Source organism: Aulostomus chinensis, chromosome 8, assembly GCF_037954235.1.
Source record: "Aulostomus chinensis isolate RoL2024-O1b breed Wild chromosome 8, RoL_Achi_v1.0, whole genome shotgun sequence".
In the NCBI taxonomy this organism is placed as follows: Eukaryota; Metazoa; Chordata; class Actinopteri; order Syngnathiformes; family Aulostomidae; genus Aulostomus; species Aulostomus chinensis.
In genome coordinates this window covers 22,966,162-23,110,340 of record NC_141327.1, presented here as the reverse complement: position 1 = coordinate 23,110,340, position 144,179 = coordinate 22,966,162, and the positions used below count along the sequence as shown (strand labels likewise).

Genomic DNA, 144,179 nt, shown 5'->3' with positions numbered 1-144,179 from the left:
AACTTTCTGTAAACTATTAACATGAATGACCTTGGATGAACTTGTGCGTGAACTTCCAGTGACTGTTGCTTATGATGCTGTGAGATTTCAGGCCAGATTAATCCATCCAGGGGCTACTGGGCAAAAATAAGCCACCAGGCTACTATTAAGATGTTATCTCTCTTGCTTTATCTTTAGTAATTCTTCTGCTTTTATGCCTAATTTAGGAATTTCTAACATGATGAAATAATTGTCTTCAGATCACTCGTGGCTATTCTCTTATTCCCAACCAATGTTGGCGTTATTAAAATTATACCAAACAGCTGCAAGAAAGCCTTTTTAGTCCTCAAGACCTGACCTGAATTTGACCCAGGCAGGCTCAGGATCAAATTTAAAACCATCTCTTCTGAAATGACCTCTCCTCCTTTCCCCACTTCCTCCAGGCTTTGAGTGTGTCTTCTGCAATTTTGTTTGCAAGACACGTAGCATGTATGAACGGCACCTCCAGATCCACCTCATCACGCGAATGTTCGAGTGCGACGTCTGTCACAAGTTCCTCAAGACGCCCGAGCAGCTGCTGGAGCACAAGAAGTGCCACACCGTCCCCTCCGGAGGGCTCAAGTAAGGAAAGCAAGTACAGACAGAGGTTCCTAACTCCGCCCGCCCCGCCCCCCCCCTGCCCCCTCCCATCCCTCCTATCCCTCCCTCACCCCTCACCCTACTACAACACACAAAACACACTCACACACATGCATTTGGATCCCAACAACAGAGGTGTACCACTTAGAGAGTAGTTATTTTAGGCCATGAAGGAGAAGTGAAGCCTGCAGTTGCTTGTTCTTGTCCTGCCGTTCAGTCATTATTTTAAATGGATTTAAACTGATTTTATAATTCAGATTAACAGGTATTCATCATTTCATATGCGTGCCAGCCAGCAGTTGTTGTGCTACTTAATAATAGATGTATGAGACACATGCATTGTTTGGAATATCCAGAGGTGGTTCCAGCCATGTGTCCAGTCTCAGTTAACCCTCTTTTAACATTGAGTGTCTGCAGGCAGCAAATGAAAAGATTCGAGCTGTAGTGTTGCTCAACAGTCTGTCTTGGCAAGGGGCCGTTATTAGACAGCGGTCTCTGGGTCTGCAGCGGCTGCTAGGAACAGAAGGGAGAGTGGAAAGGAGATGGAAAAAGACGTCCCCTCAGGGTCTGTTGTTCCACAGCCCACAGCTACGAGCCGTGCCAAAGAGAAACCATCAGATGAAACGATCCAATCCAGAAAGTTCCAGGCTGCTTTAGTCATGAGACTGTATGTGCAGTATGGTACACCTCTAGAAGCAAGTGCACTCACACCACCATCAGGACTAACGTCACAGGGCCCTATGATTTCTGTGATTACCAAAATAGTGAGAGAATTGTGCAATTTGTTAATAAAATCAACTGAAAAGAGTCTTGAATTCTCCAAAATGTTGATGCAGTTTTATTAAAAGGTTTGCTTGTTTTTTCATAAGCTGAATGAAAGCATTTTTTAGATCACTTTAGTGTCTTTCCAGACTCTTTGCTGCTGCATGAGTGCGACTGAGGCATGTCTAATTGCCTCATACACACACACACACACACACACACACACACACACACACAACTTCCTGCTGCTGACAGTTTCGTCAAGCCCATGTTGTCCCGAAAAATGTTGTAATTCTTCAGTAACAGCTGAATTATCTAGCTACAGTTAGTCAGGAGGACAATTATTTTACAGATAGATTCAATGTTTGCAAAAAAATATGATTTTTTTTTTTTTTTTAAAGATGCAGCAAATATATTAATGTTGATATATCGGACAATAGAGTCAATAAGGCAACATACCTCTTCTTCCTCCATCAACATTGTATCACAGTATATGGTGATGGAATCATGTCATGAGCCATGTGTGACTCGTATGTTGATACCAGCCGGTCACTTGATTTCAATGTGTTGCTGTTGAGTGAGCGACACGAGAACATTTCTGCTCTTTCTTTTTCAGTGGGATGTCATGGCAGCCACTGTACATACATTAAAAATTGAAATGGAAATTTTTGATCAAGTAGATTTGACTCCGTTTGCGTGATATCAATATTAAATAACAAATATATTAGACTAGCCAGGTGGTGCACAGGAAATTGGAATTACAGCTTTGTTTGGAAATTTTTAGTCAATTATGTTGAGTATGGCGCCATGTATCATCGTGTCGTATCACAATACATCGCGGGGTCTGGGGTATTTTCATGTTCAATTTTTGAGCTTTACAAATTGACCTCATGGTAAGAAACTCATTCTGATGGCAAAAAAGCATGTAGTTCAGAGACGCAGTCTAACTAAGGTCCATCTCATAGGGCCCTAACACGTGTAACACTGACCACTACCACTAGTAACATGTTTGCAATACAACCTCACACTCTGTCAAGCTAACACGTTCACACAGCTGATACACAGTACTGACCCCACTGAAAACCTCTCTTACGTCCACTCATCATTCACCCTCGTACATCCATCCTGGAAAACGTAGCTCATAGATGTGTCTCCTCACGCGCTTCCCCCTCCATCCTCCACCCTCCATCCTCCATCCCCGAGGAGGAGCCTTTGTTGTACTGTGGCACATTTTTAATCCTGTCAAGCTAACATGAAGCCCATCTGTTGACTGTAACATGCACACCACACACTGATGATGATGTTGGATTTCAGGATGTGATCTCATGCGCATTCTGCTCCAAAATATATTTAAAAAAAAAAAAAACGAAAAAAACTAATCTTCTACGCATGGCAATGTTTGCTTAAATATTTAGGAAGGATTGCAAGTAAAAGTCATAGCAAATATTTTATTAAGACTCATTTCAAAGATCACAAGGCATTTTTTTTTTTTTGGCTTGTTCTCATCAACTCCAGTCTGTGCAAGTGCTGAATCATTGAATATCATTATGGTTATCGCCTCATCTTGTCATAAACAACAAGGTATTTGTTCTGTATATTATTTTTTCGTGCAGCTATCAGGAGAGTTTAGGATGTACTGAATGTATGGAAATGACATCATTTCACTACAACAGGATTCAGATATAATGCAGTGACATACTACAATTTTCAAAGGGACACAAACACACTAGTCGCCCGTTCATAGCTCCAAAATCGCCTGTGACTTCAGGACATGTTGTCAGCAGTTGTATGTGAGTGAAGGAGTTTGTAAATGTGTCTCCTGTTCGGTGTGAATGTTTGTTAAATTCGGTTGTTTCAAGCGAGTATTAAAAAAGACGAGGGGAGGAAAAGATCCTCGGATATTTTTTTCAAATTGAAAGTTGTGTCAATTCCATTTTTTTTTTTTTTAATATTCAAGCCGGTTTGCACTTTCAATTAATTCCTGTAAACCGATTTTTAGAAGCACTCGTTTAACTCCCAGCATTTTACTGCATTCCGGTGTGTAAACATGTATACACACCTGAGCAATGTGAAGTGTTTCTAAATATGTAGGAGTGTGTAGAAAGGGAGAGAGGGCCTTGACCATTTCGAGGTTTTTCTGAGGTGATTCTGTTCTGCAGGGTTTGTGAAGCGCTTTGGGGCCCAGAGCAGATGAAAGGTGCTATTTAAATGTAAGTGCCACTCCATTCCTTCATTTCCCTTCATGTCCTATTGCTCCAATCTTTTCTCCAGCCTGACAACCCAACCACCCCCCCCCCACTCCTGCCTTACACACACACACACACACACACACACACACACACACATATACACACACCTCATCCCCTCCCACCATTAAACTACCGCACATACAACCATGAGCACACACAATTGTACATGATACACTTTTCCTTTACCTGTCCTTCTCCTCTTCATCATTCTGTGCTATTGAATTTCAAGGTGTGCCCCCGTGGTTCTCCTACACTTCACCCTTCAACTGTCTTTTGCTTTTGTGTGTCCTCCCTCCTTCCTCCCTCCCTCCTTCCTCCCTCCCTACGGCCCCTTTGTTGCACTACCCAGGTGCCCTTTCTGCATCTATTCCACCAATCGTCCAGCGGCCATGGAGTGCCACCTTAAGACGCACTGTAAGATGGAGTACCGCTGCCGCATCTGTCAGGGACTGTGGCCCGACCAGACCTCTCTGGAGGCCCACATGCGCGGGCACCGCCTGGGCAACCACTACAAGTGTGAGCAGTGTGGCTACTTGTCCAAGACGGCCAATAAGCTGATCGAGCATGTGCGTGTGCACACGGGCGAGCGGCCCTTCCACTGCGATCGCTGCTCTTATAGCTGCAAGCGCAAGGACAACCTCAACCTGCACAAGAAGCTGAAGCACGCGCCGCGCCAGACTTTCGGCTGCCAAGAGTGCCCTTTCGCCACCACTCACCCCTTTGTCTTCAGCCGGCACCTCAAAAAACATCAAAGCGGAGGAGCGGGGGGACTGGACGGAGGCGTCCAAAGAGGAGGTGGAGGAGAGGAGGAAGAAGATGAGGGGGCAGGAGAGGAGGAGCTACCGAGGGGCTCATCAGCACGGAAGAGCCAGCAGAGCTTCCTCTTCAGCGGAGGAGGGGGGAGTAGTGGTGGGAGTGGCAGCAACAGCCCCCTCATGAGTCTAACTGCATCCCAGGCGCTCCAGTCCGTCGCCCTGTCGCTCACGCTCGGCAAGTCCCACCAACAGGACTCCAGCAGCACTCTGCACCGCCTGGTCAGCGTCAACGGCAGCAACACCACCAGAAGCCGTGGCAATTTGAGCGGCAGCAGCCCCTCCCTCTTCCTCCCCTCCTCCTGCCACGTGTTTGAGCAGTACAGGAACTGTGAGCGGGCGCACCTGATTCCCCTCACCACCCTGTTCACCCACAACAACCGCTTCACATTCCACTCGCACCTCCACTCCAGATGGCAGCCCGCCACATCTCCTCTCCTCTTCTCCTCCTCCAGCTCTGTGTCCCCCTCCCGCTCTCCCCCCTCACCCGCATCCCACAAACACTCCTTCCTGGCCTACCTGGGACTGATGGAGAGGGCCAAGACTGTTTGACCTCACCTTTCTCCTCCTCCTCTTCCTCCTCCCTCCCTCTCACTCTTTCCCTCCCTCGCTCCCTCCTCGGACAGTGGTGTGAATGACTCTTGACCACTGCAGCAGGAGCAACATCTTTTCCAATCAGACCAGCAGAATAAGCTGGACCAGACAAACATTGAAGAAAAAGAAAAAACATTTATAAGAGAAAAAGGCTGTACATGCTAAAAATGCATTTATATCAAGAAGCTGCTTTTCTTATCAGTTCTATCAATTGATTATTACTACTTCAACTGCTACTCTTTTTCTTTTTTCTGGTTTTAAACGTCTGAATGACCTGGACCCAGTTGCATTATCTGAGAAAACTAACGTATCTGTTTTTATAGATATTTTTCTTTAGTCGTTTGACGAGATGAAAAGATGAAACAAAACTGCAAGTGCTATATTTTAGTGCATTTTTGTCTATTGCTATTATGCATCAAGATAGCATGCCTGTTTCTGTGTTTCAACTAGCTTTGACGTCATTAGGAAGCTAAATTCGAGATATCCGGAAGTGTTAGCGGTGCAACGTGGACAGAACCAATGAAACGGAATGCTTTTCATTGATAAAGGCTCGTTTCCAAAGCAACGCCTCAAACCACGCACTTATTTATCAATCTTGTACATAGTTTTGTAGCCCTTCCCATCCTTTTGATTTCCGTTTTGTTTTTTTGTATAATGGTGAAACCATATTATGCATAGCTGCTGCCTGATATATCCCTTCTGTCTCAGAGTCATTAAATTTAACAGGTAATTTTAAGTTCTTTTTAGCTAACAAAATAAGAAAACATGCTGTGACAATGTAAATATGGAAATCTGACCTAATATTATCTGATTTGAACATAAATTATTGCCAGTCTCTTTGCACTCACAGGTGAATCAATCCTTGGTGATGTCTGAGGTCAGGTGGATATCAGAGCAGCACTCTATGCAGAACTATGTATCACGCACCTATACTTAGAAGAGATATATGAGATAACTGTTTTGTGGAGGTGACCAGCGCCGGGTTAGCGAGCTACCCGCAGCCAGTGTCACCACAGGCCGATTCAATGGTGCTTTTTGGAGCTTTTTGTAATTTTTTGTGTACAAAAAAAGAAGAAAAAAATGTTCCCAAATGACTTGAATGAATGTATTTTTGTTTATGTACATGAAAAAGAAGTGATACAAAAGTGTGAACAGGGACATCTTCTGTGCTGGTAAAGACGGGGAAAGTTAGTATGTTGGGTGGCCTTCTGTGTCTGTTTTTATTTTGTTTGTCTTTCTTTTGGTATTTTTTTTTTTTTACTTTTCTTTTTTTTTTTTTTACTGAGCCTTTTACATCATAAAACATTTTTCTACTAACATGACTTAGAGTATCACATTGTGTGGGAAAATTAAAAAAAAAAAAAAAAAAAAGCTCCTGTAGGTGCAATGATGAAGCAAAGCCATTCACTTGTACAGCGTTTGTGTTTAATGGCGCGGGGCTTCGGTTCGACCGGCTGACATGGTAAAACCCACCCCCCCACCCCACCCACGTCAACCTTTTTTAAGTTTTAATTGCACTTAATGTAGTTACACGTCAAGCCAAAAGCACTTAAAACCCTTTTTTTTCTCTCCTCCTTTATTTTTTTGGAAGTGCAAACTTAGATCCACAGAGTGACCGTAATGTGAAGTAGACGGTAGCTGGAAGTGATTCAGCAAACATCCTCGTAGGTTTTCACACGGAAGCGTTTCTGGCAGTGCAAAGGGGTCTGCCTCTGTGAAATCGGAGAAAGTAAATGAATTCAAATTTCATGAATTAGACAGTAGAGGTCAAGCTCTTCCTGGGAATTAAAGGTACCAGGCTAAATTACGATAGCCAATTTTGCACAGTGCTGCACTTTTCATAATGAGAATATGTATTTATCCATTAATGCTCAAAAAAAGAAGTGTGTTAGGGCAACATAGGACAAGTCTTTTATTTTGAAAAGCTTTACCCATTATTGATAGTGCTTGTGTTCCTAAGTGGCCTTCAAGCCAAAATCCCTTATTTGTAAAGGGATTTTTTTTCACTTTTGTTATTATTATTATTATCTTCCTTCTCCTTTTTTTGTCATGCATTTTCATAAGTCATTGTTGTTGTTTTTAATTATCTTTTTTCTACTTAAATTATGTCAATTGGACTGAGAAGATGAAATGTTCAGACCAAATGTTGCTCGCCGCAGGATGTGATGTTAGGATTGAATCCGTCACGTTCCTGTTGAGGAGTGATGCCTCGATTGTCTCCCCCATTTATACACACTGCTGTTTGTTTGTTCCCTTTTTGCTCTGTCAATGTTTGGCATGCCGTCTCTGGAGTGAAAGGAGCATCCCTCCAACTCGCACACACGCGCACTCTTACACACACACACACACCTCCTTGTACTATCTACGTTATCTTTTATACTCTAGTGCCACTTGGTGGAAGGAAACCACCTGAGACTTCTGAGTAAGAGTCAAACTATTTGTCAGGGTCCAAAAGAAAAACAACAGGAAAAGACAAATAAAAAGAATGTTTCCACTCTTGACACCCTCTGTGCTGTCTGCCTTTAATACAGCATAATGACGAATGGCTGCACTTCCTTATGGCCCACCCACACCCCAAACACCCCCCCCCCCCCCCCCCCCCCCCAGCTTCACTGGAAGGCAACAAGGCTCAACCCTTTTAAAATAGGCACCTATTTTATGCGGGGGTGGCCCAAGTGTACGCAGCACGGTGAGCTTTTATTTTGAAGCTTGACTACCTTTTGAGGAGTATGCATGACGTGGCCCTCTCTAGCTCCTGCAGCACTTAACGGTGTTGAACTAACTCCCCTGGTTGCATTTAGTTTGCATCACTGCACTGTCTACAATCGGTTAGCTTTAAGTTTGGCTGTACTTTATGATTAGAAAAGGCTCAACTATATTATCCTTTTGGCACTTGGTAAAAAAAAAAAAAAATTGGTATATGCTGTACAAAGCTTTTTTTTATTACTCTATTGTTAAGGCTGTACAGGGTTGTGACGATAACTGGTAAATAGATCATTTGTACTTTTTTTTCGGGTTTTGTATTTGTTCTCTTTGTTTGGCATTATTTTATGTTCAACTTGCCAGATTCTAAATGTAACAGGATTTGAAAGTAAAGCTTACATCAGATATTATGTCGGTTGTTTGTCTCGTCTATTTTCGGCTACTTCAAACACCATCACTCTGCCACATTGCTAAATATATAATTCTCTCTCTCTCTTTCTTTCTCTTTTGTCTTGTCTGTTTACCTCCCCTGGAGGGCGACTGATTATCCACGTCACTCCCGATATTCTGGACATAACTATATTTCCGACACGGGGCTTCACCTTCAAACCTAAGTAGGCGAAAAGAGAAAATTAATTTGAGCTGATTTCATTGTGTACGGTGTTCTTGTGCCAAAATGTACTTTGATGGCACACAACACACTTCATTCCAGTTGATGGTCTTTGCTGTCTGATGTGGGTGACAGTAAGAAAGTTGGTCTGTTAAATTACCAGTGATTTTCAAGACTAAAACTACTGGTAACGCTAATGTGCAGGAAATGTTAGTTTCTAAGTCAAATCCTGCTGAGAGCTCATAAATCAGTTTATGTTTTGGTTGTTTTTTATCATTCAGTTTGTTCACTGCCTGCTGTCGTTGAATTCCTCTTTTGGAACCTTTGAGATGATCATCTTGTGGCTTCAGCATTGGTACCTTTTTTTTGCCAAATTTTGTAAAAAAAACAAAAATAAATAATTCTTAACGGAAAACTTTAATTTGAAAGATGTTGGCTGCATGCGACTGATTTAAGCTGCTCGTTCAGCTGCATGTGCGCGAAATGAATCCAGACCAAAAGCAAAACGAGTATTTGCTCAGTTAATCGAAAAATTGAACCGGATGCATTTGTTTTTCTCTCAGTTTTTTAGCTCGTCTTCTGTCTTTAGAAAACTTTATTGAAAACAAAATCGGGCATTTGTCAGTTATTATATATTTTATGTTTGTGTCACATATCAAATTATGAACCTGGGCTCCGTGTTTATCACAGGTGAAAGACTAGCTTGCTAAAATTTTTATATATGTATAAAATCAGAAATAATACTGCCAAATTCTTTATGAAAGCTGTAGCTTTTCCAAGATCCTTTAGCCATGTACCAGTCTTCATCAGCTCAGGGATTTTGCACAGTTGAGAGCCATATTCTTTACATGGGGTTTTACTCATTGTTAAAATAAATGCAGTGGAAATAGCCAGTATTTAGATCTATTTTTCTGATATTGTTTTATGATGCATTGGCAAAACATGCAGAATCACATAAATTGATCAAATTGGTGTTCAATAAACTGTCGATTGTGATGACAAACAAAAAATAATATATTTGAATTTCATTCTGGACAGCACAGTATAATCCCACCTGTATAGACTCCTGTGAAGCATTGCTGGGATGTTCTGCTGCTCAGACATGATCCCATTAATAAGCACCTTACAAGAAGTGCAACTCTGATAAATTTCCTTAATTGCTGTTTTCAGGGTAAAACAAAAAAAAATAATACATTTAAATCTCAGTTTCTAATCCAACATGGAAGAAACGTCCCTAATGTGCCCGGAACAGAAATTTTAACAACAACTCAATGACAACTGAACAAAATCCATGGGCTGATGAAGAGCATGTGATTCACGGGGATCTTCAGAGCGGCTAAGTACGCCTCCAGGGCAGATTGTTTTCTCAACAATAAAAATAAAATAACTCAAATTCCCAGACATTCTTCCTGCTGGAGAGAGTTGCAAGGAAACACATTAAAATTAGCACTGAGAGGAGATGAAAAGCATATTTTAGACCAATAAGAAAAGCAGACACGATATCACTCACTGGGGAGACGGTGATGCGAGTGAGGAAAGGCGCTGATCATCTCTGAGGGACATGCCATTCTCTAATTTATAACGGTGGCGTGCCATCATAATAATAAGGAATAGGATCTGTCATGGTGTCTAGCTGGTGTTTTTATTAGACCGATGGGAGGTCTCTCTCCCTTTCCTCTCTGTGTTGTAGTAATGAAAGTTACAGCACGTTCTCGCCCAGCCAAAGGTTGGCCCTGCCTAATGAAAACAGATGAAGCAGAGATAAAGTGTTTGCCGACATTAAGGGACTCATTTATCACCGTTAGCCCCCGAGCTATAGAACACCTTGGTCTGGAGCTCTGCTTTAACAGGCCCTGCCTCACAGCACCCTGGTGGCACACTGCAGCCTTCCCGCCACATGAACGCCTCCATCTTTACCCCCGTTTGGCTAGTTGGAGATAATCCTGCAGTATACGCTTCTATGTATCGGTCACTGTTCGCAGTATTTAGAAGGTTTTAGCAGCACGAGAAAAAAAAAAAACAGTTTTAGCGGAACTTTTATCAGTCTAAAGGCTTTGGCAGCCCCTGCGGGACCTCCATCGCTGCCCCCTCCATGTTGACCCACGTGAGTTCAACAGCCATCCGAAGCCGAATCTGTTGAGGGGGCCGTGTTCTCATCTAGCTGCTCATCTCGCCTGTGTATTAATGAATCTTTTCGGCTGTGTTTAAAGCTGCTTAATTAAGTTCAAAGCAGTGCTCGGGGCACTGTGCGCCTGCTCAGCTGACCTCCCTATGAGTGGAAGTGTTGATTAGGAAGTGAAGAGACATGCAGGCACTGCAGGGGATGGCTATTGATTGAAAGGATAGAAAACCTCATTTGGATTTTGTGATTGGAATATCAGACTGTACCGGGCTGTTTTTCTTCATCTGGTGAAGAATAATATCTCAATTCCTTCACTGACAGTTTAGGTGAAATTGTCAACTAGGTGAGGAATTTCTATGATAAGACCAAACGCCAGAGTTTTCCCTCTTCCCAATAATAGCCCTTCACCCAGGCCTGAGCTGTCTGCACAATGTCGACCTTTCGACACCACCTCGCGAAAGTTGGCCGCTGTCGATCGATAGCATGTTAGCTTTTTGTTTGTAGGTTCAGGCTGCCTTGGCTTTATTACAGCTGCTGAGAGTCATGGGGGAGTCGTGCACGGCTTTGTGAGAGAGGAGCTCCCTCTTGTTTGCCAAAAGTGTAATCCCACCGTGACCCGCCGTGACCCTGCCCTGAGAGGAAAGCTGCTTAGACAGAAGTGCGTGTCTGTGGGAGCTCCCAGCTGCCTGTCTGTCTCTCCTTTTCTCTCTATTTTTCTCACTACATCTACCTCACTCCCTTTTATCCATCTCTCTTTCTATAGCACAGACCCTCTCCCCCCTTCCCTCCCTCTCTCCTGTTTACCTCCTCATTCTTTTTTTTTCTATTTTACAGTAAGCTTCATTCGCCATCAATACCTCCAGGTCTCTCCTCACTCACCACCCCTCATCCACCATGGGGTTTTCAGCCTGTGACGGAGCTGAGGCTTTGCTAAGTGGAGACAGATCTCCCCTGTTTTTTTTTTTTAGTTTTTTTTTTTTTTTGCTCCAAGAGAGAAAATAAACACACAGAGTCCTAAAACAGAGGCCCTGCCATAGACAGCCTTCAGCGCAGGACCACTGGTGCACGGGAAATAGAAAATGAAGAAAGAAAATGACCTCTGGAATCGATTTGGTATGGGTTGCAGCCAGGGCTAAAACGGCACGGAATAAGGCTCCACTGAGGCTGCTTGTTGATTCACTAATCCATTCATCTTTGAGAAAATTTGGCTCTGGAATGAATTGGTTAATATAAAATGCCATGTTTATCCACTCTTCAATAGCGTGTAGACGTTGTCCGTGCAGGCTGCTGGAAAACACAAAAAACGAAAAACAAAGATATCACGTTGGAGTGAGCTTTAAAATAGACATGTGAGGTCCACCTGGGAGAGCAGCGGCAGCAGGGAGATGATCTGCAGGCTCGTGTGGCGTGTCACTCACTCGCCAGCCTGAGTCGGCTCGGACACGCATGGCGGGACATGTATTTACATGAATGTTTGGTGCCCGGCCCAGGGGCATAGCATCACTGGCTGCCCGGCCCCCCCTGCTGTGCCTGTACCCCTCCTTTGGGGTGAGACATCACTCGGTGGGGGGTCAGCATCAATCTGATTCAGGAAGCTCTGCGGGGGTTGTTTTTAGTGGGAGGGGAGAGGAGATTACCCAAAACTCTCTGGGACTGGCACATCCTAACTTAGGGCAGCCTGAAGCAGCAGCAGGGGGGACATATCGTAGCCCCCTGCTGCTGCTGCCGCAAATATAAAGCTACTGCACGAGCACTCCAACTGGATGACAAAGACATTATAGGAGAGAGGAGGAGGAGGAGGAGGAGGAGGAGGATGGTAGTTAGCGGAGCAGCTCGACTTCACTATGATCATGTCTTTGAAATGGGTAGGACAGCAGCCAGCCCCCCTGTTGTTGCGCTCTGCTGTTACCATGGCAGTCTAATGACAGTCACCAGCCACAGGTTACCTGGTTTCTACGGGTAACACTCGCCACTTCATTCACACCTCCTGCTACGGAGCCCTGCAGTGACAGGAGAGAAGCTTTTTGGTTTTTAGGGTTGGGGGCATATAGGGGAAAAAAATCATGTTGTGATGAGTTGTTTCTTCATTTAAGTTATTTTGAGGTTATAAGATATCTTTCCGTCAATTCGTTGCCATGAAATACAACTCGTTCCCTCAATTTAGCTATTTTGAGGCCACAAGATGGAACTCGTGCTCTCAATTTAGTTATTTTGTTGCATGGAAATATACATTTCTCAAAAATATAAAGTGACTCAATTGAAGGAACAGGTTCAATATATTTTCCACCATACCTACAAATTAAATATTTCTATTGTTCCCTCCAGGACTCTGTAGTCTTCCACATTATATAAGTTAAATCTTTCCTGCAGTGTTCATTCTATACTATCTTACACACACACACACTCACTCACACACACCTCTGTTGTTTTTGCCTGAGACTCAAAGATCTCAGTGAGTCAGGTCTGCTGAGATTTGCAGAGCAGAGATTTAGTTAGCGAGAGCTTAACAGAATAGCTGAAGGTCAAGCCCAAACTAATCAGGCTCCTCATTTCCCTGGATGGAGTAATGAAGTAGAACGGTGACCCCCGGCTGACCCTGGGAATCTGTAGCAGAGAAAACTAGCTTGGAAACCAATTAGTCAAAAATAAACGGAAATATTAAAACAGAGCAGTCATTTATTAATAAATATGATCCAAGTCACCCTCTATTAAAAAAAAAAGCAGCTTTCAAGTGTTTGCGTGTGAAAAGAATGACACCAACTGTCATGAAACCTAAATCTGTGGAGATAATAAGCTCCTTTTTGGCTGCATCCTAAAGACGAGTCTTGATTACAACCTGGTTAGCTCTAATTATCTTGTGCACTTGAGCTTTTTAATGATTTCCATGATTTAATTATCCCTAACTGAATTCACGGCTTCAATCAATTAAAGCCAAAGCAGTATACTCATCCATCTTCCAATCAAGACATCGGAAATCCCTCCATTCATTCTCATTTGAGGAGTGAGTGTGTCAAGCTCGTCCCCAGCTTTTTTTTTTTTTCTTCAACTTTTTTTCACACTATCTAACCTTTTCTCTTAGTTTTTACTTTGTGTCTTGTGGCAGGAAAAAAGTGTGTTTTGTGGCCTATATTTCCTCTAAGTAGTTCCAAGTTGAAATCGAATATTTAAACTTTATTATGAGAAGGATCAATAAAAAACCCTGGGCTGCTCCTGACCTTTCTGTGCATACTCTTGTGATTAGAATATATCTAAAACCTTTTTGCCCTGCTCCTGTTTATTGTGATGGATCACGTGAGGGTGAGTGAGAGGGGACCTACATCTCTTACGTACGCATGAAAAAAAATGACATCATATATGGGCTGTGAGTACCATTTACCACCATTGAAGGTATTTGCAAGGGAAATTATTTTATTTTATTTCACAGAAGAAAATTTTGACGAAACCTCAAAATTTATTTAAAAAAAAAAAATTATTAGCCCAATAAAAAATATCATCAGTTTAAGTTCCTCAGTTTTTCAACCTAACAGCTAACCGCTAAAAGCTACCAACTGACTGCTAGGCTACGGTGTACAATAGTTAATCGTGAAAAAGTGCTTGAAGCGCACGGCCACTTGGTCGTGATGAGTAATCGTGATTTATGTAAGTCATCGAGGAAACATTCCTAACCCCGAGGTTAAAGGACCAGGTCAACTTTTTGGAAAATATTCCTATTTGCCTTCCTCCCCTGAGCCAGACAAGAAGATAGAAACCTCCTCTGTGTTAGCGAGTGCGTGTTAGCTTAGCACAATGATTGGTAGCGTGTGGGAAGCTTGTTATAATAATATGTACTATTGTAGTTCCTAATTTCTCAACTCTTATTCACATATAAATAGAAAATTTACATTTGAAAAAAAATATTCTGAATACTGTGATACTGCATTGGTTTTTGTCCCGGTGGTCCTAATAAATTGGTAAGTTAATGAGTAATACACGCACACACGCCACAATTTGGCACCATCTGCTGGATCCTTGGGACACATGTAAGAGACATATTAAACTAAAAAGGATATTTGAACTAAATAAACAATAAAACATCGAAGGAACCAAAAAAAATTTTTTTTTTTCAGTTGTTCCAGTGAGATAAAGCAAACATATCTGAAGGCTCTTTAATAGCAGATTTTTGACTGATGAATGCAGCATGTTCAGCTGGTTCACAGCTGAATTAAAGAAGCACAGAAATGGTTGCCAAGGTGCCCAGATAGTCATTTAACCCTCATTGGTTGAGAGGGAAATCGAGGGCATTGCAGTCTTTTCACAGGCTGCTCTTTCCATCCCCATTATCTTCTCTGTCTCATCCCCACAACCACCAGCAGCACAGCTTTCTTGAGATGGATTAGTATTCTTTAAATGTAAATACCAAACTGTGCTCTTTCCTGCGCAGGCGCAAATGGATGGAGCTGAAGATGAGGTGTGATGTTTTATCACCGCTGTGTCTTTCTCTCGAGCAGAACTGTTTAATGCTGCCAACCGCAGCGCGGAGCATTAGTGGTGTTTCGGGCGAGATCAAACACAAAGACGGGCCTGCTTGACTGCCGCGGCCTTGTCCGAGCGTCCCACAATGAGGGACTCTGTGATAAATACATGGCAGCAAATCTCATCACTCAGCGGCGTTCATCATGTTCCTGAGTGGCGTCAGATGTCTTCATTCAGGGGTCAGCCTCGGCTATATCTTTTCTCAGAGCCTTTGCATTTTTTGGATGGCAGTGAGTGTGCATTCCCTGGCACAATTTTCAATAGAGCTCCCACTGGAGTAGCTGGGTAATGGCTATCACAACAATTACACTGACAGCTCTTTTCTAAAGTGCACTTGATTTATTTGATTTAGCTAAGATTAATGGTCCGCCCTCCTCGCAGGCCTGGCTGCAATGTGCGGCACATCGTAGACTTGTTCTTAAAGAAACACAGGTGGACGTTTGCACACTTAATGAAATCGTATGAGATGACCTATACACACACACACACACATCCAAACATGTAAGCATATACATACAAATCATCTTTGACTGATTTAACACAAGCTTCTTCCTGTTGGTGTTGTCTTTCCAGTCAGATGAGCTTAACACTGGATTACAGCAGACATACTGCAAAAAAAATAAATAAATAAATGCAACAAAAAAAACAACTGGGAGTTCCGAAGCTGCCAAAACAACCGCGAAGTCCACATCGCAGCTGTGCGCCTCCACCATGCTCTCTTCTCACGGTGACCTTGACCACCAATACCTTCTCAGTACATCTTTGAGTCCCAGTGGATGTTTCTGACAAATTTGAAAAAAAATTCCCCCAAGGCATTCCAAAAAGATATCAAATTTATGGGAGGTGACTGTGCCCTTTGACCTCCAAAATCTCTTCAGTTCACTCCCAAGTCCCAAGTGGAAATTTGAACTGAAATTGATAAAATTCCCTCAAGGTGTTCCAGAGCTATCACCTTCACGAGAACAGGACAGGCATGTGGACGGACAACCACCATTTTCATTATCCATTTGTGTGTATAGAATAAAGGAAAAAAAGTCCCAACAATTAAAAAATTTCTGCCATAAAATTGAAAACTCCTGTCTCCACTTCAATTTTAGATTTTCACATTAAAAAAGAATGATGTGTTGATGAAAGGTGATTTCCACCTTCATTCCATTTTCATTCCTTTTGTGAAACGCAACCAGAGAACTGGTATTAAAGTCAACGATGTTTAAAGTCCACCAATCAGAGAACACCGCTGCAGTCGCCATGTTTGCCTGCTACAGAACAACCAGATTGAAGGTTTTCCAGAGTTGCAGTGTCTCCTTTATTCATTTTAGTCTCTCAAATGGAAGCAGGACTGCATTTATGTATGAATAAAGAGTAAAATCTTGATTTATGATCTACTTAAGCATTCATTTACATTTTGTCCTCTTCTAATCTTTACACACAGTGTTGCTGCATAAAGAGATGAAAAAAAAAGGCAGAGAATCCAGGATCTACGTATGTATAAGGAACTGTTTGTTTGTCCTCAACGCCGATGAAGGTCATCAGGAAACACATTCAGGTGTCACTCATGGGATGAACGTGTTGTCTGATTGCAATTTTTCGCACCATTAAAGTCAGTTACATTTTGTGTCAACAACTGAATTGGTCTTTGTCTCACCCACAAAGCTCAGTGCTAAAGGGAGACACCTGCCTCTCAACCACGTGCCAGGAAGCGCTCTGTCTGGCTGGCTGGCTGGCCGGCCGACAGTTGCCAGGCCAGCGGTCCGGTACGGTCCAGAGCGGTTGGCAGTGACGCCTGCCCATCTGCCTGAGTTGACATGTTCGTTCCCACACCACTTGTCCAGGAGGACAAAATGTTCTATGGTGTCCTGGCAAAGCTCCCCAAAATGTCAACCTGGCATGACAAACCCTTGCTGGCCTGATGGACCTCGCAGGCCTGGTAGTGTGGGGTGCTGCCCTGGATCAGACTGGAAGCCAGGAACATGCCATGGTAACAACAACCGTTGATCGACTACTGGGGTGCCACCATCTTGTCCTGGGTGGAGGGAGCTTGTTCGGTGAGGTAGCGGATGACTGGCTAGGAGTGAGACATCACACACAGGAAATGCATTATGGGAACAAGTCACCAGGAACAACCCCATCCCATTAAATACTGTTAGGACTGAAACCAGTAGTCCTTAAAAACTGAAGACACAGCAGACAAATAAAACGTGCAACATATTTTCTTTTATTTGAGCAGATGGTCTTGGAGGTGCCGTGGGGGTCTGAGGCTGGCTGCCTCTGTCCTATAGCCCCCTCAGGGCAGCAACTGTGAGTGGTCATTAACACAGAGAGCAGGCCACGCCAGGAGAGAGAGAGGATTCTAGCGGTAGTTAACAGCCACGATACACTTCAATCCCTCCATGCAATCACAGCATTTCTTCGGCCCCAAGACGATAAAAGCATCATGTGAAGGCATTTTTTTAAAGAGGGGCCAGAATGCCAAAAGGTATCTCCGCTAAGTTATCTATACAACAGTGTTTGAAGGTGCACGCAAATGTGTGCACACAGTGGAGCTGGGGACAGGTATGACAGGATGACCTCCGCATGTAACCAGAGACAGTGTGCAGCCCAGTGTTACCTGTCATAACAGGGGCTGCATGGGGGCCCCCGGAGCACAAGCCTGACCAGGCCACTGGGCAGCCAGAAATAATAGAGACTGGCAAGAGGGCAATGAGAGGTCGCACAGAAGGGGAGAGGAGGCGGAGGAGGGGACACATGACAGGAGAACTGATGGAAGGATGGAGGCAAGAGAGGGAGTCCAGAGAAATGTGCTATAGCGAGGAGGAGACGAGTGAGGATAATGATATGGGAGCAAGTGGGTCAATCAAGGAGCAAAGAGAGGAAGATAAAAGCAAGGGAAGTGAAGGAAGGTGGCTGCTGTTCTCCCTGCATATTACCTCCTCCAGCTTCTGAGGAGAGATAAAAGTGAGGCTAAAGGCACTGAGAGGGGACAAATTGTGCTTCCTCTGTTCAGTCTGAGACCAGGGAAAAGCTCCAGTTCTACCAGGACACCCCTCCTTGCATTTCTCTGTGTTTGTTTTAAAGTCCAGTTTATCTTTGGGAGAATGATGCTGCAGCGTAGTGGAGGTGCGACCGCTCGCCTGCGGAGATGGAACAGCTGAATTCACTTAGGCAGGCTTGGCCAGCAATTAAAGTGCTGGATTAACCGTGATTGCATTTTATGTCCTGAGGAGGCGCTGCCTGCCATCTTGAGAGGTCTCATTAACATGGCTGCCGTGGGCTGTGTTGAGCATTGCCACAGGCAGTTAAAAATAATGGAGACATTATCAACCTTAATGTCTTGTACCTGGAGTGGAGAAGACTTTATAATAACTATTGTGATGGGCCACAGGCTGCCAGTTGTGAAAAAGGGAAAGGTTGGATGAAGATAACCCTTTTTCTGACCAGACCCCTGTGTGTTTTTTTTGATCAGCCACTACACGTGGGGAGCCTGAGCAGCTGGATTTCATTAATTGAGTGCTGGCAGCGTTCTGCTCTGGCGGCAAGGGTGAGTCACACTGGTGGGATTGGTCTCTCTCTCCCTGATATCATCTTCCAACCATAACTACAAATAATTATTCACTCAAATCCATTACCGGGGGTCAATCAAGTTCCCCAATCAGTTCTAAAGTCCAATTACTGGCGCCAAGGCTCTATTCGCGCCTTCCTGCAGATGAAGGCCTGGCCCACAGGCTGCCTAGTAAATTACACATAGCAAACACTGGAGTGTGCATATGTGGGAGAGCCAGCCTCCTCAGGTGGGTAATAAAGCAGAGGTACATACTGGTCTCCCTGGAGCATTCTGACCGTACCATCAAGCAGACTTCACCAGGTTAAATAGAATTAGCCCATGCAATGAGACACACTCGGAATACCAACCAGGTCTCATCACTTCCACAGGCTAGAGAGCACATGGCAGACGCAGTTCAGCCTGGTATTAACATCCATCTCAGCAGTTGATATAATAAGACATGTCGCCATAAGGGTCTTCTTATAAAGAGGCTGCACGGTGACCCATCAGAGTAGCATAATGAGTGGGGTGTTACATCTACGAGCACGCACACACACACACACACACACACACACACTCAGAGCTCTGCTGCAGCTCTTCAACCCCATTTGCGTGTCGCTCCTTGCATCGTTTTGTAGCCGTCTTGGAAGTGAGCTGTGAGCCTGGAGGAAATGCTATTCATACACTCATCTGTCACTACAGAGAAACAGCAGTGTAGCCGGCAGAGGCGGAGCGGGTGGGCAACAAAGCAGGCAGTGTGTGTGTGTGTGTGTGAGAGAGAGACAAGAAATGGTGTATGTACAAGATGTGTAGGAGTGGAGTGAGACGAGTGTGTGTGTAAAGAAGAAAGGAGGATGGGGTGAGTGTGTTGGTATGTGGTTGTGTGTGTGGAGCAGAGCAAACATAGCAGGGATGGGGTGAGGCTTTGTGGATCGGCAGCCCATGACCGGCTGTCACACTACACACACACACACACACACACACACACACACACACACACACACACACACGCACAAGCTCCCAAATCGGCCTGGTAGAAGGGCCAGTCTGACATCACCCTCAGTGTCAGGCTTCCCACACGCACTGATCCCACCAAAATATGACAGAGAAACAAACATGCAACAATGTCCTCGCTTTGCTTACCATTTTTTAAAAACTCTCTCCAGACTCTTGAGGTTTTGAGAGGGAAAAGATGAGATTCTGGACTGAGATTACAACAGCATGACTGCAGCCTTTTTGTTTTGTCCTGAGCCAGGAAAGCATTTTGACTTCAGACTGCTGACACAAAGAAAGGCTGTCAATGTAAGCCCCTCCATTAAACATGAGAAAACCTCATCAAAGAGCCAATCTCTGTCCTCTGCTTACATTCAAGAGATCCAGCGAAATGCTAAACACATGTGGATGGGCCTTGTGTTTAGGCTAAAATGGCTGAACACGATCCGGCAGCATGTGAGTTAATCTTCCTTAGTAAAACCGCATGGTGTTGTTTACACCGAGGACAACTGTGTGTGTGTGTGTGTGTGTGTGTGTGTGTGTGTGTGTGTGTGTGTGTGTGTCCAGAGCTGCAGGATTCGCTACTTTTGCAGAGCCAGAGCAGTTACAGTCTGTATGTGTTTGTGTCAGCATGATGGAAGAGATGGGTGTTACTCAGACCTAATGAATCCATCTGCATTCAAGATGCATTCTTCCTCTCATATGCAGGCGAGAGCAAACGAGCAGCGACCTGGGAGCCCATCCAGTGGTCGAGGAGGGGGAAGCTCAGAATCTCCAAAAGAAAACCAGCAAGGGATTTTATTTCCCCATGAAATATTGGCTATTTTCAAAAAGAGAATTGAGGTTGAAAGCACGCACGCGCACACACACGCACATACACACACACACACACACACACACACACACACACACACACACACACACACACACACACTCCTGTACTGTACTAAACACTGCCCCTTTCTGTTTTTTGATTACAAATAGCCGAGGAGGGTTAGGACAACAGTACAGCATGTGCTTCAGGAGAGTGGCAGCTGCAAATGTCCTCACCTCTGAGTGACCTGGCACCCTGGGCAACCTCTGTGAAGAATGGAAGGAGGGCAGGAGGCGGGGGCGTTATGAAGGGAAGGGTGGTTGGCACCCTAGGCCCAGCCATTAGGCTAATGAATCCAGGGCTGAGTGGAAGTAGGGAGACCTCTAGTGGCTACATCCTAACTCACCTGGCCCAGCGCGCACACGCACACGAACCTGAGGTCGAGCTGACACAGTCACTCTAGTTGGATGTACTAGATGTTTGATCAGCCTGCTCCTTTGAACAGCATTTTAATCATTCTATTATAACCGTGGATAGAACTGCCATATTTTTTGTTTCATCATTCTCTGCCTCGCATTGTTTGGTTGATTCTAACAGGGATGCGCACTATCTATTTGGTAGAAAAAAAACATAACCATAGTAAATTTGACAAACTCCATTTTTTTATTTCCAAAACATAAGGAAAAATCATATTGCGTCCTCATCAGCTGTCGATGAAGAAGAAAAGGACTCCAGCAAAACTTCTGACACTGAATATAATTTTGAAAACCAATATCTGCTGAGATGTCATGATTATCACGAGCCCTTAATTTCTAATTGTAAACTCATGTTTTAACTATGTAAAAACATCGACGTTAAGATTTTTTTTCCCGTAATTATATTAAAAATACAGAGTGAACACACAGACATAAGACAACTATACTAAACACAACTACGCTACTGTGCTGGATACTGCATTATACCGAGTACATTTATGAATGCTACTTTCCTCATCACCTATGGAACTTGACAATCCCGTACGCTGCCGCTCTCAAATCGATGTACACTGAATTGAATCTTTCTGGCTGTTGGTCGGACAAAAACAAAGTATTTTATGCGAGAACTTTGGGTATTTCCTGTTTTAAAGATTAAACGATAAGCTGATTAATTGAAAGTCTTAGTTTATGTTGGTATTTTAAGCTGAGTGTGGTCTGTGACCCTCTAGTAGATTATAAAGGCCAATGCTTCACCCTGGAGAAGCCACTCCTTAATAAAGCTGCTGCACTGCCAATATGAGTGTGTGTCTTCTCCTCTGATCTCTGGTGGTGTACCAGAGCGCAGTGCAATTTCTCAAAATATGAAAGTGTGTTTTGTCTGAGTCAGAAGTAACTGAGCAGCTGACTCCTGATGAGGATACGTGGTCGAGCTGACACTTCTGGCTCTGGATGAGGGGAAAACATTTCATTAAATCTCGGACAAATTTCTGGACTAATATTCGTAGAAGTTACATAATGACTCCCTTTTCTTCATATCATGAGCAAACAAGGCGAGAGAAAAGCCTGGCCGACTGTACTGGCAGAGATTTTTTTTTTTATTCAAGTGTCCATTTTAGAATCATATAATTATTTTAATATTTCATTTATTCCACTCAACACATCAATATACATGTTAGCAGAGAGCATTAAAAAGACATGAATACTGCTCTTCTCGAGTCACAGGTAGTGTGTATCTGAGGGGTGGCTGAGAGTGCCAGTATAAACTACTTCTCAGACTCGACTCCCACCACAGTACTTCAAATGTCAGTATTTATGGCATGTGCAAGTCACAGCCTCTCCCTCTAATGACCCAGTTAGGAAAAGTGATGTGCAAACCATTTTCCAAACACAACGTGGCCTTTTACAATCCTCTGATGCTTTCAGATAAATTCCTTAAAATGGTTCATGAATGTCTGTGGCGTCCATGAAGACCAGCCTGCTGGTGAAACATTTCCTATCTCACAGCGAGGCTTAAACAAAGCCTTTCACAAACTCAATATTTGATTTTGCAGTCTACGGTCCAAACATAATTGTGCCTTAAAGCGGTAGGCGAGAAGGAACAACAGTCTCTCCCGATTTGGATAAAAGCAGGCGGAGGAGTCCGTGGGAGGGGGTGGCTTCTTTCTTAGGTGTTCAAAAAAAAAAAAAAAATCAGATTAAGTGTTGAAAAAGAAAGACTGCTTCCTTTTGCACAAAAATCTAAATTACAGTCTCGCTCTGTCCAGCTTTATTTGGCATCCGCCCGTGTCACCATGAGCGCTATGACGATGACGACAGGAAGGCTCTGAGCAGCAGATCAGACGCCAGGCCAGGGGAGATGGCCCCTCGGGTGACCCTCTCCTCCAGATGTGGGAGAGCCTCTCTGACACTCGGGTGATTCTGGAAATGACACAGAACGTTCTCCTGGATCAAACTCCACATCCAAACCTTCTGCTGGTCCCGCCGTCGGCCCTGCAGTTCCCCACTGGCCAACATGGCGTCCCGATACGACTCCATCTTAGCCCAGACCTCTGGGATGCCCTCACCAGTGTGGGAGGAGGCCCGCACCACCTGACGGGGGAGAGGGGAGCAGGGTGCATGGGTGAATTCAAAGTGTCTCTTTTTCCAACACGTCAATGTTAGATCATTAAGCAGGTGAATGTAACCAAAGACACAAAAATGTCTGCTGCCTTCTGAAGGTTTACTACTATGAAGAGGTTTGACCGGGACATGCATGTACATGCAGAGCTCCTCCTGTGAGCTGGGACGGTGTAGCTTTATTGGACAGGGATCAGAGTGGTTGAGCCTTAAAAGCACGAGCCCAGGTTCAGTTCCCACCCATGCCTCCTATTTCAACTGCGTTTCTAAAATGTCAGCAGTCAAAATGGTATAAAAATGTATTAAAAGCTGAAAAAGTGAGCTCTGGTCCATGATTGTATTTCTAATTGTACCACTTTGTTCCTCAAGTGACACCACAGAGCCACAGTTGCACAACAAGAGGGCAGAGCGTGTAGAGGATGGAGGTGCCTAATGTAGCCATAACATCTGTCTGTAGCTCCTCACCCAGGAACAGTGACACAGCTGGAGCAGCAGTAGCGAGCGCCCAGGCCAGCTTCCCACAGACAGAACTCATCTCAGCGATCTCTTTCCAGTGAGAGTTGGCATGAGACAAGAGGAAAATGAAGTTGTTACCTCCACTAAGGATGTTTGTCAGTGTACCAAACAAAAACTATCAGGCTGATTTTTACCAAACTAGGTAGAGGGGCATAGTCGGAGACGAGGACCAACACCTTACATCATTGGAAGATACGATTTTTTTTTTTTTAAACACTGGTTTCTTCTGAGGTCGCGCTGGCAGAGGTAAGCGCCCTCCGAGTGCCCTTTAGTTTTTCCATTTTATGGATTGTTATGAAGTAACTTTGCATCTCCTCTGGGCTTGCAATAGATTCAAGAGCACACGATGACATTCAGGGAAACATGAGCTAAAATATTTCAGAATAGCAGGAACAAAAGGGGTCAGATGTGCATCTGGATTCCAAAAAAAACCCTCCGATATCCATCAGTTCATCACACACCAGTGGATGGGAGGGGATGTAAAATAAATTGCGCGGATCCTTCGCAATCTCCGGGCTGCATCGTGTTAAGAAATTACATGTATCATTATGAAATAATTTGACATCAAATGGCAATTGGCTAAGTTGAATTTGACAGGCTGGTAAATATTGGAGGCCCGTGATTAACAGCAATTATGAATCCTCTGATTGCATCATCAAGTTAATCATTTTACAAGGTTGGATTGGAATCTGAAGTAAAAACAGGAAATCAAACTTTGGGAGACTAACTGAACTGCGTAGTTGCTAATTATCTTCTTGTAAAAACCAATTTAAAAACCTTTTTGGCCTCATCTACCCCTCCTGGTACTGAACCGTACCGAGAGATTTTGGTTTCGTTATCCAGGTTTTTTGTCTCTTGATCTACAAGAGCATGCAGAAAAATGCTATTTAGAATACGGTCTTCCAGAAAGAAGAGGTATGAATGTGTGTGAATGGGTGAATGTGAGGTAAAGCACACTGAGCGGTCGGTGGAGTGGAAAAGTGCTATATAAATACAGTCCATTTACCATTTAGAGGTACTCATAGGTACTTATCCAACAGAGTTACATGAAGGTAGAAATAATTGGCGGTCTGGTCACTTAACGTTGTTAGGAGCATTTATTCAATTCTAAATGATGTAACACTGATGTGGCCCACAAGCATGTAATTCCAGCGGGCCTGTGCAAGCAATTATTATTAGACAGTATCGTCACAATGACAGAGCTTCTACCCTGAACAATGCTGGACATTTAAAAGTGCTGCGTTTCTAATGTGATGATTTGCTGCGTTCCTCTATTTTGAACGATTGCAAAACTAATCTCTCCGTTTTCAGATTGTCCAGCGGTCGTGTGCTGACTCGACTCATTAACTTCACATTTCTTTTCTCAGTTGCCTGGCAGCAGATGTTTTGTAGATAGCCAATAGTTCACTAGTCTCAGGGGTTTTCCACAAAGCCTATAAAACAACAATAATCAAGCAACTTCACAAAAAAAAAAAAAAAGAGGGGGGCTAATCTGGATCCATCAGCAATGAAAAACTACAGGGTCATTTCCAACCTGCCGTTCATCATTAGTCATTGACGTTTTTAAAAGTCTCTAGCAGAAAATAACAACCTTGTTAAATTTTAATCTGGCTTTTTTTGGGTCCTCATCACAAGGCAGACTGCTTTGATCAAGGTTCTGGATTACATTTGGACTGGAAAACTGTTTTGGTCTCTATGACATTGTTCTGAAATTTTTAAATAATTCATGACATTCTTTGTCAGTAGCTGTAGATCCGAGCCTCCCCAAACATGTGGAGTCCCCCAAGGGCCGATTCTCCGACCTTTGCTATTTTTGTACCATACGTAAAGTTGCTATCTTTAAACAACGTACAGTACGATACAGCAATTCCTTCGGAAGCTGAATTACACAATCCAGTTGAACAACGATGCAAAGAAGAGAAGATTCAGAGTCTAGTCTTGACAGCGACAGTCAGTCGTGTTCAAAAGGACAAAACAAATCGGAAACTTTGGTGTTAACGCTGCATACAATTAAGTCAATAATCCGCCCTCTCCCATTTCAACAACACTGCAAGGATGAGAGACTTCATGTCAAATGATAATCTGGAGAACCTTGACTCTGCTCTCTCTCTCCCAGGTTAGATTGCTTCAACAGACCAGGATTACTGGTTGTTCCGAGTTCAAAGTAAAACTGCTGAGGTTGATCTGATGCTGTTCCATAAACTGTGCTGAGTACTTCTGAGACTGAACTCAAGACTTCACATATTCACATTTAAAAAAACAATCAAAGCAAAGGCAAGTGATCTGTAAATGATCAAAGAAAAACTAGAAAGCTGCAACTCCGGTAGAGCGAGAGGGTCATGAAACTGACAATTACTGGACTGTGCATGAAGGAGGAAAAATGTCACTTCCTGCTTCCTGAACTTTCACCTTTTGTCGCTTGTACATTACTTGCCTTTGCTTTTAAATAGGTGTTGTTAATCTTAGCGGTATTTTATGATTTGCTTTTTTTTTTTTTAATTGATTTTACAAAATTTGCTCGATGTGTTTTATTGAAAATTGTAAGGATGCCAATGGGCTTCCTTAATAAATATGCTCATAACTGGTATAACACGACGACTACAGGTTCCAGGAACTCTTTCATTTTTTTTTAACTAATTACTATTCTGGGGTTTTATAGAACCGACGTTTACCCTCAATATTTGAGAAACAATCAGCAGATTTTTGGCAAATACATGTTCTCAAAACTGAAACTGACTCACCGAGATCAAAGTAGCAATTACAGTCTTAATGTTTGCATGCAGAGTGAGAAAGGCTGTTGTAGCTGAGAGACAAAGAGAGCAGATAATGACGGCTGAAGCCAAACAGAGACAGACACACAGCGACGGCGAGGGTCAATGCACACGCAGAGACACTAGGAGAGCAAGCCAACAGCTTTAATGTGAGTGCGCAGGCTTCTAATAAGCCAAATGCATGACACAGCAGCCGACTATTCAGCAGTGGGAGGTGGAGGTGGTGGTGGTGGTGTGGGGGTCTCCTGGCAGCTTCCTTGCAGGCAGATGCTGCATTGGGGCAGGAAGACAAAGGGACAAGGCCAGGCAGGCGGGTGAGCTGGGATATGCTGGGAGGGGTGGGACACTGCAGCACTGAAACCATAATGCTATGACCTCATCAGCGTCATCCTCCCCCTCCCTCCTCCCAGGCTGACCTCTCTCTGGGATGTCTTGTTGGGTCCACAGAGCTAACACTGTGGCAGTTCAGTGGTCAAATGTTGAGCGTGTGCCACTTATCTTATTTAATTTTCACAAGGCCTTTACATTTCAAGCCCTGAGCTTTCAGTTTTTGTCCCTCTTTCTCACCACCTCTCCTAAAAACACACCTGCTCTCATACACACACCTTGGTGTTCCAGGACTTGGACTTTCTCCTGAGCAGCTTGAGTGCGCTGGTGTATTCAGTCTGGATCCGCCTGGCTGGAACCACAAGGTCTCCGTCTGACTTTGTTACCACCACTAAGTCAGCCCTCTCAATGATGCCTCTCTTGATACCCTAGACAGACGTGCAGTCATGGGGGGGGGGGGGGGGGGGGGTTAACAAGACAAGATAGCGATGAACCATCTCAGCTTCTGTCTGATCCGAACCAAACAAAAGTATTTACTGCATAAAACAATCACTCAAAAAAGTGCCTTTGGCCTGTTGAAATGTGGTGTCACACTCATCAGCTCATGACTCAGGACAGCGGCAGCTCTGCTCAACAACTCCAGCTGTCAACACGTTCTGACTGTTAGAATACGAACTGTGCTGGCTCTGTTTGTCAACATACATACAACATACGTCAACAATGTAAATGTTGGAGAATGAATAAAAACAGGAATTTCCTTCGTAACGGACATCAACAGCGACTTTTCATAGCAAATACAATCCGACAAAAAAAAACAAAAACAACAACATTTAACTGAACTGACTTAACACAAGACCTGATGACAGGACCAATCAAAGACAACAGCAACCAAGTGGCAAAGATGACATCTCTTCACCTGCTGGACTTCGGCATTTTTTAACTGAACAGGTGAAACAAAACACTCTTAGAATAACATTCTCTAACATTCTGACAACACTGAGAAGGAACTCCTTAAGTTAACTTAAATATTAAAGAGTAATTACGAACATTCTCAGACCGACTAAGTCCCGTTTGAGCAGTGAGTCCATTCCAAGGTTTATTTGGGGTTTTTTTTTTGGCTAACATTCATCAACCAATCTATTTCCCATCAGCAGGAGTGGAGATCTGGTGGAAATTAAACCACACTGATCATCTGATCAGTCTTCTGATGGAAGACTGCAACAGAAGCCATTTTCCCAGTTGCCAAATGTACGGCTTTAAGACTACAGCTTTCTCACCTCAGGAGCTCTCTGAAGGGCTGAGACGTTGTGAATAATGTATCAAGGATTCAATCTGAAGAGATTCTTGGAAAAGTAGTGATATTCTGATTTTCTTAGGACGCTCTGTGAGTAAGGAACCTGGAGATCCCAACTGTCACTGACCTGCAATTCATCGCCCCCTGCTGGTGGAATTAGCAACACAAACATATCGACCATATCAGCCACTGCAAACTCTGACTGGCCGACACCTGGAAACAAAGACAGATTTCTCTGTAAGTATGTGTGAATATCACAGTAACTGATACGAGAGGCAATGATGTGCCAAATATCCCCAAAGTAAATCAGCCCTGGCTGTCTCGCGGGGTTTTTAAAATATGAAACGGCTTATTTCTACGCGCAGAAGTGGGATGGGTTTATATTTTTACTTGGCAACATAAGACATCAGCCGAGCAGATTTGATAATTGCACTGAAACGCAAACATTACAGTGATGCAGGAATTAAAAATATCTGTAGCAGACAACAAAAGGTGGGTTTAACCAGAAAAATGCCAATTTGAGCCGGCAGAGATTACATTCTATAGCCTCCATGAAAGTGAGTATTAAGATTCATGCGTAAATCAGCAAGGTGGGTCTTACCCACAGTCTCTACGAGGACGATGTCATATCCTGCCCCCTCACACAGAACAATGGCTTCATTGGTTGTCCTGGTGACTCCGCCGAGTGTCCCAGAAGTTGGCGACGGCCTGATGAACGCATTCATGTCTCTGGAGAGTTCAGTCATACGAGTCTTATCACCCATCAGGGAGCCTGCAATGAGAGGGAGGTTCTCATTTGTAGCCTGAAATCAGTGACGCCTACCAGCTCTTGATTGTGGAACGATCAGTAAAGCTGCGTCTGTATAATACACCCTTAACAAGCGTTTCTCAGTATCCTGCGTTGATGCTCCGTGTCACAGGCGCTACCTCCTGTCGTGCAGGACGAAGGGTCAACAGCCAGCACAGACACTTTATGCCCTCGTCCAGTCAACATCTTTCCCACAACCTCGATGAAAGACGACTTTCCTGCTCCCGGGGGGCCGGACAGACCTGCGCAATCAGCACACATGAACGCAACACTTAGCAGGAGCACAGGAGCAATACTACATTTCTGATATGCTTGGAGAATATTCCGGAAACATCTTAGGCACCTTAGGTTATGACGAGATGCTGATTAATGGACGCGCTGCTGCAAAATCAGACTCGCGTTACGCAGGTGAGAATTAACGGTCATGTGCAGCAGGTAGACAACAGCATCATAAAAAGCAGGACGCTGCAAGTGTGCATCCATCCCGAGTGCCACCTGCACTCCATTAAACTTCCGTGTGATTTATGGATACACTTGCGATATTACGACATACACAAACGACAATGTAACGGACACATCAGGGTGATGGGTCCACATCAAATTCTAGGACAGTTTCAGTGTACCTGTCTAGAGATTCCACAAGTCTCTGGAGCAGCACTTTGAGACACTAACTTCCACAGGAGTTGGTATTTTGATGAAGGAGGCAGGGCGAGACATTGGAATTATGTCCAAAATATCACATAGTTGCTTAACAGCAATAGCATCCGCTATAAACGTCAAACCCAGCAACCCGTTTTTTGAAAGTTCCTGCAGATGCTGTTATTTGTAGTTTGATACTGATTCACTGAAATCAAAAGGAGCATTTTTTTTCTTCTCGCCAAGATGAGGATAAGCTGACCAGAGGCCACCTGTCCGTCAATCCTGCCTCATCTTAAAATGTTCATGTAGCTTAATATGCCAACCGTGTCTGTGGATTTCAGTGAAAAAGCAACAAACATATGTACATGGATACAAAAGTGCTGTCAGTTTTATTGATGTAGCGACATCAGAGTGTTGTTAATGTCTCATGGTTGAGCTCCACAGTCTGCATGGGAGAAACATGTATTATTCAAGGAGGAGATGACTTAAAGGAATAAAAACATGCTCAGTTCACTCTACTTGCACATTGCCAGCTTACACATATAAAGTACAGTTTCTTTTGACCTTGTCTTTTCGCGCAGAGCACACACCTACTCTGAAGGCCACCGGCTTCGCTTCATTGCACTTCTCCTGCTCCCTCCTGTAGGCCAGCACTCTCTGCAGCAGAACCTGGGCCAGTTCCTTCTTCCTGGGGTGCTGGGTCTCAACCAGGGTGATGGACTCTGCAAGAGACGCCCGCTGTCCTCCGATCAGTCCCTCATACAGTTTATTCAGCAGCCTCTGTTCAGGCCCGCTGAGGTCCTGGATGTGCTGGCTTAAGGCTGTGCTCACAGTCCTTCTGAGCTGGCAGCTGTGGCCGGTTCTCCAGTAACAAGGCTGGGAACCAGTGAGCACCCACTGATGGAGGCTGGTGGCTGAAGGCACAGTGACTGAAGAGGGGAGGGAGGCGATACGGCGGAGGAGAGGGGAGTTTAACCGTCCCATCTTATAGTAGAAATGGGGCATCTGTGAAGAGAAACAGGCAGTCAAGGGTGTTTAACACACTCGGTAACGCTTGCTGCAGTACGGTGTGACTGAAACAAACGTAGCTTTCATGCTACAAAGCTACATACACGCTGTTCGTTTACAGATACTTCAAAAGGTGTGATAAGTAAACACAAACAGCGAAGTTAATGCCGTAAAACTAGCGCGTTCCATCGTGTCCGCTGAGATTCCCGTGAATGCAAAGCTAAGCGGGACGGTAGCTGACAAACAATAACGCTGGTAACAGTTTATTTAAAAAAAAAATCAATTCAATCTGAAGCAGGAATTCCCGCTGACCTCGTAGCAGCTCCATGGAGGGTATCCCAGTTTACATGCTGCTCCATTCAGCCACTTCCTGTTTCCGGTGACACCTGGTACCACCCCTCAAATACTTCCGTCGATCATTTTAACGATACAATATATGTAAATCTGCTATTTATAAAATACATCTGCGATTCCTGTTAAATATTATTCATGTCAGAAAAGTAAGCTACGTTGTGAACCGTACGAGAAGTTTATAAATCTGTCTCTGTTAATAAAAACTTAATAATGACTCTGGGCAAGGCCGGCCAGCAGATGGCAGCAGAACATAATTGTACAGTGGGATCTGAACAAGCTGCATCCTTTTCCTAGTTCTATGATACGTTCTTACTTTTCTCAAATGTTAAATTGTCATCAGTTTGCAGTATGGCAATTACCACATTTCCAGAAGAGTAACCCATGAATTGACATTTAACACACAGCACCATCCAAGCAGAAATAATTGGGGTCTTAATGCTGTGTTTTGACCAAATTACAACTTAGTTGTGATATAGCAAACCTGTCTGGTCATTTAAAAACCTTTGATGTGCAGGTTTAGTGTCTGATGAATTTATTTTTTTAGTGTGTGTATGTATTTGCATCAATACTTGTCTCTCTTGTTCGCAGCAGACAGTCTGTAAATGTAAATATAAAAAAAGGCAACATCATTTTCCTCCATCCATCGTCATCTTCCGCTTATTCCTTACTAGTAAGGGTCGCGGGGGGGCTGGAGCCTATCCCAGCATCTACGGGCGAGAGGCGGGGTACACCCTGGACAGGTCGCCAGTCCATCGCAGGGCCAGCATACAGAGACGAACGACCAGTCACAGCTGGTCACTCACTACCAGTACCACATACCTACGGTCAATTTAGAGTATCAATCAGCCTAGTCCCCAAATTGCATGTCTTTGAACGGTGGGAGGAAGCCGGAGTACCTGGAGAGAACCCACGCAGGCACGGGGAGAACATGGAGACTCCACACAGAAAGATCTCGTGCCCGAGCCGGGACCTTCTTGCTGTGAGGCCACAGTGCTAACCACTGCACCACCATGCAGCCCCCATCATTTTCCTCATTCAAGCTATTCACACATTTGCCTCAAACTGTATCACCCGTGTAAGTAGTTAGCTTGTAAGACTCCAAGTACAAATACATGATTAAGAAAAAAGCAGGCTTATATTTGAGGCATTTTATTCAACACCAGAATGTGACGATTTTTGTTTTTAGAAACAAAGAAGACGCCTGGTGGTTTTAAAAATGATCTGCAGTATCTGCACCATTACAGACCTAACATTCTCCATTTCTTTTTCTCCATCTCATCTCACCATCTCTATAAAGTCAGCTATCAAATTAAAGCACAAAAAACGACCAGATAATTCTGTTATTATAGCAAAACCAAGCATTCATCCAGACTTTATAGCTGGTGCCTCTTCTGAAAAATCATTTTTATTAGTGAATGCTTCACATTACTCTTCAATAAGATGGATATAAAGATTAAACCATTAAATCAATCGGGCAGAGAGAGCACTTGTCACTAGACCAAAAGTCACTAGCTGTGAAATTTGGAAGAAACATCCGAACTCTAGAGAGGCTGCAGTGCCAAACTCGGCATAGCCAGTGATTTCCAGGGGAACTTCCTGTAAACTGGTTGTAATTGTTCCAGGATTGTCACAAAGGGTCCCATAAAAAAAAAAAAGAGAAAAAAGACAAACATATTTTGATGCATTTTCAATGCAATCTACTGGAAAATGCAATTACGTTTAACAGTCAGAATCTCTTGTAATTGTTGCGCCTCTCTAATTGAAGGTCTACCTCTAAACACATAAATACATGTAAACAGAGTTCGGTTGAAGTTTTTGAAAGTCCCTGACAAGACCACAATGAGTATTTTCTTATTGGGCGACCTATAATTAAACACATGAACACAAACACACCCAGTTCAGAAAAAAGACAAAATACTGCAAGTAATGAAACAAATTTATTTGAATCTTCCAGTAGAGACTTGATATTCATGGAATAAAACTGCTTTTCTGGGAGTTTTACTGAGCAAAAACTGAAAAAGGAGTAAAGGAGAAAAAAAACAACTACAAAAAAAAAGAGGCAATGTTTGAAAGTGCAGACAAACGCGACAGGAAACATCTTCAAAAATACAAAAAGAATGTTAAGAGTATGACAGATTAAAAGCAAGTAAGATTGCTCAAAGCATTAAAGAAATGTACGGCAAAATATTTTATAAAAAAAAAAAAAATGTCATCAGGACATCAGTAAATGGATACCCTATTAAATGGACACCCAATTAAAATTTGAATGCTCAACATTTTCCCATAACAGTCATTTGATGAGTTTTGCTCAGTTGATGTAATAAGAGAAGGAAGTTATTGAGATATTTACGTCCTCAATGTGACTAAGTATTTGATTTTGCTGTCATGAATACAGTATGGGGGGCAAAAGAAGCTGCACATGTCTTTGCCTCTGCTACCAGTCATAATTGTGTAGCGCTACACTAACCAAACTATGCTTTCCAAAACCAGGCTGCACAGCACATATTCTAATAGTGAATATATCTAAACACGATTCTTTTTTTTTCTCATTAAAATTAATCGGAAACACGAGTGTAACACAAGATGAGCAACATTTAAACATTAGTCATTTTTTAAAATCTGAAATGCCCTTTTCGTGCCATGCCCCGCGCAGAACCCCCACCCTAAACTCTAAAAGCACTCCCCCGTCCTAGTTTTGCCCTCATATTATTTTTCAATGAGATGATGAAAAATTTGTCAGTCATACTGGTAATCCTCCAAGCCTTTGCTAACTTTGTACAGGTCAAAAGTACATTTCATGCCAACTTCATTGCAGTCAGGCAGTAAAGAGCGGCAGACTGCAATTGTGGTGGCCTGGAATGTCCCATAATTACGGTAACCACACATGTATATCTGGATTTCAGAGGGAATATTTAGATGCAAACATGAGTCAGAATAATAGAACGATGAAAAGGAGAAGTCGTGGGAGCAAGATCAGGGAGGATACTTGCGTCATGATGAGTGTGATGGTTGGATTATTACAGTTGGTCACATAGATCAAGTATCTTCCAGTTGCATCATGCTCACTTTGCTTACTCCTCTCCCAGTCTGTGAATGTGCCCAATTCAGACGTCCTTCAAGTAGAAAACAAACCAACCCATCCTACCTTACAGGTCCCAGGTCAGCTGAGGTTTCCTTCAAAACTTCATTAGTTAAAAAAAACAAGCAGATCTGAGAAGAACCACCAGCTGATCTGGGACCAGCTCTCCCCTATTCTTGCTACTTAGACCAAAATTCTGGGGTACAGACAGTGAAGCCTAGGACACAGAGGATATAGGGTTGTGGGGGGAGCCCATCTGAGTTAGAACCTTATCCAACCACTGCAGCGGGCCGTGCAGGTGAATCTCAATCCAGCAGGGTGTGCTGGTCACATCCTGGCGATGGTACTCGGCTCCCCAGCCCTGGAACACATGGGAACACCTGGTTTAGTCCAAGCATGGATTTACCTTTCACCTGATTTATTGAACAATGAACTAAAGTAGGTTTTTACTTCAGTTCATGGTAATATTTGACTCAGTTTCAGCCATCTTGTAATTCTTAGCTGAACTAAAAGACAGAGCTCTTGAGCAGTGCAGAATTATTTAAAAATGTGGTCAATAAACCATCTGAAAACCCCTCGCAACCATTCAAAACTCTTTTTTTTTTTTTAAATTGGAAAAACTGCTGCTTTTCCAAACTCAGTATCAGATTTGGTTTAGTTGTTTTTTTCTGTTTTTGCCCTGAACCTGACCCGAGTCTGATCGCACACAAACGTAGACAGCAGCAGGAGAGGAATGCAACACTGATAAAATGTGTCCGTTTCACACATAAGTCATATAAAAAAATAACAGTTTAGTTATTTGTAAATTTGCCAAATGTTTTTCTGTCAGACTCTAAATCCAACATCCTAAACTGATCTACTTGAATACGATAGAAGATAAGGACAACAGTTTAACAGACGACGGCAACTCCAGAGATCAATGTGACACGATCCACAACAGAGAAGACACACGTCTCTGTTGGAGTTGTGACAACAATAACCTGCAGAGAAATAAAATCCCGACAACAACTACTTTTAATTTATGCCTGGCATCAATTATGATATTAATATTAATGAGACAAAAGAACTCCTGGCAACATTTGTCATTTCATCTGGGAAAAGAAACAGAGCTAACTGAATATGTGATGCTGTTAGCTCTGAGGTAAGTGAATTTATTTATAAATCACCAGCAGTTATGCTGTTGATAAATGGTGTACAATGAGAGAGCAACGTGTCAAAACAACGTCTACACTACAGAAGTTCGACCTATTAAGGTGAGCATATTAATTTAAATCCTGCACGGGTTGCTGTGAGCAGCCTACCTTGACGAAGCTCATGCGGATGGTACACATCTTTGTTAGCTCATAAACAGCTTCAAAGCCGTGGTTCACGGACTGGGCCAGCAGCTCGGCAAACTCCTGGTTGTTGAAAATCTTCAGGCTGCACCCGCTGGGAATCTTACACACGGTTGTGGGATGAAAGCCGTGGTGGTAGTTACAATTACGACTCTGGACGAAGATACTGCTGTCACTCAGACATTCTGCATACACCTCCCCACCTACATAGTACAAATGGACACCTGGCAGGAAACAGGAAGAGGGAGTAGTGTAAGTCATTCCAAAATAAATAAAATTTAAAAAATGCAGAGCTAACAATCTCATCATCAGAAGAATTGTGGTTAATCTACAATCAATACACCAGTAATCGTTCAGTTCTACTCGAGATCCCAATCACTCACATTGATCGATAAAACAAACTGATTTTGCCCTGATGCACTGCAGTCATTGACAGCTTTGTGTACTGCACCTTTGCCGATGTGCCGCCGAGTGTTCTCAATGGTTGAATTGCGGTTGACGTTGGAGAGCAGGCCGAGGCAGAATCGGCTGCGGTTGTTGGAGGGATCTGTGAAGCCATCAACAAGCACGCTGGTGGAGGAAGCCTGGAACGCCTCTCCGACGCGATTGTTGAGCTCATAGTAAACAATTGAGCACCAGTGCTTGGGTTCCTCGTAAGCTACGGGCTGCACATCTGCACAGGAAACACATTCACAGGTCAAAAGAGTCAGCTGAGCGCATTGTACTGACACAGACCCGTTTAATACACGTTTAAGACTCCTCTGTGTAGCCTTCGGTTCAGACATGCTGTCTCAGCAGAAGCTCAGTTGTAAACCTCACTCATCATCTACACAATTATTTCTTCCACATTGTCCCTGTAGCCCAGAACAGTGATTTGAATGAACATATTGGACCCACTGGCTACATTTGTCTATTTATGGAGACTAAAATCAATGCAGACACATCCTTAAGCATGCAGACTGTCTGTGGTTTCTGTGCTAGCCGTTATTGAGCAGTGAAAGAGGCAATAGTTGGGAGGCCTGGTCATGCCCTGTGTGCCTGCCTGGTATCTCGGGTAAGCCAGTGCCAGCTGGCCTCACCCTCTCTGAGTGAGGAATAAATTATGTTTATCTAAGCACATACTTCTTCCAAACTTCCTCTGTAGCGTGGCACTGGCTAGCAGGTGTGTTTTGTCTGTGCCCTTCCCAGAGCCGGCCTACAATAGAAACACGCTCCTCGCTACAGGATGCAGCTTGTGGAAGAAAAAGGGTTAGAACTCCCCAAATTCCCACCTCAAGTAAAACATGTCAACGGTTTTTCCTGTGACTGCTGTCACCACGTGTGGGCAGAATCTTTGGATCTTGAGTTTCTAATAATAAAAAGGTAAGAGTGTTCTGAACGCAAGGTGCAGAAAGCAGGCGTTCTGGCGAAAACCCAGCTGTTTTTTTCAATGTGGCCTAAGACGAATCAAACTGGTGTATGGGAACAGCTTCTTATTATTTGTCCTACAACCATTTAAAGAACATTTCTGTTATGTTCTGTTTCTTTCTGTCTATCAAAGAAAAGAACTGCTGAGATCTGGGAATAAGAGGACGCTGCCACTCTAAGCTGAGTAAACACTGATTTATATTAAGGTGCTACAATTAAAATGTGTCAAAGCATTTCTCTGAGTCATTTTAAATAGTAATATTTTGACTTATCATCTCTTCTTGCTCAACCAAGTTTGGCTACCTTGGAGGTTTGTTTGAAATCGTACCTTGTAGTCTTTCAGTAATGCTGAAATGCTCCCAGATCTTAAATATAATTCTTCCTCTCACAAATAAGTGCAAAAACTCAGGACTCTCCCTTTAAGTCAGGTGGCTCGTGTCTATTAGGGATTCAGGAAATGAGGCTTCAGATTTGTCTCTCTAACACAATAAAGGCAAAACCACAAAGTTAAGATAGCAGCAATTATTGAACCACACTTCAGATCAGAAAATTGGAGGTAATTAGTGAATCTTATCCTTAATGAGTTTCAACTCATTACTACTGGCAGCGATGACATAAGCCCAGGCTTTTATAGGCCTCATAAAACTGTTCTGAGGCCTGGCTTCATTTGCAGAAGATCTGAGCTTCCCTGGGCTCACACAGCCCAGCTCATTTCTACAAACTCTTCAGGTTTTGACCACAAAACACCAAAACAACTTTGAAAACAACTTTGAAAACAACGGGGTTTTGCACTTTTCCTAGAAATCCTTCCACCTGCGAGGTTTGCAGTTTTTCTTAAAAATCTTAGCACCTGCAGTACAGGGAAAGCAGGTTTATGTGGATGGTATGAATGTGAAAACAAGGACATATGTGAACGTGGGAGGGGTACTGTTACCATGGTTACCTGCCCGGTTGTTGCTCTCTATGGGCAAGGGTGGGGCCATGAGGTTGGTGTCCATTGGCTGGGGGCAATCTTGAGTCATCTGCTCCTCTGGGGGCATGTAGGCAGGAGGCGGGGTCTCTGTATCAGAAAGGGAATCAGAAAAAAAACAACAAAAAAACAATAGTCAGCAAAGTTTGATGTTGTGGATCAGTGAGGAAGAGGAGGACGAAGCTCATGACTGCCGATCTCACCTGGCATTTGGAATGGACTGCCGGGGTCGGAGCTGGAGGGCGAATGGGGGAAGGTAGTGTTGCTGCCACTTCCTGGTGAGTTTGGGTAGCTGTTCCCCGGCGAATGGGGAAAAGGCATTGTGTTGGCCTGAGCAAAGGATTCTGGGAAGGTGGCGTTCTGGGGCATGTGTGGCTCGTTCTGGCTTAGAGGATTGCGGAAGCGAGGCAACATGGTATGCTTGGCATTGAACTCGCTGTTCCTTGGTACCAACACAGGTGGCAGCACTGAGGACCAAGGGACACAAAATGTCATAGCAGCAGTAGAATTAAAGCAGGCCATAATGAGATCTTTGATCATTTAAGCAGCTGTAAAAGCACAATGAAGAATGTCCAACATGATTTGCCCCCAAAAATCAACGCAAGTCATGTGTGCTTGATAAAGATACTTTCAGCACACCTTAAATGCTTTTTGTGGTTCTCAGTTCAGTTTCTATACTCAAACTTTATTTATGACTGGTTGTTTAGCGATTATTGATTTTATGCATTTTATTTCCCCAAGCTTACAACACAATTACACACAAAAGTGATGGAGATACCAATTCTATAAGGACCGGGTTTGTTTCGGCTGTGATTTCTCCTTTCTGCAAGTCTCTTTTCTGCAAGTCTACATCATTTTAAGTTGAGAGTGATGTCCCTGTTACTTTTTTGTCCCCCCCCACAGGTCAGCCTCTAGCCTGTTGGTCTTAGCCAGCAGTATTTGGCCCAGACTCTCAGATTTCTGCAGTGAAAAGACATTCTGAGGCCAGCCATTCTTGAGGAATTCATCACTTGCAGTAAATATCCTGGCTGATGTGAGGGCTATTCAGGTGCAGTACATACAAACCATAGAGATATGCTCCACATGTGTCTATAAATACTTGTGCAGATAAATAAAGCTTCTGTTGAAATTTTAGACGCCTGCCCTGCTGTCAGTGTTCCTGCAGGTGTGCTGCAGTGGGCCAATGCACCCACGTAGACATTTATTTCAAAGGTTTTTTTGTGGAGCAGCCGGGACAGCTGTAGCGTTTAGTTGAATAGTTAGAGGAGATTGACAGGATGTGTGTGCGTAGGCATGTGGTATTATGCGGGGGGGGGGGGGGGGGTAGTGTGGATAGACAGGTGCTCTGGGGTTGGATCACCTTAGCCCTCTGTCTTCCCAACGCTGCTAAAACAAAAAGTGTGCAAGGCAGGCAACAACTCCTTCCTCCTATTGTATGTGGGCGACTGGCTTCCTGTTCCAGTCGTCCTCAGAAAATCTGTGTGTGCAGTCGTGGGTGTGTGAGTTGTAACATGCATGAAAGTGTGATACTGTGTGTCTGAATGTGGTACATGTGTGCATAAATGTAAAAAAAAAGAAAAAAAGAAAAATGGCAGCACTACAGAGCATGCCCAAAACAAAGCCCCCATTCTCCCCCAGATGGAATTTCCTGCTCTACACAAACATGAACAAACACACACACACACACACACACACACACACACACACACACACACACACAGCCCTTGACTCTAACACCCGGCACACAGCTGTTTCTATCTTGTCAGCTGACTCTCATTTTTTGCTTAGTAATACACCAAATGGTGTTTAATTTGTTTTGCATTTAAAGAGGTTCAGTAAAATCTCTCAACTCTGGATTCCACATCTGCCCCGGTTAAGCTCAAACATATCAAATCAAACTGATGAATAAAATATGCTATGGTTTCACTGGTCATTTTACACTGATAAGAGATGGTGCACAAGCAGAAGATAAAGAGATGGAGGAGTGAAATAAAACAAGAGAACATCTGGACAAACCGTTACAGCACACATAAAAACTAAAACCCCACACAACTCTAAATTATTCTAGAGCAGAATTTTTTTTCTCTCCAAAAAAACAGCTAAAATGAAAATGTGAAAACTAAAAAGAATTTTAAAGTAGTTATTGCATGTTGAACCACTTGGTAACAGAGACAAATTAACCTTTAATTTCATCACCCAAAAGCTACAACTGCTTCTGTTTTAGAGTTTAGTTCAATTTTAGAGTTTGAATATAGGTGTTATTATTATTTCCTGCACCGCACCAATCAAACCTCCCAATATTCTGATGATTCAAGGGTAGTTCTACCTACTGGGTACGAACATAGTCGTGCTCTAAAATCTTGACAACCCACAGTGTGAACTCATGGTAACTGTTGTAAGGAAGGATGTGTTGATATAGATGACGAAGATCGTTCGGATATAATAGATGACTAAGTCTTACTGCGGACCAAACAGAGGCAGGAAACTAGCTCCACAGGTGACACCCAGTCAAGGACAGACTCCCTCTCATGGGATCGCATTCGTGCACGCCGAGCAGAAATGCTCCATCAGGCAGATGATACTCTTCTGTGCACTCGTATGACATGCAGGCGTGATACTATGAGCTTATCACAGAGACTAATGATAATTGTATCATAGTTGATAATCTGTGCTTGTCCACAGGCGACAGGCGGGGTAGGGCGGGGGATTTGGCGTTGCTAGTATACAGCTTCCGATCCCCAAAATAAAGGTGCGAGAGACTTGCAGCCCGCACCATCACTGGAGCTGACTGAAGCTCAAAAAGACCGCACTAATACAGACGAATAGTACAACTACTACTAAATACATCCAAACTTACCATTATTACATTCAGCTACTATGTTTAAAAACTATGGTAGAAATGGGCTTTTTTTCTTGCTTTCTTTTTTTAAATAAATCTTATTTGATTCCCACTTATGTTGGTTGGATTGCCTCTACTTGAACTGTATCTACAATTTCACTCTCCTCCTTTATGTCGGCCAAAATCACACAACCTTATTTAGAACTAAGAGACTATATGAGAATCACTGCCAGTCTGAAGCAGCTCTACAGTAGACACACAGCCTCACACCCTTGTGTCAGCCTGATGATTTCAGGAACATGACATTTACCTGGACTGTCCACACGTTTGTAGTGATAGGGGTTGATACAGACATCCTTCTGTTTGGAGCCAAAGGGGTACTCGCAGCACTCCAGGGCCTTCAGCTCATGGTGGGACTGCAGATCTGGCCAGCGCCACACCCGACAATAAATGACATGTGGCAGGCCTTTCCTGTGGGACACCTGCAGCCGTCCGTCCAGGGAGCGAGGGATTGTGACACAGTTACTGGGCTGACCTGGACAGCTGAGGGCTCTCTCCAGTTCCTCCATGGCTCCTTTCTTCTTTTTCAATTTCTTCACCAGAGCATCAACAGCCTTCTCAGCCCATTTCTCTTCCTCGTCTCCTTGCTTCCAGCCCAGCAGCCGTTTGACTGCCGGGCTGGTGAAGGAGAAGAGCGAGGTCACGTTCATGTTGGACAAGATGTCCTCCTCCCCTCTCCTTGCAGTTCAAAGTTTGAGTGACAGATGGAAAACAGTCCGGTTTCAGGAGAGAAACAGTTGATATCTGTGCTTTTTGGAGTTTCAGATATTCCTCAGCTTGCAACACGTTCGTCTAAAAGAAAAGAAAAAGTAGATTAGAATCAGAGCGTTAAACTCTCACACACTTCTGATGATCAATCCCACCTGCTGTGTCCCAGAAAATTAAAGCTATGACCAGAAGGTTGTCTGAACATCGAGAACAACCACTGATGACCTGATGATGTCACCAGCTGTCATATCTATGTCTGTCGTGACTTCTGGGAAACTGGCACAGGAGTCATAACGGATGTTCTCCAGAGAACGTCAGCCTCAAACATTCTCAAGATAGCTTCCCGTCCGTATGGCTCGTCACATTACCATTACAGCAATAACTATAACTCCTGAGCATTACATGGGTTGTTAAAAGTTGTGATAGAGTCTGCAAAAATATCATTCTGTTGCTTTATAAATGAATTCGATATCAAGATACAAGCACAGCAAAATTATTCAGCTTAACTTTTCAACAACTCTTCAAACTGCAGATTCAATCCCAAGTTACTTCAGGAGTCACGAGTGCTTCTCTCTTTGTTTTTGCAAGCTGTTTACTGAAGTAGGCACTTCAACACTACACAAGCAGCGATTACGCTATTAGAGATCATCACTGGATATCCGATATACAATGAATGAATGAAACCAGCCCATCTGTGAGTAACTTCTGTACCTGCACCAAACTCCAATATTCCTGATCCGATATCCCATCTCTGGACAACTTTTAAGGTGCGACACAACAGAAAACCATCACAACTAGATAGTAGGTGAAGTGCATACAAAACCTCTCTCTAATTTAACACCGCTGCAACAAACTTGGTCAAATACAGCCTCAAATATTTTGCAGCAACAGACAGAAAAACACCACCTAAACGCCACCTCCAGAGGTAACGAGGTCCAAGCTTTTATAAACGGAGAAATTTGTAGGTTTGACACAATTCACCCTGCAACACAAAGTGTAACACATGATAATATGACACTGCATGGCTATATATACAAATATTTCACACACTGTATATTCAAATACTTCTCTTTCATGGATTTTAATTCACTGTATTGGTCCAAAACCAGTATTCCCATATAGTTATTTTATCTCTAAATCATTTCTCAATACCACAAAATTCAAGAAATAAGTATATTGACATTGTTTAAAAAAAAAACAGTAGGAAAAAACACATTTGCCTCTTGCACCATTTATTCATACTCACACTTGCACATCAACAGTTGTGTAGTTTTCCTGCAAAGAGCTGAACTCAGCAGTGGAAGTAATTTGGGATTCAGTCTTGGCCAAGGGCACTTTGACATATGGATGGTAGTGGTGGTGGTGGTAGGGGAAGCGGGAATCAAACCCACAACAACCTGTTGCCCCTCCAAAGCTACAAATAGCTAGCCAAGTGATTAATTTCATTGCATTCATGTTGATTATGTGTTTGTTTTTTTTTAACTTACATAGATCTAAGTTTTTTTTTTCATTTTCCTGACATCTCGCTTGACCAAACGCCTGTCTTTTTCAGAGGAAGGAGCCTTTCAGTGAATAGCCTGCTGAGGAAAAAAACGTTCAACACCAACCAACAAACACTAGTCCTGGTCAGGAATTTGGCAATGTGAGGGACAATAAAAAGGAAGTGCATGTGGACCCCAGGATAAATGTGTCCATTCACTTGGGTCCCACAGGAGCAATTCAGTAGCCAGGAGGTACACGCATTCTAGCTTTTAAAAGGGAAAACAAGACGGCACTGAGCTCTCCTTGTTCCATCTTTTCAAGTTTCTCTGAATGCAATTAGGGACATAAATGTGCAGAGGCAAGGCCAGAATCAAATAAACAGCATGTCAGAAATCCAGCGCCTTTATGTCCCTACTGACCCACGGCTGAGGATGCATCACTCTCTGACAGTAAAGCCTGCAGTATATTGGATTTCCTACGAGCAGGAACAAATACATCATGAAGACTGCTCAGTAGTTATTCTTGGCCCTTCAGATTAGGGGATGAATAGCGATTTCTATCTTTGTCAGCAAATGCATGTGTAGGCAACATCATACTGACAAATAGGCGGGTAAGTTTAATGAGAGCAGGTGCTGTTTACTGTGTGTGTGTGTGTGTGTGTTGTGGAGGCATCGGTCACTAATATTGCCAACTCCACTGACAGGCTCATTACAACTTACACCTATACTTAGCAACCCAAAGCACACTGGCTCATTCAAAAGGTGATGCTGGGTAACTAAGGCAGGAGAGTTGGGTAGACAAGGGTATGTCTGAGTGTGTGTGTGTGTGTGTGTGTGTGTGTGTGTGTGTGTGTGTGAGTGTGTAGGAATGTGTACAATATCACCCCCCTGCTACACCTGAAGACCACTAATCTCCACCACATACAGGAACAGGAAACAGGTTGTGTAGTTATGTCTTCATATCTTTCATCGCCAGCACAATAACGACATCACTTCCTTCTGCTGATGCCTGCAGGATTTTCCACAGGTGCAGGGAACGGGGGGGAAAAAGGGAGTTTCCTAAACTGACCACCCTTGACTTTTATCTTCCTTTCTTGCTCTCTACACAGTGGTTGCTCTTCAAAATACAGTGGGTGTGGCATGTGTGCTGGCCTTGTATTTCTGTGGTGTTGCTTCAGAATGTACCGACTATTGCCCCATAAATGCTGCCTTTTGTTTCAAAAGTTCAATACCTGTGCCATGTATGGTACCTGAGGTTTGGTATCAGGACCAGCAAGGCACTATTTGATACCTTTCTTTTAGAATATAGAGTCATATAAGACCCTGGTCTGAATTAAATAAATTAGCTGAAAAGTCAAATGAATCATGTGTTGATTGTTCTAATCAAAAATAACAAAATAGCAATGCTAAGCTAGATGGTGAGAAGCTCAGTTTAAAAAAAAAAAAATTACAGACAGATGGATTTAAAATGCCGATATATTGAGCATCCCTAACTGATGCATATTGATACCAAATATTTGCCATTGTTTAACTGCATGCAGGATCAATGTTGTTGGCTGCGTTTCCCTGCTCTCCTCTCTCTTTGACAGCAAGCCGACACACAGAGGACTGCTTACACTCGACTGCTGTGATGTATAAAGGTTTCCTGTGGTATCAAAAGAAATTATCTTTATTCAATATCTATTTTCATTAATTGGTTTACTTTTCTTCTTCTTTTTGTTTTTACAAGTGCCAGACCTAAAACATGATCTTGGTTTTAGTCATTTGACCGGATCACACAAAATTCCCTCCACCAGGAAAGTATAAAAGTTGACTTCACGTTTGTTTGACTCAAAGAACATCATGAAAACAACATCGACAAAGTACTCCTGCTATTGCTTTTTTTAATTCATATTTTCAAGCTGTTTAATTCAAACAACACACAATGAAAAAAAGCACATGGACAAACATCTGCTAAAGCTGATGTATCACGCTACATTTTGACCTTGTCTGATGTAAAACTGACTCAGCGGATCTTCACACAAAGCAGCAGACGCGCTGGAGCATATGGAGCATAACAATACAAGATAAAGTTCAAAAGGCCAAAATAGCAAAATCATCTTGGTAGCAGGGTCACCGCCCAGACATACAGAGACTTTTTGATGCTTTGATGGCCTCTTGGTGACAGCCAACAGTATCAGCGCAAGTTCAGGACTAGCTGCAGAAGGACAACCTTTAATCCATTTCAGATACAAGACTCCAGGAAGTCCTGCACTCTAACATCTGGACCAGGCTCCAAAGTATCCCTCTATTGTCATTACTACTGCAGCTGGCGACCATGTATAGGGGGTAATTCCCACCTTTTGAGTTAGTAATATCTGACAGCTGGTCTGACCGCATCCTCACTTGAAGGGCCTGATATGGCTTTGTGTTGGTTCTTTGGACAATGCTACTTTAGAGTTGTCTAGAAGGCAGTCAAAATATAAATATGCCTGTGTGCCTCCCTGTTTCCTTGCCTATGTATAGACTAGGATGACAAAAAACAGCTTTACAAAAGGCTTTTTGAAATATTCCACACGAATCGGTTCTGTTAACAATACTGTAGTCACATTTGTGCGGCAACATCTATTTAATGTTCAGTATTTAAGTCATCTGACAACTATATTTAGCTCATATGGGGATGGGGATTGATACCAACTTACTGATACCAATGCCAGTGTCAATTCTGCTTAGCGGTGCAGTTCTTTATCAATTCTCTGATTGATTCCTGAACAATTTTTCCGCACAGAAAAGCAGGCCAACACTGATTCTCAGAGCACAGTGTAGAAACAGATGAGGAAAGACTGCATGGGACTCAGGTGTGAAAAAAGCTCTACTGGTTGCAGGCAGGGACGGGTGATCCTACTCAGAGAAAGGATGTCCGCCTTAAAGCATCTGAACATAAATAACACTCCTTTCCGCTTAAGGAGATGGAGCCAGTGTCCAGCTAGCTGTATAAGACTTAAGTCATCAAAATAAATGAAACTAGAGAAATATTTTGAAAGTATTTATTTATTTAAGGTTTAAACATATTGATGTAGAATGTGCTACTCAGTTGGGAGGCAGAGGCACTGCACTCCGGGTATTCAAGTGCATGTCGTGTGGAAAGGTGTTTCAGCACATTGCTTAAGTTACAAGAAAAGATAATAGTCCAGATATCACACCTGGCGGTGTTGTTTCTCCATGAAGTGAAGCTGCACTCCAGACTGGTTCTTCACTCCATTGGCACTGATGAGAGAAATCTATAAGCTAGGATGCATAAAATACAAATGGTTCAGACCGTTTAGGACCGGTTCTAAACCAGTTCTCAGTTCCCATCCCCCTACACTCATATAAGGCCTCAAAGTACAGAACATATTTGCTGGGGCCCAGAGTGATGTCTTCAAAGTGCTTGTTTTCTCTGGAAGGAGATTCTAAAGATGTTGCATTTGCAGTTACATAAAACACATAATTACATAATTTGGTTGGCAATATTCACATTTGAGAGGTTGAAAACCACAGAATATTTATAAATTTGAGTGGTAAGCAGGTAATGAATGAATGAATAATTGTAGCTGCAAAATGAGAGCCCACTCTCCCTTTTAAAAATCTGGCTCATACTTGCTGGATTTAACTCCAGTGGTTCATAATTGAATCCTAGTTATTTTCACTTATTAGTCAATACGGTGAGTACAAATATTTGCATGTAGTCATCAGTCTCCGAGCCTCGTAATCCATGTCTAACACAGTCAATGAAGAGTCAGACAGATGCCTGCGGTGGCCTTGGCCGCTGCTCTCCTCCCTATAAAAGCTGAAACACACACCATCATTTACACAACAGCCCCATAAAAACACTCCGACATTCTCTACAGCCCCGTCCAAGCAATGCTCTCTCGCTACGGCGTTAGTGGGAGCTCGTTATGGCCATTAGTTTGCCCACTGGAAAAAAAACTTGGACTAATGGGAACACAAGAGTGGAATCATGCGACGCTCACAGGCGGTGGGTTTGACCCACCTGGTGCGAGCTGTTGGCCACTACACTAGCCCCATGGATCATTTTGCACTGCTCCAGTGTCGGTTAATCAATTTAGGCCTTGGCTGTGTAGGAGGAAGAGGCAGTAATGATGCTCTGGACCCTCCCCAGGGATGGAGCATTATAAAGACGCTACATTATTTATCAGCAGGGTCTTGGATGGGGCCTCCATTAGCCCCTGCTCAATGGAGTCACTGGCTATAAACAGAGGAGTGCAGGAAGAGAGAGCGATAGATAAAGAGGAAGACAGAGGAAGAAAGGGGATGATGCAGAGAGAGGAAGACAGGGGGAGAGTGAGCGAGACGGCGATGCCAAAGATCTTAGGCCGAGTGAGTGTTTTTGAGAGAGGGGGAGAGAGGGAGAGATGGAGGGGAGGGAGGGAGAGAGAAAGAGAGAGATGGAGAACACTTACATATCTGGTCTCTTCACAGACCACTTCATGATTAAGTGCCTTCAAGGGTGATTATGGAGTCAACAGTGACACTACATGGCTGCGTTTCAGTCTTCTTCACTCACAAATCAGAGCAATGTCACTGCAGCCTGCTGTATTAACTATGTAGTGGATTTGATAGTAGGGACACATAACTCCACTATGCACTTCATATATCTGCAGATATTGGTCTTTTTTAAAACACACACATCTATCTATCTATCTATATACATACATATATACATATATTATATATATACATATATTATATATATATACATACACACATACATACATATATATATATTTAGAACCACCTACTCCTATTTGGTTAATCTGATTTCGATTCTTTCTCTTTAATAGTTCCATATATACAGTGCAGAGCTTGAGCAGAGAACTACAAGGTGCGCAAAAAAAGTTATCTTTTTACAACGGTTGGCATCTGTGGTAGTGCATTATTGTCACCCTCAGGTTAGACTCCCCCTCAGTGTCCCAGTCCAGCTCTTAGAAATCGTTACCGTTTCTCCACCTCCACACTAGCAGGCTCACTTAAGATGGAGCGACCTATAAGGTGGTCTAGGCATTCTCATGTTTAGTGCCAGTCGGACCCGTCTGAGACAGACGGTGTGCACAGCAGGAGTTTATTTTTAAACATATTCATTTCATTGATGCTGACTATTATTCTAATATCAGGTTCAGTAGTGACATTGAGTGTAGAAACGGTCCGGTTCATCTGGTTCAACTACATTTCGGGCAGTACCAAAAATGTACTCACCGTGCCCTAATGCCTGGCATTTAGAAAAAAGAAAAGAAAAATCTTAAAATAACTACAGACATGAGTTGCTGCTCTTGGTGACCTAAACACTGACCTGAGAAGCTCCTTTGACTAAAAAGGGGGTCACTTATCACCACAAACACCAATAGCTTTGAGCTGGTGAGGGTTACAGTGTCAGACAAATCCAGCTGTCACGTCACTTTTGAGCATAAACCAGAAAACATCCGGCGACCAAAAAAACTGTGGTGCTACTACCATTTTGTCACACACACACACACACACACACACACACACACACACACACACACACACACAGAGGACACAACTAGCAAACACATGGGGTTTCAAGCAGCTATCTCAACCATGCTTGGCACTCAGTGTTGGGTTTGTGTTGTGTTAGGATGGACACCTCACCCCGACACATGGCACAGTTTGTTGTCTGGGTCAGACAGACGCACACAGAAGGGTTTTGACACTTTTTACTACCATTGTAACTGACTACAGGAATGGAGTTTACCTATACAACATCTACCTTTACATTTAGATGGATAGATTGATTGATATAGATATTCAGTCTTTTGCACATCAAAAATGCAAAATGCTGACATTTCAATCCCCTAAAAACACAATTTCTTACATTTTCAAACAAAATTTAAAGCCGCATACCCCTGAAAATGCAAGACGATAAAACAATTGGGAGTAAATCACAGACAAGGACAAATTCCTGTCCTTTGGGTAATCTGATATGTCATCTTCAATAATGTCAGGAGATCTAGCTTAAGCTGCTGTAGTTCTCTCTCTCTCTCTCTCTCTCTCTGGCTCAAACATACACACACACACACACACACACTCAAAAGACACACAAATTCATAAACAAACTGACATAGCTAAAAACCACCCACAGGACACATGGCCCGTGGGACACACTGGTAAGGTTTAAATAGCCTCAGCAAGTGTCTGCGAGACAACAATGAACAAAAAGTTTTTCTAAAAAAAAAAAAGGCATTTTAGTGAAATTATGGCATTCGAGGTTTTGCGGTCAGAGGATATTTTAAAACTGCATGATTCTTCATTGATTCAGAGACATTTAGCAATGATTCGTTGTTATCCTGTGACTTGTGAATCAATAGCTCTTGAGCAGCAAATATAATAGTAGGTTTGCGTTTTACATGATTACTTTTGCCATAATTAAAGTGTAGAATTCACATTGAAGGAGTACGAGTATGACATTAAAAAAAAAAAAACCAACATCTTTTAAATCACACCCTGCAGCTTTATCAATCAAAAGAGCAGGTTTTAATAACAGCAGGAAAACCTGTGTTTCCAGCTGAAAACTTTCCCCTTGCTTTGGGGTGATGTAACACCACTTAAGAGGTATTTTTGATGCACAATTGCAGCCCTTTCACAATATTATCATTAAAAACCAATAGTTTTCAAGAGTTTAGTACACATCAAGACAACCTGCGTGATTGTGTATGGCTACAGTTTGCATATTGTTGTATTGTTACATCAAACAATTCAATTTAAAGGTCTTAATGAGGCTAAATCTGCAAGATCAGAGTGAGAAGTTACTGTAAGTAAAAGGGGGGGAGTTTGAAAGTACAATCTGACACTACTAAGTGGAGAACCGTTAGGCTCTACGAGACTTCCTACAGAGCCGAACGCAACACAGCGACGTAAAGAAACTTTCCATTTAACGTGTGGAAAGTTTAAAAAACATGAAAAGTTTACTGTACCTTTTCTTTCACCGCAACTCGGTGTGGCTGTGTACCCTCTTGTATGCTCTTTCTGCCCGTCTTGGGTCTGCTTGGCCTGGCGTCAGTGAGTCGCGGGGCCGCCTCACCCTCCGCTGAGCGCCAGTATCACGCCGCGGGCTGCAGCCCCGACAATAACAAGACCTACTTTTTACACATCCAAAATCTTCATTCAAAGATTGATTATGTAACTCTGAGACAAAGCTGTTTTCTAGCTAGATTCAAAGAGACTCACCAGTCCTCTTTCGGCTGCCTGTTGAAGGTGGTGAAATCTGATGAGGGAGCTTTTTGATCACTCCTTTCCCACTTCATCACCTCATAGCTGAAGAAATGAGTGCAAATAGAAAAGCCAGGATTACTATACATGTCTTCTAAACACAGGCTGTCATTTAACGCTATGCTGAAACGTTCTTTAAAAAAAAAAATTCTCATGGAACTCACATGCAAGTCTGGTTTATCTGCACTACTCAGCTGCCTCTCAGTTCCACTTTTGCTTTGATTGTCATGATAAGCACTATTTATGTTGTCAGGAGAACAAAAGTGTCACAGATCAGGGCGAGTACAGGAACAAGTTTACACATGCTTTCATTTCAACTTTTCACCCCAACGATTTAACGCAGGCTGCAAATAAGCAGCTCAGACCTGGTGCAGGCTGGCCCTCCTCTGCATATGGAGGCATAATTTGTGATATCAAGAGTTAAACTTTGCCAGTTCTAACCTCTCATTAATAATGCATGCTAATGCATGAGAATAGCCTCCAGGCAGGGCAGCAGCAGAGGACACAACTTGTCATTTCCTCAGGTGAGCTAAATCAAGGCATGCACGTGCGTGAGAATGTTTTCACATTTTTAACAAGGAATTACAGTTGGCTTCTTTGTTATGCAATAGGAGAACCACATTTTTTCCCCCTCCATCCACAACAAACTCCAAAAGAATGACATCAAACGTTGAAAAGTCATGTAAATGCTGTTTAATGTTTAAATTGTATATAAGCCCAACACAGCTATAAAATATCATAAGCTACTTCTACTGCCTATGACAGATATAAAATCCTTATTTGAAAATTAAAGAATGTACAATATTAAACTACAAATACACAACAAATAGCCTATTTGTATAAAACCGGACAGACTGAATCATGGAAATTTTATCAGAAGTCTCTACTGATGAGACACAAAACACAACACACCCCTTTTTTTGGCTCTGCAGAGTCATTGTTCAAGTTCAGGGTTTCCGCGGCGAGGGGAACTAGATTATCTTGAAGACGAGCGGAGGGAAACTGTTCAGAGCGGAGGAGGCTCCTGGTGCAGGTGACGTCACGGCGCTGGCGACAGAATGTCTGAGTGAGGCGGGAGCGAGCTGCACGTGAAAAAAAAGAAGAGGAGGAGGGAGGGCGGTGATGATGATGATGATGTTAATGATGATGATGAGGAGAGAGAAGGTTCCCCGAACTTTTTCGTGTGAAGGAACTAAAACACACACACATTTACAACCCCGCTGCTGCTGGAGAGAGGAGAACTACTTTTTACAGCGTCTATCAGGTTTTATTGCATTTTATCAACAGTCATGAAACTGCAATAGAGGTTACCGGGAAATATATTTTTATACAAAAAGGGCTGCACAAATCCTTGAGGTTTAGGTATTGTAAAACGTGCACAGACATGTTATAACTATTTTGATTTTTAAAAAAGCATTTAAGTTCATTTTTTCACTCTTATCTTCCCATTAGCACATTGCATTGCAGTCCTGGTTTCCATAATATTAAGTGATTTACAGATAAATGTGTGGGGTTGTTTTTTTTTTAAAGATGAAGACACAATCACTTCCTGTCTAATCTTTACTGAAGAGAGATGAAAGAAACATCTGCTAAAATCTTCCTGACGCTTCCAGCTGACGAGCCTCTGTATGGAAATACTCAATAAGCTTCAGGGTGTGTTAAATAAACTGTTAGATTATCATGACCATAATGCATGAAACAATACGGGAAAAAAACAACATTTGGGTGAATTTTTTTGCAGACATCCAATAACATCTCTTTGTGTAAAACTCTGAAAGTTTGATGTAACCGTCCAGTTTTTGTCGTAAACTCTTCATGCGGATGTAGGCCCATACTGGGATGAGGGTATTTCCTGGGTCTGAGAGACTCGGAGTACTACTTCTAAGCTGGATGACCCCTGTTCAGGCTGCAGCCGGGAGTCTAGAAAAGAAGGGGTTTCCCAACACGACACCACCCACTAAAACATTATCAATGAGCAACCAAACCACAATTCTTAAAACTCTCCAAAAGAAAAGCACTCGTTTACACTGCCACCAAGGCTAAACGTATTCATTCATGTAGTTTTTCTGATATTAAGATAAGTTTCAAAGTTAAGTTTTTTTTGGAATAACATTACAATTGTAATATGCCCTCCTATTCATGTTATTAAAACCCCAAAATCAAGAAAAAAAATCACCAAGGACATCGGCTGTGTGTTCTCAATAGCAGCCAAGGCCTCCTGCTCCACACTGTAAATATTGCAGCCTTTTTTACTCAGTGTTATTGTTGTAACTCTGCATTTTACTATAAAATGAAGCACAAGATGCTTGCGGTTTGTATATGTCTTCTATGTACTGCTGTGCCTCCTGTTGACTGTTAATTTATCTGATGGGTCTGTCATTTTTTTGATTTTATATGTCCGCAATTGTATAGTAGATGGTGTATTGTTACTGTTTATGCCAGTTGTTTCAGTGCTTTTACACATTCTCTCATCATTTCGTTGCGCTTTCAGCGCCTTTTTTTTAAACAACAAAATGGAAATAAGCCCTTGGTTCTCTTTTGTTATCCTCGACGGTTCTGATACACGTTGTATGTCTTTTGTTGTTTAATCTCACTTTTAAGATGCATCAAATACATTTGCTCTTTATTAAACCAGCAGGTGAGCACAGGTGGGCTGCGTGCTGCTAGTGACTGCTTAAACTGTGTGATTTCTTTGAATTAAAAGTGCTCTGATGAAGGTCTGACAGCTTGGAGTAAAGGGAGACATTGCAATAAATCAAAAAATCAGTCAGACTAACAATCCCCAGTTTTAACCATCACACTGGGAAATCAAGCACTAATGGAAAGGAGAGAGGAGCAGAGGGGTCCTGTCTCTCTGCTGTCAAACTCTCTCACTTATACGTTTTATTTCATGAGCGTCTGAAAGAGGATCCAACCTCAGTTTTTACAGCAAGGGGTTGCTGTCTCACTCTAAGATTAGTTCTCTTCAAATGCAGTTTCTAGTTTCATGATTTGAAATGTTACCCCCTTAGAGGTATTTTGAGTATTTAGTCTACCCTTCTTGATGATAAACAAATCCGCATTATAATTCAGTTCCAGTGTTTTATAACTGAAGTTTATAAACTTGAATCAGCTTCTGAACACCAACAGTCTTTCTATCATTGAACTTTTTCTTCTTTTTATTCAAGGATTCCCCTAACTCTCTCCCTGGAACTTGTCAGTAGGTTAGCAACTCTCAGTTCCCTGCCTCAAAGTCATGGGGTTTTTGCTCAAATGCCTGAAATAAGGTGGTTACACAAGTTTAAGATATTATTTATGTTTTGTTCTACAGCATGAAATATGTCAGAAAATACAAACTGAATTTTCTAAATGAGACTGCAGGGGTTGTCAGGGACATTAAAGCCTAAGTGAGCAGAGGTGTGGAGCTCAGGGAAGCCTGCAGTGTCATTGGTCATAACCAAACATTCGATTTTTACTTCTGATGATTGCGTTTGTGCTTCAAAATTCTGGGAATCCATGGTGATACGAATATCCAGATTGACCCGCCAAAAATCCCTGCTGTGCTCCGTTGGCTCCAGATCTCTGTAACCTTGTACAGACGAAGCAGCATGTATAACAAATGCATGAATTTCCTGTTTCCAATAACAGTGATTAAAAGTAAAACTTTGTGGTTTGGTTTCCTTCTATTCTACTGCTGCAGTGTTTCTTTCTCATTAAAACAGCAGAAATCATACGGGAGGGAAGAGTTTTTAAACAGAAAAAAAACCAAAACAAGAATACTTCTCTGCTTTTTGTACATAACCACAAGCCCAAAGTGTTGCATGTAAAATGTGTAGACATGACATTAACATTTGAGCCACATCGAGAGCTGTATTCGGTCAGGGTTCACGAGGAGGCGGGAGCCATTTAGAAACCTTGGAGCTGTGCCTGTCTCTAGCCAGACGGAGGAAGAGTGGACTCATGGGTTGGGATTGATTACAACATTAACTCCATAGACTGCCATGAATTAGCACGGGGTTGAAATGCTTAACGATGAGTGACACACGTGTTTAGATGACACTCCTTCACACATGCAATTCATTTCGCCATCCCTGGGCTCTTGGCAGGCCCGTCAGATTTTTTGCAGCAATGCGAGGTATGGCAGCAGTGCATCAGACCAGCTCACATATCAAACGGGTGGCTCATTTATCACGGCTTTTTGCAAGTCCTTCTAGAAATAATGTCCGGGGTGCTAATATTTGAACGCTGTCTCCAGGGGCTCTCGGTTTACCTCCTCTACCTTTATTGCACAGAGACAGAGGATGCACCAATCAGAGGGTCCCTCCACCTTAAATTCTGCTGTGGTGCCACATGATGTCTTTTGAAGATTGAATCTTTGAATCAGTCTGGCTCGTTGATATATCAGCGTACTGACACACTTCTTTTATTGTTTTTGTTTTTTTAAGTCTTCTTACAGACAATACTGCATTTCTAATCAAGTCTCTCTGTAAAATGAGACTCCCTTGAGAGCTGCATCTACACCCCCCCCTCCCACCACCATCACACACTGTTTCCTCTCTGGGTTCTCTATGGAGGGTGGTCTACCCAGCTCCCCTTCCTTGGTTTATTGAGAGGGTGTGTTAGGGTGGAAGTGTCTACGAACAGCAGCTGTCACAGTCACTTGTTAGGTGGGACTGTTAACCTCCGAGACCACAGCTGTCAGTCAGAGCGCTCGTGGCACAATAAGGTGGTGACACTTCAACCAACTGCTTGTTCAGGGTGTCGGTGCACCTGTATCTCAGCCAGCTGTCCCTCGCAATACAGGTGCAATCTCAAAGGCTTTGTCACTCGTGCAATAAAAATAAGTCAGCCATATATGCTGAATTTAACTGCAAGAGTACAAAACTCAAGTGAGTGAGGATGCTGTAACTTGCCCACAGCTATTCTCCCTGTCCAGGGCGTTTCCCTTTGATTAATGAATTTGAGCTTGACAAGTTGTACCTTTGAAGATCTCTCTGAGCTCACCTGCTGAGAGAAGGCATGCTCCTACCTGCTCCTGCGCCTTTTCGAGATGCCTTTTTACTTTTTCTGCAGTAAAAGACAGAAGGAGTTTTAACTAAGTCAGCGATTACTTGATTACCTCCACCAAGGCAACGATCTATGTATTTGACTGTCTCCAGAATTACTCAAAAAGTGGTTGAGTTTTGCTGAAATTTGGGAGGGTAATAGAACTTGCATAGAGCAGCAACCCACTAGACTTTATTAGGGATCCAGATCAGATGACCTCTGATCAAAATGACTTCAAAAAAGCCTCTGTTTGAAGCTTTCAGGTTTACTCAACAAGCGAGCAGACATGCAGGGAACAAATAACAAATACCTGGTTTATCAGCCAATCGCTCCTTTGTGTCAGTTAAACTGATTAAATCACAGAACGTCACTCTTTCTAAGACTGAACTTTAACACGAATAATCTTCAATCTAATTCCCCTTTACGTGAACACTCAATTAATCAAGTTATTAAAAGTATCTGAAGTTTTCTTCATATGATGTTTAGCAGGGCTACCTGCTCCTGATTGTTTTAAAATGAAAGTCAAAGCCTTGAAACTATGCCTGTGACCTTTTATATAATAACTTACTTTTTTTCTATGTTCTCAGTATTTTCAGGTTATTGCTCATATAAAGGTAACTGCAGATATAGTGAAAGAAAACATGCCAAGGCATCAATCATTGGAGTGATTCTTCAGCATTCAGTTGATTTATGTGTACATTTCAAAAAAACAACTGCCAAATTGTTGGTAACTCAGGCTGGTGTAAGATACTGACATTCGGCGCAAGGTTGAGTCAGTGCACGGAGATTTCGGGAGTTTGTACATTGGGAATTGTAATTTCAAAAAAAGGGCGACAACTTTCAGTCAGATTATTCACATATATTAAGTTTGTTTCCTTGGATTTGAGTCTACAAGAAAAAGTGGATGTCTGTCAAACATTGATAGCATTTATATGCTGTTTTTAAAGCGGCTCAGTGCAGTAAACTGGATGCCTTGTGGTAGATCATCCTTGGAGTGAGCAGATACTGACTCATATGTTGAAAAATGTCAGGGTCAGGGTTTCAAGCAGGGGTATTTGCTGGATCCTCTTGCTAAAGCTATTTACATGTTGTCAATTTCTCCGTGCTTTCACGGCCTTGACATATATCAGCAATTACATCAGCCCAGGTGCTGTCTTCACTGCTTTCACACAAGATTTCTGGGTAGAAGAAGTTATAAAGGCAGAGTCTCCCCTGGCACAGTTGTTGATTTACAATAAAAAAAAAAAAAAAATCAATAGTGTCCTTGTTTGTGACCTATTTCAAGACGACAATCATCAGAGCAAACCCAGCTCTAATCACAAATACACTCCTCTAAATCCCATCCTTGATCAGATCAAATCTGCATCCTGCTGATCAGATCACCAAGCAGATGTTCTCTCGGTACTCTCTGGCTGAGGTCATACCTCAGGAGAGAAGGGGGCCTGTACGTCCGCAGCTGGCCTGAGCATTGTAAGCGATAGCCATCATGACATCACCTCTTCCTGGTTTGGCCTCCAAAGAGAGATCTGCAGGGAAAAAATAGACCACTCCTCAAACAAAGCAGATGGCTGATTGTTTGCAGTAAAAATGATTATACGAGTAGGAAAGCCACAAGGACATTTGAGGGCAAATATTATAAGGTGAGGAGCTTTAAATAGATAATGAGATCATATAAACACAACATCTGACATTCATGTTTTTAGTTTCACGTATTTGAATGCAGAACACGAATGAGCGGTTTTATCTGATTGTCCATCATCTCGCCAGGATTCAACTGCAGTGCTTTGCATACTTTTCTACACCATAGACTACTTTGAATCTTTCAGGCTCAGTGACCCCTCATCAACAAATAGAAGACATGTATAACTTCTGTTTGTGGCAGAAAAAAAAACACACAAAATGGTTTCTTTTTCTGTTATTGTTTGTTTGTGTGTGTGTTTTTTTAGATCAACGTTGCAGATTTCTTGACGGATTATTATGAATTTTTCAAGAGGTCAGTTCCCCTCCTTGCAAATCTTGATGAATTTTCTTCTATAATCATGAAACTCTTCTTCTTCTTTTTCTGGCATACTTAGATTCAGATGTCGCTCTTCCCTTCAGGATGCTCTGTAATAAATCTTGGGATTCCTTGGCAAAATCTTTAATCATATTTGCCGACTTATTTGCTTATGATCAAATGGTTTGTTTACATATTTTTTGTCATCTGTCTGGGATGATACAAAAACTACCTGGACAATTTTCAAAAAACTCATTGGAGGGGTGGAACATGGACACTTCAATTTTAGGGCAGGTTATAACATTTGTATGAATTTCTTAGGATATATCACATAGATCATGGTGTTGTTCTGCACTCTCCAAGTGTCCATTGCATATTTCTTTTTAAAACGTGTGTATATGATTTTCAGAGGCAGTTTTGTGTAAAACTTTTTATTCCAGCACTATTCAGCCAAAGAAGGGGATCATACACACTACCAATGTGAGAATTTCCTCATCATTCAGAGAATCAAGGACAAAAACTGCCTAGATACTGTGATGATGTCACCAGTCTTTAATTGATCCCTGAGGTAGCAGCTTTCATGTGATCGGGCAGCTGTGTGTGTGTTTAATGGAGTGGGGGGTGGGGGTGCTTGATGAATTTTATGGAGACTTGAACAGTATCAGACATTCACAGGACAAGCTCACTTAGCTGCCCGGCCTAATTAGATAATCCTGCTCTCAACTGCCATCCTTGAGTAAACTAACGGAGGCTTTACTCATGTGCGAGCATGGTGTCATGTGTTGCTTTCAGCTGGCTAAGTGCACCCCCCTCCTCTCCTCTTCTTTCCCCACCCAACATCCATCCTCAGTTTAAAGACAGCCCTTTGGGGATGGGCGGGGGGGGGGGGGGCAGGAGAGCCCATCGATCATGACCATTTACAACTATCCTTCATTTCATGACATCAGAGAAGCGACGCACATCAGTTAAACTGCAGGCGGATACACCTTCCTTCATGAATCCAAAATTTCTGAGGATTTTGATTTCTTCCTCAAATATTCAATATGCAAATTTCCATTATTTTCTTCAGCTGAAAACTAACAAATCTGCCAAAAAGATGATTCCTATCAACTGAAACGTGTGGCTTACATCTAAACTGTGATTCTATGCCAACAAGATTTTTGCCCCGTTTGTATATTTCATGTCAAACGTTGAACAGATGTGGAACGACATGAGTAAGTACAAATATCATCATTCATTTAAGAATCTTATTCAAGCATCTAAATACACAGGATATTCCTGCCGATTCAACAGGATATTTTAGGTTATTTGTGGTTATTGTACGGACACTGTAGCTTCATAATAAAACTTAGTCCTCAGCATTTTTATACACAATTTAGATGTTTTGTGAACTGAAATACAGACGAAGAAAAGCAGGTAAAATAAAAGTAGATTCTGAGCAGCCTCTAGTGGTGAAAAGTGGTCATGGAACCATTTCAAAGCAGTTGAGAGCTCGTTGATGGGTTCAAGCCTCCATTGATCCATCAAACGACAAAAGATTGCAGGCACAGAGGAAGTTTTTCCTCCATTAGATGGAAGACATGAATCATTCACTATGAAGGGTGAAGTTTATGCCTCTCTTATCCACATCCTGCACAGCTGACATGCACGTTTATAAAAAGTGTATTTTATTGTTTGTAACTTGAAGTAAAAAGATGTAACATTTTCACAGCTTTATGGAATTCAACTTCACACACCAGTTCTTCTGTGGATGGAGACTGGGAGCATTTCTGACCCGGTGGAATCATCACTGTTGCTGCTGTATCAACTTCAGAGTTTTCTTGATGGGAACCAGTTCCAGGCGTTGGCCCAGGCGAACGCAGGACCATCAGAGTCCTCGTCACATTGAGGCAAATGGACACCGCGTTTGTGAATTCAAATACCCAAAAGACAAAAGTCCCCCACCTCAGACTGAAGGTGCTTTTCTTCTTGTTCACCTTGAAGCAGGGGGACCGGATGAGAGATAAAACCTCAAAGCCCAACATTACCTAAGATGGGCCAAGGTCAGCCAAGAGTTCAGGTATTAGTAAATATTTATGATAAGCATAAGCGAATCCAAGTTTGACACCACTAAAGCTTCTACGTGTTGTCCATAATGGATGCAGATATAACCAAAGCTCTGCAGATCCTATCCTGAGAGGTTCTTTGTATTTACTGAGATCATCATTAGCTTTCAGAGACATTAATCATCTGCAGCAGGCAAAAGAGAGAACACTCCAAAGCTGAAACCGTGACGAAAGTACTGAGGAAAGAGAAGCGAAAAAAATCTATGAAAACAGGTTTGACTTGGCTAAAACCAAGTCTGACTTGGCTATTGGTCACTATTGCAATCAATAAAACAAACACAGTGAGGATCAGAACGGAAAATCTTCCAACTTCTATTAAAAATAAAGGCTTTCGCATAAAATTTCCTCTAAGAATCACAAAAAGAAATAATAGACTGCATGCAAGTAAATGTGAAAAATAGATAAAGGTGATATGAAAAATGAGGGCAGGATATTTCATTCTTGGTACGATGAAGTGAATAAAAAGCTTTCGGTGCCAGTCAGTCAATGCTGATGATACAGCAATGCTACAATATTCATAGAAAAAACAGCTGTTTACAGACATGAGCTGTCATTTGTGATTCAAAAAAACAAAACAAAACAGCAACAGTCCAAAGGATTTCATGGACGATTTTTAATTCAAGTGGATGGATCATGTTTTGTTTTGTTTTTTGACTTTTTTTTCCCCGGCTTCTTCATTTGGTGGGAATCAACAAGTCAAACACGACGGTCTTCCTCTCATTTACTCTTGGCAGAACGGAGAGGAACTTCATCCACATAAACGCGATCACCCTTACTTCTTTCACTCCACCACCCTGATCGCGTCTGCGTATCCATCGTGGACAAGAAACAGTTTGAATCTGTTTTTGAGCTGAAAACCCTGTAGATGTGAATAATTACCACTTGGAGGTTTTCCTTGTTTGTAATGAATTGGCAGAGTGTGATGGAAGAATGTGACAGGAGTAGACATAGTTTAATTCCCACCCCCCAGTATTTGGTACTTTTGATCTTCACTGCACGGTGAAAGTTCACATCTAATTTGTTACATAAAGTCAAATTTAGTTCAATTTTGATTCAGATTCTTTATCCACCGGTCATTATTGCCCGACCAAAACCTTGGATATTTCTCTCTGCATGTAGCACTTCTACATGTCCATACGATGTCAGTGTTGCGCTGCAAAAAGTCACCCTGCTCCTGAGGAGTCACTCTAAAGTGGCGTGGGCTGGTATATTTGAATGGAAAATCTCACTCAGGCTTCAAGAAACATACTGTTTAAAAATGATTAGAGTTTCTTCTTTTTCAAAACGTTCAGAAAATTATTTCTAAAATAACATTTTACACTTAAGTGGTTTGACAGTCATTCATGAAGGTAACATGGCGGCTAGTGTTGATTTCCAAGGTGCCAAAACAGTCAGATTAGAGCTTAAAGTTAAACAACATGGACAAATGGTTCTTAACATCAGTGGAGTGGAGTGCCAGCGGTGGCTGCAGTGCGGTCAGGGTGAAGTGAGGTTTCAGGGTTGTTGGTTTCTCCTGAAGTTTAGTTTAAGTGGAAACTGAGGTTCAGTTTGGCTGGTGTGATTTTAGAAACAGGCTAGGAAACTGGGACGCCTCTCGAGAAACACACCAGCAATTAACCAAATATCAAAATCGGTTTATGTTGAAATACAGCAAATGCAGAAACACCCTGAAGCGTGACTTGGTTCTGCACTGTCAGAGCAATTATTTTGGACATCAAATCAAATATATGAACACGCAACTTCAGCAATACAGTAATAAAACAATTTCCACCCTGATGAGGGTTTTTTTTGGTTTTTTTTTTAGGTGGAACGCGCCGTGCTTATTCCTCAGTTCTACTCTGAAAATTTTGAGTGTGTCCACAGGGGCAGGGTGGGGTGGTGGCGGGGCAGGGTGAATGGGAAGGTATTACACAGAATGACTACAGTTGGTGTTTGTCTCTCCGTCTATGTTCCCCCACTACTGCCCTTGTGAGATCACCGGCCACTGACAGGGAATTGGCTGCGGTCTGCTCTCGCTGAATGACTCCCCTCCTGGACAACCTGCCAAGCAGTGAGTTTGCCAGCAACCCTCTCATACATTCCTCAACGTAGTGGCTGCTGCCAGCATGGCAAGTCTGGGTGGGTGCCACCCAGTTCTTCCTTTGCTGCCTCAGACACCTGAACTAGCACAGGAGTGGAGGAGAAAGAGAGAGGGCTCTGATTGATAGCCAGCAAACAGCCAGTGCACCTGTTGTCGCCTGTTCCACAAAGATTCCACTGTTCCAGCTTTCAGTGAAGCACTCATTAAAACCCGGCTCATCCCTCTATACAGGGACCTGTTCTCTCTGAGAATCATACATGAAGCCCCTCTCTAGTACAAGTGTAATCTAGTGCTTCTATTTAAACAACCTGGCAGACAAAATTAAAATTTTCCCATCAAGCATAAACATAAAGATTAATTTTGTCATGTGTTTGGTTACCTTATGGACGTAAGTCATATTTAGTCTCCTGTTAGAGCTCTTTTGGTTTCCATAAGGAGAAAATACGGGAAGCGACCACACCCTCTTAACATGCAAGTTGGTGGCACGTAATGTGTTAAAAAATGTTCAACATTTTCTTAGTGGACACACACATTCCCAGTGGTTACTGTTGTTTAAACACAAGGAAGTCTGCCCCAGGGGTCTGGGTGGAGTGGTGGTTGGTACCAACAAACACCAGACTGCAGTGGGAGACAAGACACGTTTACAGTAAAACGTCTCACAATTTGAACCCAAAGCACCATATTTTCCAAAAGAATTAACAAGTGCTTTTTGTTTCTTCACCAAACCGGACCTAACTGTAATGACACGTCACAAAATAGGTTCCTCCAGTGAAGTGAAGAGGCTGTTGTCAGTCGTTCATGATAAAATGATTAAGTAGCAAAATCACCAACCATAGCGCTACGTTGTTGAACCAGCCAGGCTGAGGCATGTCATTTCTCAACAGTGAGTGCTATAATGTTATGAGATCGTAGTCATTTTGGCGGCTTATGGCATTAATATGTTACTCTGAGATCTATGTGCGCTAACTCCCTTGGGTTAACCTCAGCTGCTAAACGCTCCTAACATTGCGTGTGTAGAAATCTAAATGTTAATGGCTCAATATGACGGCTGTGCCAGAGAGTCCTTGAGCAAGGCTCTGACCTCCTCATTGCTGCCGGTGCCTTCATCAACAGTGCTCAGAAGCGTGAAAAGCTCAATAAATGTTCTTCATTTACCTCGTAATGTTTTTGCAAAACTGTTGCGCATGAAATCTTTCATTTCTCCACAAATCAGTGAATTGTCCCTAGTCATACTTTGGGGGGAAACACAAATTGTAAAATAGCAGAAATGGCTTTTCTCAGCAAGTTAGGCTCTAATTGCTGTGCAAAATAAGAAGTGCGCTTGCTTCTAAGAGAAACCTTTGGTCCCAGCCACTTCCCTTCACCTTCTCTGGAGTGGGCATTCCTATATAGCTTAACTGGAAATCTTTCCGGTTTCATCAAGGATAATCCCCCGAACAAGGCTGCTCGGCTCTCATATTAAGAATGATTTAAGCACGGTGAATTCCGGTCAGGTCAAGTCTCTTTCATGTTATGATGTGGCTGTTCCACTTGTTGTACTACGTACCTCGTGGAGAGAAGAAAGGGAAAAAAGGAAAAAATAGGGCAACTTATTTCTGTTCAAACAGAGTTCAAAGTCATCATGTGGATTTGAAAAATGAATTAAGGTCATTGGTGAACCGCGGCTCAGTCCATTTGAATGAAAGTGTGCATGTGTGGCTTGATCAAGGTTGTCTGGGGTGTTGCATTTTGAGTTCTTCTGGATATTTCCTTTCCTGCATCACAAACATTACCCACCGCATAGCAGAACATCCATCAGGACTGTATTAGTATGTTTGGGAATTACAACAAAGCGCAGGAGCACATGAGCTTTCTTCCTCCCGGGGTCACACAAAAGAGTGACTCACATGTATTTAGTCCATATAATGTGATTTAAAAGTGACTGAGAGGGCACCGCTGCGTTTAAGATAACAGGAAGCTGCGGAAAAATTGGGTAGAGTGGGTTAGTTAAGCCGCTGGGATGCGATTCTATTTTCACTTCTGAACTGAAACAAATGTTCATTTCTTTATTTGGAGCAGATTCATGAATACCAGGTATAATATGCCAACAGAACCAATGAGATCAGCTTTATTTGGTTTAGCTCATTTTAGTTTGTAGTAGAAAAAAAAAAGAAAGAAAGAAATCTGGTAAGGTTGCTGCAGGCGGTGAGCTGTCACACTGCTTTTTTTCATTTTATTTAAACTGCTGTACATTTTGCAGGCAGAGGGGAAAATGGCTCCCTAACAAGATTTATGATTTTACACTAAGGGCTTTAGCTTTGGCTCATTCTCCATGAGTGCGATTGGTCAGCTTTTATAATTTCAGCTCATTCATGGAAACACTGTGCTGTGTTCCTCCTCATAGTGACTGTGTGTCAGAGGAGATGTGGGTCCGAATGGGAGCATAATACCAGAATTAGCCCTGGAAAAGCCTCCTCTAATGGAGCAGAGGGAGAAAAGACTGGCTTATTTCAAGCTAAAGTGAAAAGGACAGTATGGGCAAGACAGGGGTTTTAGTGGTTTTACAGTTCAGTGGTGGTGTTTGAAAGCACGGCCTTTCAGCAACGTGGGTGGCACGGTTGTTCCTAGCATCTCTGCTATTGTATTGTCATTGGCTCTATGCACTTGTCAGCATCATTGCTCACTTTCTCAGGATAAATGTTGATTTTGCTTTACATAAGGAAAGCCGAGGAGCAGCGCTTTGATTCATGAAATTGCCATGGCCCCGGTGTGAGAGCTTGTGTCACCGCAGATGACCAAATTCCTCTGACATGTTTATTGTTTTCTTTTATTTTGTGGAGGCCACTCTGCACCGCTCTAGCGCCACTATTCCCGTAGCTACGCCTCCATGCGAAATCTGGTGTGTCATGTAAACAGAAGAGCAGAAAATAACAAGCAGAAGAAAAGGGAAAATTTCCACCCCGGCGTCGTCCTCCTTTTTCTCCCTCGCCCCCTTCAGTGTACCCACCACTTGTTGTCCTTTATTTGTAGCCTAAGTGCTTTGGCATTAAATCTTATTATTTTTTGGTAAATAAACCAGTTTCTGGTAGGAATTACACACAACTTGGTGTGAGGTCCTTTTCAGAAAGGGGCCTGGTTCCTTTTATCTAAAATGTTTTCTATTTCTGCTTTTGTAAGATACTTTTGACTGCTTTGAAAGAGAGAAACCAGGTTTTTCTTGTGATTCTGGGGGTGAGGTCGGGGATTTTTCTCTGCATTGTGGTGAGATTTATTCGAGGAGGCTGCATTTTTTCCTGATTTCCTTCTTTGTTCTCTGTAAGTAGTTCCAGGTCCCCCCTCACTCACACACATTATCTGTGTGAGTGTGTATCTGTGTGTGAGCGTGCTTGGATACGTGCACAAGGCTGTGTGATTTTGAGTGTGTGCATGTGGAGCACATGTGTGGGTGCCTCTGTGTGTGTATGTGTGTGTGTATGTGTGTGTGTGTGTGTGTGTGTGTGTGTGTGTGTGTGTGTGTGTGTGAGCTCGAGGCGGGACTTGGTGTGACACCTGCTGTTGGGATGAATAAGGTCAGTGGCAGGGCTCTTCAGCAGGCAGCAGCTGCTTGTTCTCACTGTGAGTCCCACAGACCCTGACGCAACACATAGTGCCCCCTACCTCCATCTCCTATCATTACAGTTATTATCTTCAAGTATTGCAATTCCCTCTCTCCCAGGGTCATGATCTTAATCGTTCGGAAGGAAACGTGAAATTGACCTGAGTAGAACATCAAAAACAAACTTTCAATTTCCATTCTTGCGCTCTGTGGATGCAGGAAGAGGTTTCCAGACAGCTGCTGACAGACAAAGATTCTTGGTATTTGGTTGCTGTGACCTGTCTATGCTCCCTTGCTGTGTGGTTGTCTACGTAGTCTGTGTGTGACTTCCTAGGTCTGAAAACATTCCCTGTGGCATTACAGAGGAAAAAGACAAACAGTGAAGGATAAAAAAAAACACCAGTCTGTGCATTTGGAGTGTTTTAAATCCCACTGAAATTGAAGTTTTCAAGTCAATGACAGATCCAGTATCCTTTCTATCCACCAGAGGTCAGCCTTTTATTAACAAATTCTGGTCACAAAACTTGCAGTTAAAGGAATATTTAATAAATTATCGATGAGGCACAAGCACTGTTGGCATATTTTGTGTAGAGTTTATGCAAAAAAAGGAGTTGTGTTTCCCTCTGACACTGCTAGTGCCAGCATGAGGACAACCCTCTGTCATCATTGTCCATTTGAGTCGAAGCATTTCTCAAATGAAAGGTTTTGTGACACGAGCAACCAGTGGCTTTGATTTGCTGACTGTTGACTGGAGAAATAACGGCTTTAACTGTAGGGTGCCACAGCAGCTCCAGTTGTGTCAAAAACGATTCACATTGCTGAACAAAATACCTCACATTCCTGTAGGATTGTTCTAATTTCTGTGTTTTAATCTCAACACCTCTTTACCCCCACACCCCCACCCCTCCCCCCCGATGCTTCAAGCCATCAAGGTCGGAGATGAAGGCTGGCTTGGTCCTTTTGGAGAGTTTGTAATTGAAGTACATGACAGCCTTGGACTGTGGGGCTCTCCTGGGCCAGCAGGTGCGTCCGTTGCCGATGTAGTCCTCCAAACACTGACAGGTGTAGGAACCATCTGTGTTGACACACTGAGCGTGGCGGCTGCACTGGTGGGACCCGGTTAAACATTCATCCTTATCTGCGGAGAAGGAGACAAGCAGATTTGTAGTATTTCATGATGACAAACATAGTACAGCTGAGGATATGCTGAAGTCACATAAGATCAGCATGGAGAGAGAGCAAAAGGTTTTGTCTGTTTCAAACCTGCTCCAGAGATAATTTTGCAATGCGCATCACATGGACAAAAACAAAAACAGCTCGTGGGTGAGCCCACAGCTGAGTGGGTGAGCCATGAGTACTCATCAAATAAACATGGTCTCTGGATCCTACGCTGCCAAAGCACATCTTCACATGATCCCTCTCAGTGCCAATTAACACAGATGAGGAGAATATGTGGAGTTGTGCTGTGATCCATTTAGTCATTTAGGAGGCTGGAACAGATCTGGATGTGGCGAAAGACTTTGGAACATGGGCGTGGCTGTGGCCTGGTGGTCTTATATACGTGTACATACATGCATACATACATACATATATATGTATATATACATACACATATATATGTGTTGATACTGTGTATCAAAACAAGTTATTGTGAGATTCACATTTTTTACGCATATTGAAAAACACGTGCAAACATAGCGAACATGAAAAATAGAATACATTCGATTAATACAATTTTTATCATAGGAAGGAGAAATGACCAACATCTGCCGATAGTAGTGACGTATCCCATTTAGTTACTGGTATACCTTGCTGCTCCCCAATATCAAATAAAGGCCAAATGCGAGAGGAATTCAGACGCACATCCTCAAATATGTGGCCGTCGGCTTGGAGGCACTGCTGGCAAAATTCTTTACTGGATTCACATGGCGTCAGAGTCAGTCCTGCTTTGAAAGATGTAAAATAAAGATAAACTGAAAAAAAAAATTCTGCTCAATTAGATTCAAACTAAAGGGCTTGTTTTGAAAAAATCCAAAAGTACAGATAATTGTAATCTCCCGGATATTTAACTGCTCCAAAACTGTTTAATTTGTTTAAATAAAAATGAAAATGGATACTTGTGTGTACCTCGGCATTGCGCTGATCCTCGGAGTGTTCCCATCACAAAGCCATCTCGGCACACACAGACAAAGCTGCCAAAAGTGTTCCTGCAGGTCCACCGAGGTGGACACACACCAGCCCCCCGCTGACACTCATCCACATCTGCAACACAAAACATGCCTATAACAGACAAGCATGGCATTTGATCGCACAACTGCACAGGCCAAAGGGAGTTTATAGTGTCAGTCCCCATTTCAACAGCATTCGAGCTCCAACACAGACACTTGTACTTTAGTGTTTGTTGTCTGAGCTCAAAACAACAATTACCTTCAAATGGACATGCAAGGCACAAATGAGTACCTTGAACTTGCAACTGCCGCTTTGCACTGCTGCTTTGAACGCTGCTCTGCTGTGCAAAAGCGACAAAAAAGGCTTCACATCAGGTATCATGGGGTCCCCCATTCTTTTTTTTGGCTCATAAACACGAAAATAAAATAATGACAGAAAATCCAAATTATGTGAGTGTCGGTTTTATTAAGACACATACATCTATTACATAGGCAGAAGTATTTTTCTTCTTCTGTGCACCTAATGAGGTGATATCTGGATATTTCTATATCTCAAATATGTTTTTGTCCTCTGTTTTGAAAGCGGAAACTTGTTCCCACCAAGTTCTCCAGCAGTGTGAGAATATCTCCTTAACAGCCGTGAGACTAGAGGAAAGCTCACTTCATTACAGGACAGGAGGCGTCTGCTGTCCTTGATTTATTAGAGACACGTTATCTGGGAGACGTTAGCCATAAAGGAGATGGACACTGAAGAGAGAGCCCGCGTCAGGTAATTAAAGGCTTTTCACCACTGGGTGGACAAACCCAGCGGAGAGGCGCCATCGGTTAGTTGGCTAGTGTACTGCACACAGGAAGCTTCAAATACAGACAAATAGAAAATATCTGGAGCACCACACAGATTAGATAAGGGAGGCCATGACAAATGTAATACCTGTACATGAGTGAGACAAATTTCCACTGCCTGTCTAAGAGGAGAAAACTTCCTTTTGTACAAAATGTAACCTGCATGTTCAGGAACTCAATTTCATTCCCTATCCTTTGATTGGTTACAAATCCACCTGCTATACAGCAATGTTTGCATTCAGATAGACACATATTGGCCTCCACTCCTGGAGGAAACAGCACTTGAGTATTTGGTGCCAGAGAGAAGATTTACTGATTAGTTCACATCATACATATATATGTTTTTTACCAATTGATGACACGCTGGAATAAGTTACACTAGATTTATTGGAGTAGGTTTTTGCAAAATCAGCTGTCAAAGCATGATGATGTTGACAAGAACCCTAATTATTGACGGTGTAATTACAAGCCATCCAACTGTCATGTTAAGATTACGGGCCTGTTGTCCTATAACAGGCGTTGAGCTTTTAGGAGGAAAGTACATTTAATCACTTTTGAAGAAGGTTTGCTAACACATCCCTTCCACGACCATTCATTGTGCTAAGCTAACTAGCAGGTCTCTGTGGGCCCCAGCTCCCTAATGCACATACAGAAAAGAGTGAGGTATCTGTCCTCTCGTCTTGGTCTGAGGAGGATGGAGAAAAGGCTTATTTCCCCCTCCCAAAATCCTTTACAATACATTTTAGTTGTGATGGTCTGTTTTCAATGTCAGGATTTCCATTGCTGGTAAGATTCTTGTGTGTTGTGTTGAGTGCCTGCTTTACCCTTCTTGTCTAATTTTCTAATAAAAGGCAGAGACAATAAGTAACATACAAAAAACAGAGAGCTTCTTCTCTTACTGTTAAATTGTAAAATGATCAACAGTGAATAACACTGACAGAATCTATGAAGTCTGTGTTATTATCCGCCAGTAAATCGAAACAACTGAGGTTTGTTCCTATGGTGAGTCACGCTGATGAGCTGAGGGGTGATTCTGAAGAAGTACCTTCACAGGTTTTGTTGTCAGTGGCCAAGCGGAGGCCGGGGGGACACAGACAGTGGACCGCTCCCCCCCTTTCCATATGGCAGCCAAACTGGCAGCGCAGGGAGGAACATGCGGCCTCTCCTGGAGGACAGACAGGGAAACACTGGCTGAGGAACGGGCCACTGGATGGCCACTGAGAGAGGATACACCTCATGCCACCACACACACACACACACACACACACACACACACACACACACACACACACACACACACACACACACACAGGCACAAATGCAAATTCAAGTCACAGCCAACTGCTGAAGCCATGATCATTGTTGGTAACCACTTTATTATGATCTCACTTATCATATTATCTGGGAAACTTTTTCATGAACATTTGAGTATAAAAAGTGGTACGCTCCAGTTATAGACAAGGCAGATGAGCTTTACAGTAAATACATTTTAATAAAGGATGGCACGGTGGTGCAGTGGTCAGCACTGTCGCCTCAGCACACCACAGCAGGAAGGTTCCAGGTTTGAGTCCCGGCTCGGGCACGGGATCTTTCTGTGTGGAGTCTGCATGTTCTCCCTGTTCCTGTGTGGGTTCTCTCTGGTACTCCAGCTTCCTCCCACAGTCCAAAGACATCAAGAGGGGATGAGGCTGATTGATACTCTAAATTGACCGTGGCTGTGAGTGTGAATGGTTGTCTGTCTCTATGTGTTGGCCCTGCAATGGACTGGTGACCAGTCCAGGGTGAGCCCCGCCTCTCACCCTAAAGCTTCTGGAATAGGCTCCAGCCCCCCCCCCCCGACCCTTAACAGGATAAGTGGTAGACAATGGATGGATGGATCACATTTGAAATATTCTAATCAAAGAGACTATTACTCACTGGTGCAGGTGTGCCCATCTGCGTTGAGTGTGTATCCAGGTTCACAATAACAGCGATAGCTACCGTGTGTGTTCATGCAGCGCTGGGAACACGGTCTTTCCCTGAAACCACACTCATTCACATCTGGAGGCAATATGAAAGAATAAAAAAAGATTTTCAGGTTATAACCCGAACAACAAACAACATAGATAATAATAATAAAAAATATGTATATAAATAGAGTGAGAAACTAAATAGTGACAACAGTTTTTGTTTACCTTCATCACACCGTGGTCCTTTAAACCCTCGGGAGCATAAACACTTGTCTGGTGCCACACATTTTCCGTTTACACATGACTTCTTGCAAACTGCTGTGGGTTAAGGAAAGACGTTAAATACGTGGCAAGCTGCTGTAAAACCTGGTATATATATACACATAATAACCAGAGGTAGTTCAGTAAAAGCAGATACTCAAAATGTTATAAAATAAGTAGAGTAAATTAAATTACTGAAAGCTCTGATGCATTGTACAACACAAGCTAGCAAGGATTTCATACACTTTTTGGCAGGTTCTAAAAATGTGGTGTATTATGTAAAATCATTTTGGTTTAAAAAATGGGTTCTTTCTTGGCCCTGGCTGCGTCCCTCCACCAAGTTTGGTGCAAAATTCTGCTTAAAGACAGAATAAGACATCGATCAAAGAACAGATAAATCATGATAATAATATAAAAACAGTGAGCGAGTGATACGTCCTCACACTGATTTCCTCCTCCTTGTTGTCTTTTTTGGAGATGCTCCCTGATAACCTTTGACCTCTGGCTTACGTGTCATTGTAGTTGTGCTGTTATTGAATTGCAGAGGAACTTACGCTGGCAAACGCCGTTAACATTCCTCCATCTCAGACAACAGGAAGTCGTCTGACCATTGCTGCAGAACCCCCGCTGTGCACGACCCCCACCGGCGGGCTCCGATACATCCTCCAGTGACCCATGGAGGCTGCTGGGACGAGAGGTTATCAGAACATGAATTGCGTCAAGTCTTCGGGGCCTCAGCACAGCACAGCCTGACACCCTGGAAGGACTCCTTAGTATTAGATAACCTTAGAAGTATTCTTTGAGCGGGAGCTTTATGAGTGTGTATCTATGCAGCAGAGAACGCAACACACTTCCAGTAAAGTTTGAAGGCAGCTGTTGGTCTTTAAAGCCTTTACTGGAAGAATTGTGAAATAAGTGTTGTACCACAAATTGAATAATAGTGATGAAGACTCAGAAAAAGCTGAGATTAAACAAGCATTAGGAAGGAAGTTGGAATTAATAATAACAAGGGAACCACAAAAGTATAGACGGTTAAATGAGTTGTATCATGTGCCAGGAAGAAATAAAAAAATACCCAGTGAAAGAATAATATGAAAAGGAAGAGGAACACCCTGAGTAAATCCAATAAACACGCACACACAAACGAGTAATCACAAATAACCACTACTAGCTACTAGCTCGAGAGCTCCAAACAGCGAATACAGCCATAATATAGGAAAGCAACTACAGATCCTGCTGCAACGGCTGCTTCCAGAGCAGAAGGTGATCTATTTGACCCTGGATGTTCAAAGCTCAGCCCAGTTTTGAGTCTAACTTTGGCATTCAGGATATGGTCTCTACACGGAACTTGATAAATCTGATTATACACATCCTTGTATCAACGTCTCTCATCAACTGTGTCTTGACTCCTCAACATCTCAGTCACCTTCATCTACTGACAGAGAAGCATGGATGTGATTTACTAAAGAGAACTATTGGTGGCATGGCCATGTTTCCTGATACTGGGTAAGTCCTTCTCCTGCCTTTTCCTTTTTCTGAACACCCTTTTTGAAAGAGAGAGAGAGAGAGAGAGAGAGAGAGAGAGAGAGAGAGAGAGAGGTTACAATTTATTTCGTTCCTTCATTCAACCCTAAGCCTCCATCAGGGCATTTATAGAGAGTGTTGTGACTAGGCATGAGGAAAAAAAACAAAGTGGAAGAATTTATTTAATTTGCATGTTTATTTGCATGACAATTTTGTGTACGTGTTTTCATTTTGACTGCTAGTACAATTACATCTTCACTCTTTGCATTTCATGGCTTCAAAATCTGTTAATGCAAATTTTTCTTGAAGTTTTGTCTGTTTTGTTACCCTAGACTACTGCACGGTGAAGTCATCCCTAATATCTTTGTCCTTGATAATAAACCTCATATTGGAACTCATTTATCGCGGCTGTATACTGTAACTATGTATGAAACGCCTTCCTCATTTTTACACATTCACATTAACGGTCTGGAGAACCTGTTACATTCTTTTTTGATTAAAATCTGCTGTCATAAACAAAAGTGCAATAAACTGCACACTGAACTCTCATAACTGCTGTTTAATCTCCTCACACCCACGCTGCAATACTAAACTATTAAATGATTAAACGCAGGCCAAGTAGGATCATTTCACATGCCCACACAGCACAAGAGGAGGTCACCCACATACATATGTGTGAGAGACACTCGATCCTCCTGTTTTTAATGTTAAATTGCATTTACCTTACTTCATACCAGTAATTCAGATATTTTACCACAAAAGCAGATCCACTTTCATATATCCAAATTAGATAGACACTCACCTTTCCTGATGATGAGCCAGCGAGAGTGTAAAAAGATGCACAGCCACCACAAAGACCCTTCGGCTTATTTCGCTCATTTCAGTTTTTATTGTAGGCTTTTAAGTACATATTAGCCGCCGCTATCCTTCAAAATGTGTCAGGGGCAACACTTGTGTTGTTTGTGTGTTTAAAAAGCAGCTCTCTAGGTGTTCTCTGTGCCAAAGGCTATTCAAGTGTGTTGTCTGAGGAGTGGAGCCGGGGGTCTCATGGTGTAATTATAGGGTGCTCAGAGGTGTGACAGCTCACCTGTGTGTGCATAACAGAGAGGGACCAACAAAAGAGAGGAAAGACCAGGATGAAAGCCGTAAGGCTGGATAATGGTTGGTCAGTTTGTCTATGAGGGGAATTCTTGGATATTAAACCCTCATCAGCAATTTTCCAGTGGTTTGTTGTTTGAGCGTTCATTTTTTAGCAAACTGCATTCGTTTGATTGTCTTGTTCAGTGGATTATTCGATCATACAGCAATTTGCTGTGACAAACAGCAGAATCGAGACAGGTTGCTGCAAGCCCCCTGACTGCATACTTTCAAATTGCTTCCACTGATTCATCCTGAAAGAGCATCATTCAATCGGAAACTTCTAAACTCAACCGCTGCATCAACTTGATTACTCAGTTTCTCAGTGACAAACCTGCTTCCAGAGCTGGAGCATGACTTGTTCAGCCAAAAATAGAAGCCACAGGCGTGGAAGTATATCAAAAGCAGCCAGCAATAAAAGATGAATTATATGACTGATTGATGAAAAAGTAACCTCTCTCATTTGTTCTGTGTCTATTATTTCACACAGATCTCACCCACAGATGGAGTTAGCTCAAACAAAGTGGATTGAAGTGTTAAATCCATCATTATTCTGAACACTTTTTGGAATTGGATTAAAAGTTGAGCTACTCAAATGTTTCTCAAGAGACAATTCAAGGCACAAATGATCCATTCACCCAAATAACTGAAGACACAAGGTTTAAAAATGTTCACTTTCTTGGATAGTAAATGTTCTTTGGCATGAATGCAGTGCAAATAAGAAGCAAAGATGTGGTCCACTGTCTGAGCTGAATGACAAGTCCAAGCTATGACTTTAAAGGTATGGAAACAGGTATGGAAAAAAGGTTATGATTTGGCCCATGAAGTCAAAACCCTGAGCCCTGAGGCAAGATTTGGCCTGTCATTTCCTTCTCTTGCTTCACAACAAGCCTGATGGTTAAGTATTTTGGTCGCCAAGTTTCATGAAACAATGAATCATTACTCTCATCCATGAAAAATTTCAGTTTAGTTTTTATTTGCCAACCTAAATGAAGCGAAACTAAAACTGAGCTCAAGGCTCAAGGCGGCCTGGCTAAAACCATGCGGTTGTGTGAGCGATGTGTCCAGGGTTGAGAGGATCTACAACAAAAATCAACAAAAGCTAGCCAAAGAACAGGCCATAGCATGATTACTTCCACATGACTGACCAATTAAATCTCCGCATAGAATAAAGTCATTTTTGCAGAGAAATAATTGGCATTCATGTAATTCTTGCTATAAAGACACAGATGGTGTACTAACCGTCACTCCTTAATTCTGTCTGAATCAAATTCATTACTGCTACTTCAACTAAACATCATCCTACTTGGGCTGCTGTAACTGTAGTGAGGCAAAAATGACATAATGTGCCTTTAAGTTGCTTGGAGTTAATCTAACATAAACTTTACACACAAATATTTCATCCGTTGTTGACATGTGAATTCAGCCCAGCTTTAACAAACGTTTCCTTTTTCATGTTGCGGAGTGTTATGATCAAAATTCAAGCTTATTGAATGGACTCAGCGAGTATATTAAGACAAGTGTTTTCCTTCCAAATCTGGGACAGAGATCTCAGGGTCGGAAATAAATGCTGGCAGCCTCAGAGGTAGAGCCTTTGAAGCTTTAAATATTACCAGCACCGATCAGAGTGCAATCAGTTGTATTAAGCTCAAAGGCGGAGTCCATGTCTGGGCGCCCGGTGGTCCTCTCACTTGGCAGCATCTCTCTCTCTCTCTCTCTCTCTCTCTCTCTCTCTCTCTCTCTCTCTCTCACACACACACACACACACACACACACACACATACACACACACACACACATTGTCTTCACACAGTCATCTGCCTGAATGTTAGCTACTAATATAATGCGTTAGCTTTCCTGCAGCCTCACTAAACAGTGATATCAAACAGACACCCCCCCCCCCGAGGCCAACATTATTCAATATTATTCTGTTCTCACATGACACCTCAATTTGTTCCCAAAACCATTCTGCTAATTATAAGATTACTGCGGCTAAGAGGCCCCTGGGTGCCACCATCACTGCGGAGTAGCAAAACAGCACTTCAACTGCAAACCACAGTTTTTGTATTTGAATATTTGTGCTCATATGCTGTGTTGATCTGAACTCTGAAAATTTGTTGTGTGCAAAAGTTTGTCTTACCACATTTTCTCTCTCTCTCTCTCTCTCTCTCTCTCTCTCTCTCTCTCTCTCTCTCACACACACACACACACACACACACATACACGGTTCCCCACCCAGCCCCTCAGCTTTGGATGGTTTTTGTCAAATGTGTCACCACCACACATCACTGAGAAGTGAGGTGGAAAGAAACCATAAAATGTGTGCAGTCTGCCTTGAATTAATGCCAAACCTCACTCTGTATCTGTCATATATGATACAATTAAACTTAATCCTGCCTGCCAAAAAGAGAAGGGAGCTGGGGAAATACAAAAAAAAAAAAAAAAAAAGAAGGAAAGTGGCCATCAACAGTAAACCAGAATGATAAATGTCGTCAGCGCTAGCACAGTGTGTGGCAAGTGCAGGAGTTGATCAGAGAGTTGTGCTGCGCTCTCTTCCATCTGCCAGCATGGGCTCGGTGGGAGCGGATCAAGATTTCAAGTGTGTCTGTGGCCAATCTTGTCCTCCTCCTCGCCTGACCACATTAGAGGTGTAACACTCTGGTGGTCTTTGATTACTTAACTTGAAAAGGGATGCCCCACAAAGAGATCAAATGTCATCTAAAGCCCATTCCTCACCCCCACCTGCTTGAAAAATATAACATATCCGTCATGAATTATGAGGTTGGAGTGAATCCCCGGGAGTGAGAGTCAGATTCCTGGAACAGTGATGGTGGTCAATCACGCAGAATATATCAACAGCCGTTCTGTTCTCATGTGACATTTGATGCATTTTCAGATTTTCTTGATGGATATTAGAGATGTTGCTAAGATGTTGCCCCTAGTAATAAAAGAAAGACCACCAGTGCGATGGAAAGGCGAATTAAACTTAATTTTATAATTACAACACTGGAGGCTTTACAAGTATAGGGTAACGTTGCTCAATATGTGTTTTACTCATAGAGGAGGGTGATAAGTAGATTTCTATTGGAGTCACACGTTAAAGAAAATCCAAATTTACACAATAATCTCTGATAAATGAGAAAAATATGAAAGTGTACACTACCCATGTGTTGGGAATTAATTTGAAAGGCATATTCTGGTAAATACACATTCAGATTCCCCCCCAAAAAAAGAGAAAGAAGAAAGAAGAATTATGTGTTACAAAAAGAGGAAAGAAGACCAGTTTCAGATCGTTCCAAGTCTTTTTTTATCTCTCATGGCTGGGACTTACCAGGGTTTGAAATTATAGTTGATACCAACTATTTGTTTAAAAGGCACGAAATGAAAAATCATCTCTTCAGAAATTGTATCTTTGGGGTTTGTAATGTTTTTACCAGGTGACCATGGGGTGATTGACAGTTTGGGTCAGAGTTCAGAAGGGTATTCAAAGGAGTCGCCAAGGTGTGAGGGGTTAAAGGGTAGAGGTCAAGGATGACTTCACGAGATGGGACACCTGCGCGGGCCTAATGAGGACAGCAGTGTCGGCTGTGGCATTAGCGCGATGTAACAGATCTCTGGGGGAATAATTGGTGGAGGTTTTATTCTTCTATTATCCAGAATGACGATCACCTTTGTGGTGCAGCTCCCTCATTCTTCCCCCTGCTCAATGTGCTGGAACATAGGTACTCTGACACATGAACAATTACTCACTAGTATGAGAAGTCGGTGTCTGTCTGCTCACAATTTCATGTTGGTCATTTTATTTCCACCTGTTTGAGTATGTTTTCTGTTTTAAAAGACTCTTAGCAGCAGGAGTGAATAAGAAACCTTTTCTTTTCCGTTTCGGGTCTGAATCACGAATACTAATAGTTTTTCTCAAAACTGCGACGGAGGGCATTTAATTGAATTCGATGTTCCTGCCAGAGTGAGTGACATCACACACATGACGTGGCAGAAGATTCTAAAAAGCTTTAAAAAAGCAAAACAAAACATCAGTTCAACTCGCCTTCACACCCCAAATTTCACTTTTCCTGCCTTTTTTGCCAGAACATAGACAATTCTGCTTCTTTTCCACAAAGCTTGGTTTGTTCAAGTATCGGTTGTTTAAATCTAGTGCTTAAAACGGAAAAAAATGGTTTCTTATTCACTCCTTCTGCTAACAGTCTTTTGAAACAGAAAAGTGAAAATCAAATGAGCGATATGAAATTGTGTGCAGACAGAGACTGACTTCTCACGCTTGCCACTAGTAATTGTGCATGTGTTTAAAAAACCCTCAACAGCCTTGTGCTCAGTTACGCACAATCACTTTCGTTTGAACAAAATGCTTTCACTTTAAGGCCTATTCTTTAAAACATTGAATTTAAGAGATCTCAAGACATTTTCATGGACATCCAAACACCCTGACAATGCCATGGGGGATTTGAGGAAACTGTAAAAGGGAATCATATAATCCACTTTATTTTGCACAGTTTCTAAATGTACAGTACAATTCTGAATATACGATTAAAAAGTTGCAAGATTCAGAGATCCTCCCTCCCCCCCCTCTTTCCTTCCCTCCTTCCTTTCCATTCTTTTTGTATAACAACCTCTTCCTGTCACCACTTTGCCATGCCTGTTAGACTATAGTAAAACTGGAAGTACACAGTGTACAGAGAGGCAGTGCAGCCATTAGACACAGAGCTTTGGAGAGATTAGGATGCACACAGTACACCACCAGCACTGGCAGTTTCTGTACCAAATCAAGGATTAGGACTCTGGCAATGGCAAGGCAGCACCACAGAACACTTAACCATGCAAAAGATACAAGTGCATCACCAAGGAAAATTAGGATGAGAGTGAATAGGCAATATTTTCTGAAAATGAAAGGGCAATGTTGCAGTCCAGCATTTGACTGGGAGGATGGGCATGTTTACTCCCCCTTTTCTGGAATAAAACTGACTTGATTTATTTACCATTCATTTTGTAGAGTGCACTCTGATGCAGGAGTTGGAGCGGATCTGGTGCATTTGAATGATTGTGTGTGGGTTTTGAGTAAGAGGCCATGCACTCTTGCAATTTTTTTTTCTTTATAGCACAGCCATAAACAATCCAATTTTTATGTACCAATTTTTATGTGCCATTTTGTTTTACAGTAAATGCTGATTCACAAGTTATGGGAAGATTTTTATTTTTATTTTAATGGTTGAGTCAATCTTTACTTAATTAAACTTCAAACCTTAAATCATTTGTTTGACATTTTTGGAAAATGAAATTATTTACTTTCTTGCAGAGAGAGTTTGTCTCTCAGCAAATATTTAATGTCTATGAAGGTTTTGGTCAGAAAAGGACTGGAAACATCTTGTCTGCCTCAGTCAAAAGTTCATAAATACACCAATCAACACATACACAGAATAAACATGCATGCAAATGTTCAAATGTCCGTTTGATCTGACATGATGTTCGTAATCTCCAGAGTTTAAGTAACTGTTTAACCAAATAGTAGCTGGTTCGACCCCCACTTCTCCCAGAGACTATGCTGAAGTGTCCTTGAGTAAAGTAGTTTGTCACTGTGTGTGTGTGCGCGCGTGTGTGTGCATGTGTGTGTGACTGAGGTAACATTGTTGAGTATTGCTATTGAGTATTTTCAAACCCAGCAAATACAACGTTTACAAGAAAAGTGTGGTATTTCAAATATATATCTTAAATCCTTGTATCTGAAATATTGCTGACTTCTCTGCGTCATTTGTGTGAGGCCCCAGCCGACTGCTGCTGGTCCCCACAGCTCAGCAGAACCAGCTCTTTGGATGCAGTCTGTGTTCGGATAACAAGGCACCAGACATCTGGCTGGGACATCCAGTGACAAACGGATAAAGTAGTGATGTACTGATGCAAGCTATGGACGCACTTGAGTCACGGACAACCACGTCTTTGCAAGCACCCAAAACCAATGATGATCTGTGGCATTTCATAATAAGTCCTTCAGTCTGTATAGTATTTCACACCCACACAAAATTCAGCAGAAAATGATATGACGATATGAATGATCAAACAAAAGGACTGAAAAAACACCCAGCAGTCATTAAAAACAGGATCTGAAAAACAGGAAGTGAGGAAACATCATCATAACCAGGATGTCCACACCGGGAATCATGACCACAACTACAAAACAGCGCCTCAAAAATTGCCCCAACCCACGCCTACAGAGGAGGCCACCCTTACAGCCATTAAAGCTGCGGTCCGATCTCCGCCCACCCAAGCTAGAGCAACCCCTAAAGCGATATTACCACAACCACAACCCGTGGCTTGGACATCCCCTCAATCAGGAAACACCTGAGCTGGGATGAAAATCAAACAAACAAAACTCTAAACTTAAAGTTTTGGTAATTAGATAGTGCCCAGGTACTTGTGACACTCAGAAACTCACCTTTTTTGGGGGTGTTTTTCAATGACACAAGTACAAACACACTTGACCCCACTGTTAGCTGAGGAGTTTGCAGTGAGGCTGTGGTGGATGTCCCTCTGTTGACTCACAGTGGTGTAAGCTTGAGATGAGCCCTGTAGATTAAGAGTGGAGACAAACACAAGACCCTGCCAAGATGGGCCACAGTGTATACAGATTAATATAAAAATACAGCCACACGAGCGCTGCCGTAAACCATTTGCATAACTCCTTCTAATGTGTTTCGGAAAATGTCCTTGTTTTTGCTTTGAGGAGATACTCACACATGGAAACTTGTACCTAGGTGGTCCATTCCACCCGACACTGGTTGTTTACCGAGCCCCACGGAGGATCACTGCAAAGAGGAGGCACACTAGGAACAATGTGTTATCTTCCACAGCCACATCCACACACACACACACACACACACACACACACACACACACACACACACACACACACACACACACACACACACACACACACACACACAAATACAGTTAGTGACACATACAAACATCGATATACACAAACAGGACCTTCCACCACCCACGCACATCTCACAGATGTCCCTCACACTTGAACCACTGCAACCAAATCTGTAAAACAAAGTTGTGATGCTGTACAGTTGTTGGAGTCCAAGTTTTGGTCCGGACTCAGATATCCGTTCACGCTTCCAACTGCACTGACCAAAGTAATCGATACTTATTCCATACTCAACTGTCAAAGTTTGACATCAGCGAGCCGATGATGACTTTAAAACGTGTTCTTTTCCTTGATGCTGTCAGCTGTCCTGTCAGCATCAGGTTGAGGCGTCAGCACCTCCGTTATGACAAGATGTTTTTGTCTTTTTAGTGAAGCATAAAAAAAACCACATTTTTGACAGCATATTTCTCTCTACATACAAATACCAAGTCTGTACGTAAAATAATAAGAACTGACAATGAAATTAACTGCGCTGTAAACAAATTATGTTCTACACTTTGGTTGAACTTGCAAACAAAACTTTTTGACTCGCAACCAGAGAACCGACCTATTTGTGGTGCAAAATTTTACAAAATGATGCCTGAAGACATCTGTGAATGCATGCAAATTCGTTCGCAATCCAGATATTTTTTTTATCACGAGCTCTTCTTGCACGATTGCAGCACGACAAATATATTTTAAAAAAACAACACAAAATAACTTCAATCAGCGGTCCAGTGAGCTGTCTGTCAGTGAGTTCATCAAGAATCTGCTCAGTTTACATTCCCACACTCACCTATGCACCACAATAATTCTGGCTTTCCTCCACAGGGTGGCTGGCCAGTGTCTTATACCTGGTTCACACCCCATTATTTTAGCACTGATTCTTCTGTGCATTTGTGCATTGCAACAGGGAGCAATGCCTTTGTCTTCAATAACAAAACTTCCATGTGAATGATGTAATGTGTGACCCCCAGTTACCACTTGATCACATTGTGTGTAAGTGCATCAACTTAAAGATTCCTGACTCATGACAGAGAGTTTTGTAGTGTGAACTTTGCCAGAAAATGCAGGGAACTCAAACATCCCGAGAGAGCCTGTAGCTGCTGCTCATTTGCTCTAAAGTGACTCACGATCTATCATCCCTTGAGGCACAAAGAGGTATTACAAGACAGAGAGGGCTTGTTTACAATCTTCCAAATTGCAACTTTAATACACAAAGCACTAGCAATAAATAGTTTTGCCAAGGCACTCATTGCATACACAACCAAAGGCACACAAGCAATATTTTTCCAATGTTCCTGTTTCGTCCCTTTGCCTGTGATGAGCAACATATCCCCCTCCCTCGCATTTCAACCACCATTTTACTGCTGTCAGTCTTACCTGTCCACCAGCCCTCTCTCTCAGCCCTCTGTGGGGGTTTCGCATGTGTTCATATGACAGATTGAGCCCCAGTGGGATCCTTAATTGCATCATTTCATGGATGCGAGTCAGTGCTGTGGCCTGAAAGAGTAAACAAGCTCTGAATCCGGGAGCAAAGAGAGGAGCACAAGCACGAATACATCTCTGAATTTTCAAACGTATTCAGGAAGAGGGAAATGTGCATATTCATGAAGAAAGCAAAAAAAAAAAAAAAAAAGAAAGATAAATAAAAAGAGCCGATAACAACACTTAACATCCATGCATAAATCCACCAAACTTCCTCCACGGTGGTCAGCGAGAGTAATTTGTTTTGTCATGTGATAACCTGAGAGTTTAGCGAAGCAGAGGTAAAAAGCAGCTGCAACAGCAGCAGCAGGCTGGTTGTTGGACAGTGTGTCTTCATTAGTAAGTGATCGGGCTCAGGGAATATGAGATTTCATCTACCTTGCTTGTGCGTTTCAGCAGTAGTACTCAGTGAGTCAGCCTAGAGTAAACACATGAGGTCACAGAATACACTGCGCAATTAGGGGTGTGAGAAAACTATATATACAACCAGAGGAACTGTATGCTCAGACACACACACACACACACACACACACACACACACACATACACATTAATGCAGTTACAGTCTCAAATGTTTACAGAGTCCAGATCCAATATTCTAGCATAAATCAATATGTTGGAACTGATGTCGAGACCAGTGCCAATGTGGACAAACACAGACGTTAATGCACAAGATCCGTCAAAGCCGATCCTTTTCTGAGGAGACTTCACGCAGTAACACAAGACATGGAACCTGCAGCAGCAGCGGCAGGCTGGTTGTTGGACAGAAGAGGTTTTTCATTAAGATCACGCTGGGAATATTGACGGTGCTAACAAAACCTGAATTTCACGTCCCCTTTTTGTGTTAATCAGAAAATGTACACACTATCATATTTTGAAAACCTTGAATAAGCGAAGCAGGCCAATGCTTATTTCTCACTTTGTGGGGCTTGTTGGGAGTCTGGAGTCCTCCACAAACACAGCTGCATGATCATGAAAGCAGGATGCTAATGCTTTTGTCAAGGCACAAGTTCAACACTGTCTAAACTGCCAATGGATGCTAAAATATTGGTTGCATAATTGGTTTATCCTTTAGGGAACATAAAAAGGACCCCGCTAAGGTAAGCGGCACGCTAACATATGATTGTTTGCATGGTATTGGGACAGCTGTGTATTTTGGACCTACATTCTAAACCCAGATGTGTGTAGTCATAAACTGCAGCAAGTCAGAAACAGGAATTAATACAAAATAATGATCGTCAACTGCCTCTTTTAATCCCAGGACTGCTGTTTTTTTCCTGCTGGGTCTTTTTCCTCCCGTTACCCTACAAGTATTGCTTATGCTGACTCTTTCACTCATGTATACAATATTATAGTATGCACTTCCAGCCATCTCAGTCCTACAAATATTTGGTATACAGGCTCCTCATGTTTATTCAAAGTATTGGGTTACACTGTTTGGGAGAGATAGCCAGACAAGGCCCCTTTGGGAAGGAAAAAGAAAACTATTCCAAATGAAAAGTAATGATTCATGCAGCAGATAGTGTATGAACTCAAATATACGCCGGAGCTCACAACCTTATTGGACAGTTCCACTCTATGCAATTTTGATTGGATCTGAACAGTGCATAGACAACTTAGTATTGCATTACTCTAAATATTGCAGTCCTTGTGTGTGTGTGTGTTTGTGTGTGTGTGTGTTTGTGTGTGCGTGATGTGAGTGAGGGAGACCAGAGTGAGGTGGGTGGTCTCCGCTCACTATCATTATACAATACAAAGCCTCATTGGTATTTGGAAAAGGAAATTAATATTGCCATCAGCAGTGGCTCTTGCGTGTGTGCCTCCATGCATGAGTGTGATTGTGTACTTCCGAAAAAAAAAAAAAAAAAACACAGTGGAGAATTTCCACTTCACATGAAAAGAAAAAAAATTGCCTGAACTTTGAGTGATGCCATGACGCTGCATGACGACATAGCAGCCATCAGCCGGCTCGCTCTCCTCACTGTCAACTCTGCAGGCAGCTTTTCCATTCACAGCTGAGGGAAAACCCTGGGCTCCGGGCCACGTTGGCATGACTTTAACTCAAACATTTTCTCAACATCCCTCTCTTTACTCTTTTTACCTGGCTGGAGGAAAAAACATCAGTGGAAAAGTTGCAACTGGCTTTTACCAGAAATTACGCAATTCCCAGTATGGAGCCATGGACCAGGTGTCTATAGATCTAATTACCTCTCATCTAGGCGGTGGCAAAAGTACTACTTCTACATCATTATGAGTTAATTAATCCAAGTAACAATCAAATACTTCGCTCTCTGTACGCCATGAAGAAATAATCTAATTACTATTAGAGTAAATGATGAGTTCTTATTGGAGGATTTGATTTTGATTGACAGCATCAAGTCACCAATAGAAATATTCCCTCCGCCGTTGTTTTTGATCCAACTCATGTATTCTTAGAAGCTGAATTATAATAAAAAAAAATGTGTTGTTCCAAAAAAAAAAAAAAGGCCCTCTCAGGTCTGCGTTCAAGTGCTCTCCCTGCTTCAACCTGGGACGCTGGAACTTTCTCACCTCCCAGCTGCTCATTAACGCACCAATAGACCAGCTTTACTGTAATTTTCTGCCAGTTCAAAGGGAGTCTTCCATTTCTTCTTTTTTTTTTTGAGCTCATATTTATATCTCAAACAAATCAGACCAAATCACTTTTTACGCTTTTCTTTTAAATTTGATGAAGTCTTTTACCCCCTGAAGCACTCAACCGCCCACTGCCAAGCTTCTCTACCTCCAACCAACTGTGCTGGGATGTTACATTTTGCCGCATTCGTAAGCTACAAAAAGGGAGTACGATAAATATAATGATGACATCATGATATTAACAGTTTTGCTCTTTAATCTGTGTCAAGAACTACAGTATCTCCTATTATACCATTTCACTCATCGTTGTTGACACTGGCACAGTGGCTAGGCTAGGCTAGCCCCGCTAACATTGACGCTAGTGCAGCATGCCGCTCTCATGGACGGGTGCGGTTGCTTCCACCGCTGATCCACATTTGAGCAAGTTCGGCATCATGATGTGAGCTGAAGGGCCTCTGACCTAATTGGGAACACTGGGAGCGCATAACCTGAAATAAAGCCAGCGTTATTAGGAGCAGCCCAGCTCCTGACAAGACTGGGTAATCAAGCATGTCAAGCTTTAACTTCTGTTGTACTTTGTAAGCTTCTAATCAATTAGTCAGTCTTTCAACGGGGTTTTACCTCAGGCTTCTTTTCTTTTAACAAGTAGGAAACTTTTACTTAGCCTGCCAGACAACACCCTAACTTTCCTCTCGTGACATCATCTTTAATTTCACCTGCTGCAGCCTCCTGAGATGAGCTCCCTGAACCGGGGGTGGGGGGGGCTCTTGTATATACATCGAATTTTGGAAGTTATTGAATGCATTTCTCATGTTATGAAGAACAGGATATGTTAAAGGATCACATACAAAAAACAAATAATAAAATATCAACATTTAGTCACTGTTTCACACTCATCTGTGACTGAATTCTTACTTGTCTCTAACAGCATAAACACCAAAACAAGAGACAGAATTATTTCAGACATGCTATAAATTTTAATAGACATATTGGTATTTCTGAAGAGAAACAAAGTTATCCCTAGTTTTATTTACAATACATGAATAAAAAATGGTCACATACAGTACAATGACATAAAGAACTTAAATAATTACTTTATTTGTGTAACTACTTAAATAATGAAAATGGTTATTCTATTCACACCATGCCGTCTCAGCAGCTACAATGCAACTTTCACATTAAGTGCTAAAAAAATTATAATTTCCATTTTACAGCATGAATTCCACTTTGACTCATTTAGACCGAGTTGATTTATTTCAGCAAACACAAGCGAGGTGAACAACAAATATTTCTTGACAGACACTGAACTTCAGTTTACTATATTTGAAAACCAAGTTTTTCTTTTTTTATAACTAAGTATCAGGAGAATGTAACACTTTAACACAAAGACTGGTGGCTCTGTCAAGACTCATTTTATTGGATTTGAACAAATGTAGAGTTTATGTGCTGCATGTGTATAGACTTGAATCTGGAAGAGATGCAACGCATATTTGTGGACCCAGACAATCCCAGTTGGCCTCACTGTCTTTCTGACTTTGTTTCAGACTCAATCGACTATAACCTTCGAGCTTGACATTAAAAAAAAATAAAACTCCATTAGACAGATCCTCAGATTAATCTTGAATCTGCTCTCAACAGATACGATCTGAACTGCTTCCACTGTGATTTGGTAGACTAACAGGACCTTTGATCATTTCAGAACAGACACACGATTCTGACAGTGGTAATGAAACCACGTCAGGGAGAAGTCAACTGCTCCGACTTACTCCATGCAGGCACAGACATGAATTATTTTGATATCATGGGGGGGGTTAAAAGAAAAAAATGTGTCTTCACATGCCTTTCTTAACAGGGGCAAACGCTGCATTTGTATAAGTACAAGAACATGAAATGACATGAACTGACAAGCTTAGTGTAAAACTGCTTTCTATAAACACCACTCTCTCCCATATATTATTACGCTTAAAAAAATAAACCCTCCTCTATGATAACAATAGTAATGCTATAGTTTTTTTTTTTGCAATGCTAAGTAGTACTTAGGTAAGCTCTATTGGAAATATACATCACCGTGCTTCCTCTTCCCTTTGTAGTTTTGAGTTTCAGTGTGTGACGCAATGACAGGAGTTTCTTAAACTGTTACTGTGCTGATTTGGTGTTTGTGTGTGTGTGTGTGTGTGTGTGTGTGTGAAATATGAAACGACTCTCAATGTGTTTCAATAAATGTTAAAATTCATTTTGAATAATAAAGTGAATGAAAAAAAGAATACAGTGCATGGGAGTCAGTGACTCCATTCAGATTGTATCAAACTGGCTTTGACAAAGTAAAATGTTCTCACTCAGTCACTGTGTCGCTACGTTGGAGATCCACTCTGTACATTGATAGCACGCTGTGTTACAGAAAGTATACACACTGTATACTGTGATAGCTTTTTATGACAATGTGCCCACAAACAAAATACAACACCATATGCAAGACAACATGGTTTGTCTCTTTTGCATTTGCGTCTTTTTGATAGTAGAACACTGCAGGCTTGATGTTTCTCAGCTTTTCTTAACTGAAGCCGAGGTGAAGAGGGTTCCTTCAAAGTCTGTGTGTTTTGGTTTTGAATGGAAAATAACCAATGAATCTTGAGCTCATCAACCACGCCACTCCTTATAATTTTGAATCCTTAGATCACCTGTGAACGAGGGTGTCTAAAGTAAGACGACAGACAGGCCCTGAAAGTCTCGGGTTAAAATGGTCTGTTCCTGCAGGGTATCCTCTGTGGCTCACCAGGAATGTGGACGTCAATGTGGAGTCAGCCGCAGAACGAGAGAGGAAATGTCTTGGTGGAACGTCCACAACCTGACCATGCTTGTCAATCATCTTGCTGCTGTATGCAGGTCTCTTTGAAATGTGAACATGGCTTGAATGCCCGGCCTGGTGCTCAGGAGCCTGTAGCTTGTAGGCGATAGTTTGGTATGGCAATGTGAATGAAAGGCAGTGGGATGGGAATCCTTAGTGTGTGTTCGTATGTGGTGTGTGTGAGTGTGTGTGGGTGCGTGTGTGTGTGTGTGTGTGTGTTGTGTAGGATTAAGAGGCCACTTCAAGGACACCTCGTTGGAGTCTGCTGGTGGTGCTAGGTAGATTTGTGTCAATGTGAGGACGACGGCGGGGAGCAGCACCCCTCTGCGCACCCCTATACGATATAGCTGGTCAGATCTAGGAGATATGAGGTCATGTCGATGATGTGGTCCAGTATGCCGTCTTTCTCCTGGTCGTTGGGCATTCCTCGCTCACTCTTTTCACACTGGGCGCCGGAGTAGCCACTCTTACACAGGCACTTGTTGGGCTCCATACACACTCCTCCATTGCGGCAGCCTGGTTCACACTTGGCTACATTTACATAGAGAGAGGAAAGAGGGCGATATTCAAAACTAAATTCATGAGACAAGATTGACAGAAACATTAGTAATCTATATTTGTGACTAAAGTAACAAAAGACCAAATGGCTTAAAGTAATACATCACCCAAAAAGAGCATTTGTATTTTTTGTGTGTGTGTGTGTTTTCAAGTTACCGCGAATAGGTTTCTTCAGCGAACAAAGAAATATTTTCCATAATACATTTAATACTTTCTATAATACACATTTCTTTTTAACCCCAGAACGCAGAGAGATCCATCAACATACATCTGGCTTGGAGCTAAAGGTGACTGATGGCTAACAACAGCAAAACTGTGCAAAAACATCTGTTTAGAAACTCTCAAGTGTACCGTCCAATGTAATCCATGTCTTCTTCACCCACATCTATGCTCAGTAATTCGCAAACACCTGGAGTAAAAAACAATCTAGAACACTTCCGGTTCATTGCTATAGCGAACCAGGGCAAGCCAGCGGGTTTTACTGAACCATAAGAGTTCAGTTGCATTCTGGAGTCACAAAGAAGTAAGACAGAGTGGGAGAACGTCATTGTGAGCTCATGCCGCGATTTGAGTATTTGACAGGCAAAACACACTTTTTGGTTTAGTTATCATTTAAAAAATATATGTGGCACAACTTTTGTCCGTGTTGTGCTTCACTAAACATTTACACATTTTTAATAGAACAAAACATCCATGTTGGTCTACAGCTCAGATAACTACACCAAAGGGCACCCAGAGGGCACTCACCGACTCGGCAGAAGGGACCCTCCCAGCCGGGGCTACAGCAGCACTTGCCAGTAGGAGTGCAGTATCCGTTCTTACAGTGTCTGGAACAAGCTGTCATCAGCAGCTCTGGAGGCTCCACCTGACGCTGGCACTCCTTCGGGGCGTGAGGCCTGCAACAGTTGTCAGAGGGAGGGACGGTCAGCTTGTGGGGGACACAAACATAGCATAGCATGCTCCTGTAATTAATTATAGAAAGAGGGCCAAGGACTTAATTCAATCCAAGAGCATATTTTCTTTCAACACAATAAACTCCTCTCTGAAACTATTTAAATACTTTCATGTACCATACCCTGAGGACATGACAGTGATGCACATCACACTACATATCATGCAAATAAGCCTAGTAATATTCAAACATTAGATCAATGGGGAGTGGAACTCCAATACTGTTGGTTATCATTCTCCTGGTGTCCTCCTAACAAAGTCTCTGCAAGCCCGAGCGACTGCCAGTCACAACAGGTACACAAGCGTTTTCAGGCACAAGGAGCTTCCAGTCTGTGAGACTAAATTTTGGGCTGAAAAAGTGCCAGCGTGCACGTGAACAAATATGTGCGTACCAACATTTCATAGATGAGGACGTTCTGAAGCATGACATGTCTACTTCTCAATGCTTTGCCTTCTTACTCTCCAAGATTAATCAGAACTTTATTTGATCTGTGGTTAGCTGCTGTGCCAAATGGAGAAGCTGGCACGGTGGTTATATACTGAATAGAAAAGAGTCCTCAAGTGTCTGCAGGTTGTTTGATTAGGCCAGTGATGGATGGTTTCTTCTTCAATACGCACAACGTTACAAGAGTCTGTTTAGATGTTTGAGCCTTTCAGCAAGACGTCACACACGTCAGCTCTTATTTGCCAGGTCACAGTTTCACAAAAGTTGCTTGCAAATCCATTCAAAACACAAAAGTACCCCACTCATAAACAAACACGAGCAGAAACTGGCCAAAAAACAAAAGCATTATCCAACTCATGTTGGCTGAGATACATCATATTACAATGCTGTGATTCTCAACGGTACTGTCAGAGGAACTGTGAGAGTTCCTTCCATGTAAGAACAATAAGACTGAATTATGAATGTGTTAAACTCCCTCAGATGTAAACGTGCACAAACACAAAGACACATCTCCACAACATATGTGTCAAGTCTGAGCACCGCACAGACATTTTGTGATCATTCCATATTAAGACAAACACACAGACACGCACATCAGCAAATGGGCTGCAACACAATTATTTCATATCACGCTCCACGAATCTGGAAATAATATGGCAAGTGCGTAATCAAGTTCAAATGTGAAGCGTCTGTCAGGCCCTATTAACCACACACATTTGTGTGTTAGAAAGAGAAAGGGAAAGAGGAAAAGAAAAACATGGATGCATAAACATTTCTGTTGCAGAAAGCTAATGAGGCGACACAGTTTGCTGGACACTGCAGGACAATGACAGTACACAGGGATGGTAACTAGACTCCTGTGTGCTGACATTGGTATTAGAACTGGGAGGCATGAGGGGTGAGGTCAGATTGTGTGTGTGTGTGTGTGTGTGTGTGTGTGTGTGTGTGTGTGTGTGCGCACGCGCGCGTGTGTGTGTGTGCATGCGTGAATATGTACTCTATGTGTAATGCATAATGCTTCGTGCGTAAGAACCGTTGTCATCAATCATGGCTGGAGAGCAAATGGTCAAACTGAAACCAAAACTAGAGGGGAGAACTGCAGTCAGACAGATCTGGTTATTGATGAAAACTGAACTTTACCACACAGCTTTTTACATGTTTATCCTCTTGGTTGCAGCTAGTGTGTGTGTGTGTGTGTGTGTATATATATATATATATATATATATATGAACATTTGGAGAATAGAATATTGTTTCAGTTTTGGCTAAGTGAAAAGACAGACAACCAATTCATAAGTACAACCATGGAATGACTTTGCATGGTAATGATCAGATTTGCTCTCCTGTTTGAGGGTGTGTTTGCTCTGACAGACACACCAACTGATGGCAGTGTCTACTGACAATACTGCAACTGTGTGTGCTTAAAGGTTGCTTTAAATTTGGACGATGGAGGGTGTGTGTGGGGAGGTGTTGATTCCCATGCTCCCATCAGCACCCAACTCCAGACTTCATCCATGCTGGCTTTTGTTGTTGCAGGCTGCATCTAGTTAAAAAAGAGCGAAGGAGGGAAGCAAACACAGCAAGAGAGGGAAAAAGAGAAAGAGTTAGAGTCCCGAGAGGATTGGGGGTGTCTCTAGCTAACACTGTTAATAGCAGGCAGGGGTCAGCAACGCTACTAAACAGTCTGTACGACTGCCAGGGTGGCTGTGAAAACAGCACCTGCTGGTAGCGCCACTTGACAAAGGCAGCTGGGTCAACAGCCACTGTGGGAATTTATCAACTTTGGGAGGGGTGGTGTATGTGTGAGAGCAAGAAAAGTGGGAGAAGGGTGACAGTGTTCACACATGAGGTAGTTAACATGGACAGAGAGCGGGTTGATGATGATGATGACAGTCAGATACTCGCATAAAACATCCAGACTCAAATGAAAAGCAGAGCAGAAGCTAGCTGACAGCAGAGACAACACAGACAAAAAAATGCAGGTCAACATGTTGTTTCCCCTCAGTTCTCACATCAGATTAACCTATCTCTGCATTGACATCCACCTTTAAAGCCATGTGGATGCTCTGCCTCCAATCTGATCCTGATCTGATTATAATGTTAGTGTGTGTGTCTGAGTGTGTGTGTTCACTTGTGGGCTATCAGCGCCTGTTTGATTGACGTGAGGTAGATGTGAGAAAAGGGCTGTGGAGTGGTGTACATTGTGCACTGCGACAATGGCTTAATCAAACGGCCCAGTGTGGTCTCTTTTACTGTTTTGTCATCCGACTCCATTGTTTGGGGGCTTCTTTTGTAGCTTCATTCCTTGTTTTAATTGTGCAAGAAATTTACTGTGTATTGTAAGAGCCAGGGCTATTCAGTGGGACTGGCAAGCAGCTTTGTCAAAGGGAGGACCACAGCAGAGATGTAGGAAGATTTAGGAGGGATAGGAAAATAAAGAAAAGCCTCTTTTTTTTTTTTTTGCACCGTGCTGGGAGCTAGCATACCACATGCTCACACAGGCTCACAGATGTGCATTTTCGCATGTACCCACCACCCACACAGTTTATATCTGTACACACCAAACACCGAGAGGCACACATAAAGATAAATATATCCACAAACGAGCACCCGCAGTCTCCTTCCCCTGCACATCTAGTGATTTGTGACTTCCATTACTAATGCAGTTCATAAAGGGGGTCCCAGAACCCTATTTGAAGTTCACTATGTCTTTCTAAGGTCTCTGCTTACTGTAATTCAATCAGTCCAGCCTGCAGCTGAAAAAACCCAAATGTGTGAAAAAGTCCTCCATAATGTAGCTTTCCCTGTAGAAAAGAGCAGTAACAAACAGAGGCAAATCACACTTTACGCCACAAATCAACAGTTGCTCTGGCTCTATATATATTACAGTTAAGCTTTTGCCAACAACAGGCCGTCCAATTACAGATGGGTGGCAACATGTGCCTTCTGATTTAAGACATGATGAACATGTAAATTTACAATATGTCTCCCTTGACATATTGTATATGCAAAGAAGGCTTATTCTACATCAGTGTGTTGTTTGTAGTATGATTCTCTTCCAGGAGGTTTTCAAGCTTTTTTTTTAATCCCTGACACAATCTAAATACAATCTCCCAGTCCAAATAATTAAACTTTTCCATGCAATTGGACTGAGGAGTAACCACATGTGCATTTGAATTCCTGATAACAGTATATGAGTTCCATCACACTGATGTTTTTGTTTTCTTATTTATGTTGCGATGTGTATCTGAGACAAGATAATCCACTTATAAAAAAGAAATCTTATCATAATATATCTCGGTTAAAAATTACATTATTTCTACATCTGGGTGGGAGACTCAAAAGTCAACAAACGATTCAGATCAGCATCCAGAGACAGCATGACTGGAAACATTTCAATCACACTGCTGAACCACAAACCACCACAAACCCTTGCTGTCTGTCTCTCTCTTTTGTTTCACTCACATCCACACGCACATCACACACATGATGCATGTTTCGACGCATGGTGGCCTATTTATTATTGGAGGGGTACTTCAACTGACAAACAAATACCTTGAAATGAAGTCATCTGGCCAAGACATGTTTACACAAACACTGCTGAGCGATTTTATGGCTGATGTTTTCCTCTGAGCCTTTACCGCTCACCCTAAAATTCCTCTTTTTTTCCCCCTCTATGTTCCCAAACACATGATTGATCAAAACACAGCATTAGATGCTACGCTGGGTCCATAAAAACCACCATACTCTAAAACAAACCTCTCTCTGAGTGAAGTTTAGGGTCCAGATGTCTTCACATTACAGAAGAGAAAAGAGGGGAGGACCACCAGACTTGATAACACGCTGAGGTCAGAAACGTTAGCTACCCCGTTTACTCCCCCTGTCACCCTGTCTCCATCCTCCCCGTAACAAGATCCTAATAACGAAGTCTGAATGTATTAGGAGTCAAATGTCTAACACCACAGGGTCTGCACAGACTAAACAAGTCCAGTTGATGGTGGAAAGAATTGTTCTTTGGGAGAAATGCGTCTAGTGGCCATGCCAGAAAACATAAATATGGAGCAAGCCACCGGGGCCCCTCTGAAACATCTGCGGGGTAATTAATTGTTCTAAAAGCCTGGGTGGCACTGTCGTCACCCAGGAATGATCAGCTGTGGATGTAGTTCTATCCTGATTCTTGAGCATGCAATGTCTCTTTCTGAGTCGGCTTCTCTTACCCTTGCTACTTTTCTTAATGAGAGCTATAACCTTTGGAAGAACTATTCATTAGAGGGTTATCTTTCATGCACACGACTGTTCTTAGCACCCCACTTACTGACCTGCACAGACAGGATGAACCCTGCAGAATCTCAAATCGTGTCACTGAATCATAGGTTCAGTTTGATCCATCATAATCAGAATGATCACTATTGCACTGATATGTATTGTCTAGATAATGACACAGCCACACAGGCATACGTATGCACACGTGCATGATACTTGCCCATTCCAACACATTCACGGCAGCTAATAAACTGATGTAATGATGCACAATTTGGTAGGGAAAAGGTCATATTGCTCTTATAATGTCTGATATTGTGGTTTAATAAAACAAACGGTACCATGAGTTTACTTGGTTGTTATCAAGAAAAATGCACATACAATACTGATAATATTGAAAAACATATTTCCTAACTCTAACATCCACTTTTACAAACATAGTCATCATTTGTGCTGCACTCTTTTCAAAACCAGAACGCCTTACTAAATCAAATAAAACCCCACGACAAACATTCCTGCAGTTTGAGCAGTTATGGCCAACTACAGTGTCTCTACTGTGATTTAATTATTTGCAGCAGTAGTTCCATGGCACAGAAATAGACTGGATTCCACTTCTCAAAATAAAGTTCCGATGTGTGATGGAGGGTTGTTGAACTATGTTAAAATCGTCACTATGTTTTATTTACATGCATATACCGTATACATAAGCATGTGCTTGGGTTTCCATATGTGCTTAAATAAATTGAGTGAAGGTCGCTGTGCTTGACAACAGGTGCCTTTGTGTTTTTCTTACTCTCAGCAGAATAAACCCTGCTGTCAAGTGTTCCGAAAATAACCAGCATGCACCAGAAGTTACCAGGAGGGAATACGGCCAAGTCGACAGTGTTGCTGTTAGCAATACTTTACACTAACATTTTGAAATGCTATGCTTATTCTCCAGTTACTGCTCGCATTGGCTTTGCCAAGACAGGTGATCGTGTGACGACTTGTTGAAAGACATAAAGTTTCTGGTCACAGTGAAAGGTGGAGTGTGAGCAAGGTGACAATTTCATGTTGTGAGGACTTGGGGAGTGAGATGATGTGGGATCAACTGCAGATCTATGGTTGCACGAGGGTCTGATCATGTACCATACAGTATATGTAGGATCATCTACAAGATCTGATGGTTCATTCTGTTATTCCACCACTGAACTTACTGACGCAACTACATACCACTGCAGTTTACAAAAATATATGGCTGAAAGAATAGGACTTACTCAAAGTCTAAATTGAAACCACCCCCTGAAAAACAAGCGGTAAAGGCGCCTCAATTGTACCTTTTGGGATCCACCAACTTGTAGAGTTTCCCGCTGTGTGACTGTGCCATGCTTTTACTGCTCGCCAGTATGTAGACTTCACCTGAAAGAGAGGAGTTGTCACATGGGGACAGTCCATAAGCATGATTTAGATGATTTTTAAAGAAAAAGCATAATGGGACAATTGAATACGCATGACTGCGAACCAGGCGGATAATTTGATGAGGAACAAGCCCGCAACAAGATTCCATAAGGATACAAATTGTAAACATATGTCTGTGGGGCCGATACTTTGGGACACATGCCCGTCCCTCCGTGATTCTTGCACCACTTGCAAATCATGATCAAATGCAGGAATCTTAATACCTCTTCAAATGATGACTCCAAAAACCTGGCAAGAACTGTGATCAAACATTTCTGATGCCTGTTGTTGAGTGCCTGTTGATTGATCCACATCACATGTTTCATTTTAATCAGAAACACTAGTGCTGACAGTTAATATTTCTGTCCGGTGAGGGTCCAATTGGTAAGACATGTTCTGTATTGTATTAATACGCTCACCTCAGCTCACCCTATATGATCTCAATACAGCAGTCTTCCAGGTAAATAGCAATACGTCTCAATAACCCATGCAAAACACTGCCTTGTAGGTGGCCCAATAGGCAAGGATATTGGCGCAATTAATACAGGAAAAAGTACACTTTCAATATCCTGCAGGGAAGGTGCTGTGGAGTTAAAGTTGAAGAGGTATAAGTTTCCCAGTAGTTAATGTGACACTTCCTGTTGGCTACGAGTTTCCCAGACTTTCTACTTCTATGTGACACCCTCTGATAGTGTGGAATAACAGACTGGAAAATCCCTCACAGGGTGGCTTCATACATACATCACTGTTAAATACACAAGACGATGACTTTATGGGATGGTCTGTCGTTTAAAGTATTACAAGGCATCATTCAGGAAAAAAAAAAACCTCACTGTGACTTCAGATGTGACTGTTTTCAATGTGAGGATATGAACACATCACAGGAAGAGAAAAGAAAAAGGCTGGCCAGATAATATAAAGAAATACAGCAAAAAGTGATCAATTCTATCATAAAGGTTTCCCATTATTGCTCTACTCACCCAGTTCATCTTCTCCAAATCCCAAGATGTGTCCCACAAGCATAGAACCACAGGAACCGACTGAGCCCAAACACAGAGCTTTCTCCTGCCACTGTTCACCAGCTCCTGATGTTGATAGAGAGGACTTCTGGAGTATCCGCAGGTTACTGGGAAAAACACAAAACACCAAGTAAGTCCTCCTGGTCAGTTACTGCAAGTAACTGTGTCATGGCTTACTGGTGCTGACATTTCCTTTTCAGATATCATGGTGTCATAATAAACACGTGCTAATATCTTAAATAACCAAATTTCAATAGCCAAGAGGTAGAAGTTTTGTAATTAATCTGTTCCAATACAGTTATGTTGCAGAATTTCAACTGTACTATACTTACATTTTGGATGTCATTCATTTGACATTAGAGCTAAATGAGCAATAAATGATTAATTTCAATATCTTCATTAAATTTTATTCATAACTTTTGTAGGTAAAGTGAAGATATTGTTACTGTGAATTCTGTTGGCTACAGACTTATTGTGAAAATCTGACATTGTGACAGCAGATCTGTAGCTACTGCGTTGACAGAATGTCATGTGCACAGTTAGATATGAAGGCGAATTGTACGGAATAAATGTTTTTCTAATGTTTTCAATTTACAAGTCAGAGTAAAAGTGACAGAGACAATTCAGTTCAGTCATAACTATGTTGGCTTGGATTAATCTGGAAACAAGGACAACTTTTACTTTTTGCCACATGGTTCACTGACCCGTTTTCCTTCTCCGCCCCATGTTGCACATGGTGTTACTTAAGACTTCGTCTTTTAGTTTCAAAACAAACATCATGTTGAAGCATTTACTTCGCCACAAAAATATGCCCCCAAACTGTAATGAGGCACAGAATCAACCAACCACACATTGTTTTAAACGCAACTCCTGATAGTGTACTTCCCGCCCATTGTTTACTTCCTTTGTTTACTCAAGTGTCAGTGTTTGACATCAGCAAAGTAGGATGAATTACAAACCAAAGAAAAGTGTGAACAGCATAGGGCAGGATGACTAATCTCCACTTACACTGAATGGGCTGAGCCACAGTGGTGACAGTAACATAAAACTTGTTTTTGCCGTGTGGATGGAACTTTGTATGTACGTTGGCACAAGCTGATGCTTGGGTCAGACTGAACGGTGTGAGAAGAGAAGGAAGAGGCGTGTTGATCCCAGTAAGACTGAAGATGGTTCTGATAACACTGAAGTCAACAGTACATGAACACAAGATTATAACGACTTGTGCCTGAACTCGTACAACATTATTTAATACCGCAGGTTTAAAAGTTGGCTGTATCAATCGCACTTACCCATTTTTATCTCCAAACACATAACTGCCATAGAGTCTTCTGGACTGGCAGCCTCTGTAGATAAAGCCCCCCACAGGCGGTGCTCCTCCAGTTGACTGCAGGTCGTACACAGAAGGCTCATTCTCTAGAGAAGATAAAGGAGGTAAAACTGGTGATTGTCTATGCAGTGCTCACATGTTCTCCATGCATGCATCAACAGCAGACACTGATTTATCATAGAGGCCATCATTTCCATTCGCTGAAATGGAATAGAGTATTGTGTTAATCTGTATTAATCTGTATCCTGCACAGCTTTCTATCATCTTTACTAAAGTACTGTTATAATTTATTCCTATAATAATAAATTGTATTTTGTTGTACAGTGTACATAACGTCATCATAGTCCATTACACATAATGGTTCCCCACGTCAATGAAACAAAAGTGTAACAGTAATTTAATGGGGCAGCAATGTATTTGAACTTTTTCCATTGCAGCCAACTTGACCTGGATTGTCTTTATGAAAGCTGGAAAACAACATATTCATGTTTTTCCATCTGTGCCAAGGAGGATTTCACCTGCATCTATTTGTTTGTTTGTTTGTCTGAGTGTCAGGAGGATGGGTGGGTTTTCATTAGGGGGATGGCAAAGGGGTGTAACAGGAGACAAGGAAGAGCCTAATTCATTTTGGAATAGATCTGGACATGTTTATGTATTTCTCAGGAAATATTACAAGGACCTTGGTGGAGGTCTGCGCTCGGCGAAGTGTGACACTGATGCAATATGGCATGTTTTCAGGATTACAGTTGTCTTGGCAAAGGCAAATGTCAATGGAGGCTTGATGCCTTTAAAAAATGTATAATCCAGCGTGCTGATTTCCCAGTGGTAATCACTTTGGGTAACTGGCTAATGTCACAGACCATCTTCCTCACGGAGGACAAGAAGAGGCACATTGGATGAGAGAGAAACGGATATATGTGGGTTGCCAAAGCAACTCTCACTGAAACAAACCACAATGATTTGTTCTTTTTGAAGAAAAGTAGGCTAAGAACTGCCAGGATGTTGCTTATGAGTGGAACTAAGCGCCTCTGAACAATGTGTTCAACAATGCTAAGTCGTCATCTAGACAGTTATTGTTGCTGACAGCTTTAAATCTTACTTATGGACACAATCTCGCATTCCTTTAGCATATCTGCACGCTACAAGGGGGACTCTTTCAAGATCACATCATTTTTATATTTAACCTTCACCATCTTTGCTCTCATCCCAGATTGTTTCTTAACTTGATGCCAAAACACCATGTTCTTAAAAAGGAAACACATTTGTAAAAACAGATGGGATTTTCAAAAGGATAAATACCAAAGGTTATCCAAGAAGTTGATGTTTTTTCAATTTTTTCTCAAGACGTAATGTCATCAAACTAAGACTCACTCAATGATTTACAACCAGAGCTATAATAACCGTAAAAAATAATGAATTGCGTTCAAATTAAAAAAGGTAAATATCATTTTTGGAAAGGGAAGTTGTAACTCACCATAATCTTTTCCCTTTGTGATCTCCAATATTCTTCCAGCTGATGAGTTTTTGCCGCTGGCATCTGTACAGAGGATCAGGAGACTTCCATTCTGTGTCTGAAGCCGATCCACTGCACACCTTAAAGATACAGAATACCAAAAATAAGAGGAAGAGAGTTAATCTGAAACTCGTCACAAAACAGCTGCAATAAAACAGCATAACTGCAACTGTATTTAAGCTTTTAGTGTTTGTAAAACCCCCCAGTATATACAGTATGTACATTCTTTAAGCAGTGGATCTCTTTACGCTCTCTTACTCAAGGGTTTCACCCACCTGCCTGGGTCATGTAATCCATGGGCAAATATTTCAGGTGGCTGATTGGTGCTGTTGAAGTATGGGTTATTGTGGGGTATGGAATAGGGTGAGGTACAGCAGTCGGTGTCCACATCTACCCTTAGGACGGACCCTGTGAAATCACTGCATTCAAACACACAAACAAAATACACCTTCACGATGGTGGGAGCCAGGAAGCTTTCAGTCTTGAAATCTGTGGTCATCTGAAACATGACCCTTTGACCTTTGACCTCACCTGAGTCCATCCATCTCCTCCATATCATCCAGGGTGATCATGCCATCTCCCAGGACGATGTGCAACAGACCATCAGGGCTGAACAGAAGTTGACCACCCAGGTGTTTCCTGTGCAGCTCTGCCACTTCCATTAGCACACGCACTGTCCTGGTGTCTACCTGGTTTGGGTTTTTCCTGTGGAAACACATAACACATGATTGCTATGGACTTTCTGTAACTGGCTGCCTGCTTCACCAACTAATATTTGTTTGTATGGATACACACCTACCTAGAGTCTCATAGAAAAAAAGGCTTTTGGAAGATTCAAACAGGACCCCAAAAAGAGTATCCTGTTTGGTAAAAGTGACTAAAGAAAAGCAATGCAATGTTTAAAAATGTTCACTGTTAAGAACAAATTTAGATGCTCTGATTATGATGTTATCAATATTATATTGTTGTTATATTATATTATATTATATTATATTATATTATATCATTATATTATCCTTAATTGCTTTCAAAAATAGTTATTTAGGTGGGTGAAATAATACCAAGGACAGGAAATGCTGATGTCATTCAAAACGTTTTTTTTGGTCCAGCATTGAAGTTAAATGGTTTCTGTCTGAAAATACTAGGACTAGAACTGATGCAGACAGAGTGGATGATGCAACACAGGCTTCAAAAACTTGCCCAATTTCTGCTTATGACAGTAACAAGGATTTGGCTCCATAGTATCATCAACAAATATTACACAATGTGTTGTTTTGGGTAGGGTGTTTTAAATCCAGCCACTTTGAAATGACTTGAACAGCCATAAAATGCTGTAATTTTTCTATTGGATCCTTCAATTATGGGCTATACACTGCAGTCACCAAGGCTGCATGCCAAAACTACAATTAAAATTACATCATTTAGTCAGAAATACACCTATGATTATGCAAATTAAAATGAAATAGTTCGTGAGAGTAGATTATTTCCCTGATCATAGCTCATTGTGAAAGTAGTGTAAAGAATCTAAATAGATCATTATAAGGTTTTGCAAATGAACGGGCGTCGCACATTCAGCAGAATACAGAAACAGCTGAAACCTGTCGGCGTGTCTCTACCCATGAGAAAGTAGACTTGAAATATCAGAGGCTTCCCCTCTTGAGTGTCTAAGATCTTTTATAATTCCTCTAAACCAGTTTAATGCCTCGAAAGTGAAGAGCACCAGACGGACAACATTCCACACCCAAGCAGCACTACATGCATCTGTTTTTGACGGAGGAAAGTTAGTTTGCCAGGACCTACATTCTAAATCCTATGTATGCCATTCAAGTCTTCAACTGACTTCACTGGTTTTGAATGTGATTATTTAAGATGTAATCAATCAGCCCAGGACTTTCTGAGCATGATGTTTCAAAACATACACTTTTTGTGATGAACTTGATGTGACTCAGGTTCAGAGATGATGACCATGCCTTATTCTCATTGCATTTGGTCATGTTTCTTAAAATAATGTCACAATTGAGCAAATTATTATTCAAAAAATAGCATCAATTTGCTATTGTTCTATTAGAGGAGTCCACTACCCACAAAGCTGCTGTAGCTAATGTTATGTGGGGTTTTACTTTGGTGGTTTATCAGAGCACATCATAATTATCTTGACAAATATTGAAATGCCTCAATAATTGCATCTTTACTTGACTATTGTTGCTTGGTTGTATCATCATGACTTGATGGTGTTAAAAGGTTATGACCCAAAATGAAATGCACTGCTATTTCTAATACAATTACAGATATTTCTGGATTTGAATGCTGTTTGAGAGAGCACACAAAGAAAACTAGTTTGTGGGAATTCTTGTTGTAAACAGCCTTATATTTTTTCCAAAAAAGACGGCTCAAACTCATTAAGTTTGAAGTACATTTTGCATGAATCCTAAGAAGTTAAGCTGGTTTAATGGTGTACTGACTGTTGAGGTTATGGTGCCCTTTTCAGACAGTGTGAAACCTATATTTAAGGTAGATTTGGCACACACTTCGCCTATTACCTCGAAACGGTGTACTCGACCACACGGAGTATATGGTCGTGTGGTCCGATGGCCCAGCGCTCTTGGTTGGTGGTGTAGGAGACGTAGAGCTTGCCATTCTTCTTATAATTGGGATGGAATGCCAGGCTTAGTAGGCCCCTTTCATCTCCACCCTGCAGTCAGATGAGAAACACAAAAGATCCAGGAGTTAATTATGCCCCTCCTCAGCTTCTGCTTGGTTGTGTGGGGTTGAAATCAGCCCCCCCCCCCCCCCCCCCACCTCTGTCATCTTCATCATCACCAAGACCACTACATGCAACCCCTACTACACACCCATCACCCCCCACCTCCTTTAAGTCTTCAACCTCTCTAATCCCCCTTTTTATGTATCCATCACATTCCCTTTCACACTCCTGGTATTCTCTCATTCTTTCTTTTCTACCCTTGCCTGTTTCACTTCACACCTTCACCAACCTCCTTGAATATACCATTAGCAACCATTATAAAGCATTTGACTCTGGGTAGAATTGCCCCTCCTCTACAACCCCCGCCTTTGCACGGTCTTCTCTGCAGCCTGGTTATGTGCGCTTGTCCTCAGGGTCGGGGTCCCCTGTGACACCCCAGCCCTCACGGTGGCCTCCATTGTGCAGTGATTTGTGTGTGTAATCTTTGGGGGATATCCGTGAATGCTACGCTGAGTGGCTGAAAGAATTTATTAGCTCACTCACAGTTCATAGAGAGCACAAAAGTCCAGAGTGCTTCAGCCCATGCTTTTTCCTCCCCATCCTCTCACTCCTTCCTGGTTTATACAAAATGCATGCAAAATTTGAGGCTTGGAACGGGGGGTGAAGGGGGGGGGGGCAGAAAAAAAAAGAAAACCTAAACAAGGAAGGGGCTGCCAAGTCCCACTGTCTTGGCAACATGTTTAGAAAACATCTAAATTGCTTGTGTAATATGTAAACCTTTGTCTCACCCCGGAGGCAGCTACATCAGTTGTCACTACCCTGGTGGTCCTCCCATCATAGTTAGCTGTAATAATCAGCTATAGCATTTCATTCCCTAGGCAAGGCGAGCCAGGTTGGACCTTTTTTTGGGGTGGGGGGGGGGTGGGGGGGGCTGTTCTCTGTTCTCTCCTTCACTATTTCTCCTGGACAAAAGAATGAGCAGAATGCTGGGCTTAGGTGTGAAGAATGTTTATTAAGTGGTCCCTGCGTGATTGTATCCTTCCAAAACAGCTTGATGATTTCTTTGCTTCTTTTTTCTTTCATTGAGAGCGACCAGAAAAAAAATCATGTGGGGACTTCTTAGTCACATATAACAGACAAACAAGCATCATATCTATCATAAAGGAAACTGTATTATCTACTAGGTATTCCCTATTAACTAATAAAGGAGTTCAGAAATGAACAAGTCCTGGTTTAGACTTATAGGTGTAGTCTATGTGACAAGCCAACTATTACATAAATTGGTGGACTGGATCTCCAAGTTCTATTTGGACTATGTCAGTCCCAGCCCAGTCAAACAAAGCAGTGACATAGGCCACATTCGAATGCAAAAGAGATGACTCCTTTCAAAAGAATGTACTTCAACTACCAATGATTAACAACAAAAAAACCCTCATGAAAAGCCACTGGGGTTCTATCTATCTGAATATCAAGACAAATGTTGTCAAAGATGACAAATAAATCTCCTCTGCAAACATGTATGAGAGTACCTCTAAATGTCAGATCATTGAATTTCAATAAAAATGGAGGTATGTGGGAGAGGATGTAGCACGCTGTACAGCTGGATGTGAGTCGGAGAATAGATGATGGCACTTGCCAAAGAATGTCACAATGCTTCATGTTGGGAGGAGAGATACTCAGCCGCACCCTGAAATGCTAGATCCATATGTTTGGATTTTGGGATGCACTGACCCACATCCCTAAAATAAACTCATCATAGGGAGTGGGTCAAAGACTACGGTTCCAAAGAGGCCTAGATCCAGAGCCAAATGGGGACCACCAAAACACACAGTGATGAAATGGGCTGAAATATTAGCTCCTTTGCTAATGACTAACTCCTTCAGCAGCATGCAGCCAGGGGAGCTGGCACCACAGCCATAAGAAACAAACATTGCTTTTGAAAGCCTTTAGCTGGGAGAGCCATTCCAAGGAGATACCTTGATTAAAAGAAGACAACGTTCCAACTCATGGCTCCTGAACACCAATCATGGCAAGACTGCTGCCAATGCTGCAGTAGGTAAGATATTCTTGGCATGCCTTAAAGCTTATATCCTGAACAAACAAGGCTTTTTTCATATATGATCACCTGGAAAGCTTATTTTCAATGTGGGAATCATTGTACATATGATCAAATACTTCTGTACTGTGAGTGATTGTGCCTTAGTGCTGCTGGTTACTTTCTTAATTCCTATTTACAGTACCTATGCATGAGGATGAGGAAAGATGAGCAGTAAGATTATCAACTTTATTGCCACTAGTAGTGTAGCACCTATTCAGGATGGGCTAATTAACCTCTAATATTTTCCTGAGAACCATTCATCCAAACTCCTTCCCACTTGACACTGATGGCTTATGGCTAAGTTGAAAATGAAACAGAAAACAACTTTTAGCCAAAAATGATAGCTGCTAATCCAAATGACTTCAAACTTGACATTTACTCAGCCTTAAGCAACATATCTGAGAAGTTTGAATTGGATAAAAGGTTGTCAAAAAAAAGCAAAACACACAAACGCACACGTAGATTCTTCTTGCTATAAAAGAGAAAATTGTTTTAAATTATTAAAAATTCTTGAACAACAAATGTAAAATTTGCTGATAACACCCACACTCTAAACTTTATTAATCTATATATGACTGTTATATCAACTTAAAAACATTCCCTGTATTTTCCCTGGAACATTTTTGTCTCTTTTATGACCGCCATCATTCTTTCACAGTCAGGCAGGGGGTTCTGACTGAATCTCTTGAGGTATTATCTTTTCATTTTTCACAAACACCTGCCTCTGCATTCCTCTTTCCCTCCAATTCTGTTCTCTGGGGCTCCAGCTTTGGCATTGTCAAAGTTTTGGCATCACGCCACAAAAAGCTGAGAAAGTGAGGTGCAGGGATGAGGAGTGGTTGTTCCATCACATATCACCGTGCATTACATGGAATGCTCTCCCCATCTTCGTGGTGGAGGCAGTTACAAACAACTCCACAATTTCAAATTCGGCAGTGGGAGCTGTCTTTCAGTCCAGTGACGCATGTGTCGGTTCATGCATTGTTACCCTGATTCTTTTGATCCTCACAGACTCGTGGACATTCCTACACTAAAAGACATTCCACATGAGTTGATTGGAGAAAAACAATGTCTACGCCCATCACTCAAATGCTACCTGAAATATATGGACTCGCACTCCCCTCACACACAAACTTCCTGTGTAGAATGATCTATATGCTTTTCTTCTTATGTGATGTAAACCATTGAGCCAAATAAATATATCAAATTATGTTGATACGACTAATAAACTTTCTCAGAATCTAAATGCATCCAGAATTATTTCACTAAACTCCTCCATTTCTCAACACTTCAACTATCAGAGAGAATCCCACTGTTGAAGGAAAACAACATGACCAAACCGAGCTTGACCTCAGCTCTGTTTCTAGTCATAGTAAAGATGAATAAGGTCACTTATTTCAGTCTGTCAGAGAGCAGCCCTGAGCCTAGACTAGCTGCTGAGAATGCAGAACAGCGGTCAGCGAACCAGAAACAAAAAGAATACCATGCTGTGACTTATTTGTTAAAACCGTGAAATATACTATTGAAGCATCCTGCCACTGTTAGATAGGCAGTGGTCTGTCAGTGCTGCTCACAGATGTCTTCATTTATACAGCTCAATGTCACTATAACATATGCTGCACTTGTCTTTTCTAACATAGAACAATGACAGCTACTGATATTTTTAAGACGCCCTTTATCATCATTGTTGGCTTCAAACTACACAAACACTGGCTGAGAATAAATCTAAACAAGTCAGAGCACAATTCTGTGTTGTTCAAAACTGTCATAACTCTGTAAATCTTTACAAAACTCTCCAATAAAACATCAAGAAGGACAGACACTCTGCTGCCAAAGTTCTTGTAATATTCCCTGAGAAATTAATCTGTCCAGAAAACATGTTTAATGTGTTTCTGAAAATTAACACTGTTTGGGGAATATCTTTGCATATTGCATTTGGAATTTGACTAGCAATATCTTTCTACATTGATGTGTTCCATGGTTGTGATAAACTTGAGGGGCAGGATTCCAGCTCAAAAACTCAGAACAATACATGAAATAATGTCTTTAGTCCATCAGAAGAATTCAACTAGAAGTTAGATTGATCGAAATATCAGTTAAGGGGTTGGTAAACACCCAAGACCTCAGAGACACAGTCTAATCAGCTGATCTGTAATAGCTGAGGAGGGTTCAGCTGCAGAAAGAGGCATCAATGGTGATGCCAACTTCTTAGTTTTTACCGAATCAGACAAGGGTGGCTCAGAGGTAGCTAGAAAGATGAATTTATAATACCAACGTACCACATTAGCATACAGGTGCAGTTTTGTCATTGATTCACTGAGATTCCCGTAAAACATAGATAAAAGGAAGAAAATGCATTTCATATGTGCCACAAAGTTAAAGTTTAATACTCAATTTTTAATGTAATTAAATCTGTCCAATCAGGTGGCTTGTCCACAGTTTAGCGATGAAAATGAAACAACGATTAGTAATTTGCCAATATTACAAAATCTTCCCCAATATGAACCAGATTCCATTATGAGACTGATATGAAATGATGCGTGCCCATTAATTTACAGTGGATTACAAAATGATCGATATTTGGGTTTTGTATTGATTAAGTTGTGTCATTCATTAAGTTGCATCATCAATACGTTGACAAAGAATGATGTAATGATGATTAACCAATCAAGTTAGAGGTGTGATAACATGACCCAATTGGTCTGTGTGTGTGTGTGTGTGTGTGTGTGTGTGTGTGTGTGTGTGTGTGTGTGTGTGTGTGTGTGTGTGTGTGTGTGTGTGTGTGTGTGTGTGTGTGGTGGGTGGGGGGACTAGAGTGTAGAGATTGAATTTCAGGAGAAGAACACCCACAGTGCAGCTAAGGGCCCACACCATCACAGCACAGCATTGTTTCTGTGCAGTTCAGCTTAATTGGCACTGGGGGGTAGAAGAGCAGGAGGAAACACAGAACATTACAATCAAAGCATGTGCATGAGGCTGATGATAAACCTGTTATCTGCCCTGTCTCTGGAGGGCCTTGAGTGCCTCTCTCTGTATAAAGACAGCTCCATCCTGTTGATGCTGCCAGTAAACACCTTAGCCCTCCCCTGCTTCTGTCTACCCTGTGTGGCTGGGAGCTCGTTCTAGCAGCCAACATCACAGAATAGGACTCCTGGGATTGAGCCCTGTCTAATTATCATAATGATCACTTTATCCACAACCTGCAGACTGAATGATAAGAGAGTAAAGCAGAGCAGGGAGAGCATTCTGCAGGGGGCAGTTACATATTCAAATGCCGTGCTCCGTTTCACTCCATGTAAACAAAGTGTCTCGTCAATGGAGGAGCAGGAGGCATGCGTGATAGATAAACTTCCTGCTTGGGAGTGTGCCTCCAAATTATCCCAGCAATGCCATGTCTTCATGCGATCTAAACTATTCCACACAATTATAAAATTCTAAATCTGAGATGCAATCAAGGATATGGATAACAAATCAATGTTAAGATATCATGCTGAAAATGACAATGTTGGATACCAACAAGTTAGAATCTCGCAAATTTTCTGATATCCCAGCGGCCCATTTCAGAAATTGGCATCCAACTAAAAGAGATATAATACGTCCAGCTTTATGTCATTTTCACTTCATTGCCTATATTTATTTTTTCCTGACAGGGGGCAAAGCCAAACAGATCTAAAACACATGTTTGCATGCCCCCTGACACCCCAACATCCTGTTATGTCCCCTATTCTAACCTTAATGGTGACAGGAGGTCAGGTAACAAGGTAGATAGATAAACATCAACATTTCTTTTATACACATATAATGTCACACACTAACCCATCATTATTTTACTGTGAGGGGGCAGGAGAGGGAAAATGAGACACTGGATTAAAATCCCTGTCCCTATAGAGTGCGTAAAGAGAGCAGACACTTGATGAAGCGCTACTGCATGTTTTGAAGGCCCGGTCATTCTGGCCATCCTGTGTAATGTTAGAATTCTTACAAGAACAATGTGGGAGAGATTATGACAGACATTAACCCACCTTGTGAAAATTAGCAGAAAATTAGCAGTGAGCACAATGTGTGCTGTATGTACAGTTAATTAGCAGATAATAGCATGATGATTAGCCACGATCACATTTGATGAATGACTGCTTATTTGGAGTAATTATCTAATTGAGCGCTAATAGTGAGCAGGCAGCACTTTTAAGAGTGCTCACACTCAACCAAAATAGTCAGGACGTTTACATAGGTGCAAACAGTTCTGTCAATTAATGTAAAGGCACTGCCACATTAATTCCTTTCAAATATGTCATACAGAAGAAGCAGTTCCTCTTCTCTGTCCATCTATGGTCTAATTTATCCATATTACTGCATTACTAACCCTCCCTGTGATATACTACGAGGGCAGGCTCATTCCTACCTTCAGACCACTCTGGACTAGCTTGTGAATGTCCAGGAAGGGCTCCTTGAGCAGCTGGAGCTCATGGTTGAGTATCCTGACAATTCCTTCCCTTTCCAGGACAAAGAGCCGCTGGGATCCATCCCCACAATGCACAACGGCCACCGGCTGCCGCAGACCACTCAACACCTCCTGGGCACAGTAGCAGTTGTGTTTGTGTTTCCTGGGTAACAAGAGAGAAACAAAAGGTCACAGACTGATTATGGTGGTGAATAATCCAGTTGTAAGGTAGAAGGGCATGGGAGAATTTGAAGAAGTGGTAAGTGGAAAGAAGATCAAAATGATGAGTAATAAGGTATATATTGTTTGAATAACAGTTTAATTAAGACATTCACAATGAGTTGCTAGATCACAGAAAGTCTATTTCATATGCTTTGCTGAGTACGCCAAGAACACGTCGCCATCTGTATAAGAATGCACACACAATGCAGACAGACAGGGGAACAGAACATTCCACCGCTGCGCCAAATCCATGTTTGCGTAAAAGGGACAGCCAGAACAGCAGAACAGCTAATTCCAAACACTGATGCTGTTGTGTGTGTTACATGTTGCGCTTCTGATTGTGGAACGCCAGAATGCAATCTAAAACCACACCCTGGGGCAGTATTATGACAGCTATGTTTGGTTCTGTGTAAACAAGTGAAGCACCATGATACCAGGGTCATCTGGGAACAAGCTAGGAGATTTGGTTGCTTATCTTACCTGCTGCATTATATCATATGTTTTATGAATACTCCCAACTCAAAGACAGATATCAATGCACAGCGAAGTCTAGTTTATCAATGTCTAATTTCCACCAATATCTCTAAGGTCTTGTCTGTCTTCTGTACAAGGGCTTTCTTCTATCATTTCCTTCTACAACCAACTGAATGCACCAGGTAGAAAGCGTTTTCCTTGTTTACCATGACTAAGAGGATCTGGCACGATTGAATCCACATTAAATCTTGTGTCACCAGTCCCAAATAAACTAAACAATCCAAGTGCTTTGTTATGACTGAGAATTCTTCATATTCACAGAGTAAATTACTTATGTATCATCAATGTTGCAAATTAAACAATCACTTTCTACCTGGTGCATTCTAAGGATGCATGCATGGGCAGATTGTATTCTGAGTCATAAAAAAATAAAAGGAAGATCCTCTCCCTATCAAAGTGCTATTGTAAGTTGCTTTGGACAAAAGCATGTGCTAACTCAATGACATCATGTAATGTGATGTAAACATAAACACCAGTTCACCAGAACAGCTGTGGGCATAATGTGCTACTTTATAAATTCTCTGGCAAAAGTAGCACAGAAGGTTCACTCCAACACCTCACATCCACACCCTGTGGTGCAGGTGCCCTGGCAAGCCTTTAGAAATACAACTCTTCCAACTTCCAAAACTCCACTACCCAGGGCAATATTTTATTTATTTTTTCGAAATGTTTATCCTTTTTGGGATGGTTTTTATCCATTTTTTTTTGCAAATGAACTCTTCATTTGCGCTTCCAAGTTGAGTTACAAGCCAAAAGCTATTAAAATACCAAAACGTTCACCATCACTCCCTCTGTCCAGTACACAAGGAACAGAGGGCTGCACAATGAGTCACAAAAACAAAATCAATAATGTTAGGTGATAACATTTCTAAAGTTCTCTTTTACAGTAAATGTAAAAAAGGTCTTACTCAATGTGATTTATATGGGTTCATCTGTCCTAGTGTAAAATGTAAAAGTGACAAATGTGCTCCTGACTGTCTTAGTTTTGGGAGGTATTTCTCAAACTGTTGGTTTGCTGCTATTCAGGTACGCTTGCTTGTTGGTCTTTTAGCCTCCGGGAAAACAGAGATGAAAGGCATGCCCCCTGAACAAAAGGCTAAAGTCCTCTGTGATGTACAGACCTTTGCAGTGAGGGAGGTAACCAGAATGACGCAGGAGAAGCATTTTCATTATGTGAGCAAAGCTGAGCAAAAGCAGTCTGAACAAACTTTAGGATTAGATGAGGGATGCCACAGCATTTCTGTCTGAAAGTATGGACCATGTCAAAATGGGCCAGTGAACAGGGCACATCTGAGGCTCCACCTGTTGCTACAAAAACACTGAAATCAAGGCTGAATGTCATGAATCTGAGCTTGGAAGCACACATGACGCCTGAAAAGCTATGTTGGCTGAAACATGCACAAAAACCAGCCAGGGCTTATTCAAAATAATAATACGCACATTTCCATAGCGTAATGCGGTCTCAAAACGGAATCAATCATGGTAAAAGTCAGACTACAAACCTGCTGATATCTTCTATTTTCTCATCTCCCAAGTAGTTGGAATCCTGCCCTTGTGGTTGCTTTCGTTGAAAATCTGGAAAGCAAAGACTGGCATCTCTCCTCCCGTAGTATTGGCAGAACTCATCCACATCAGCTTGGAAAAGTTCTAGCAGGCATTACAGACAGACACACAGACAAAAGGGCTTAGACTAACTATACAGAAAGCATACATACATCAAACTTGTAGCCAATAAGAATATCATTCACTGAACATTCTCTCAACAGCATTTCTGATATTTCAGTTCTCTGTGCGTATGTGCCAACAGTACAGTATGTGGATGTATGCGTGTGTGAACGTGCGCATGGGTGCCTGCGTGCGTAAAGAGAGAAAGAAAAAAGTACATTAGAGTCAGAGGATGAGAAAAAGGATATGATGCACTTGTGTGTTGGGAGGATTGGAGTTTAGCTTGATGGGCCAAACCAAATTCTGTCCAGTCTGGACTGAAATGAACAAGTGAAGAGACACTGGGCCAAACCAAATAGATCCCACATCAGCCAGAGCTCTGGAGTTAACTATGTATCCTCCACACAGAGAGGAAAAACCTGCATTTTCAATTCTTTCTTTACAAGAACAGAATTTTGGTTTATGAAATGATGCACATGTTTATTAAATATTAAGTATTAAAAACATTAAAGTGTCCCATTATACAGTGGCTCCCAGTGTTTGAAAAATTTGTAGTACCTCCTGACGGGTGAACAAGAAATGGAAATCCTGTTGAAGATGGAAAGCAGCACCTTGATGGGGCTGCAACTATCTGAAACACACCCAGGGGAGCACTGGATATGTTCAGTGCCATGTCCTCTCTCTCTTCACACAAAAAAATGTATATACTGTGTATATGAGAGATTGCTCATGGGTCATTTGTGAGTTTGCTTCTTGTCTTGTGGTTGTTTGTGAACCAATGTAACACTTGCAACAACCCCATTTTAGTGATATCACATCGAAGAAAAAAAAAAAACCCAAACATACCTTGAAAATTGGCACAAAATGAAGTTGAATGGGCAAGAGAACCATTTACAGTGACAAGACAAAAATGAGAAATTAAATTTTGATTATTACATTAAAAAATATTGCCCCAATATTCTGCAACCAAATATAGTACAGAAAAGCCAACCAGAGCTGTGAAAATCCACTGAAAGCCATGCAAAATGAGTAGAAAAATCTTCTATCCATCTTAAGTTAGTGACCCCTTGATTTACCATTTAAGTGAAAATTTCATGGAAATGAGCTGTTCCCCTTATCTAACTGGTCAAGAGGTTCTGTTGAAATATACTGAACACACCCTACAGCCAACAGGGTCAAACTAAAGAAGACTGAGAGGCAAATAAAAGTAGCATTCTTCATGGAACACTGTGTCTGTTCAGGTGCAGTGTCTCCTTGGCAGGTAATTTAAAGGAGAATGTTCTAAATTGCATATTATTCTCACTGTTTGCAAAAGATGAAGGATGGCTCAGCTCAGTCACCTGTCAAAATATGCATGTGGAGGAATCATGCTTGTCCTTCGTTGTGTTTCCCTCTCCTTATTCTTATAGAATTCATAGGAACCCCTGAACAACCTGCAATAAGACCTACCCACTTGATACATCCTTCCAACAGGTCTGACGGTTTAGCATGACTGGACATAGCATGTACAATAAAATAACAACCATGTTGAATGTGGCATGACATTCTAAATAAATAGACACCCTTTCAAGGTGAGAGGTATTATTTTCTTGCATTGCCAAACTAAGACACAATGCCCCAAATGCTGACTGAATGAATTATTCCCAATTAAAATGTGGATTTCCAGGTCAACAATATCCCTCTCCTCCTTTGCTTGTTACATTTCCTACTTCCCTCTGACTGTAGGTTTCAGCAAAAAGTTATCTCGCAGTCACACACATCTCTTGCCTGTGCAATCCCAACATTATTCCCAGCAACAAGCAAAGTGGATCTCAGGGGCCCTTCGGGACCTAAAAACAATCTTGCCAATATTGTTTCCTTTAGTCAAACCCAGAGGACAGAGGAGAGCAAATACACCAGTGATAAAAAATACAAACAGGACTTTGCTTTCATCTTCCTGTCCTGCCACACACCGACCACAAGGGCCGACCACACCAAATACTGAGGTGATAGGATATCCCCTCAAACATCTAAACACAACAAGAAGATCAAACACACATAGAGACACACATACACACACACACACACACACACACACACACACACACACACACACACACACACACACAGCCCTGGCTATACCACCCACCAACTTGTGTCTGTAGTTATCTTAACCATGCTGGTTGGGGACCTTGGATGCAGGGTGTGTGTGTGTGTGTGTGTGGGGGGGGGGGGGGGGGGGTATTGGTGGTGGAAAGGAAAGAAGATATGGTGGGAGGCCTTCAGGAAGAAGTAAGAGTTGAGCCTGTAAATGAGGACTGAGTATTGTACACAGCCTAATCAAGGGTCCAGGAGGACAGCTCATGGGAACAGGGAGACTGGTGGATGCTTAAATGGGGATGCCCAACCAGGGACCGCAGTGGGATGGTTTTCAAAGCCATGCCTGACTTGAAACCAGCCGATAGGTGTAATATGTTTCCCATTCCCAACCAGTCACTTGCCATGGTGTGCCACTTTGTTACTGTAGGAATAGCAGCGAATCTACTTTTGATGGACAACGAGTCTGGACAGAACAGATCAGGCCAGAAAGGAAATCTTGACACAAGTGGCATAGTATATCCAGTCAATTTTCAAAGAAAAAAGACCATGTGCAGGCATCAAATAGCAAAAACAGACCAAACAGGACACAACAAAAACATGTCCTCTAAGAGCATATGACAGAAACATGTGAATCAAGAGACAGCAACAAAATCAGCAGATTTTGAGCAAGTTAACAAAGCCGGCTGGCAGCTGGAAATTGCAGCTGTGTGGAGGACAAGCATGATCAACGTTGCAGCCGGAAAGCGTCACAATCATGCCTCCTGGAAATTTGGGGTCAAGCTTGCAATTTGTAAAACATGTGAAGAAAAAACTAGCCTACAGCCTCTCCTGTCCTTCATTGACTGCTGCATTCTACTACTTTTGTTCAATTAGTAAAAGATGTGTCAGACAGCTGAATATACAGCAACTCATCTCCAGTGGAATTATATGTGTTCCTTTTTTCAGTTGAAGCGCACTTTATGTACTTATTTAGAATTGTATAAGTCATACAAGATTCAGCAACCTAGACAAATCTGAGGGAAACTTTAAGAGTAATATTTTCTATAATTATGAAAATAAAATTTTCCATCGAAGAAAAGTTGACTTTTATATTTTCATATTCTGTCAGGTATTGTTCTTGGACAGAAATTCAGAACTGGCCCACAAAAAACCCAAAATGGTATCAAGAGGTTCTACTAACAAAACAATCAGAAATCAGAATTGGCCAAAAGAAAAAAAAAAAAAACACAATTAGTGCATGTCTACTCTACAGACTACTTCCATTTTGCCAAGGAGCATATTTTCTGCAGTAATCCAAAAATCTGATGCAAAAATTTTATTGGCTTTTGTTAAGGGAATACATGGCTAACTGCTACAGTATTTTTTGTTACATTCTTAGTTACTATCATTCTATAATAATAAGAACAACCTGCAGACACACAACTGTTATGGTTACACAACAGAGATACATATAACTTAATAGGACAGGATCTCTGCAGCATGATTCTAATCAACCTATTTTCTAAATTTCACTGTGAGGTCTTCTATATCCACATGGAAACATTTTTATGTCCATCTGTATTGTACTGTTTCCTTAAAAAAAAAAAAGAGTGTTAAGAGTATGAACAAAAAAGAGGAGACGAAGAAGAGCATGCAAAATGAAAAAGACGAGCAAAAGAGCAAGAGAGAGAGAGAGGGAAGGGGATAAAAGGAGAGAAAGAGCAAGAGAGTGAGAGACAGAACTCTGTCCATATTCACAGCTCCCCAGCGCTAAAGTTATACTTCCATCTGGTTATCTTCCAAGGCAACCTGGGTGGCCCACCCGAAGTACTTGACATCTTGATGCACTTCAGCAGTTTTACATACACACAACCTTTGTAGAAAAATAAATGTGTCATTCGTCACCACATATGCTGATCTGTGGAGGGCTGGGGTGGTGGGGGTGAGGAGACGGAGCACAACATTGAGCACAGGGATGGTGGGGAGGGGGGACTCTTCTCTGGATTCCTCTCTTCAGATTTTTGGACTGACTCTCTGAGCCCACATGTGTGTCAACTCCTGAGCAGTAATGTAATGTAACAAGTCATCTTCTAGCCTTTTTCTTTTCTCTCGCTAACTGTAGCTCAAGTGTTGAACATGATATGCCAGCAGGCCATTAGATGCAGACGAAGATGGGATAGTTGGAATGTACTCGTTTGATATTTGACTTCAGCAGCAGCATACCATGTGGGTGGGTTGCAGACAAGTGTGTTTGAAACTGTTCTCTGTTAGCAAATCTCAGTAGATCTAATCAGTTTGTGGCGACAGAGATTGGAAGAAGACTTGGCTGGAGGAGAAAAGACAGTCAAAAAGTGTTTGATCATGTTTGGTATGCACTCTGAAGGCACAGGTACCAGTGATCTTGCATCCCTTCAAAGGAAATTCTTCTGAAGACCAAATACTTTGAGAAGGTAGAAGGGTTCCTATCATTTAACAGTACCGTAACCACAAGAAAAACTGTTGCATCAATTAGGTTTTTTCCCCTGTTGAGAGAATTCTGCCATCTCATAGTGGAGCCGGTAGATGACGGGGGCCAGTACAGCAACACTTCAGCTGTGTTTAGATTTGTGTGAGCTTACTACCCCAATGAAAACACACTGGTGGCAGAACATTAGAAACAGGTTTTTAAGTGACCGTTAATGTCTGAGGAAGGCAAGGTGCCGAGCAGTCATGTCTAGACCACAGCTAGAGTGCGCATGCATCCCAAATACTGAATCAACCCTGGGAGTCTGGTACGCAGGATCCAAGAACAGGTCATAAAATTCATTTTGCTCCAGTTCTTTGGTACACTGATCACGCTGGTCCTGATTTTTGTTTATACTTGGGAGAAATTTGTTTTTACACCCACTTGTGCAAATCTAATACTTTCCATCCACGTGTCAGGATATGCTTCAAATCTGTGTATTGTTATTACAGTCAAGGGCGGAAAAAAAGTCAATTTTTGCAAATTTATGCTGATTAAAATAAACTCAAATGATCCAAACAGAACAAAGACAGGAGAGCAAAATGTACTGCACCTGGTGCTATAAACACAGTTAGACTGGTGACTGCCATGCAAAGCGCACAAATATCACTAGACCAGTGTAGACTAATCAGCAAAATGGTGCTGTGTCTATAAAGGCAGTGTGTGGTGAGACATTTTACTGGTGCATTAAAGTGCGACAGTAAACCAAAGAATGAGGCAACCAGCTACCAAACATGTAAGACATGCTCAGCAACAAATGGAGGTGAGGTCAGATGAGGTAAGAGCTGGATAAATAAATATCCACAGACCAGACTACTGACGCACCACTTCTAGTTGTCTTCAAGGCCAAAAATCTGCCAGACAAAAAGCTTCTACATGTGCAGTCTGAATTTTCAATGAGAAATGAAGCCAACTGGGAATTTTAACTCATCACAATCACATGAACACAGCAAGTGTAATGCATCCTTATGCTATTCTAGAGTGTGTGAGTGTCCGCTCGTGTGTGCCTGTGTGTGTGCGCACTTGTGGCTGTGCATGTGCGTGTGTGAGAGTGCGCTCGTGTGTGACTGTGTGTGTGTGTGTGTGTGTGTGTTTGTGTGTGTGTGTGTGTGTGTGTGTGTGTGTGTGTGTGTGTTTGCCTGCTATCACCAGGTAACCACACAGGAGCTATAATTCTAGTCATCTTCTCGGTCATTATTATGTGCGTAATTACCTGGTATGTGTCCTCTGCAAGTGTAGTAGAACTCGCGGCAGAAGTCCTGGCAGAGCTGCGGCAGGTCTGGCTCCCTGTGTGGCATCTTATCCATGTCCAGGGAGTGGAACAACACCTGGGCATTGGGGGAGCAGCGAGCACACTTGATCTCCTCCAGGAGACGTCCACATTCTGTGTTATTGGTTGAGAAAATCTGGAGACCACACGCAACAAGGATCAATGTCTGATTAGAATAATAGGCTGCTTAAATTAACCTCTGACTTCATGTTAGCTGGACATTTGGTGATATTAACATCACAAATTTAAGATTTTAATCTGATTTGAAAAACTTCATAATCATGACTTCTTGACAGATTAAGACAATTTTAATGATTTATGTTTCCCTTGTAACTCAAAAGGCATTTCCAAGCCCTTCAAAGTTTTTATCTGACTTTTAATAAAGAATGTGCAATGTGTAAAATAAATTGTCTTTGCTTGGATTTTTGGATCTCTAAGATTACAAAACATTCACCGGATTGCACATTCAAACTTTCACCTGACTGCTCCAACTAAATCCACTACATCAGCCAATCCCTCCCCAGATGTCACACACAAAGTCCACAATCTCGACCACACAGATATTTTCAAGATACAACACATTCACATACCACCTACAGTATATGTTAACAACACCTTTCTTCCATATGACAGAGAGAGAGAGACACACCATTAATACAAGAAGGTGTGAAGCTGATGTCATAAACCTTGTTTTGATTGCCAAATTGCATGTTACATCCTATTCAAATGTCAACGCTGCCATGCAGTCTGGCTATATTTCACATGATCTTAAGATTTAATATGTTGTTATTGAGGATAGTCAATATTAGAATCAGTTGCTGTGTATTGAATTGGATTTATTTTTAAAAAAAATTATATACAGTAGAATGAAGACTGACATGAGACACATGCTCTGACACTGAGCAGCATCATTACCACAAGCTGCATGAACAATCTGGATCATCACTGATGGTATCTCTCTTTCCTCATGTTCATCAGTGTTCATGATCTCTCAAGCACAAACTGAACAAAAACAAAGGCGTGCAACTGTTAATATTAACACCGAAAAAGACTGCTCTTATAAGATCTTAAATTTACAGCAAGTTCAAGTTTAACATTCAATATGGTGTAGCCGGTCTGTAGCAACTTCTCACTCACTGCCTACTCGCTCACAAACTGTTCAAGACAAATTACAAAGTCTGACAACTCTCCGGGCATGACATGAATGAAACCAAATAACAGCCTCCGAGCCTGACTCGGGATCATTACGCAAAAGTACACAAAGAGTTAATCCAAAAGAAATTAGCAGGATTATTTACATAACAAATTAGCTGTAATAAAACACAATGTAATCTGGTTTAGGTCAAGAGTGGTGGTGCTTGGGCAGCCAGACAGCCAGGCAATGCTTTACTCTGTGTGAGGTCCATGTGTAAACACCAATTTAGAGATAGACAGGCACATCATTCCCACTCTGGTATCAACAAATTAGCAGTCTGTCGAAGTCAATTAGATCGGAGGACCCAAGGCCAACATAAGGACGCCTTACACTTCACTCTGACTGCTAACCGCAAGTGAGGTAAACTTTTTCTCTTTGGAGTTTAAACAGAACTGTTTTTGCCCAACAGGTGCCCCCCCCCCCCCCCAAAAAACCTCTAGCAAATCAAGAAGAGGCATACAGCAGCTCTCTAGTCACAAATTACAACATAATAATATTTACATATATATTGTATACTCTATCACGTCTGTTGGGATTTCATCTCTGTTGTGAATCCAATTCTGCTGTATATTCTATCTACTTTCTGACTTTTTCCTACAAAATGAGCTCCAGACTGTTTATTTCCCCGCATGTATGGTGTGCTCCTCAGTCCCAGGGCCCTATAGATTGACACCATATAGTGTTGTGGGCATGCCTGCCCTCTTGGACTAAATTGCCCATTGATTCTGTGTACCACAGGCTGGCACAAGGTCCAAGGAGAGTAGCATTTGTGTGCTCTCAGCCATGCCCTGTGTCCATATGTTGCTGGGATGGGCTCCAAAGTTGCCATCATCCTAACCAGAATAAGTGGACCTTTGTTGTCGTTTGCTGAATTGCAGTGAGTGTGAGTATGTTCCCCAAAACGAGGGGAAGATGTCAATGAGGCTGAGGACAAGATGAAGCATGTCAAGACTTAAAACACAGTCGCAGAATATTCTATTCAATTCCACATCATAAAACTCAGATCATAGAATAGATCTGATGTTGACAATACCTTTTCCAAAGCCTGCTTCATGCCATGCAGTTTCAAGACTTTCTTTTAGATGCATCGGCGCAGCTTTCGCCAATTACTGCCAAAACACATTTATACACAATACTACAATCTAAAACTCGCCATTCAAAAGCAAAAAGTGTAGCAATCTGCAAAATCTAATGTGGTCAGAGAGAAGGGACAAAAACTGATGTAGGCTACACTAAGCTTTCACAAAACACTTGTCGTCAGAGAATAGATCTAAGTTGGATGGCGGGGGATAAAGTGAGGGACACACACCCTCTCAAAGGCATTAACACTTGGACAGGGTCTGATGACTGGGGGGGTATGGGGGGGTGATGTTCTCCAACTTCTCCCATTAGTGAAACTAACAAACACAATAGTGTTGTTGTTATTCTTTTGCCATAATCAGAAAAGGCTCCGTGTGTGGGCAGTGTAGTTGGGAGGAGGAGAAGTCGAGTTCGTCCTATTCACTTTCCCCCGGCTAATTTGCATGACTTGAGAAAATAAAATGATGCAATATGGCTTTTTGTCGCAACACAAAGTGAGATACCACCCAGCCACTGAATGATTCGAGGGGTGGTTTACATGAGAATGGCCCGGTGAGGATCCAATGCTACACATTTAACTCATACAGTCGCACACTAACACCACACGCAAACTTAAAAGCCTGCCTCGTAATGGCATTTAGGATTCTATCACTTCGGTAGAAGTTGAAATCAATGTGCGACAACGTCTAACTTTTACGTTAAGCAAACGGTTTCCTGTACGTTAGGTCCAGTAAAAAATAACCACAAAGACCGTCAAACAGACGCGAATACACTAATAACTACGAACTGTTATAAAATGCTTCGAGACCAGTTAGAGGTACAACCGAACTCCTACCTTTTCGGGTACAACAGTTATAGTTAGCAACCTCTCCTCCGTTGCTCCTGCAGCTAGCAAGAAGTAACGTAAATCGGTGAGTGATTACCATGGTAACGCCGAAGCGCACTGGACAAGCTGAAAGTGTTGCGCCAGATAGTGTGAAGCTAAATGCCAAAAAGGAAAAAAAGAAATCAGGAGTTACTCCAGACATTTATGTTATTTCAAACCGTGGAAGAACTAAAAGAGTCAAATGACGTAAGAAGGAGACGCCACACAAGTGTAGATTAAGCGGAACCAGAATATGTACTCCTATCAATCTATAGTTTATAAATCAACTAGCACAATTTTTGACGCAGCACTGGGATTATTTCACATACGCAAACCCAAGGCAACCCCCCTCCAAAAAAAAAATTCAAAATCAGCTGCCAACAGTAAAACAGCATAACAATGCACCGAGCTGTAAATGCTTCTCCCGAGGCGTTTTGGCAATAAAACCTTGTCTCTTAATTGAAAGAAAATGCAGCGTAGTGGACGGACATTAACCTACCCTGGCATCCCTGCGGTGCAGGATCTGATAGGCGGCTCTCCTGGTGGGACAGCAGGACACACGAGGATACAACCTGTGGCAAACTTCCCCGCTGCTGCTGCCGTCAAGCAACACTTTTCTTTCCCTTTTCTTCAGCCGCTTGGGCAAGCTTCCGTCGTAACATCTTCTCCTCCTGGGGCTAATTTCTCCCCTTTCGCCGAATTTTGCGTCTCCACATTCCCACACATTGACCGCGATGGCCAGGACGAGAACAAATTGCAAATGTTTCATAGTTTAAAAAATCATAAAATTAACAAAAATGAAAAAAAAGGAAAAAATATAACAAAAAAGCCACAAGATTTGCCCCTTTTTTCCAACAAAGTAGGGTAAACCTGCAACAATATATACATCTATGTGTGTGTATTTATGTATTTATTTGTTATTTTTACTTTGGGTTATATTTGCCACCCAGAAGCCGGTTACTACAAAAAATATTACAAATATGCTGTTTGTTAAAGCAGGTGTCTTACATTTGATTCACTGTTATTAAGAAAGGGGTTAAAAATAAATTATGGTTGATTTTGATAATATATATAATAGTATCTCATAAAATTAAAAAAATAAAATAAAAGCAAAACAATAACATAGATTATCCAGATGACAAAAAGTCAAACCCCAAAACACCATGAACTGCAAAAGAGCCGTGACGTTCCTTTCAGTTGTAATTCCTTTTGAGGACAGCACGGCGGTGTGTGAATGCACGGAGTCAAAAAAAAAAAAAAAAAAAAAAAACATAAGCCTATAAGAAATAAAAGTTCACTCACACTAAAGTCCAGAGCGCTCACATGTTTTCCCGTGCTCTTTCCTCCTTCTTTTTAACCAGCGCGCGAGAAGAGGGGCGAGCACGGTGACGTATGACTTCGCGGGAGCGCGCATACAGTCGCGTCCACGTCGAGGTAAATGGTTACCTGGAAGAGCGGAGCACAGAGAGTTTGGATCGTTTTAGTCTCCCTGATACATTCAGTCTGACTGTCAGAGTGACAATTAGGGCTGCAGTCTATTAAAGTCTCACATTTATAAATGTAATTATATACAACTGGAAGAAAAGAATGATACTGAAGTACAAATATCACATGAATTGCCTTAATATAAGATAAGCCTCTTTCTTCTGTTTGTATTTAGAGGCTTTAGTTGTTGCTGACTCCCATAATCTTTCCATTACATCATTTTTTTGCTCATATTTTGGCATCTAGAACTAGTATGCAATTTAAAATGTAATCTTACAAAATACATCTTTTATAGATTTATAGTAATTTCAAAAGAAGTCACTCCTAACATCAAAAGGCTTCTTGCACAAATATGCATCAAAAATAATAATAACACCATGGTATGATATGAAACATACTGAATACATCTTTATCAATCTGTTGCACTTGCGCAACATATACACAAGGGATTGTTATTGAGAATCATATCATGGTAATCATTCATTTATGAAAGTATAACAACTAAATACCTCTTCAATTTGTGGTCATGTAACAGAGCCAAGACTTAGATAGATATAATGTTAACATAAGCTTTTCTACTCTATTACAACTGACCTTTTAGGTGAGGCAAGGCAAATTTCTTCAAGACCTTGAAAATATGAAAATTGGGATTGAGCTGCATTCACAAACTGTGTCATGGATGTTTGACTTTGTTTCCAAATATTGCCTAAAAGGTTTATTCTAGTAGCCGCAGATTGAAAAATTGCATGTGTTAGGCAGTGGAAAATCCACTGCGTGAATCAATCACAGTGACCTGATGCCCGGCAATTTGTTGCCCTACAGTTGTACATTCTGTAAAGCATCTTAATTGGGCTTAAGTCTCCTGATATTACCATACCAAATGTGGGACAAATCCTCTTTCATTCCCCTCTTTAGAAAAGTCACACGATAGCAATCCGAAAGGGAATGTCAAACCAAGGCAATTACCGGAGAAACAACCCCTCCACCCACCCACCTTTTTGAATACTCAGAGAATCTGAAATCAGTTACATTAGCGGCACCTGTTCTTACTTGGGGGTCTCCGGCACTCACTAGAGCCCCAGCTCAACTTATCTACAGGAATCTGGAGCGGGTGGATTCCAGGAGGGGTTGGTTTGATTGTGGGCAATTATGGAAATGACTGTGTGTGCTATGAAGCCGTGGCAGACCCTGCCAGATATGACCCCCCACCCTCTACATTCTTTACGTTACCCAACAAGAGACATTTCAGGACCAAGTATAGCCAAAGTGCTACTGCAGTATTCTGGATGTAAAAAAAAAAAAAAAAAAAAAAAGGAAGGAACTGGGTCTTGTGGAGAAGGAACCTGCCACTACAACCGCTAACACTACAGCAAGCAGAGAGAGGAGTATAGCTGGATTGTCGAACAATGTGAGAACATGTGGGGTGCAGCTGTGTAGAGCGGAGAGTACATCTGCTGAGAGAGATAGACCATTAGAGAGAATCACAGACTGCAGTTCTAAGCTGACAGTTCTGGTGAGGCACAGGCAAGTGTCTTCTTTTGCAAAACTTGCTCTCACGCGCCGTTTTACTAGGATTATTTCGTGCAATTCTATATGCGCAGGAAAGTTCTGAAGCTCCACTCGCTTTAAGCGGGTTGGCTAGCATCACGCTTGAGACTCAATATTGATATAAGTGAGATATTAACACACAAAGAGTTTATTTTCCCCGAAAAGATCTCACCTGCTTTGCTGTTTTATTTCTGCAGGGTCAGTGGGGAAATTCTCCTGCACTCAGCCTCTGACCCTCTGAGAGGATATCCCAGACGATGATGGTTAGGTTTGCGTGTGACCACATAAGGATCAACAACATGAGCTCTGCGAGCTCTCATTGCCGCCTCCACTATTTCCCAGACTAAGGAGATGTTGAAAGTTTACTCTGTCCATGCTGTTTCTGCATTGTTTGCCTCATAACTCAGCGTCGTAATCATGAGCATACACAACGGGAGTGATGACAGAGCTCATTTGTGCTTTTTCACTTTTTCCATTCCTCGCAGGCAAAACCTCACACCTCACAGTTCATAAGTCTACCTAAAGTTGTCTGCGACTGTTGTTCGAGGTGGCCAACACTTAGCTGTGGGTCCAGCAGGATTCATCTGTCAAGCCGCAAGAAAAGTATAAATTCTATTTGACTCAGCAGTAAACTATGAGCGGAACAGAAACTCTTTTCCAAATAGCTGGACAACCCCTTGTTCTCCAGTCTTGTGATGTTGCTATGATTTTCAAATTTGTTTGATTGAGAAACACAGAGGTTTAATGATTCGCTGTTTAGGTATACTAGTAGCGTGGCCCACGAATGGCAATGTTGGACTCTTGGTCCATGTGGGTGGTCCTCCACTTTGGTTCAGACTGAAATACCTCTACATATTTGATGGATTCCCATGATATTTAACATGGATATTCATGGTCCCCAGAGGATGAATACTGCTGTCTTTCATGATCCCCAGACTTTTCCTGTGGTGCTACCACAAGGATCACAATAGTAGCTTTGATTAAAATGCCTCCATAACAATTTGATGGATTGGTGGGCATGCATCTCAACGCTGCCCAGACGATCAGTCCACATTTGGGCTGTCACTTCAGGGCCTTACCATCACGAGATGAGTTTGTGATGATTCTACAAACTAGCAGGTGAGCCTGGAGATTTGTTATCACTCAGGAGTGAGCCAACTACCATTTACAAAGTTGGTTAACAGCCTAATCTTCATTTGCCTCTTTGCCACTCCTAGGTTAGAGCCTGAAATACTTCCACATGCCATGTTTCAGATGTTTTGGTGTCGCCATTGTCTTGACTGGATGGCCATGTTTGCTGTTGACTTTCATTATCATAACAGCAACAACACTAGCATTAGCGTAGTTTCTTGAGAGGTCAAGCTGTTAAACTGATAGTGAGCTTTTACAGTGCTTTTACATGGAAATTCATGGTCCCCAGAAAATGGATCATAACTTCTTTGGTGATCCCTGTAAATTATCCTGTAATGAAAAAAACAACTGTCAGCCCAGAGGGGGAATCCCAGGTCCCGTTGCCACTCCACAGGTGGAGGTCTGTACTCTCAGACAACAACAAAACTGACAAGTGAGGGGAAGAAACTGCAGCACAGCACTGACACACCACTGACAGGGGTTTTTGTCCAAGAGTAGGTCTTGTAGAAAGTGACTGAACTATTATTGGCTATTCTTCGATTACCAGTAGCACTTCTACATCAACCTATCCTAAATCATCACACCCCAAACACCCCAGTTCTGCTGTGCTGACATCATATTATATTAAACAATTTTTCTCAACACCACCAACATGAAATCATTACTGTCAGCCCACTGTTCGACCAGGATTTGCTTTTCTGTCATGGCATGCATCCCTCACCTTGCAGCACACAGCAGCATTGTGTTACTCTCACACCTACATTAATGGCCCAGTTTTGGCAATGGTACACCCTAAGGCATCCCAGAGCTTGGAAAGCATTCACAAAGTCATTAATAGTTCTGACAACAACTTAATGAGCCTCTGCTGTCTGTTTATGCAAGCTTTGGGGAGAAGTGAGAGAGCAACAAGAAAATCAGATCCAGTAGCGATTTCCAGCTGTGTGAGTGTGCCCATTTCCACTTGAAGGGATCGAAACACATGAGGACATTTTAAGCATAGTGACTTACGCAGCATCATCCAGAGTGAGTCAGTGACAGGGCCTGGGCTGCCTGCCCAGTATCAACAGCCTCTAAATCACTGACTTCAACCATCGGACCACACTACCTCACCTTTAGCTTCCTCACGCGTCCTTCCTCTGTACCACCCTGGAGTGTCCTTAGGCCTTGTTTGGCTAAAGTATACACATGGCATGTGTAACTGAAGCCACCCAGGACTCCCTGGCGTGGTGGCATGAGGAACATACCAGGTTGCACACACTGAGAGGACAAAATGTTTTAGAACTGTTTACTCAATGCTTGATGCAGATAAATACACACAAACATGATTACATAGCTGCAGGGAGACGAATACAGCAGCTCGTACTTTCTACTCTTAACAGGAAATGTAGGAAACTGATCAGTCATTTGCTTTGCTGGGATGTTGGTCCAGATGTTTTGGAATAGTTTCCAACTTTGGGTGCATGCAATTGGTCACTTTACCTTTCAAAGGTTTCAGATCTCTAGCTTCACTTTGATCTTGCATTTTTGTTTTTTTAATCTTAAAACAGAAATACGACAAGGTTACAAGTGACCGTAGTTTGGTCATGTTAGTACTTGGCTAATTGCCTCTGTAGTCTGCTATGAAAGAGACTATTTCCATTTCCTCCCTGTTTTCAGTTTCTTTGGTCCTTTCTGAACCCTATAATAGAGAATAGCACAATCCCCCAAAGGCAAGTAAGAGGTTAATGTGCAGATTGATGACTCTTTGTGGTCAGTTGTTTGTAAATGTTTCCATCGGGTTAAACAGATCCCAAAGTAGTACCATGTCAGGCACCACATATGTCAGCAAATTGCAGATTCATTACAGTTGAGAATCACTGAGCTGCAAATGAATTTGGTGGGATGGGATGGGGGCAGGCGGGCGGGTGGTGGTAAGTGTAGTCTGGTGTGGGCAGCAATGATGGTGGTCCCTGACTGTTGATGCTCTCCCTTCTTTCCCTCCCTTTACTCCCTCAATCCCAGTACCCCGCCGTCCTCATCCCATCTGTTCCTGCTTGGCCTCTCAGGCTCTCCATCAGGTAGGCCTGAGCTATTGAGTGGTCCTCTCAGCTCATGGCATCTGAATAAGCTAGACGATTGTGTGTGTGTGTGTGTGTGTGTGTGTGTGTGTGTGTGTGTGTGTGTGTGTGTATGTGTGCACACACGCGCACCAATGTGCACCTGCAATTCTGTGTTTATTGTTAAAGTAGAGGGCCATAAAGTGTCATTAGTTTCAGGTTTTATTTTATGTTGCCATCATTGATATGAGCAGGTAAGTCATGACTAGTGCGTGCAAGCAGATTTTCAAATAAAAACGTGGGAGACCACAAACATAAAGACAGATCTGAACCGATCATAAGAACGCACACACAAGACGATTCAATCTAGACGGCGGACCACACACTTGAAGTTCACTTAAAATTCAGTGTTGTGATTTTAGGGATTTGGGATCTCACTCAAACTCACATGATCAAGCATGAATCAGACAAAACAAACACAGGGGAGGGTTTTCATAAACTGTGTGCACTTGTGCGAGCAATGTTTTGCATAGAAAAGCAGAGAAAGAGGAAAAAATGTGAAAGTCATGGCTGAGGAAACAGAATGAACCAGCTTGTATACTTTGCAGCACAAGCTTGGAATGATTTTTTTTTTATATTGTTTGTCTCAAATAGGATGGATGCTTTTGCTACTAGCTAAAGTATGCAGCTTTTTCTTTTTTTTTTTTATGACGCTCCCTCCCCAGCTCCCTCTCATTTGCTGTTGCGGCTTTCAGCTTAATATTCCATCCCATCCATTGTAGAGACTCTGATCTGATTATTTGGATGGTTAAACTGTTTAGATGAGCCTTGAATCGGGAACACCCTGTGATTATCAAGAGGGGGTGACCCAAAATATGCCTGATTATACTGTAGGCTATATTGTTCTTTGATTTGCTTTATTCATTAAGAACCACCCCAACAAGTTTCTTAATTCAAATTCTAATTGGCTTGGTGAACAAGTGAGGAATCAGCTTTCACTCTAAATTTGAGCATGTCAGCAGCGCTGGATTATTGCCAGGTGTTTTATATTGAAAAATTTATCGAACAAAAAGGGTTTTCAGACACATCAGGCAGATTAATCAATCCCACTCTTATTTAGACTAAGCAACTGGAAAGTATTTTACTTCCATTATTTGGAAAAGTAGCTCTCAAGGTGGTCCTCGGCTGGAGCTCGGAGGGATGATTGGTTTGATAGTGCGGCGCTGTACAACTTTTCTCAAAAGTGGACATTATATGGTTTTCCCAGGGCTTGTGGTCAATTGTGAAATCCCTGGTTACACAGACTCTTTGCTCTGAGATCGTTTTACAACAGAGAAGGAAAGAGGCGAATGGAACAGACGGTCCTGTGAAGGCAGTTAGGTGTGGTGTGGAATCAGTTTGAGATTTTTTTCCCCTTTCACCCACCCATACAAAGGTCAGTGTTTGGAACCCACTGTGTTTTATTGTTCAGGGGAATTGTTTTGAGGTCTCTTTTCAGAGTAATATTTCCTTGTCTGGCGCTTGTTCTTTTATATCAAAAAGTCCAAGTGAAAACTTCCCCTTTGTCTGGGATCTGATTACCAAGCATGAGTCATTTTTATAATGTGCCAGCCTCCCCTGTCAGGATGTTTTTGTTCTAATCCCTTTCAGTTAGTCCAAGGTTTGTCTGCTAAAAAACACTGCCCAGTTTTGACAGTATACATTTTCATATTGTCTCCCTAAATGTAATTCAAACTGTGGTCTCCTTTGTGCTTTCGGTTCATACAAGCCATGGAAGGTATTTGGTGGAAGCTTTGATGCAACAGCTTGAAAATGTGCCAGCCTTGCTACTGCTGCGGTTACCCTCACTTGCTCTAAACTCAGTGTGACATCAACATGTTTCATTATTTATGTCCAGCTGCATTTTCACCTTGTTATTATTCATTATGTATCACCTAACACTCAGATCGCTCCAAACTCTCACAATTGGTCATGCACAACTGCGTGTTAGTCAGATGTGTTTTACCTCCTCGTGGCCTTAAGGTTCTCATTAGCAGCAGTGTGAGCGTTGTGTCAGAAGGTGGTCTCCTTGTTGGCCCCAGTCACTGCAGTTTTGAGTCAGTCACAACATTTACACGCAAACAGGTTATTGAGAGGATGATTGTTAAAGGAATTAGTCCAAGAACAGTTTTATTACATGGCAATAACCTTCTATTTATATGCAAATAGCCAGTAATCAGAGTTCTGCTTCCCTTTCATATATATATATATATATATATATATATACATCCTTTCATACACAGCCAAGGGCGAGTGGCGTAAATTCACAACTTTCTTTTTTATCCATCTGGAGAAATTTGGGGTTCAGTATCTTCCTCACGTTAACAAACCTGTTACGTCAGACGGTTTGTCTCTCAGAGCCACACGCTTATTGGTCGGCTCGCTGCTTTTCTGACACCAAGGCCTAACTTTCATGCATGATCTTGTGATATTGTAATGTCACAAAACCAGCTGGCTCACAAGGTAATAAACTCACTTCTTAATCTTTAATACTGAGTGAGGTACCACCTGATCTACACTCTTCTCACAGTGCAAGTTCTATGTATGAGGTCGCTGAGGCGGGACAGGAAAGGCTGAGGCTGAGGTTGAAGTATGAGTGTGAGAGATTTAACGTGCTTTTATTTTGTGAAAAAAAGTGTTTGAGCATCACTATAAATCCACTGCAAATACTGGATGGTCAAGCTTAGACAGTGGTTGACAAACTGAGTTAATTCTTCAACAAATACAACAACGTTGAGGAACCAGTATGCTCCTGAAGGGGGGAGGGGTACCTGTAGCTCATTGTGTACTCTTTCCGTTAGTCAAAAGTTGCACTACTGTATTCTTTAAGACCAATATTGTATAATTTTATTGTATTGATTTGTGTCCTCTTTTGTTAAAACCAAAATAATCCCCACTTGGTAAATATTACATATGCATGCTGACTTATCTGTTGAAGCTTTGTTTGCTACCTGCAGGACATCAGGAATTCTTTGTGAGATGAAAATAGTTACAAAAAGTAAGTTTATGATCTATTTACTATTGAAAACAATATTTCTGCGGTGTTTTTGAAGATAATATCCTGATTTGCTTGCTTGAAACACTGGACTACATAAAACTCAGATTTTTCAGGGAGGAGAACCAGAATAAAACTGCACAGCTCTGAAATAAACTCTTCTCGTGCTTCTTGACCTCAGTTAGAAAGCAAGCCATTTCCAAATTTTCAATTAGTTTACCTGTGAGGTGTTGACACTGCCATATCTCTTTATAATCTCTTAACCAAATTAAGTGTGCCAGATTTAAACAGAAATCCCACTTAAACCTGATTGCTTAAGTGCATATAAACAAACTAAGTGTGATTGAGCAGTTTCGTCCCAAGCCTAAGACTTCTCTCAGCAGGGTTCATCTCAGACGGATGGGGTCGCTGCCCTGTCTGCCACTGTATGTCCCCCTCCCATTCCTAAAACACTTCATCACACTGGCACCCTCACAGACAGGCTGTCTCATATAAACCTACAATGTTCTCTATACTGTGTACAACAACACGAAACATGCAAACAGTTGCAGGCCTATTACCACAAAATACTCCAAACACTGCTTCATTATCTTCATGTTCGCCCCGCAGCCATTCGAAGCAGACAACAACTTAAGGAAAGTCAGTGACCATAAACACAGGCTCCGTGTTTGTACTTTCTTGTGGGAAAGATCATTTTGTAAATAATTTAAGAAACAAAGGATAAATCAGAACAGTGCAAATCCCAAGTTTATCTTCAGCTAATTGCAAAGACACAGAGCAGAACGTTTTTGGTAGAGTCCACACTGTGCTACATTCCAGATGCTGATAGTGGTATTGGACCACCAAGGACTTAAAGTATACTTACATGACTTGAGATGTACAAAGGCTCTGATAAAATGTTCCCCTCTGCTGATTATCCATCCTCTCCATGTCAGTGAGGCCGCGCTGAGGCAGAAGTTTAAATTCTGTGCACGTCCCTCGCCTGGGAGACTAATGGGAAAACTAAAACCAAATTTGTAGAAAACAACTCGACCGCATTAACGTTCCTGATAGTCTGACGATCACGAGAGGACTGTTTGAACAGGGAATACTTCCTCCGCAGAAAATCTATTTACCTGAACAAATGTTGTATGTTAATGTATTACATTTCTCCTTGAAGCATTACAAGCACCAGGTTTGGAACAATATTCAAACTTCCCAGACTGATAATCTATGAGTAGAAGGGTGTTAAAATATAACTAAAAGGCTACCATAACAAGTTAATAATTAAGATAGACAGTCTCTGAGTGCAGCCAGCAGTTAGAATGCTGGATTCATCTACAAAAAAAGAAACACTCCAAAAAAATATTCAATAACATCACTCTTATAGCTGAAATACAAGAATTACAGATAACAAGATACCCCATATGTTCCTGCACAAAATATAAATGTATAAGTTTACACCACAAGTGTATTTCTTTTTCCTCAGTAAGGCAGAAATGGTGGAAAACTGTGGCATTTTGGGAAAAAAAGCAAACCACACAATGGCACAGTGGCGACAATACTAAACTGCTAAATGTTGCTGTGCCATCAGTTGAATGAATGAATGCAAAAGTATTTGCAAGTTGGCACCTTTTACAGTTCCCTTCTTTTGCCAGCAGTATACACACACACACACACATACACACACACACACGCACACACACACACACACACACACACACACACACACACACACACACACACACTCCATTAAGCATTTAATCTACTGCAGCAGTGCTGTGTTTTATTTCCCCCATTACACGTTCAAATAAATACATCAGGTTAATGTGTATCCATGATTCTTTAGTTCAAAGTCCTCAGGAAACTAGGCAGTTGCACAGAAACCAGACAGAGCTGATGCAGCAGGTAAAAAGATGCATTTCAATGTATACAATCACCAAAATCACATCACTCATCAGTAGTCTCTTGTTGATTATGTATGTCCATGTAAAAAAGGAGATCACTGTTAGTTTGTACAGCCAGCAATGTAACAGGAGCTCTGTAAAATGCTGTACAGTACTACCTGACAGGCAAAGCTGTTCACAAGACTTAATACCACTAAAGAAAGTCAGAATGTGTTTTATAACCGGGGTGAACTAATCTTTTATATGGAAAAAGGCATATCTGTATTAAACTCTTTGCAGCATAAATGATGTAGGTAATTGTGAACAGCAATATTGTCAGCTGAGCGGTGGTCTTGTGAACAGGTGTTTGCCGTTCATGTACAGTCTGGTAATACATTGTAAAAAGCTGAGGTTTTACTCAGCCTTTGGCAGAGGAATATAAAGAGGGAAAATGAGTGTTTCGCCAACACCAGGCTCACTATGACTGGAATCAGTAATACTCTGACACAAGGTCTTTGATTAACAAGGTTGTTATGATTTAACAGGCCAAGACATAGAAGCCTTATGGTGTGTTTTTTATTAAGATGCTAAATGAACTGAGCCTTTATGTTCCTGTGATGCATTCAGCCCACCAAAAGAGCTTAGTGAATTCTGATATCCAGAGGACTTGACAATGCTGGTGAGCTAAACCAGCTCCCAAATTAAAGGAGAGATTTAAAAACAACAAAAAAAAAAAGGATTGATGGTAAGTCATGAGCGCACCACAGGGCAACATTCAAATGCATTTCAACACTTGTCTTTCCATGGGAAAGAGGATCTTTTTTTTTCCCCTACCAGTCTTTCACAACCTGTGGCTTTGCATTCTTTTCAAAGAGAAGGAAACTGCCAAGTATCACTGCGTACTCCAAATATTTGTGTGGTCAGCCGGACAGTGCTGTTGCGGTTGGATCCCATCAGTAATGTTCAAACACTCTTGAACTCGCTTCAGGTTTTACACCGAACTGTTCATGTTATTTGCTTTGTTACGCAGAGGATAAATTTTGACATTTATTAAAAGGAGGAGATGTCATTGTGTAGTCCACTCTGCGCACACGGAGCACTGGGAACATTTGGTACACATTTCATGCTTAACAGTTGAATGCTCAATTTTCATTGCTTCACAGAAATGTGGCTAGTACTGTACATCTGCAGGGTTTGATCAGGTTCAATAGAAATGACTCTGACTCATGGTGAGATTTTAGAGGTCACTTTAATGTCAGGGGTTTGTATAAGAAAATATAGTTTCTCAACACTCCTAATCCAGATGCTGCTTTCATGACAAAGTTATGGATTTCTCTTCAGATTTATGTGGGAAGGGTGAACAGACAGCATTCATCTGATGAAGGTGAATAAAGGTCGGTGTCTTGAGTTTAAATGTCGAAATCAGAGTCTGATACACATTAGTACGTGTGCATGAATATAACTTCAAGACCTGTCCTCTCTTAATTGAACATCTCGTTTTCTGCCTTTAGTTGAATTCGGACATTTGCCAATTTGCAGCATTTACAGTTTTGTGTGACTTTGCTCAGCATCTCAGAACGAAGATGATTTCAAAGCACGGGAAAAGCATTCGGTTCAATAAGAGCAAAAAAACACCACAAAGACACGCCGGTCATGTCAAAACTATCAACTGTTATTGAAATGGATGAATGAGGCAACACTGTAACATAAAGCGTCCATTTATTGTCTTGCGGATACAAGACCATTGATTTTGAGCTGTGTCTCTGGCCACTGAATGGATATACGTCCCATATTCTTTGCAATACAATCCACATTTTAAAATAGCTCATATTTGCTCGCTGTCTTCTTTATGCTATTGGCTCTTTTTTTCCTGCACTGGGCATTTTTATAATTTTCTTTCATATCAATATGTGAAACCTGCACCAAAACATATTTAGCGTCAGCTCAACACATCGCTCGACATGGCCAGTGGTGGGTAAAAAGGTCAGGGGAGGTCACGAAGGGATTTCATCCATCAGGCAGTCCCTGATTCTGCAGATCTGACAGAAATTTAAGCAAGAAAATCTGAACATATTAAAAGAAGAAGTTATAGCATATCAGTCTACAAGATGAAGGAAGCATATATTTTAACAAATGTTTACAACCTAAGAGTGAGAACTCCACCAGCAGAGATGCATCATGTGTTTGAATCAGTCTTTGAAACAAGCAGTTTAGTTATTAAGGACCTTTGTGGATACATGAATAAATTATTTCCAATCATGGCATCCAGTCCAAAGGATGTCTTCCACTCCTAAAAAAGGTAATGGATGCAAAATGTTTTAAATTGTTATTTATATGCAAATTTTAAATCTTTTAGGCTTCCTTTCAATTATTTTTTTTAGTTTAAAAAGTTTGTTTTTTATGTTTAAGCATGTGTTTAGATAGTACTAGATGTGCTGCAGCTAACTGCAAAATTGAATACTGCGTTGACTTTCTCGATTTACTGTGTTTGCGTTCATGTTCTCAGCTTTTCTGCCCTAGTTGCCCTGGCACTACTTGGTACACACAAAATAATGTAAAATTGTTCACTATTTACATTATGTGGTACCCACAGGAACACAGCCTTTTGAGAGTATTTATGAGACCGACAGTAGATCTTGAAATGAATGTTTTCTTGAACTGTGGCGTTAGAATGATAGTCTGTACACAGTCAGTACAATTTGACATTCCAACCTAACAAAATATCACACAGTGTTTTAAAGCCAAACACTATATTGACACATGGATACATAGAGGAGGCAGTGCAGTATACAGATTATGCCAATGATAATTGTTTAGCAGGTTGTTTGGACTGGCTGCGTGTCATAGTGTGCAGTCCTGGCTAAATATTTATTGGGTGGGGGGTTAGAAGGCATACTTGGCCAGGCTCGTGTCTCTGGTTCAGGAGCATGGAGACGGAAGGGGGCGGGGGTATGATGGTGAAGTCACTGCCACCGACTAATGTCGTTAGCGAGTCAGTGATGTTCACTTCTGACCCTTTTACCATTTAGGGGGCCCTGAACTGATATGAGTGTTGTTGACCCAGAGGCCATGTGTGGCATGTTTGGGATCTGCAGAATATATCCCATGCTTTAACCTATACAACAGAGCCAATTATAGCTGCGAAAGGCCAAACAATACAATCCATCAGTCAAGTTTCTTGGGTAAACAGGAATGGGCGGCCCAAGTCGGGGTGTAAACTCCAAATCCCGGAGAAGCTAAGGGTCAGTGGAGCTGTTTGATTGTCTAATTGGGGGTTGGACTCGGTGCGAGTGTGTGTTTCTGAGAAAGAGAGCGCGAGAGATACTGTAAAAAGAGAGAGTCAGGCATGTGTTTGTGTGTGTGTGCATCACAGCTCAAACACTACGGACTGGAGGCACCGAAACGCCTAATGAATGTGTGTTTGTTCTTCAGACCCCACACACCTCTGTTTATTTGAACATGGGATAGTGTTCCTGAGCTGTTTTATCCTCCCTATGTTTGCCACTTAACACGTGCACCGCAGGAATGGCCTGTGCAGCAGTGTGCACCACATTTAAAAAAAAAGAAGAAGAAAAATACGAGGAAAATATCCTGACAAAAATGGTAGGCAAACAAACTTTATCTTGTAGTTTGTGGATACAATGTTCCTCTTCATTATTGTTCAGTCGTCATTACGAGGCAGGGTGACAATCCAAACAGCTCCAGTGTAGATGGTGCCAAAGGCAATGGGCCAGCGGAAGATTGGCGGTCGGTTTAGTGTCAATGATGTGGTGATGTGGGTCAGGGAGAGCAGCAGCAGCGGTCATTGCACAGTGGCTAAGAGCCCAGTCAGACCACCGGGGAGGAGGCCTGCACCTCTTTCCTCTGCCATCAATCACTCACATACACATAAGCAAAGATAGATACAAGCAAACACCACCAGGCGCTCATCCCTGCTCCTCGCCGTTACTGTATGTCGACGTCACACTTGTTTCATACAGAACCAGCTGGAAAAATATATTTTATTCATTTATTCTCAAGCATTAAGTGATGCAAAATGTATTTTTGATAATGATTTGACGTCTCCCCATTAAGTCTTCTTTACGGTATGGACTCAAAAGGCCATGCTGTGCTTAAAAAGTAGTTGATACACTGTCTGATCACATTTTAAAGTAAAAGAACTGTGTCACACCCGAGGAAAAATGGAAACCCTGCTGCCATCGCTGCCTTCAAAGCAGTCAAATGAGGATATGAACTCAGTTTCAGACTCTCATTTCAAAGACGTCCTTGTTGGAGTTGCACACATTTGGACCCATGAAAATCGAAAGAAGTAATAGCGTGAAGAACAACACGTCAAATCGTACCTACTTTTGCTCTTGGCTAAGCGTCGATGCGTGGGACTGTCAAAGGTTTTGGTTTCAGAGAGATAAATAAATCTTGAAGGGAATCAACCTTTTGAAAAGCCCTCTGTGTGGAGCATACTGATACCTTCGAGTGATACTACCAAAAGAGTGTATTTAGCCTCTCAAGTACTTGCAGATCGATGTCTTGAGCTCACAAAGACATTTTTTCATCACTGCATTACTTCTTTGTGATTCCAGAATGCAGAAAGAGCCAGTCACATATATTTTTGTACGAGGCTACTTAACATACCGCTGGATGAAAAAGATTATACCAGATGATACTTTAGAGAGTTTGAGAGAAGGGGAATTTTTGGACAGATTTGCTGTTTTTTTTGTTTTGTTTTGTTGTGTTGTTGTTGTTTTTTTTAATTAAGAGGGTTGCCAATAGCTTCAAGCTGAGTACTAAAAAGTCGAAATACACTTGGGTGACGTATCGATTTAAAATACCAAAGTCAAATAAGGCATTTATGATTGACCTCCAGAAGTTTATGTCTATTGGAAAGTGTCAAAACCAACTCCAGATTGTTCTCCCTGTTGCACAGAAATGGTTCTGTGGAACCATTATTATCACAGCTTGATATAATCTATTCATCTATTCATTTTGATCAGCATAGCTGAAATCTTTTATTTGTAGTTATTCGAGGAATGGTGTCAAAGAAAACATCACAGCGGACTACAGGGAGAAACTTTCCATAAGGATTCACTCTGCACAAAACCTGCTCAGCATTATGTCAGTGTCTCTTTGACCTTTAAGACATCAACGTGTCTTCAGCAGAGGCCTGCAAGTCATCTGATGTGAGGTGTTTCATGCTGATAATGTAACTGACTGTTATTAATGTTTATGGCTATCTGGATGAAATTCACCCTGAAAGTGGTGATGAATCTGGAGAGCATTGTAAAGGTCAAATATTTATGGTATGGTGTTTATGACGGCCTTCTTTAGTTGTAAAGATGAAAGTATCTTTTTATATTTATGGTATTTTCACCATTTTTTTTGACTCCACACATACAGATATGCCTGTCATGCCACACACACACACACACACACACACACACACACACACACACACACACACACACACACACACACAGAGGCTGCTCTAGTGTAGCACTTCTTTAATTCACACCAGCACTTGCTATTCTTCACTGGTGGTGTGATAGTGTTTGCTGAGAATCGTTCCTCCTGAGTCTTTCAGTTGTCTGAAACACTCTACTTCAGCGCAAGGCCTTATTGCCCACCCAAAGAGGTTATAAGGATTCTCGACTGCCCTCTCTCTCCCTAAGTGGGTGGTCCTCGGGGGTATGGCTGAGGCACAGGTGGAGCATTGTAGGGGTGCTCACAAAAATAACCCCCCTCACATCTCACTAACAACCCCTCTCCCCACCCGTTTTTGCCACGCCTGCTCTACGGAAAGGTGGACTAAATTTTGCAGAACCCTCCATTAGACCGTTACGGCACTAAACACTGAAGATGAAATGTTGACATACATAACCCTGTGAGTTGGCCTTGCTGGGAAAAGCTGAATACTTTCAACACATACATAGAACATAGCATTTATCCCTCTCTTAGCAAGTCCTTTCATTTCAACCTGTTCAATGTGCCATCAACTTGATGTGCTTGTAAAATTCAATTCCTAATAAATGATTTTTTTCACAAGGGCCATGTGCAACAAATTTGCGTTTAGTCCAAAAAAAAAAAAAAAAGAAGAAAGAAGAAATCCCCCTCCCCTACTAAAAATATTTCCATGCGCTGGTTTCGTAAATAATTATAGTTCTGCCGAAATGTGTTTTATAAAGTTTACATGGTAGGTTCAGTGCACCCTATCTGTTGTTTGGAACCCTGCAAACCACCAGTAAGATGTTGACATATGGCAGTGCTGGTGTAGTGCACCAGGCATGGATTACTTGGGACCATAATAAACAGGAGCATAAAGAGGGATCTGTTTAAAGGGGGTGCCCTGCAAGGGGTGACTCGCCTCGGACCTCCTTGTCTTAATATCAGTGAGTGTGTCTCCGGCTTTCTGAAGAAATCTGGTGCCCCTGGGTAGCTGGAGACGCTGGAGATGTAGTCACTCTCATCCTGTACAGCTGGACTGTGTGACTGGGCTGGTGGTGAGGGGCTGTCAGCCACCTGCTCATGTGTGTTAACAGAGTGATTTATTGTTGGTTAGATGATGATGATAGACAAAGAACATGTGTCTTGATAACCTTGCAAGCCCTGAAATGACAAGATATCAGCGTTATAAAAGTAAAAGAATTATTAATATCTCAGCATGTCATGCAGTTGACACATGAGAGAGAGATATTTATGCGGCAGTACGACAGGTGCTCTGCAGAGTGAAACTGCAATGCTGCTCTGCACAATGACTTGGCTGTATGCTCCATCCACCTGCGCTAAGGTAAAGAGATGCCAGAATTTCTGATTCAATGAACCATTTATACGAGGTCAAGTAACACATAGGTCTGCAGCTGTATTCCAATGCACTGGACAGAAAACAACTTTTTGTTAAACTTAAAGCAGAAAACGCAAAGTAAAGATTGGCGACGTTGCCAAGCACTCAATGACAGGTACTTCAGATAATGACAGGAATGTCAAAGAACTAGCCAACTTCATGTGAGGCTAAATATCCATTATCAGAGTTCCTATCCTCTGATGCCTCACATAACTTCCTGCTCAGATCTTTGCGAGGGCCAGATGGTTACATTGGCCACTAGGGAAAGCAAGTATCCCAGAGAGACAGTTTTACAATGTGCAATTACGGAACAGATAAACTAAACACTCAACAAAGCAAGGCATTTCCAGATCCTTGGCTTCCAGACTTTGATAAGGAATGAGCTGCATTCCTTGGCCAATTTAGTGTGTTCAAAATTGAAATACCAGTGCTAATGAAGACTCTTACTGTAGCTGCTATGTGAGATTCTTGTCTTGAGTCTAATGAGGGTAGATATACTGGAAAGCAAGCATCAATATGTGCTTTAAAAGCTTTGCAAAGCACTCAAAGCTGTCTGATTTGTTTTGGGTTTGGTCACATGCCAATTGATGCTGGAGGGGATACAGTTTCTTATCCAGTGAGCAGAGCTCCACATATGACTACGCTCTGAGTTCAGCCACTTTTGTTCCACATTAACATTTCAGAGAGAGATCAGGCGCCTGCCCTCTGTGCTTTACCCCAGGGAGCAAGAATCCCCCACAAACTGACACTGATACAATCTCAGGTAATGGCTGCCTGCCTGCAAGCCAAAGGGTGTCTGAGGATATGCTTTTTGTGTGTGTGTGTGTGTGTGTGTGTGTGTGTGTGTGTGTGTGTGTGTGTGTGTGTGTGTGTGTGTGTGTGTGTGTGTTGACTCGAGGAGGTACCCAGCACCACTGGTGTGGTCACAGGGCCAAAGTTCACTCAGAAATGTGTGGCCTGGGGTCGAGAGGTGCCATGGCCTCCGTTAACGGGGAGGGTAGAGTTTCAACCTCCACCCTCACCTTCTCCTCTTTCTTCAGGCTGCTCTGCCACTTACATTTCTCACCCATGACATGCATGACGACCCCCACCAGTTAGTCAGGTGAAGAACCTTGATGGAGGTGAGGAAAGAACACATTTGGACAGTGTGGTGTTAAAAACAGGTCTACTTATTCTGAGGTGTTGGATTTAAGTTGGAAAAAATGGGGATGGTGCAGGTACAGTGTGTAGTGAATTACCTCTAACTTTAGACTGGGACAATGGTGAAATGAAAGAAAGTTATATTTCAGATATATCCTAGTTTAAAGGTATGATTTGTCATCAATCTGGAAAATGTATTGCACTCCATATTTCACTCTCCAAATTCAGGAAGGACAGCGAATGACCAGCAAGTGAGGATTTCCTGTTTTAAGAAAGAAGGAAATGCTAACTTTGTTAACTTGAGCTGAGAGTCAAACCCTGAATTTTAATTTATATGGCGTGACACTCACCTATGATCACAAGCTCTGGTTGGTGACTTAATGAATGAGATTGCTGAGACAACCATATGAAATGAGTTGCATTATGAGTGCTTCTGCTTGCATTTCAAGCGTGTTCCACTGAAAATGCACATATACATTCACTGAAACAAGATTCTGAATTCATGGCATTCACTAGAGAGGGTGTAAACACTTTGGAATTACCACGGGGAAGGTCAAAAATACACCGGGCCCATCTGTGACGTGTAAGTGTACCAAAGGATGTTATACACAGTAATTGTTTTAATCACTGCAGCAGCTACACTGACCTGCTGAATGAACGTGCTGTTAAACCACTTCTCTTGTTTGCACTGAACCAAGTAATAGTGACATGATGCAATGTGATGTGATGTGATGTGATGTGGGCCTATCAAGTAAATCTTTATTGCACATTGGTGTTCCGCAACAATGTATAAACTCAACAGTGTTGATGTTCTTTGGAAAAGCTGTTCAACGTATATCGTTGTCCTCTGACACAGATGTCAGTTTTGGTGTTGTTCGTACCTTCTCTGCGTAATCAGTGGCAGAACAAACTGTTCCTCCTTTCTCTCTGTGCGTACTTTCATACAGACAGCGAGGCGTAACAATGGCGTAAAGTTTTGAGAACTCTTTGTTAAAAGGGCCTTTGAATAAAGGATCTCAATTCTTCCACCACTGGAGCAAAGTCATCCAGCACTGTTCCTCTGGTCCAGTTTTATTTACGACAAGTGACTCTAAAATGTCCACAAACAGAAGCCAATAAGTTTTAGTTGTGACCTGTTCTAGTAATTTATTAACTGGTATATCCCACAAATAATAACACACTCACACTGTCTCTCTCTCTCTCTCTCTCTCTCTCTCTCTCTCTCTCTCTCACACACACACATACACACACACACACACACACACACACACACACACACACACACACACACACACACACACAAGTATGCACATTCTCAGCCGGTCCTGTTTAAGCGTTCTCCAGACAGTATGTGATCCTCAGACAGGACAGTGCTTCCTCCTCCAGTAGTTAGGTCTTGTCTGAAGGATCAGTCTGGCGAGGTCATACAGACAGAGAGGGGAAGAGGATCTCTCTCTTTTATGACGCTCCTGAGCCTGGTCAGAAAAATGTTTTATTTTCAGACCCACCCAAACCGATGTTACTAGCCCATGTTATTGACGTCTTTTTCAGATTTTGTCTGTTCTTCCGCTTCCTTCACCATACATTACATTGAATATTTCACTCTTCTTTTTTGTTTTTTTTTAAACTTTTTCTGTTTAGTTCTTTTTCCTGTTGATATGAAACATTTTATAATCAGAAATGATCTCCAGTGCAATATTCTCTCTCTTGTTTTTGTGTTGCCTCTTTGCCTCTGACTCTCTCCTTCTGTCTCTGTCTCACTGCTGGTGTTTTTCTGAAAAATAACAAGGTCTGGGGTTTGTGTGTGTGTGTGTGTGTGTGTGTGTGTGTGTGTGTGTGTGTGTGTGTGTGTGTGTGTACGTGCGTGCGTGCGTATGTTTTGCGCTGGCTGCATAGACTGGATGGGCTGGCTACACTGGGCTGGCTTCTTGTGTGGTCCCCCGGCAAACTTTATGATTTATTCAGCTAAAGGCAGAGGAGCACGACCCCCAGTGACCACAGAGGGAGAGCTGCACGTGGGTTTAATGATTTCACCACAAAAATGTCTGCTATGGCTGGGCCCGCATGGAACTCAGAGCCCCCCCACTGGCTGAATGGTGTGTGTGTGTGTGTGGGGGGGGGGGGGGGGTTGAAAAGAGAGCTCGGCTGACCGGCCTGAGTCAATACAAACGCTTACCACTACACATCTACTTGGAAGGATTACGAGGGAAGAAGACAGACAGAAAGCTACATCCGATCAGCATATTCCAAATGTGAAACTCCCATTTTTCAGCGAACACTCAATGATTTCTGCGCGCTTTTCTTTATCTCACATTCTGCTATCTTTCTCCATCTCAGCCCCCATGTGTGTCCTGTTGCCAGTGGGAGATTTCTGAGGCATTATTGAAATGTGAAGACTGAGGATGATGTAACCAAGCTTTCAAGAACAGGGAGAGGGTTAGAAATAATAGAAGAGGGTGGGGGGGGGGTGGACAAGGTTGGGGTGGGGTGGTGGTTGGTGTAGTGTGTATGTGTGTGTGTGTGTGTGTGTGTGTGTGTGTGTCTGTGTGTCTGTGTGTGTGTGTGTGTGGCGGGGGGTGTTTGGCATATTTTTATCTGCTGGTGTCCAGGTCTGCTGGCTCAAGAGAGGGACTGCTGAGGGCTTGGATCTGGATGCTATGCTTAGTGCTGCTTCTCTCTCTGTCTGTTTGGCTACAACACCACAGAACAAGATGATGTCATTCACAGGGATTTGTGAACATTCTTGATAAGGAGACAAAATCGCAGGGCTGAACGTAATATATTGTGTGAACAGGTCAGAAAGAGAATTGCCATTCCTTCTTTTGATCGAGAATGCTTGGAACAAAAAAATAAAATTTTTCTGGCAAATATTCCACATCCAGAATACAGGAAACTGTCAAAGGATATTTTATGGCAGTTGACCTGCAAAGTTACGTGAATGGAGCTTCCAAATTATTGCTGATAGCTCTTTTGTCATTGATGCTGTTACTACAATACAAAAAGCAAAGGTAAACATTGGCCCACTTCCATTTAGATCGGTTTCAGTGACTGGGTATTGTGTTAGCTGACCCACTCTCATACTGTCATGGCTCAGCACACATGAATTGAGCAGGGATATTCATCATTTCATGTTACTAATTACATCTCTGATGAGTCCAAATGTTTCCCCAGAATAACAAAAAAAAATCTCAGTCCATTAGCTGCATTCTTTCCTTTTTTTATCATACTGCTCATCCTGTATTCATTGGGTGAGAGCTGAAGCCAATCCCAGCTGACATTGGGCAAAAGGCAGGGTACATTCTGGACAGGTTGTCAGTCAATCACATGGCAGTTCTGGAGTGAATGGCCTCAGTCTGCTGATTTGTTAATTTAGGTAACCAAAAACAGGGACTCTGGATAAAAAAAAGAAACAACAACAAAGTGGTTTGGAGCAGGAGAATTGAGTTTGATGGATCACAGCAATGGACCATGGGCCAGACAAGGGCAAAGCCAGGGGGTGTTGAAAGCTAAGCTGGCAGGAGACCACTTGGGAGCTCTGAGGGCTGAACAGGGGCAAAGCAGCAACAGCAATCAGCCAGATTGGCAGAGCTGCTCTGGAGGATGGTCCCAACGCTGGCAACAAAGAAAGAATTGCTCAGGTGAAGTCACCCTGGTAGGATGCTGAAAAATGGCCCTTACAAAATAAAGGCAGAACCCTTCTGGAGGCCAGTTGCAGATCTGGTTGAGGTGGAAACCTTCTGGAGGCCTCTGTCAAAAGTGTAACCAGTCTGAAGGCTGGCAACAGAAAGGGAGCTGTCTTGTAGGGCTACCCTGGTGCTGTCTCTGTGATGACTTGGACAAGTGCAGATGTTGCACTGGTGACTGGAATGGGTATGATACTTGAGAGGAACCGCTGAAGCTCCCATCACTTGGACTGTTTGAACTCTGGCATTGGAACTGTAACAGCAAAGGAGACTGGGGCTATTGTAGCTGTGGCTCTGAAGGCTTGGATGATCACAGCTTGGGCTTCAGCTCTAAAGATCGGATTGCAGAACAGGCTTTAGAGATATGGAGAGTCAAAACACCTTCTCTAGAGACTGGTGGGGCTGAGGCACCACCATGGGAGAACAAACACCATCTGGGTTGGGGTTGGCTAGGAGCCGATGGGAAGGCCAACAGCTCAGAAACAGGATCAGGCCTGGTGTTAACATGGATGGCCAGCATAGCTGTAACAGAAACAGACTGAATGTCTGCAGGGGGGTCTTCCTGACTGGAGATGGCTGTGCTGGCATTTCAGGGAAAGTAGGAACAGGCCTGGCACATAAGGGCTTACAAGACCTGCTTGCAAGATAACATACTCAAGTTTAATTGACTGCAAAGTGGTTGAGTTGTGTGCCCGGGGTCCAGACTTGGGCCTGAAGAACCAGGTGCTCGGGCTTGAAATGATCTTTGGGAACCAGGGGCTGAGGCTCAAGGCTTGCTAACAAGCAGGCAAGTGACTCGGTGACAGCTAATAGTCTTTAAGGACAAGCAAGATAAAAACTCTAGACTGGCAGGTGGATATTGTGTGTGGTAGGACGATGGAAGGTTGGCCATGTTTGAGTCTGACTGGACAGCAGCACGAGATGTAGGCAGATGACCATCTGGTTGGAGCCCAGCCTCAGAAGACACTAATTGAGGCCTTGGTTCAGGAGGATCTGGTTGAAAGGAAATGTTGGGAAAAACACTCTTTGTCTCTCCCTGACCAAACACCACTCTAGAAATCCATCGTTTGGAATTTATTGTCCGGTGAATTTGTACAGTTTAAGCTTCTTTCCACTCAGGGTCTGAGGTTTTCTTCAAGTAGTATGTCAGAAACTCCACGCACTCACATATCTCATTAAGTCCAGCCGCAGTTCCTGGAGAAAGCAGTGAAATTCACCAAGCTGTGTTCACCTCCAGATTATGCCATGGATCCAGATACTGCGGCGTTTGGTTTTCCACAGTATGAATGACACGAATAAAAACAAATGATCCAGCAATCAAATTTGCATGAATAAAGCAATGCGAAAATTTGCGTCACATTTGGTGTGAACACGCCTTTAGGCTTCAATGAATAAAGAGGGTCAGTTCTTTCTATTTTCTTATACTGTATCCACAGTTTCATTGCAGTTTCATTCAGTCTCATTCAATTTTTGTGTCGATCTCACAAAATCCATCCATCCATTGTCTTCCGCTTATTCCTACATAAAGGGTCACGGGGGGGGGGGGGGCTGGAGCCTATCCCAGCCTCAATGGGCGAGAGGCGGGGTACACCCTGGACAGGTCGCCAGTCCATCACAGGGCCAACATACAAAGACAAACAACCATTCACACTCACATTCATACCTATGGTCAATTTAGAGTATCAATCAGCCTCGTCGCCTCTTGATGTCTTTTGATGGTGGGAAGAAGCCGAAGTACCCGGAAAGAGCCCACGCAGGCACAGGGAAAACATGCAGACTCCACACAGAAAGATCCCGTGCCTGAACCGGGGCTCAAACCCAGAACCTTCTTGCTGTGAGGCGACAGTGCTGACCACTGCACCACCATGCAGCCTCTCACAAAATCCAAAATCAAACAAATAATGCATTTGGCTACTTGTTATGGTCTCACTTTAGTTTAATTTTTCAGTGCTTTGGCGTTATTATGTCTACTTGATGGATTGTAGTGTGTTTCATACACAGTATTCCATAGGTCAAGTTAGACAGCCAAACACTAGCAGCACATTGGAGCTTGGTGGACTTCCTGTATGCTTGTGCATGCCGGGTGGTATCCATGATATCCATTACATGAAGGTTTCAGTGTCTATGTATCAGAGGATGAGGCCGTATCACCACTCATCATTACAAGCTCATTCTACAACCCCAGGAGGGATTACACAATGGTCAGTGGGTGTGACACAGGCTTCTCCGTCAACCTCAGGCTCAGGGCTAGCAGTGAGTAATGAGTCCACCCAGCAGAACCTCAGCACACACCCAGGGCCCGAGGAAATATATTTGCTCCCATGTCTGGTATGACAACCCCCCTCCTCGACTAGCCAGGAACAGAAACTCATATCTGCTTGCTCTGTCTTTGATCCCCAACAATCCCCCCCACCCGCATACAACATAATATGTTTTTTATATGGTGAGCTATGTAAGATTTTTCTGGCATCTTTCCAGTAGCATCTCTCCAGTAAACACACACGTTTACACATAGACACTCCCTCAATTTCTGCTCCTGCCTGCTGGCCTCTCCTCTCACTGTATCTCTTTATTTTTCTATCACACACAGTCACGCTACAAGGTCCAGACATAAATCAATATGACTCAAAATGCAAAGAAAACATTGACCCAAAACATACAGAGATGATGAAGACATTTATTTGCTCAGCGGGTCTGCAGTGATATGTGAATGGACCGTTTTGTTTGTGGAGAAAACAGAGGTGAATTAATTGATGTGCAAGCTGTGTAATTTAATGTCCGGGGGCCTGTTGAGCCCATTATAGTTGACTAGGGATTTCTAGCTTCTGGATTGGCTGCTGAACAAACCATCTTTACTACTGCAGAGAGAAGATGCTGCAAAGGAAGGACAAGAGTTCCACTTTTTACACTCACTTCAGATACAAAAATAGAAGACTTTAACCAAGGGAACAGCTCTTTTCATCTCC

General features: G+C 42.1%; 5 protein-coding genes across 10 annotated transcripts in view; 1 reads left to right on the top strand and 4 right to left on the bottom strand.

The window, feature by feature from the left end:
• The window catches only part of znf827 (zinc finger protein 827), a 75,089-nt gene extending 66,944 nt beyond the window's left edge, over nt 1-8,145 (top strand). The window contains exons 14-16 of one of the 2 annotated variants that reach the window (XM_086211767.1): nt 423-600; nt 3,540-3,590; nt 3,979-4,119. In XM_086211767.1, coding sequence (XP_086067893.1) covers nt 423-600; nt 3,540-3,588 — 227 coding nt within the window. In that variant the 3' untranslated portion in view covers nt 3,589-3,590; nt 3,979-4,119. Of the gene's footprint in view, nt 1-422; nt 601-3,539; nt 3,591-3,978 lie in introns of both variants that reach the window. The other variant, XM_086211766.1, reaches the window with a different exon arrangement.
• Nucleotides 8,146-21,054: 12,909 nt separating this feature from the next.
• On the bottom strand, nt 21,055-30,672 carry mmaa (metabolism of cobalamin associated A). The gene is made up of 7 exons (XM_086210242.1): nt 30,597-30,672; nt 29,867-30,281; nt 28,757-28,879; nt 28,431-28,601; nt 27,957-28,042; nt 26,814-26,963; nt 21,055-22,894 (listed from the first exon to the last, which is right to left on the bottom strand). The coding sequence occupies exons 2-7, from the start codon at nt 30,279-30,281 to the stop codon at nt 22,604-22,606; spliced, it is 1,236 nt and encodes a 411-aa protein (XP_086066368.1). The 5' UTR covers nt 30,597-30,672; the 3' UTR covers nt 21,055-22,603.
• A 1,884-nt stretch (nt 30,673-32,556) lies between these two features.
• smad1 (SMAD family member 1) lies at nt 32,557-49,991 on the bottom strand. 3 transcript variants are annotated; one of them, XM_086211763.1, is made up of 9 exons: nt 49,947-49,991; nt 49,741-49,827; nt 49,488-49,625; nt 40,578-41,119; nt 37,632-37,895; nt 37,393-37,518; nt 35,503-35,724; nt 35,019-35,275; nt 32,557-34,078 (listed from the first exon to the last, which is right to left on the bottom strand). In XM_086211763.1, the coding sequence occupies exons 4-9, from the start codon at nt 40,975-40,977 to the stop codon at nt 33,935-33,937; spliced, it is 1,413 nt and encodes a 470-aa protein (XP_086067889.1). In that variant the 5' UTR covers nt 40,978-41,119; nt 49,488-49,625; nt 49,741-49,827; nt 49,947-49,991; the 3' UTR covers nt 32,557-33,934. The 3 variants fall into 3 exon arrangements, with proteins under 3 accessions (XP_086067889.1, XP_086067891.1, XP_086067890.1); XM_086211765.1 differs by having other exon boundaries at nt 37,402-37,518; nt 49,947-49,990; XM_086211764.1 differs by having other exon boundaries at nt 49,488-49,827; nt 49,947-49,975.
• Nucleotides 49,992-65,446: 15,455 nt separating this feature from the next.
• LOC147257679 (nephronectin) lies at nt 65,447-70,762 on the bottom strand. The gene is made up of 7 exons (XM_086210330.1): nt 70,757-70,762; nt 70,338-70,446; nt 69,748-69,840; nt 69,491-69,613; nt 68,619-68,738; nt 66,690-66,824; nt 65,447-65,700 (listed from the first exon to the last, which is right to left on the bottom strand). The coding sequence occupies exons 1-7, from the start codon at nt 70,760-70,762 to the stop codon at nt 65,447-65,449; spliced, it is 840 nt and encodes a 279-aa protein (XP_086066456.1).
• A 14,857-nt stretch (nt 70,763-85,619) lies between these two features.
• hhip (hedgehog interacting protein) lies at nt 85,620-119,687 on the bottom strand. 3 transcript variants are annotated; one of them, XM_086211759.1, is made up of 13 exons: nt 118,956-119,684; nt 115,260-115,452; nt 109,323-109,467; nt 107,026-107,227; nt 100,362-100,513; nt 98,353-98,526; nt 98,097-98,240; nt 97,783-97,901; nt 96,271-96,394; nt 94,943-95,088; nt 93,842-93,923; nt 87,618-87,766; nt 85,620-86,843 (listed from the first exon to the last, which is right to left on the bottom strand). In XM_086211759.1, exons 1-13 carry the CDS (start codon nt 119,223-119,225, stop codon nt 86,647-86,649), a joined length of 2,097 nt encoding a protein of 698 aa, XP_086067885.1. In that variant the 5' UTR covers nt 119,226-119,684; the 3' UTR covers nt 85,620-86,646. The 3 variants fall into 3 exon arrangements, with proteins under 3 accessions (XP_086067885.1, XP_086067888.1, XP_086067887.1); XM_086211762.1 differs by lacking the exon at nt 118,956-119,684 and adding an exon at nt 118,427-118,573; XM_086211761.1 differs by lacking the exons at nt 85,620-86,843; nt 87,618-87,766 and adding an exon at nt 89,524-89,808 and having other exon boundaries at nt 118,956-119,687.
• Between the last annotated feature and the right edge of the window lie 24,492 nt (nt 119,688-144,179).

What these genes read in the sequence shown, in the direction of transcription:
- mmaa (XM_086210242.1), bottom strand. Translation starts at nt 30,281, where the DNA reads ATGCCCCATTTCTACTATAAGATGGGACGGTTAAACTCCCCTCTCCTC. An exon ending in CGTCCTCGTAGAGACTGTGG is followed by an intron (nt 28,043 to 28,430) that starts GTAAGACCCACC and finishes CTTTGTTTCCAG; the next exon opens with GTGTCGGCCAGTCAGAGTTT. An exon ending in CCAAGTCCTGGAACACCAAG is followed by an intron (nt 22,895 to 26,813) that starts GTGTGTGTATGA and finishes CTCCCCCGTCAG; the next exon opens with GTGGTGCGGGCCTCCTCCCA.
- smad1 (XM_086211763.1), bottom strand. Translation starts at nt 40,977, where the DNA reads ATGAACGTGACCTCGCTCTTCTCCTTCACCAGCCCGGCAGTCAAACGG. An exon ending in TCGGCGGCACATCGGCAAAG is followed by an intron (nt 35,276 to 35,502) that starts GTGCAGTACACA and finishes GTTTCCTGCCAG; the next exon opens with GTGTCCATTTGTACTATGTA. An exon ending in TCCGCATGAGCTTCGTCAAG is followed by an intron (nt 34,079 to 35,018) that starts GTAGGCTGCTCA and finishes CATGTGTTCCAG; the next exon opens with GGCTGGGGAGCCGAGTACCA.
- LOC147257679 (XM_086210330.1), bottom strand. An exon ending in TGTTAACGGCGTTTGCCAGC is followed by an intron (nt 69,841 to 70,337) that starts GTAAGTTCCTCT and finishes CTTAACCCACAG; the next exon opens with CAGTTTGCAAGAAGTCATGT. An exon ending in AGGATCAGCGCAATGCCGAG is followed by an intron (nt 65,701 to 66,689) that starts GTACACACAAGT and finishes CCTTCTCCGCAG; the next exon opens with ATAAGGATGAATGTTTAACC.
- hhip (XM_086211759.1), bottom strand. Translation starts at nt 119,225, where the DNA reads ATGAAACATTTGCAATTTGTTCTCGTCCTGGCCATCGCGGTCAATGTG. An exon ending in TTGCAGAGGACACATACCAG is followed by an intron (nt 109,468 to 115,259) that starts GTAATTACGCAC and finishes AATGCCTGCTAG; the next exon opens with AACTTTTCCAAGCTGATGTG. An exon ending in TAGTCCAGAGTGGTCTGAAG is followed by an intron (nt 100,514 to 107,025) that starts GTAGGAATGAGC and finishes ATCTGACTGCAG; the next exon opens with GGTGGAGATGAAAGGGGCCT.